Source organism: Polypterus senegalus, chromosome 6, assembly GCF_016835505.1.
Source record: "Polypterus senegalus isolate Bchr_013 chromosome 6, ASM1683550v1, whole genome shotgun sequence".
Classification (NCBI taxonomy): Eukaryota; Metazoa; Chordata; class Cladistia; order Polypteriformes; family Polypteridae; genus Polypterus; species Polypterus senegalus.
In genome coordinates, this window is record NC_053159.1 from 39,958,037 (window position 1) to 40,102,215 (window position 144,179).

At 37.4% G+C, this 144,179-nt stretch overlaps 1 protein-coding gene across 1 annotated transcript; it reads right to left on the reverse strand.

Annotated features, from left to right (window-relative positions):
* Positions 1-19,660: 19,660 nt before the first annotated feature.
* On the reverse strand, positions 19,661-101,517 carry cavin2a (caveolae associated protein 2a). The gene is made up of 2 exons (XM_039755898.1): positions 100,447-101,517; positions 19,661-26,218 (listed from the first exon to the last, which is right to left on the reverse strand). Exons 1-2 carry the CDS (start codon positions 100,939-100,941, stop codon positions 25,436-25,438), a joined length of 1,278 nt encoding a protein of 425 aa, XP_039611832.1. The 5' UTR covers positions 100,942-101,517; the 3' UTR covers positions 19,661-25,435.
* Between the last annotated feature and the right edge of the window lie 42,662 nt (positions 101,518-144,179).

The following is a 144,179-nucleotide window of genomic DNA, read 5'->3' on the forward strand; positions in this document are numbered from 1 at the left end:
GGTAAAAAAGTATGAAAAATAAGGTCATATTTGTTATAAGCAAACCTGAAATACCATAAAACGTCACTCCACATGACTCTCATTTTTTCGATGTTCTGTGAAAAGGTGCAACTTTGACTCCTCATATTCCATTACAGGGTGAACCCCAGGGGTTGGTTGATGTGGCATACACAAGTAGAAGGCCTTGATCATTTCTGCTAAAGACACCTACTGGTTTACTTTTTATCATAATGTTGTAACTTTTTCTACAAATCATAAAGTAAAAATGGCCTAAACGTGAGGGTTTTTCTAAAGGGACAAAAATAGGGGGAACCTTGAAAGCTTGATGTCATGCATTACTAGGCATCAAGACACATTGAAAGGTGTATCTTATGTGGGGATTTTTTTGTACCAGTCAGTCAGCAGGTGCTGGACAAAAAAAACTGAAGTGATTTCAAGGTGTTCATGAGTGATTCTTATGGATTCAATAAACTACTCCAAAAAGAACAGCTTCTTAAAGGAATGAAACTGGTAACTGTTAACGATCGGTAACAGAGATGTCACACTTCAGTAGTTACTGTAATTATCCAAAAAGATGTGCATTTTCAAATATCAGAACACTAGTTCCAGTTCAGCTGCTGTTGTGATGATAAGACTGTTGCGCTGTTGAGAAGCAGAATGTGTAGTCCTCACTTCATCTCAGGTCTACTATTGTTACAAGTCTTGTGGAGATGTCTGCCTCGTGTACAAATGCTGTAGAGGCACACAGAGTTCTAGACTTCTAGTTTCTGATTAATACAGCAGGAACCTGGATGTACTGAATACATGCAGCAGATAGCCATTAAGAAGAAGTCATTAGAAGTGAACTGTGACCCCAAAGGTAGGTTCTGAATCTAGTGGGCTACCATGTTCAGGACACACTAAAAATTTATATTTTTAAGTACTTCTGTTTCTAACGACCTCTTTGTTTTCATCCTATTTTATGTTTTTCTGTAATCTCTCTAAGTTTAATAATTACAAATATATTCCGTAATTCAAATCATATTTTATATATAGTGCACATAAACTATTGCATTTTTCATTCCCAATAGAAATTCTTTTGGAGTTATCGACATGTTTCTATTTTGTGATTACAGAATACTGTATTGAAAAATGGCACTTATCTAAAGCTAATAATAGGAAACACAAAACTACTTGTTGTTGCGTTGCTAAACCAAGTTCTAATCTGAATCATCCTGCACAATGTTCAGAGGCAGAGCGTACAAATGAACAGCAACAAAATATTCATCATCTCTGAGAGGCTGTGTTCGAGTGAAAAGGTCAAGGACAAAGATTGCTAATGGCAAATACAAAGTTAAACTAATGATAAAAATTTTCCATTTTTCTCATATGCTTATTTTGTTATGTACTATTTTGTCATGTTTGAAAGAATTTGATATGTCTCTGCTGTAAAATGTTTTTTTAAAGGGTAATGTTCTCTTAATTTGTTTTAATAAAGATTTAAACATACAGTATGTTTTGGTTTGGTTTACAATAAGATATTTTGGACAGAATTACCTTTATTCCAAGATTTATAACATAATTTCATATTAGCATTCTTGTACAATGTACTAATCCCTCCTAAATGTATTGAATTAAAAATTTTGGACACGTTTCATAGTCCAAACTTTAAAAAAACAGTAATGCAATACTGTGCCATCATTGTCTGTAGGTAATACACTAATTTTGTCAACATTATTAAGATCGAATGTGCTGCTTGTCAGTTATTCTAGACATGCATGAACATAAAATACACTGCCATATTTATTATGTAACATAGATTATTTTGAGACAGACTCCAGTTTATATCTTCAGCTTTTAAACAACTGAAGAACTAAGCATAGAAATAATGCATTTAGCATAAAGCTATGTTTATCTGCACAGCCATACTTTTGCACCTTGTCAGAACCATCTTGAGATATACACCATTTCTTTGTTGGTATGCTGGGCACACCTTAGTGTTAGTAAGAATACCGTATGTTAGGCGAAGGTGATTGATTGTGGGTTTGTGTAGTGCAGTTAATGATCTAAGGTCTGATCTGGGATTTCCAGTTCTGAAAGTCTATAGCAAAGCATAGGGTGTCTGTTAAAGAAGTGCAGACAAATATTTTTTTCCAGAAGATCATCAAATATTTTGGTGGTTTTGAAAACAAGAAACACAACTGTAATAATTATTATCAGTACATAAATAAATATTCCATGATAAAAACAGGTGCATCTACTTCTTCTTCTTCTTCTTTTGACTGCTTCCAATAGGGATTGCCACAGCGGATCATCTTTTTCCATATCTTCCTGTCTTCTGCATCTTGCTCTGCTTATTGGGAGTTAAGCTAAAATATAAATAATCCATAAGTAATCCAAAGGAAAGTTATAAGCCGGAGTAAGACCAGCAGAATAAAATCATCCACTTCTCTCATTGTTCTAAGCCTCTCTTAATATTTCTCACAAATCAGGTCTGCTCTTGGAGCTGAGACACCGGCAAGTGTGGTCAACACTTTAAACTGTTTTGCATCCCATATAACTCAGCTGGCCTTTACCGGGATGTCCAAGCCCATTGTCCATTGTTCCGTCATCTTCACACTGGTGTCCATAAGACGATCTCCTGAAGCCTCAACAAAACCACGACCCTGCGCCACGAGTAACATACCTCTCACTCATCAACTCTTCACTGTTAAGCGGGCACAGTGCTTGCCCGATTGATTCTTGTTTCTCTTTGCAATCAAAACTCTTATCTCTGATTTTTTTCCTTTCTTTCTTCTCTGATCATGTTTTCCTTTTTGATCCTTTCATCTCTCCATCTTTGTCTATTCTGCTTGGGCTCCTTTTGTACTCTCACAGGTTCAGGCACTCTGCCTAAGGATCCATGGAGCATCAATAAGGAAACTGACTGAACGGATCGTACATTCACATGCAAACGTGATTAGCCAGTTTCCTCACTAAACACCCTGGGGTTGCAAGGCTACACTATTGCACACAGCCACACCCACAATACCTGAGCCACCTGTAATTTAAAAAGAAAATCCTGCACTACCACAGACCTCCAATGTGCTTCACCACACTTCTGTCTCCACCGGAGAGTGATACACTACTACATTACTACAACACTATGAATTGTGTGCATTTTAGTGTGGCAATCAACGTAAATAAAAATCATAGGTAAATTACGTATTCTGCCTGAGGCAGATTTAAATAATAACAGACCAGAAAGTGGGACGTAGTCAAAATAAACGAGGATCAGAATTCAGGAACACTGAACTAGAGAGCACATTACTGTTATGAAATGATTATTCATTTTTGCAAGGCTTTTTTCATGTTTTTACATAGATTTTGAACTCATACAGGAATTATACTGTTTATAATTAACAAAAGTGCATTGGTGATATCATCAAAAAAGTTGATGTCATATATCGTATAGAGCTCTATGAATTTGAGAGCATTCAGTTTAGGATATGTTATATGTCAGCTACTTTTTATAATTTAACACGGACTCTTTTTGGACCCATTAAAAGGAATCATTTTTTATAAATGTAGATATAATAGTACATTCAGCACAGAATAAATGTAGACCAATTTTACCAGTCTGTCTGTCTGTCTATAATAGTACATTCAGCACAGAATAAATGTAGACCAATTTTACCAGTCTGTCTGTCTGTCTATCTATCTATCTATCTATCTATCTGTCTGTCTGTTAAAGAAGAAGTGGATAAAAGGCATTTTGGTGTTAACCATACAGATGGAAATAATACATCAAGCTATATTCTGAAGATTGCTGTGAGTGCCTATTGGTCCAGATACTAAAAATACTTTAAAATGCATCTATGGAATATAAAGAGGCAAAAAGGGGCTGGTCAAACCAATACCCATGGTGGTTCTCAATAAATCAAGTAAGCCTTTTCTAGATTCAGCAAGACCATTACTTAGAAAGATGTTTGGAAATATTGTTCACCAGTAAAGGTACTGTATGGTAGTTAAGTGATGCTTATACCCAACTTAGACTTTGCTGAGCCAAAGCATGTGGAGCCGGTCCATCCCACACCACCTGCATGACACATCCCAACATACTCATATTGGAAATTGAAACAAACTTTGGGATGAAGAATGCAACATCTCTGCCAGGAAAGGAACATCTGAGGTTATGGTTCTCTTACAGGAAATACCAGGTTGTTTGCTGAAGAAGCTGCTCTTAGAGAAATTCAGGTATCTCAGGATAAGGGGCTCAGCAATACAGGAATCATTACAGTTGAAATGTGGCCTCTCTAGACCTAATGTGGCTATCTGAGGTGATTTGGAAATGTGATGCAAATAGTACATGGGTGCTGTTATGTGATTTGTACCAGGTATGACTCTCCAGGATACAACACCAGTAGTATCTTGGGACATGCAAGTGGAATTATATATTTTGGTGTGCTTGCACCAAGCCAAATAGGTTTTGTTTTCGAAAGTTAAAAAACATATCAGCAAAGTCTCAAAGTATAATCAAAATGTCCCAAATGGGAGGAGCTTACTGTAAACCCCTAGCTTGAAAAGAGATGGCAATAAAGAATATTTATAAAAGGAGGATTTATTTAGAAACACAGAAAAATACAACAAAACACTCAAAAGAATGCAATCAGAAAACAAACAAGTCCCAATATAATATACTAAACCATAATCTTAGGACAGAAGCATGAGCAGAAAAAAAAACAAAAATAAAAACCAAAGACAATCAAATGAAAAAAACAATGGAAAAAAAAATCCTAACTCCACAAAAGAGCATTCAATGAACCACAAGGAAGTTCACTTCCCAAACTACCTTCTATGGGTGATCCCTAGAAGTGACGCATGGGGTGGTTCCGCCTCTTGGGATTACTACCCCAAGACCTTTAAAGAAATGGTATATACGTAAACAATACTAAATACAATAAAAACAGGTATGCATGATAATGACTAAATGGTAAATCAATAGAAGAACATTAATAACAATTATGAAAAATGAACTAAAAACCCTGGCTAAAAATAACAAAAGGGATTTACCTAAAGAGGCAATCCACAGCAAACAAGTCCTGATATATAATCCAACAACTAAAACCAAGAACAAAAGCAAATAATTCCAAGAAACCAGAAAATTCAAACATTTACAATGCACTCTATGAACTTCAACAAACCACTGAAGGATTTGATCCCCATCTTTAAAAATATATAGGCTAAGGGTGGTCCTTCAGCTGTGCCATGTGGGAAACGTAAGGGTTATCCTGTGTTGCCCACCCTGGACACCAATTAAATGTAGGTAATGGTGTATTGATTAGAGCAAAATATTTGATTTCTATTAATCAGTCAGTTAATTAATTATCCTCTTTGCCATTGGCAATGACAGTAACTAATTAAATAATTTAGTATGGTTCCCACTTTATTTTCCTTACCTTTCTCTGTAAGAGAGGTTTCTGGCCATTAGTCATATAACAAGGTAACTGAAGAACACTTGTTTTAAGAAACAGAATAATACAGTTAATTCATAAACACAAGGATTATAGAAATATGATAACTGAATATTTATGTATTAATATAGAAGACAGAAAGCAAAACAAACAAGACAGACAAGTGTATAACACAGAAAAGGCTGGCTGTTTACTTACTATTTAGAGTTCTAATTTATCTTGGCACAGATCAACAGTTTTCTGAAGAGGAGGACTCTTCTTGCTTTGGAGTGCACTATTTGTCATTGCTATGTGGTCCTTTGTACACAGTTTGGTGTGGATTCATTAAAGAATTTTAATTAAATATTTTTAATCAATTCATGATCATTTTTACAATTTAACACAAGCATATAGTTAAATGAAGCTTAACAATAGAATATTAAAAGCATAAGGAAAAGAACTGAAGGATTATTAAAGCATAAGGAAAGAGCGTGAAGGTAACTAAAGGGTTAACTAAACACTGGTTAAAGCTTTAGCATGTAAGGGTTGCCTCATCTTGAGAGGTAATTAATAAGGTTAAGATGAAGTTAATGAGTAATAAACACCCACTTAAAAAGCGAGAACACACTATTGAGAATGCCCAAACATCTCTATTATGAGGCGGTGACAAGATAAATAGAAAAACACATAGGTCACCCCTATTAATGAAGTAATGCTTAGAATAATGGAAGAATCAACATGTATACGAAGTTACTGGTGGCTGTAGTCAATTGGCTAAGATGATAGAGTTCTATATATTAAGAGTCAGATGACGTGATGTATTAGATAAGGAAATGGTAATAAAAAAATATAAAAGGGAATGAATTGGTTTACTGGTTGCTCACTCCATGGACTGAAACATTTGTGCATATAAATGTGCAAATAAAGAATTGCTCTGCATTTTCATCTGGTCTCCATGAATGACTTCTTTGAAAACAGGGGAAAGTTTTTTTCCATAACACCACCCCTTCCTCAGCCCACTGTTAGGATCCTTTCTGTGTTCCCTGCAACTTCATAGGGGAAAGCATTACTCTGTCAAGTATAAGAGCATAGGTGCTGACGTTCCCTTCTTGAAGAGACGCTGCTTCTCAGTCTTCTCAGACAGGGCTCAATCACTGGCACAGAGGTTGGCTTGACAGAGTGGATCTTTGATCTACTTCATAGCGTCCAACTCCAAGGCTCTATGGAGGGGAGCTCTTAGGCCAAATAAACTTTGTGAGATTTTTATTCAGGCAGTGAGTGGGTAGTTTCTCACTTCATCAGCTCATCACCTCCTAAGCTCAAACAGAAAACAGGAAGTTTGCTTTCATCTCTCCCAGAGTGAGTATCTCATCGATTTTCACATCTCCAAAGAAAGCAGATTGTTAGCGTTTAGTTTCCCAAAATGAAAGAAGAGATGGATGCAGCTATGTTTGAAGAAAGGTGTAATCTAAGGTAACTGGATTAATGTCTCTTTCGCAGTTACATATTCAGTGTCTGTTTGCTGCTGAGCTTTATTTTGTTCATCATATACAGGTAGGTCCAGTTCACAATCACAAGTCTAAAACGAATGTCCATTTGGGTGCCCTTTTGTCTGAAGGAGCCTCTGCAGATGTATCAGCTCAACTCTGATTTACACTTTTGTTATCAGTTGAATTACAGGGCTGACCAAAGTGTTGGTAACGAGTTGGAGTTCTGTCATTCACTGAATACAGGTGCGGGTACAGATCAATTTATTCATCCCAGTTAAATCTGCTGTCTGCTATGCCCTGGAGCTAAAGGGAGTTGTCTCTACTCAAGAGACCAAGCAGGTCCCTGACTTCTAATTACAAGTGTCATACTCTGCAATATCAGGCTCTCTCTTTCTCTCTCTTCTCAGCCTCTCCGCCCCTTGCTACAGTCAATCCTAGACAAGCAACCAAGTGTCATCAGTGAGAAATTGGCAGGGACCCTGCCCATATCCATTTTATGTTCCTAAATGGCAAGTCAGTTGGAGCGCTGCAGGTGCCAACCTAAATGGGACAAGAACTGATCCTAGGACTTGCTCATTCACTCTCCCTTCGTCTACATAGGTTTTCACTGGGTGCTCCAGTTTTCTCCCACGACCCAATCTGGTCACTCTAAATTGCCCCAGTGTGACTGAATGCACTCTTTGATAGAGGGGTATCCTGTACAAGACTGTTTACTGCCTTGACCTCACATGTGAAAATGGATGGATGATCTTACATTGAAATGGACGGATGGAGGATTGTTCTTATGCTCAACTTCTGAGAAAATTCTAGTGAATAAAAATATAGCTTAATAACTGAGAGATCAATGGTTATTCAGGCGTTCATTAGCTGATGAGAGAAGGGAAAAATAGTACCATTTATTAGGAGGAAAAAGAAGCCAATTGATATTGAGATCTCACTGGAGAACTGGCAATTTTGTAAATCATTTTATTGTTTATTTAGCATGATAAGAAAGCTGGTGTTGATTTTTCTGTGGTATTAATAATGTATTTGTTAGTGTCACAGAAGGACACACAGGCATGCAGATTCATTGTAAGTTTCAAGTACTAGGTAAAAGTGCATAGACTCCTTGGTTACCATGACAGCGATTTAAAGATTTCTCAACAAATGCTCATGCCAGATGTTATTTCTCCTACTTCTAGCATCTGGCATTACTGGCATTTGCAGTACAGTCAAAAGCAGGTCTAGAAAATTAATAGATTGTAAGATATAATATTAAGTATAAATAAAATAAATGAGAAGAGCGAGAGTGGCTACCTAAAATACCTTGTGTCTGGCTGGGTTTGGTACCAGGCTGCAGTTCTCCTATATGGATCACATTCAGCATTGTTTTCTCCCTGCTGCATTTACTCATTGATTGACTTCAGGGTGCAATCAGCAGGCTGCAATGTTCTCATCCTGTTTATCATCCTGGGTACAATGTTAAACTTCATCCAGCTCTGTAAGCAGTCCTCCAATTTGCAGGGCAAACTTTTGGGGTGCTGGCAAGATTGGAGCTCTAGCCACCATAAAAACTTCACTACTCTCAGCAGGAGTAGCTCTGCTACAACTGCCCACAGGAAGGCAGGCTGCTCACATTTTGAAGGATGGGAGAAAGCCCTCGGGAGCCTCATCCCCAGAAGAGTCAAAACCGATAGAAACCCAATGGGGTCAGGCCTGTTAGGGATCAGAACTATGGTACTGAGGCGTCGCCACTGCACAGAAGCACTTGGACTTGGTACTCCAATACTGGTGGTATGGAGATCGATCACATCTTTGTCGGCAGACTACATGGTCTACAGAAGTGCCCAGTTTGTGAATTCTGACCACAGGCTTGTTGATACTCTGAAAATCCAGCTTAGGTCCAGTAGGCTACCACCTACTAGAAGAATGAGGCTGGACCTGACCAAACTCCAAGATCAGGCTGTTTCGAACAAGTTTGCATGCAGTTTGCATGAAGAACTTGCATACTTGGGTGCGACTGCTGTTCCTAATGTGTTGAGGGAGACCTTCCATTACAAGACCCTGAATGCTGCTGAGGATTGTGTTGGTGTTGCTGGTGTTCCCAGAAGGAGATATTTCATCTCACAAGGTACCCTGGATATCATCAAGAGATGTTGCAGCACATGGCTTAATGGCAACTCTGGTCTGTACTGGGAACCAAGAATAATAGCTGCAAGGGCTCTGAGGGCAGATAAGGAGGCGTTTGTTAGAGGAACCTGTGAACAAGTGACACACCATCTATGGTCTAACAGAGGAATTAAAGCATTACGCACATCTGAATCTGTTCCTTGGAGGGTCGCAGTCAGGGTAGGTGGTGGAATGGTCCTTATGGATGACATTGCAGTTGTGAACCACTGGGCTGACTACTTTGAGCAGCTGTTTAAAGTTAATCCTCCAGCTAGAACACTGGACATCTCTGAGTCCACATTTCTTGAGGCTGATCCTCCAATTAGCTGTGAACCACCCATTTCATTCAGATTGCACAGGTGGTAAACCAGCTGAGGGTAAAGAAGACTGCAGGGATCAGTGTTGACTGAGGTGAACTTCTCCAGGCTGTCCTCCTGGCACTGCAAGCAATCCTTGCTTCCATTTGGGAGATGTGTGTAATCCCAAATTACTTGAAAATGGTACTTGTTGTCCCTACCTGGAAAGGGAAGGGTGATTGCCTGGATTGCAGCAACTACAAGGGGATAACACTGCTCTTGGGGCCTTGTAAGGTCCTTGCTAGGATTTCAGTAAGATCTGTGATCACCTGCTCACTTACCAGTAGCCAGTCTGGTTTTACACCTATGATATCTACCATCGAACGCATACTGGTACTGAGGATTTCTCATGGAGCGCAAACGTGAATATCAGCAGAGTTTCATGGCAGCCTTTGTCAATTTTTATAAAGCATTTGATTCCATTCATTAAGTTGCCCTGAGATTTCACAGAATCCCCCCGAAGTTGCTGAATGTCATGGCTGTCCCGTACACTTTTACTGTGAGTGTTGTGCAGAGTGGAGGCAGAACCTCTGCGTTTTTCCCAGTTGATTCCAGGGTTTGTCAGGGGTGTGTTCTTGCTCCTACTGTCTTCAATGCTTGCATGGACTGGGTGTTGGGCAGGGTCATGGGGTCCAGCGGCTGTTGAGCATCTGTTAGTGAAAAGAGATTCACTGATCTTGACTTTGCCAATGATGCTGTGATATTCATGGAGTCAATGGAGGCTCTGATCGGGGATCTTGAGAGGCTGAGCGAGGAATCTGATTGTCTAGGCTTGCAAGTGTCCTGGATAAAAAAGAAGATCCAGGCCTTTAATAACCTGTTGAGCACAGCCATCAGCAGTGTGTCTGTCTGCAGAGGGAATGTCAACCTCTTTGAGAGGTTCACCTACCTTGGCAGCGACATTCATGTCTATGGTGACTCTTTCTAGGAAGTCCGTAGACAGACTGGGAGAGCATGGGGGGTCATGAGGTCACTGAAAAGGGGTGTGTGGTGCTCCTGATATCTCTGTAAAAGGATGAAGGTCCAAGTCTGTAGAGTCCTGGTGCATCCTCTTTTGATATATGGTTGTGAGACATGGACTATCCAGTGACCTGAGATGAAGACTTGACTCCTTGGGTACTGTGTCTCTTTGGAGAATCACTTTGTGTTGAATGAGTGGTTGCTCACGGAGTCCCAAATGAGGCACACTACCTAAATTGTGAGGGAGCGTCAGTTACGGCACTGTGGTGCAATTCACTGAGAGTGATCCAGCCCGCAGGATCCTCAATGTTGTGGCCGCAAGCAGAGGGACCAGGCCAAGTGAACTCCCACTTAATACCTGGCTGTGCTAGATAGATTGTAATTTCCTTTGGGTGGACTCAATAAAGTGCATGTTCAAAGCATTTGCTTTTTCACTGTTTGTATATTCTAGCTCACCTTTACCATTCGTAATACTCTTCACCCCCTCCTTGACTGCTCCTTTACTTCAATAATATTAAAAGAATCTCTTGGGTCATATTTTGCCTTTTCTGCAATATTTCTCTCCAACTGTCTTTTATCCTTTCTAATATCCTTTTCTCATATGCCCTACAGTTTGTGCTGACATTACTAGTCTTAAATGCCTTACACAGCTGTTTTTTTATTCCTTTGTAACTTCCTTTTTAGCTTCATATCTATCCACCTTGGAGTTTTCTTTAATTTCTTACTGTTTGTAAAGTTTGGGATGAACTTGTTGTACGTTATGTGCAAAACACTTTTAAAACTGACCCACATCTCTATTGAATGTCTCCGCACTTAAAATGGAATATTCAGTCTGCCAAAACTCTGTGATATCTATCTAGTGGTCACTGATCCTAATGGATCAATCACCTTTACCCCTTTAATTCTATTGTGATTATTACAGAATAGTAAGTCTAGACAGACCTCCTCCCTTCTTGGTGCTTTAACATACTGTACTTAAAAAACAGTCACTGATTACATCTAAGAGCTCCCTATTATTAAAGACATGCAGATTTAAACTATTGTATGTATTAGGTGTCTTACCACAAATTCCAAATATGAGGCCTTGATCTCTGATGCAGCCTAATCGAATCCAAACTTTTGGTAATATTGACCATATCCATCCATCCATTATCCAACCCGCTATATCGTAACACAGGGTCACGGCTGGATAAACCTATAAAACATATCAACTAATATACAGTAACTTCAGGAAATAACTATGGATGAAATGCTACTTCATTGCAGAGCATATTCACACTTTTACCTACAGATTCAGAAATCAATATGACAGCTTGTCTTCAGAAGATGGACTGAACAACTTCAAATAGCTTGCACTAAAGCAGTGTCTCTCTGGGTGTCAGGTGAAATCTGAGCTAGGGTATATTTTACATAGAATGGTGGTTCCTTTGTTCATGTTACTTTCTGAAAGATTCACCTTTAATAACATTTGAAAGGGTTTGCAACATTTACTGAAGTAACATTTGAACATTTAGTAATATTTGAAAGCAATTTGCTCAAAACTTTGCCCTGATATTTTGGACATTGTGTTATGAGGCAATCAAGGCAGCTAATATGGTGCCAGAAGGGCTCAACTTTATGTGTTAATGTCCAAGTATGCACTGTTTGCCTCACAGGTCCAGGAGACTTATAGTGAATTTTGGCATGGTCAGTGACGTACTGGAAAATATTTTCTTTAATCACAGAAGAATTTTGGTTTTCTTCCAATATTTACCAAGATACATAGCCTAGGGCAAAAGGTACAATTAAGCCACACCTGAATGAATTATGAATTTACATGCGAGAGGACTGTGATGAACTAGTGCTCTGTCCACAGTTACTTTCTATCTAGTGCTCAATGATTCTGAAAAGATGTAATGGATGGACTGGGGGAGACTGCCTTCCAAAAAATAGTTCATCCCATTGTCCCGAGAGTGCACATTCATAGGTGTTCTATCTGGTCATTTTAGGATCACTCAGTTGGCTGTCAAATAACGCTATTTTCTGCACTTCTTGTGGAAAGTATTCGATTACCCACATAAGTGAAAAACCATGACACCGTGCCAGTCATTCTACAGAAAATGACAGAATCATCACAATCAAAGACCACTGAAAGGATTTTTTATTAATCTGGCCACACCGATCTGTGTGTTTGTATTTAAAGAGAAACCATGAGTATCAAGGAAAATTAACAGCATTAAGTACATTTAGCTTCAATTTTCATTGTGAAATTAACTTTCATCTATTGTTGTAATTGTTTCAAAAAAGGCTGATGGAATTCGTTGCAAATAGCTTTCACACTGATCGTGTGTCTTTTTCTCATCCTTTTTCCTGCAAAAGAAAATATCCTGTGGCGTATTAACTAAAAATATCTCGTACACATGGGGGCTGCATGTCGAAGAAATTTTACAGGTGCTGCTTTATTTAGGATTTATTTTTAGGCCTTGTGTGTTGTTATGACCTGATTATATTACACATGCAAAAATGTACTAATTGTTTGTAGGTAATACATATTCATGTCTTTGTCAATAGATTGGCTCTTTGATGCTGTTTTTTTCTTGATGCTAATTTCTTTTACTTTATTCAATGAAAGGTACGCTAAGCAGAATCTGGCACCGTTTTGACCTAATACCTCTAGTGGGGCAAGGAGGCAGCAAAGTTAGACTGAAAGGGATAAGCAAGTGTACAGTATATGAGGAGATATTTACAATCTTTTTCTAATGAAAACTAAGATTTTTTTTCTCATTGTGCTTTAGTGATCCTATGCTAATTGAAATCAAGGATATTCCAGAAGTGAGATGCACTTCTACACCTGTAGGAAACACTTTTGGGCTGCTACTGCTAGGCGCGTTTACTGTGATCCTTATGGTCTACTACCAATTTCTCATCTGGGTTTCCTAGACATTATTTCTTGTTAGAGCTTATGTGTGTGGCTGGTTTTTAAGAAAAAAGGACTTGATGCCATGTGGAAAGAGACCCTGTGCTCTCAACTGCAAGGAGGGCCGGCTCCCTGTGTATATTTGGAAGCTTTTGACTTGTCAAGGCTAACCGCACCTCATGAACAAACTGTTATGATATAAAGAACCTTTCTACAGAAAATAACACTATGGAAGGTTTTTATCGTAAAATGTTTTTTTTGGGGGCCCTATCCTAAAACATAGATTTGTTTATTCCACCTCTCAGATTCATGTGTCTGTCACCTCACTGCACTCACGTGTGTAGGAAGGAGACACAACCTGCAGCCGCAATGCACTTTAACTCGAGACTACAATCTGAATTCACCCAGGGCTGACTGCTACTGTGACTCTGTTTACTCATCTAACGGGTGAAAAACCCCAGGTTGCAAGATAGACCAACAAGGTAAGCATGGGGGCAGATTCAAACTTTATATATACTCATTACAGTTTTAATATTCATAAGTATGCCTGAAGCAGAAACAAAGCAAATAAGTATGACAATCACACCATACAACCTTTGTGGGTAGCACCTGTCATTGACAGAATTGGCTGACACACCCGATGTGTGACAATGTTCAGGAGGCTTTCAGTTCTTGCATTCCTGCTGTATTTGGTTCATGACATGCATCTTCTAGTCTTTGTTGTTCCCTCAACTTTCTTTCACCTGAATCTGCTGACTTTTTTAAGTTTGTTGGTGTCATGCTCAGGCTTTTGTTTTGATTTTTTTATATATGCTCTTTGATCTCAAAAAATGACTTAGACCTTTATTTTAAAGGTTTTAGAGGTCATAGAAACTTGTCGTCCCACCTGTTTTTGGGCTTGATATGTTTTTTTAATGGTGCTGATAATAAATAACTTTTTAACATGGTGCCATTTTTTTTTCTTATGGGCACTGCCATTTTGAGGGGTTTATGCTGACGACTGCTATGCTGATGCTACCAAAACTGTGAGGTACATATCATATCCAAGGCAAGTGCATAACTTGCACTTCCTAGTGGTCCTCAAATTTTGAGACTTTTATTCCATTGCTGTTCTGGTTCACATATTCGGACTCACATTTAATATTAGCATTTTTGCTCTGGTTACATATGGGTGTATTTATTTTGAAATTTTGCCATTTCTAGTTCACAACAATTTTTGTTACATGTAATAAATCTTGGTTGTTTGTTTTTGGACCTCCTGGTTTTAACTCTCAGCTCGTACTCATCTCCTGATTCCTCTTCTCATTAAATTCTGCTGCTGGCCTGTGCAGTCAGCATAGCTTGGGCACCCCTAACACTATAGTCTGTCAAATGTTATTCTGAGAGGGCATATCAACACATATAGCTGTGGCTTAGAAGAAAAGGTCAGCTTTTAAAATAAATAATCACCAGGGAATGTGGTAGTGTGGCTGGAGTGATTCTTGGACACAATGTGGTGTGGGTGTTTCTTCACTTAAGTGCACAGGTGGGGAATCATCCGTGTCGGATGCCGGGAGCTGCTAATCACTGCACCTGTGCCACGTCCCCATTATAAATAAGAGGAGCACGAGTGCGGAGGGGAGAAAAAAAGATCAGAAAAAAGAATGGAGGTTAGAGGAGGAAGAAGGGGAAGCTGGAAGCTGAGGAGCCGGTGCATGCATGCGCGCATGAGTGAGCGAGCGATAGAAGGCTCACTGTATTAACGACAGGCAGCTGGGAGAAGTAAGCCCTAGCGGAGTGTTTGGCTTTGCAAATGGATTGGGTCACTCCTGCTGAGCTTTGCAGAGGAGCAGGAGTGACCATGAACGAGGATGGCTTGCCATGGAACGCAGTGGGAGTCGGAGGCTTGGGAGGTGGAAGCCCCAGCTTGAGAACCCTGGTCAGAGGGTAACCCAAATCTGGAGGATAATTGTATCAGGGGTTTGGGGCCCTGATACAACCCCATACCTGTCATACTGTCTATTAATATTATTTATATTTCTACCTGCTGCACAGGTAGGTTTACATTTTCCTCACAATCACATTGTGAGGCACTAATTTAATTGGGTAGGATCCAGGGTTTTTATCCACTAACCTATGAGTTCTAAGAATGTGTGCAGCGGTAGTAAATAGAAAACCTCACGGCATCTTCATCCTCCATTTTATTTACTATCCATTCATGGTCGCTGTTTGTCCAATAAAAGGTTATGGTAAGCAAATGCAGACAGAATGCCAGTCCATCACAGTGCACACTCACTCACTAATATTCAGTTATACCAGGCAAAATGAGGTCTCCAATCCTCCTGATATGCATGTGTAGCAAGAAGGTTATTTGTGCCAAATGTAATTTGTGAAATTTATTTCACAAAGCCAATGTAATTCAGCTGAGAGAGAGAGACTGCCAGAGAGACTGACAAATGACAGCTGTAAGTTAGGTTAGGGGGATAGGCAGAAAACATGTGAAGGACACAGGAAGGTTGTTTTAAAAGATGCTGTTGTCTGCTTGACCTATATGGTTAAAAAACCCAAAATCTGTGAAGGTATTTAATAACCAGCCAGTTCTTTGGGTAGTTGCTCATATCTGACATGAATTCTATGAATATGTAATTATGTGAGTGTTTATAATAAGTAGGATTGACCACAACGTTAGAAGCATCTCACTATGTTACTGACATTCCTTGCTGCTGCATGGGGCATTTGTGTGTCAGCATTCTCCCACTTGGCTGTGATGTTCCTTTGCTTTTCTCCAGCCTGAATATGTATGTATACAGGATTATGCAAGGTAAATACATCTATCTCTTTTCGTACCATATTTCTCTCTTGTGATTATTTTCCATCATGGGTACAGAAGGGAGGGTATTGGTCCTAGTCAATTTTGCAGCAAGAAACACATCCTAGGGGAGAAAGAGCGCCGTCTACTGGATACAGCATGTAATTGGGAGCACCCGGCAGAAACACTGAAAACACACAAATATGTTGCTCTGTAATTCATTCTTCTCAATGAAAAACCCAATTTCTGCTAAAACCTGCTTAAATTGCCACTCATTCCACTCTAAGAACACCAGATCTTATAGAATGGCTGATATAACAGTTTTATAATTTAAAAGAAATGCATACTTTCTAATTTTGCATAATTCTACTTTGATAGCACAGAATTTTACTAAAACATACTGTTGGTGATTAGCTAATTTGGTAACATTTACATTAAGTGTCCATAATTACACTGTAACTACTATGTAATCACCTGTATGAGTACAGTGTAAGTACAAGTTATTACTCTGTACTTACTGTGTAATACAAAGTAACGCTATAGTTAATTACTCAGTTGTCATTGTTATTCCACAGTTTATATAATTATAATTATAATTTATCACTGATCCGAAAAAAAAGTGTACTTACATAGTTACATTGTATCTGTACTTTCAAAATGTAATAAAAACATCAGGGTATGTAACTACAACTATGTAACAGATGTTCCATGGTCTGGGCAATTATAATGGAGAATTGTAGTGATAACTGCATAGGTTTTTGATGATATTTCAAGATCTTTTTTAAATGGTGATAACACCTTTGCAAAATGGTTAATGAGCCATTCCAAGCATCACCGGGCACAAGGCAGGAAACAGCCCAGGATGGGGAGCCATCCCATTGCAAGGCCCACTGACAAACATACCAGCACTCACACTCTCACACATGTGGCCACGTAACCCAACCTGCATGTACCTGGGATGTGGCAGTAAAACCCATGAAGAAGACATAGGGAGACATAGGTAGAACATACAAATTTTACACACATATCTCCAGACAGAATTCCATCTCAGGATAATGGATCCGTGAGGCAAAAGTCTTAACCATTTAGCAAAGGTGTTTTCACCATTTAAAACAGATCTTGAAATATCATCGAAAACCTATCACTGCAATTCTCCATTACAATTCCCCAGACCATGGAACATCAGTTACATAGTTTTAGTTACATACCCTGATGTTTTTATTACATTTTGAAAGTACAGATACAATGTAACTATGTAAGTACACTTTTTTTTGGATCAGTGATAAATTGTTACATTGTAATTATATAAACTGTGGAATAACAATGACAACTGAGTAATTCACTATAGTGTTACTTTGTATTATGCAGTAAGTACGAAGTAATAACTTGTAGTTACACTGTACTTATATAGGTAATTACATAGTAGTTACAGTGTAATTATGGAAACTTAATGTAAAGTGTTACCGCTAATTCTTCCAAGACTGTGACAATTCAGTTCTCTGCGAGACTGACGACTGATGAAGTGATGTCTTTGCATGGCAGAAGTGGCTAATGTCTTTCTTTTTTTTCCTTTTTTGGCTTAATATTTTTCATATTCCACCATTAATTCTGCTTTTGGTTTTGTGTGGTATGCTTTTTGTTTATTTAATATGGTGTTTATGAATTATTTTTCAGTTTTTTATTATTTTAAGTGCCTGTGTCTTAGTGTTCTTTGTGGTCTGTCCTGCTTAATATATGCGGAGCCTAAAGAGGCGGAGCCACCTAATTAGGCAGCTGGAGTGCTGGCCACCTCATCAGAATTTAAGATGTAGCTGAAGAAGGTGAACAGCTTCAGCATTAGCTTTGTGAGTTTGCTTCCTGTTTGTGGTCTTTGCTCCTTTTTAATGTTGGATTTACAGGATTTGACTCCTGCTTTGAATGTAACACATTGCAAGTAAATTTGTTCATGGCTCTAAAGTAAAATTGTTTTTTTTTTAAATATCTTAATTAAATGCATCCTGTTGTTGAAGAAAATGTTAGTGACTGTTTCAAAACATGTCACACAAAGGACATGTATTAAATATGGATCAGTACAGCAGGGGACATTAGACAATACCTTTCCTACTGTATTTTTGTTAATGTCTTGGTATTTATATGCTTCTGTCACACATAATATTTTTTTGTTAAAAAAAATTCAGTGTTTTTGGATCGGTTTTCCACGGTAGACGTAACACTAAAGAGGATGTGTCTTCAATTGTCAGAGTTGTAAAGACACATCACAGAGTGAGACACCCTGCTTATACATCACTTCTGTCCAAATGTTGCAATGAGTAAAACGTTCAGAGCTGGTCGACTAATAAATTGGGCTACTTGCCTGTTCTCTTGGTAACTTCTTATGTTCTTAAATCATGTCTTCTGAGCTGAAAAGCAACACACATTGAAATTTAAGTTTTATTTTCATATGTTTTAGGCAAAAGTAAACTCTCTGTGTAAGCATTTGTCAATTTATTTATTTTTTTTATTTCAATTTCATTCTCCCATGTTTGTGTAATGGCTTATATTACAGTGGAACAATTCAAATGGACTGACTGAGCTAGACCTCATTTACATTACAACTCTAAGCACAACTGTAACAGGTTTGACTAAGGCCACCAGCAACACATCTGTGAGTGGCAAATGTCACCTCTGTGCTACATCTCAAGCAATGAGCTACTGGGCCAAATTCTTCCCATACATGTCCAGAGGATTCTGAAACCCAAAACTCAGAACTTCAGGTTTTCATTTTGCTCCTGGAACCCAACGAATGCTACTGCCTTTTATCTGCTTTGTGCTTTTAGTGACTAAAGGGTGTCAAAGAAACAAAATTAGTTGTACGCAATAAGGTGAGCAGGGGGGACATCATAGCAAAAAAAAAAAAAAATGTCTGAACAAATTGTGCAAAACAGTTTGACATTCTGTATGTTGGCTTGAGAAACTGGACACTCACTGAAAGGGGACATTGTCATTGTGTGTGACTGTCAACAGCCATTTGAGATCTCAAAGGTAAGAATGACAATCAGTTCAGCAGATCTCATGCATCATCCACCAATACGTTGTGCTCTTTGTTTTCTCCATTAACTATAGAGGTTGACAATGCAAAATTATTCAAAACAAAATTATAAGTGAATGAAAATAATGCAAAACAATTCAAACTATAATAGACAGATAAACTACAAAGAGTCATGCAGAGGGATGGTCTAAATTGGATTACACACTTTTGCTTGTTTATTTTTTTATTAATGTAGTGGAGTTGGATTTCTTCTCCATTCTTTTAAATTCTTGTTATTCTATGAATTTTACACTCCCTACATTAAAGTGCAATTCTATTTACTTTGTTTGAGTTACATTCCTGTGCCAGAATGAACAAATCAATAAGAGAATGTCTCTGTTGCTCACAGGACCTTTATATACCATTTATAAATGACATACTTCAAATGTTCTGCATTCTTTCAGATATGAGAAAAAAAAAGTTCAAAGCTGAGTTCATTTTTTTCTTGTTTCATATGTGGCCCATTAGTGAGACAGTAGGGAATGTGGGTATTGCGCTTTAATTTTTCCGAAGAGTTTGAAAAATACAGGACACCACAAGGGAATTGGTCAGTGTTACATGAAATTATTTATTTATAATGTTTCAACATTAAAATATGGATTTTAATAAGCAGGGTGAAGACTTTCATACATCTCTTATACAGTAAATGTGTGTTATAAACAAGAGCGACAAGTTGTTTGGAGACAGCAAAAGACATTCATTTCAAACACAGTAAAATAAAACAACGAGAAAGAGCAAAGAAAAACAAATCTTCAAAAATACATTTTTACGTCAATATTCCATTCTATTTTCTTGGAATATTCTCTTAGAAATTAAGCACACTGATTTGAGTATATCAAATTACAGTGTACAGTATGTCTGACTCATCTGCAATCCAGAAGGGTCTCCAGTGGAGTCTTAACTTACAAGATCTGCAGAGTTTATTTTCCTGGGGCAATTTGGGACTTATGGTAAATGGAATGTGTACATAAGCAAAACCTATGATTATTATTATCTTTTTTATTAAAGAACACATCACAGCAGAGATTCAGCCAAAAGAATGATCTAAGGACAGCTCCTTAAACAGCACCCCACCTTTATGATATTATCTACAGTGGTCAAATAGGCATGCTGGTCATTTTCGGCTCTATGACACTGCGTCATAGTTTTATCCACCTTGATAAAAGGACAAGTGTCTTTGTATCTGTATGTCTATCAGGTTGCTATGTCTTGGTTATATGCCAATTGTTATGAGATTTGTAAAAACAGTGTTAATGTTTGTGATGTGCCATCTGTTTGAATAAAAAATGCATTGCATGCATGTTATTACTACACACACTACAAAATACATTCCAACAGATGGTGCAATGCAAGCATTGACACAGAATTTGCAGAAGTCTACATTGATTATTTCGATTTGAACTTGTCTTAGACAGGTAGCCCAGCTAGTACTGTACCTAAACTGACAGGAACACACATTTTAAATAGTTCATACTGTCTTCATTCTCTTCTTCAAGTCAGATCTTCAGGACTGCTGATCAGCTCTGACTGGGAAAAACACAATTTTGCCTGTTGAACTAAAGGAAAACTAGTCATTGGTGGGGCAGCAGGTTGATATTTCAACTTTGTTAATATCTATACACAGTATCTATCTATCTCACAGTTTAAGAAATGCACTACATAATAAACAGAGACATAGGCAGACAATAATGATAAAATTGCTATCTATTTGAATGACAGACAGACAAATGGCACTATATAACAGAAAGATACTGTAGATGGCTATGGATGAGCGTCTAAAACACAAGTACAGAACAAGACAAAGGCACTATATAATGGATAGATAGATGAGAAAGGTTACGCATATGAAGTAGACACTCCTCGACAGAAAGATAAATGGACAAAGAAAGGAACAATGTACTAAATGGATAATATAGACAGGCATAAAGGAGTTACTAATTAATTGATAGAGAAAGCTACTATATAATAATAGGCACAGGCACTATATAATATATAAGAAGGAATTATTGATAGAAAGACAGCTAAAGAAAGGCACTATAACATAGATAAATATATAGATACTAGCATTTACGTACAGATAGATAAGAGAGATGGACAGGTGGATATGTAAACTTTAAATTACACATGAAGTGAATATTATATCTTTTTTTCTTGAATTCAGCTTTTATACTCCATTACATAAGTGAAATTTATTTGTTAAAACTTTGTTGTTACATTAAAATAACAAAAGTGTGACAGTAATATAATTAGATAATAATAATCAAAACAGTATTACTAAAATAATTATATTAAGGACAGACAGAATGTACTGTATATTACTTGAATAAACTTCATTTTTCTTGGTGCCCACAGCAATATTTATGTTTTTATGCCTTCAGAACTTTTACAGTGTATTTGAATTAACATTACACAGTGTTACTACATAGGAACATATAACAATTTTTGTTAGTTAAAAACACACACATACTTAGGAATCTGCTGCCTAACCCAGACCTACTTTGTGCCCATCCAGGTGTCTGGGCAGCTATCGGGCAACAGCAGGCTGGCCATCTGAGGAGTGAAGCTCCTCTCGTGTTCTCAGTTTGACAGCTCACTCAATTGTGTTAGTCATGCAAGTCAATGACAAGCGATTTGTAAAAACATACCCAGCACAGGCAGTGCAGAGGCTCTCAAATCTTTTTTTTTTCTATTTCAAAGGTGAAGGATTTTTATTTTGGCTCATTTCTTTCTTGATGTTTTGGATAATATCTGTTGTAGAATGGAATGTAAGTCCAATGCCTACAAAATTTGCTAGTGATAGATTTAGAGTGACAGAACAAAGGTGGTAAATGTGAGTAGTATGTACTGAGCAGAAGGAACTGTTTAGTTTAACTCAAAACTCTCCTTGGTACTTTTATCCATGCTAAAACAATATGATGGTGGTTTACTTAAACATCTGGCATGAAAATGTATATTTTTAATAATATTTAAAACACCCACTCATTCATATAATGGACATAACAATAGGAATTACTGCCGCAATTAATCTGTTAAGCTGAGAATGGATGATAACAATTATACATTGAACTGTTCATTTTATTGCTCTCCAGTGTCATGGAGATTCATAGCCTGTCTTGGCAGCACTGGGTGAAAGGGAATAATGCATCCCAGACTGGGTAGGATCAATGTTGGGGCACACTCTTACATTCACAATGTTCAATTCTGAGTCGCCAGCTACACTAACATACACTTCAAGGTGAGGAAGTTAGAGAAGCAGAGGAAAGCTCATTGGAACTTCAAGCAGACAGATGACCAGGAGCCAAATCTGGGCCTGTGAGCGGAGAGACAGCAGCCACAAACCTGTTGATTTTCACATTATTAGAATTTGACGGATACACAAAGTGTACTTTTAGGAATGTTACTCAGATATTAAAGCTAAAGCAGACAGTGTGCTTCCTAGAAGAACATTTTCTCACAGCTACCTCTCTTAAGGTGGCACAATGGGTTTAGCTGCTGCTGCCTGGCTTCAAATCGTGGGCCCGGTTACTGGGTATCTGGAATTTTTTGATTCTCCTGCTGTTTTTGTGGGATTCTCCAGGGTGCCTTTGTTTTCTGCTCACAGAGGCATGCATTAGGGTAACTTGTGATTGCAAACTGGTGCAGCGTGAATGTGTGTGCCCTGAGATGTACTAGCACCATGTGTGAGTCTGGGCCTAGCCTTGTGCCCCTTGTGGCTGGGTGATGCTCCATTTCACTATGACCCTAAAGTGGACTGTGTAGTTTTGGGAATGTTGTTTTAAGACCATAGGAAAATTAGTTTGTCTAATTACGTACAGAAATGTTGTATGGTATAGCATTTTGGACTTGTGGATTTGAATAGTCCCTCTGAACCTGTGATAATAACCACAATTCAAGAATGAAATTAATTAAATTAAATTACATTATGTTCTTTTTGTTGGTACCATTATGTGCACGGGATTCTACAACATTGTACACAATTGAACACTTTAAAGATGCACATCACAATTCTAAGTAAGCCACATGCTGTTTACCTTGCACCAGTGGCTCTATGCAGTGTTCTGCATCTCCACTTTTAGCTCCCTGTTTTAGCGTAGCTGATAACCTAATAAAGAGCAGATTTTTTAATGTAAAATGTGATTTAATGGCCTGCGTTGTGCATACGTGATACAATCCTGTTCTTATTTTCATAACAGGAGTGGTGAACATTGTAACCACTTCACATTTTACAACTTGGACTTTTGCTTTAATTATATTACTAGCACAGCGAAATGCCAGTTTAGTAAAATGGGCACAAAGGTGCAATGGTAAGTCTTTCTGTTTCAATCAGGTCTTGAATTTAGGAGCCTCTGTTGACCTGATATGCCAGTCCTTACACCTGTTTTTCTTGGAGTGGTTCTTGTCTTTGTTTATTGGACATTAAATTCCTCTTGTGGACACTGGGCGACATTATGCCCAGTCACGGATGGACACCAGATGTTTTCCATATATATATATAGCGATATTTAAGTGATCTTTTCAATTTATCTGAGGAAACAAGCCTCTAAATGTCCATGACTGTGTTAATTCCATTTTTTGGCCAGACACTACACTCATGTACATCATGTATAGAACAGCACATGAATCATTTATCCATCTTCTCACTTATCATGCATTTCCATTATGGGGTCACAAGATGCCTGAGCCTTTTACTATAGTATCAGGGATGATATGCCATTCCACCATTAAGGCCATCCAGCACATACCAACTCATACTAAGCCAATTTAACACCTGAATCAAGGTGAGCAAAACCACAGCATCTCAGCATTGCAGCAGAGTGGGTGTTACAAAAGCAGAAGCAGGGCATCCAATCTCTGGCAAATAAAATTAAATAAGTGGTTTTCTTTTTATCTTACTGATTAATTTATCTTTCTTTTGTTTGATTTGAAGCTGCAGAACATATAACTAACTGAATTTCTTATTTCTTCTTGGTCTAAACGTTAACAGTCATTTCAAGCCAATATCTTCAAAGATTTACATGTGAAATGGACAAAATGACCCGCATATTAGAAGCACAGCTAGTGTGAGGTGACAGTTCAACTTTTTACTGAATTTTAAAAAGGAAGAATACTAATTAAGTTAATGGATGTTTACATGATTGAGTTTCCCGAATTTGAACAACAGATAGCTGATCAAGGAAACCTTCTGGGACACTGTTGAACAAAAATTTAGCCAGGAAATGAAAGATAAGACAGGAACTCCAAATGTTTCCTTTTTAGTATAGTCAAAAAGGGATGATATCTTGAGAAAGTGGATCTCTTTTGGACTGGCATGCTGTCCATGGATGTTTCTTGCCTTGTGTTCAGCACTGCCAGGATACCCCTCAGAACCCTGAAGAGATTTTGGGAATATTACATTATGATACATGGCTGTAATCTGAAGCATACAACAGAAAGGGCTGATTTCTTCATGGCACAAATTAAATGTTTACTTGTACCAGTCTCCATCTATTAGTTTTAATTCAGTATTGGCAATGAAGGAGTGAATAGGATGAAAAAGCAGTAAATATTCTACTTTCGATCAGTAAACTTCTGGAGATTGCTTAGTGCGTGGTCAAATACTTTGTGCAACCATCCATTCCTTTTCTGAATGTGCATCTCACTTTCTTCAATTTAGGCTTTTGCATGTACCATCTAGAATCAAACACCTGGACAGGGCAACAGTACACCACAGTCCAAATTCATACAGATATAGTTACACTCACTCATACGAGATCAGTTTTAGATGTAGCAATTAAACTAAGACACACAACTTTGAATGTGGGAAGAAACCAGAAGAAACCATATGTGAGAAAAAAATAGCTGGAACTGAGTACAAATACAAAGTTAGTATGACACAATTTTTAGACTGAACTTAACATAAAATAATATTCTAAACCTGTGTAATCCAATACAGGGTTGGGGGAACCATAGCCTGCACCTGCAGCATTGGGCAAAAGGCAGGAAAACCGCACCCAGGAGAGCAGAGACCCACTCCAGGGCTAGATTATTTAAATAGGAAGAAAACTGAAATGTTTCTAATAATATTTTTCAGTAAAAATAAGTTGACACCTAAATTTGTGAATAGCCAGATACATGCTGTCTATTGGTGGAATGTAAAAAGAACAATTTACACTATTGGAACATTTGATAAGTACAGGCTATAATGGTAAAAACATGAGGTGGCTCATTAGAGAACAGGGTTTTGTAATAATTAAACGGAATATTGGCTTGATGATACTCATGGAAGTCATGAACCCTACAACAAATATTGTCCATGTGAAGATTACAATGCAGTGTGCCCTTAAGAATCATCCTGCACAGTAAGCTCAGTTAAGTGAGCTTGCTCAGTGGACTCTTCCGCCTCCAACTCTCCAATTCTAAGTGTAGATGATAGGGAGTACTTCACATCTTCATCATCATCCTCTCTAATGGCAAGCTCTGTCTCCAGATCAGCACCTTCCACACCATTTTCATCTGGCTGGATTTCCTTCTTAAGAGAATCACTCTCTGCCTTTACCTCTTGCATTGCAGCAGAGAGCTCGGCATGGACTTCTGTGAAGCTTGCATTCTCTCCAGGACTCCTAATAGGCTCCAGCTCAATGGAGGCTACAGCTGTAGGAGACTCCTTGCCAGTTGCAGGTGCCTCACCTTCTCTGACCTTCTTCACATTGAAAGTGAGAGGCGCCACCTTAAAGGAGGAACTCTTGGAACTGCTGGTCTTCTGGTGATTTGGGGTGAAACTCTTCTTTATCTTTTCTCTCTTTTCAGGAGACACAATCTTGGTGCTGATCTTGTTCATCTTCTTCTCAATGTTCTGCCGTGAGAACGCCTTCTTCAGGCTGTCTACTTTCTTCAGGCTAGATCTCTTGATTTTCTCTGCTCTAGATTTCTCAATCTTTTCAGCATGGATGTCTTCATCATCCTCGTCTGGAGCAATCTCTTCATCTGAAGACAGATTAATGGTCTGCATGGTTTCCTCCTGAGACTTATTCTGGTCCAGAGGCTGTTCCTCTTCTCCTTCTACGTCTCGAGGGTATGGGACTGGATCTTTAATGAAAGCACTGGGTGGGATTTCATTTTCATCCTAAAAGGATAAAGAAAAACATTAATTAAACATGAGGCATATGCATGTAATTCAAAATATTTGGGCAAATACATTAAAAATATGAATTTAATAACAAAATGAAAAGATTATTACTTTCTTCCAAAAAATGTATTTGGAACGAACAGAAGGTTTCTCCAGGGTGGGTACCTTTGACAATTTCAATTCAGCTAGTTCTGTGATTGATTTGGTTTCTCACTGTTACTTGATCTGTGAAGAACAGGTATACTTTACTTTCTCACAGCTCCTGAGACCGGGGTTCAAATCAATTTGTGGAATGTATACATGTCATTTCTATCCATGTGCCTTCTCCGTGTTTGACCAAAGATTCTTGAGCCTGATTATGGGAATAAGATGGCCAAGAACAATCAGTAACAAGGATCTGAAAGAAAAGGCTGGTCAAATGAAGCTGAGTGAAATAGGCATATCAAGAATGACAAGATGGGCAGAACATGTATTCCACAAGGACGACTCAACGAAAGCAAGTAGAGTGGAAAGATGGCTTCCAGTAGGAAGGAGAAGAGCAGGAAGGCCAAGAAAGAGAGTGAAAGATATAGTGATAGAGGAAGCAAGAGACAGAGGAACAAGAGGAAGAAACTTGGAAGAAGCGGCACATGATAGACATAAGTCTTGGAAACTTTATAACAGGTAGGAATTAAATGTTGAAGATGATGGAAGCATGACTCACTAACTTCTTCAGATATTCCAGTTTTTTATGTGTAAATGATAACTATAAATTGGCCCTGTTTGGACAAGTGCAAGTGTGTTACATGAGAAATTCAACTCTAAATTGGCTTGAATGAAATCTAAATTGGCACTATATGAGTGTGTCTGTGACTAACTGTACCCTAAAATTGACTGATGTCCTGCGGCTTCCTCCCTTATGCCCAATGTTGTCATGATACGCTTTTTCTACTTGCATTTCCATGATCGAAAAAGTGACATCAGATAATGGATGGATTTTACTTCCTTTTCACCAGCCTGAAGTCATACAAAACATTTGAACAAGAGTGATAAGATGAAAATCAATTTATCCATTTTTACAGTCACGGTAACTTAATGGTAAAATAAAGCTGGGACCTATTATGGCCATAATCAGAACAAGATGGAACTGTCACTCCATCACAAGGCAAAATGACTAACCTAAAACCAATCTCTGGAGAATTCTCATGTGAGCATTGGGAGAATATGAAAACCCACACAGCTTAAAATCAAACAAGGGTCCAAGCTGTGAGCTGGCACTAGTACCCATTATAGGACTTTTCCACATAGGAGCAATCTTGTGCCTCTTTATTGTATTAGGTCATCAACCAGAGGGTGTTATAACCTAAAGCCCCTGATGATGCAGATTTTAAAGAAACCTTAATTAGCTGATTCTTTGTCTTCTTTCAGTCTACAGCAAAAAAGATGATGTGGTTCAATGTCATTAAAATATTTGAAGGATGTGTTTCCTAAACAGTGCATTTTTGATTGCATCCTGAAAACACTCTTTTGTGCAGTGTTTCCTTTCTTGATTATACTGAAATAGTGGCATATCCGAATAGACAAGAAGACAAAGGTGCAAATGCCCCTGCATGCTAAATAGGAGCAGAGCATTCAGCGGCCTTCCCCAAATGTGTGTTTTATTAGCAGGCTACATTTTGAAACACTAAAGCAAATCAAACAAAATGAAGGGAAAAATCTTAACACACAGGATAAGAAAAATGTATCAACCTCATACACACACACTGAATAAATTCCAATAAAATGAGAGCAGACCATAAGTTAATGGCATCAAGACAGGAACTGGAAAGTAACAGCATGTCTATTTTTGCTGGGTGTCTGGTGGAAATAAAAACCAACAATCATAATGGACTTAGTCCAGAGTGAGATTGAAAACTCTGATTTATTCTTTGACATTGAGTGTCAGTAAGTACTCAGTAAGAAAAATAAACAAGATTGATTCTTACACTGAAATCCTCTGACTCAGTGTTTTATCAGTATCATTGAATGGATGGATAATAAAACTGTTAAGCTTAACAAAGAAAAAACAGAAATTTTAATTAATGGCAGCTAACAAAAAATTGAGGACTTTTGAAATAAACTTGGCCATCCGGTTTTACAAATAAGGCTTTAGAGTATTACAATGCACTTCTAACAAGTTCATCACAACAACCCCAAATCCGAAAAAAGTTGGGATGGTATGGAAAATGCAAAAAAAAAAAAAAAGTACAGTTTACTTTGACTTTTATTTCAATGCAGACGGAATGAACCCAATATATTTCATGTTTTGTCTGGTCAACTTCGCTTTATTTGTTAATATACATCTATTTTTGCATTTCAGGCCTGCATCACTAGCATCACTACACTGGCTGCTTGTGTCATTTAACATTGATATTAATCTCCTTTAAATTGTATACAAAGCTCTAAACAATCTAGCACCTTTCTATATTTTGGAGTACTTGTCCTCCTACATTCCTAATCATAATCTTAGATCTTCTAACACTGGCTTGCACAGTTGGGGATTAATAAAGTATATCACATAAAAATCAAAATACTCCAAAAGCGAGACATAAAACAACTGATGAGGCAGTTCTCTGTACCTCTGAATCCAAAATATGAAATGCTTTACCTGTTAGTGATACACCACATACATTCTAATTCAACACTTCAAAAAACTACTAAAAAGCCATTTCACTGATCCAGCTCAGCTTTGGCTTAGTCACTTAAGAAACTACTTACCTCAGCAGCATTTCGTCATACTGAGGGTAGAAGGAAGCTGAATCTTTTCTATAAACTACAGTTCTGTTTGCTGTTTTGCAAGCTGGTCACTAATCACTTTTTCTGGTGTTTGCTATCCACCACTATCCCCTGTGCTAAATAAGCTGCAGCTACCTGCAATGCTGGGAAGATGAAGGGAGCTCGACAAGAGTATCCTGTTAATAGTGGCACATTCATGGACTGTAGATCGCCTAGGTGTGGTTGGGCAGTCTTTTTGCCTTGGAACCCCAAAGGTCTATTTTCTTCAACATCCCACCAAATGGACCTTTTATTTTTCTGTACTCACTGGCCATCTGACCACAACTTTTGCTATTAGCAGGACATTATTTTATATTTACTATCATATTTTACTTTCATTTGCAACTCTGTTTAGCCATTAATATTGCACAGCATTTTGAGCTACTTTCATGTATGAAAATGTGCTATATAAATTAATGTAGCTGCTGACAAAGAAACCAACTTTTATTTGATACAGTGCCTTTAGTGCCACTAACTTAAGATACTTTAGAGACATCAAAATGAATTTCTTACATGTGTTTTTAACAAAAGGAGCTCAACACAAGGAATCAAAAGCAGAGACTAAACTGGCCACCTTTAAGTTTAAAGGTTTATTGCAATCACTCATCATATAGTGAACGTGATGGCATGCCTTGCAGTGTTGGGGAATGTTACTTTTAAAAGTAACTTAGTTACAATGTTTACTACTTATAAAAAAGAGTATTTACATATATTATTTTCTCATTTATTATAACATATAAGGCATTACAAAAAGTGCATTACTGTTGCGCTACTTGTTCTTTTTTTGTATGAAAAACTACACATTTTACTAGCCAGCATTTGTTATTAAACGCTAAGCCCATATATAAACCTTCACAAATCTGACCGGAACCATAAACAAACCTTCAAGTGCTGTGGACATCCATCCCCAAAGTTAGCTACCGAAGATTTGCAGTATGAATACTTTCCTCTACGCCAGAAGATCAGACTGTTTAAATGCACTGATAGCGAATAGCTGGATTAAAACTAAACTGAAACTTTATTAATAATATTTATTTTATCCCAAGCTCTTCCCATCCCTTACTAAAATCTAATTAATAAACAGCAAATTAAAACATGTTCAGAAGACAGTCCAACTCTACAGAATTTGATTACATCTAGCCTGAAGAAAGGGCCTGAGTTGCCTCGAAAGCGTGCATATTGTAATCTTTTTAGTTAGCTAATAAACAGTGTCATTTTGCTTGACTTCTCACTAAAGTTTACAGAAAAATGGAAAATGGGTCAGGAAAGCAGGTAGATAGTGTGAAATTGGTACTGTTTCTGACAAATAAAACTGCACGAAATTTACATCACTTCAGGTGTGTGTGATCCTATCTCTAGTTGCCCCAATACAATGGAGGACTCAGTTCAAAGTTCTCTATTTTCCCATCTGGTTCTTAAGCCCTTTAAAGGTCTTCAAGGACTTCTGAGAGTGCCAAAACCTGTGCCCATAACATCTTGTTAGCATTCATTGCAATGAAAATCTGCCCTGGAAGAATTAGGTGCAAAGCAAAAACTTAGCTCTTTCAACTTATTCATCAATTTCTATTTTGGTGGCTTCCCAAGAACAAGATCAGTCAAACAAATTCTGGCTTACACTGAAAGCTCCAAAGAGTATTTAACCTCTTCTGACAGTTCAGCCTCTCCCTCTGATAGGCTTGTGCTAATGACCACAACCGATCACATCACAATAAGCTACAGTACTGCCGTTCTACTGTGAGCAAGACTGTTGTTGAAATTCTGCACTAATGATGCTATTTGATTGCAGAAGAGCTCGCCCATGAGCAAGATAGCTAGCTCCAAGACATTCTTGTGAATTTACTATAGAAGTTGTGAGCTTTAAGACTTAGACAGAACAAACCTCAGCAAGAGACACACAGACAGATTTACTTGAAAATGTGAGATACAATAGATTGCAAATGTTTTTTGTAATATGAATCCTACTGTAATATCAATAAATATGTTTTTGAATTTGCATTAGAAATTTCTGGCAGTGTGAAAAAAGGGACAACATGTTTAGCAAGAGCAGTGCATTACAATTTATATTTTCGATGATCCCACCTGTTTGGGGGATTTATATGAAGTAAGCAGCACCAAAAGGTCATTTGAGTTTTGTAATTAATAGATTCTTTAATATAAAGAAGGTTAAGGAATCCAATCAGCTAATGAAAGCTAAAAGGATACATTCACAAAAATGACTGGTTGCAGTATAATGATAAAAAAGAGCGTGTACAGTATATGTAAATTAATCATCACTCACCAAGTGAAGATAAATAAGAAGTAGAACATTTAGAGATGTTAAAGTTTTTATATTTCTGTCTATGAAGATGAAACAAAAAGATGTCAGATTTGATAAGACTGATGGGCTTGGAGAGCATAAAGAAATCAGGAAATATTTAGTTGAAATCCTAAACATTAAAGCAATAGTCTGCCCAGCAGCCATATATATCTCTCTGAAAGAGTTACCCACAAGAAGGTGGAAAGAAAGACAGAGAAATCAGTTGGTTTTCAGTCAGAACAAACATGATGCACACATTTATCATTGACATGATGTCCAAGTAATATACAGAGACATTTTGTAAAAAGAAGGTGCTTGAAGAAATGGGAAACAAATAATGAAAACAGTAAAAAATGTAATTGCATAGAGGTAGGAACCAGGTCATTTACTGTGTGGAGCTCATCTATACTGCATCTATCCATAGGAGCTTTTCTCTAAGGTATGGATGACGAAGAAATGAAAAAAAAGACCAAAAAATATGATTGATGGACACGCCCGTGGAATATTCTAAGATGCAACTCCAGGAACTGAAATGATTACTTGACTAAATAGCAAATGCAAAGGAAGCCTGTTTGTTCTGGATGGGTCTGAATATCCACAGGTGTGCTCACATTAGATATCCAATAACATTTACTCATTCTGGTAAGTGTTGGGTGTCACAATACAGTTTGTAAAAGCTGAGTTCCCACTACTACTAAGTCATAAGAAAACACTATCCAGTTTCAAAAACAAACAGAACCAAGGATAATGGTCTTCATAAATAAATAAAGTTTGGAGTTCCAAACATTTAAAGTGAATAAAAGAGGATATTTTAGGATGTCTTTAACTTTCCTTATTCATTCTACAGAGTCTTTTACTTTTTGGGTAAATTGTGTACAAGAAAATACGGACCATATGAGATGAAGCCAAAAATTTTGCCTCATACTTTCCAGTGGTTGTTGGAGTCATTCCAGAGTTGAAATAACAGCTTGGAACTGCTCTGCAGCCTGGGCAAAGAGTTCAGCCTGGAATGTGAAATATGCACATCGGGATTAAAAGCGTAGTCATAAAGATTAGCAGCTTTCTAACAAGGGTGGGTTGCCTCTCCCATTGCTCAGATAACAGCCCTGGATAGTACAGCTATGTGGTGAATTCTGAAGGTGATCTGTCTTTTACAATCATACATTCTATCAAAGGTTGCCCTTGCAAGTCCTTACTGTTGATGTGGAGGAAATATTTAAAATGTGTGAATAACCCTAAGAAGAAAACAGCGGTAAAGAATATGTCCTGAACAGGGTCATTTTTGGCTGTCAGATATATGTTTCAAGAATTTTAACATATGATTAATGGACATTTTGTTTACTAGATAATAATCTTTACTCAATATTTAAATTCTGAATGAATGAATGTTTTATTCAGGATGAGTTAACAAAGGTCAGTTGTATAAATAAACTAGAATGACTTTTTTAAATGATCCACTGGAAAAAGTGAGATGCCTTGTTTGCTCAAGCCGATATTTTTTTTGACAAAGCTGCCTGAGCAAGAACAAAAGCAGGGAGCCGCCCAGTCTGAAACAATCGAACATTCAGCAGTGCTGTAGGTTAATGCAGCAGCTGAAGCAGCATAATAGTTTCCACTCTTTAATGAACCCATTCCTTATCTTCAACTAAAGGGATTTCCTTCAAATTCTCTTCTGCTTGAAACAAACATCTAGTGGAAATGAGAAAAATCAGTGGCATCCGTTTCGTGGAGCAGCAAAGAAGATCACGGGGAAAATTACAGCTGGATGACAAATATGCAAAATCTGTTCTAAAAACTAAGTATGGTCTGTTCTGTTCACAGACTCGTCTCTCATGCTGCATTTTGCCTATATGCGATTTGCATGTCTAGCAAGACTGCATAGCAGGTGGTGCATCTCATAATGTTGCAGTCCAGGTTCAGCACATTTCTAGCTATCTCACCAACACCTATTCTAGTTTGCATGCTCGTTTAGCGTTCGTCTGGATCACTAAAGCAAAATGTCTGCCCTTCTTCAAGGAAGACAGGATATTTAGATCAATTGGCTTGTGACTAACAACATTAAAGATTTATTTTAAAATATCTTTTATTTCTAAATGCGATGTTGTTGTTAGTTTTATGTACTTTATTTGACAGAGGTCATAGGTAAAAGTGCAAACTTTGAAATTAGAATTTTAAGAAGAACAAAGACTGATTGATTGGGCAAACTTTCTTATAGTGAGTAAAACCAGAAATTGTAATCAAGTAAACCAAGCATTAACACAAGAAGGCCTAACCTAGGTAATGCAATATTATCTTTTTGGTCAGTCTTTCCTTTATTAATTATTTAATATATATTAGTTTCTGCTATGCTTTGCTCTTAAGTAACTAAGTATTTAACATGTTAACAGATTATACATGCATAGTGACCACATTGCAATGGAAAATTGTTCAGAGAAACATAAAAGAATACAAAAACAAAAGTAAAATATAGACACAGAATATGTTTTAATGGAAATAAGCTGCAAAAAATTCCCAAAAAAAACATAAAGTACATTTACCCTAATACAATATATCTTTCCAGTTGAAGTAGGCACTTCAACTTCAACATAAATGAAGTCATACATTTCATGAGTTAGGCAGTAAGATGCCCTGGTGGGCTAATAGGACCACCAACTAGAGCTCCAGCATAGTTATTGTGCAGAGTTTAGTCCATTCGTCAGTGAAAAATAATACACTGGAAAACTTCAAGAAATCCTCATGGAGGCAGGCAGCGAAAAAAGGTCTGTAAAGTTATCATTTAACTTAAAAATATAAATAGTAGACAGGCAACCTGGGGCTGGCCAGTGCCTTTAAGAACATTAGAATATCAGAACATTAGAAAAATTGTAATGGGAAAAGGTAATTTAGCCCAATAAGCTTGTCCATTCTATTCACCTAGATTGTCCAAAATAACATCATGTGAAGACTTGAAGGTACTTAGACTGTCACTCTCCAAAACATTATTTGGGAATTTATTCCATGTGTCTATGGTTCTTTGCATAAAGCAAAACTTTGTAACATTTTTGTGAAATCTGCTCTTAACAAATTTCTAACCATGTCCCTGTGGTCTTGTTGCAGAATTCATTTTAAAGTAATAACTGGATTCTACTCAGCTAATTGCTTAAACTGCAAAGGTTCAGCTCTTCTCTAGTATTTCTCTAGCACTGCTACTGTATGTCACAGTACTCCAGGTGTGGTGTATAACTTAAGTAGGAGTGCTCGGAGCTGTTAAGTGGAGCTCTAGCCAGTTTGACTCAAGAATTCTTTGGGGCTCTTCTGACCTCAGAAGAGTTCCAGAAGCTTTTTTCCCATAAGGACTTTCATGAAAGGATCAAAAGGCTCTTCCAGACCCTAGCAAAGGCAGCTTGGAGTTAAGCAAATCAGTAGAGACAAAAGCTCTCATGGTGGGAGAAAGAGAGGCCAAGACCAAGAGTGTTTGGGAAAGAAGTGAGCATGAAAACAATAAAAGGTAGGAAAGTGGGCCAGCCACCCTACTAGGGAGATAAAAGGACTTACTGTTTTGTCAGGTCCATAGGCACAGATACAATATTTACTCTGCCCTTTTCTGTGTTTATTAGCCTGCTTCAGTTTGTCTTCTTTTTGTCTTTTCACTATTTTAAATCCTATTTCTGGTCACTTTTGCATATTTTGGTTTGGTGCCCCTTTCATCTGCTCTCTTTTACCAACAAAGTTAATGGCTGACAATGGGCTCATTCCCTGTACTTTGTACTGGAATGTTCAATTTTTCCTTGTGCCATGTTTAAGAGAGCACTCACGATATTAGACCTTATATAAATCATATAAATGCATTTCGGAAAACATGAAGGTTTTAATAAAATATACAGATTTTTCTTTAGGTTTATGATTTCTTACTTTAGGAAAAAGAAAAAAAAGGTCTGTCATGCTAATGAGGTTCATTATGAGCCTGTAATAAAGATACTATAGTACGTTACACTGCCTAAAGTCTTTTTTTGTGTTTGCTTAATACATTTACACAGCTGCATTTCAGTTTTACACTTTGCTGCATTATTTATCGTATTTAATGCCAGGTGAGTTAAAATACAGTCATATCATCAGCAAATAAAAATACTGCTTACAAAGTACAAATACTGAAAGTATTTACATTCCCTAAATTATTTAAACATTTTTTTAAATGCCTGGTGTATAGGTTTACACTTTCAGTGCTTTTTTGTTTAAATTTTGAATATATTTACATTTCAGGAATTTTTTTTAATTCATCAGCAAGAAATTCCCAAAATACAACCCAAGGCCAGTAACTGGGGATGTGTCAGCTGCAACTGCTTCACAGAATGGCAGAACAATGAGAGGTCATACTGCTTCTGCTGCTGCTCACTACAAACCTGTCCTTTCCACTTCGCTGCATGTTCTGCAAATGTCCACTTGTACAAGATAACTGCCCATCAAGAATCTTATATATATATATATATATATATATAGTGCATCTGGAAGGTATTCACAGTGCATCACTTTTTCCACATTTTGTTATGTTACAGCCTTATTCCAAAATGGATTAAATTAATTTTTTTCCTCAGAATTCTACACGCAGCACCCCATAATGACAATGTAAAAAAGTTTACTTGAGATTTTTGCTATTTTATTAAAAATAAAAAATTGAGAAATCAAATGTACATAAGTATTCACAGCCTTTGCCATGAAGCTCAAAATTGAGCTCAGGTGCATCCTGTTTCCCCTGATCATCCTTGAGATGTTTCTGCAGCTTAATTGTCCACCTGTGGTAAATTCAGCTGATTGGACATAATTTGGAAAGGCACACAACGGTCTATATAAGGTCCCATAGTTGACAGATCATGTCAGAGCACAAACCAAGCATGAAGTCAAAGGAATTGTCTGTAGACCTCCGAGACAGGATTGTCTCGAGGCACAAATCTGGGGAAGGTTGCAGAAAAATTTCTGCTGCATTGAAGGTCCCAATGAGCACAGTGGTCTCCATCATCCGTAAGTGGTAGAAGTTCAATACCACCAGGACTCTTCCTAGAGCTGGCTGGCCATCTAAACTGAGCAATCGGGGAAAAGGGCCTTAGTCAGGGAGGTGACCAAGAACCCGATGGTCACTCTGTCAGAGCTCCAGAGGTCCTCTATGGAGAGAGGAGAACCTTCCAGAAGGACAACCATCTCTGCAGCAATCCACCAATCAGGCCTGTATGGTAGAGTGGCCAGACGGAAGCCACTCCTTAGTAAAAGGCACATGGCAGCCCTCCTGGAGTTTGCCAAAAGGCACCTGAAGGACTCTCAGACCATGAGAAACAAAATTCTCTGGCCTGATGAGACAAAGATTGAACTCTTTGGTGTGAATGGCAGGCGTCACGTTTGGAGGAAACCAGGCACTGCTCATCACCAGGCCAATACCATCCCTACAGTGAAGCATGGTGGTGGCAGTATCATGCTGTGGGGATGTTTTTCAGCGGCAGGAACTGGGAGACTAGTTAGGATAAAGGGAAAGATGACTGCAGCAATGTACAGAGACATCCTGGATGAAAACCTGCTCCAGAGCGCTCTTGACCTCAGACTGGGCTGACGGTTCATCTTTCAGCAGAACAACAACCCTAAGCACACAGCCAAGATATCAAAGGAGTGGCTTCAGGACAACTCTGTGAATGTCCTTGACTGGCCCAGCCAGAGCCCAGACTTGAATCCGATTAAACATAAAGAGATCTTAAAATGGCTGTGCACCAACGCTTCCCATCCAACCTGATGGAGTTTGAGAGGTGCTGCAAAGAGGAATGGGCAAAACTGGCCAAGGATAGGTGTGACAAGCTTGTGGCATCATATTCAAAAAGACTTGCGGCTGTAATTGCTGCCAAAGGTGCATCGACAAAGTACTGAGCAAAGGTTGTGAATACTTATGTACATGTGCTTTCTCAGTTTTTTTATTTTTAATAAATTTGCAAAAACTTCAAGCATACTTTTTTTCACATTGTCATTATGGGGTGTTGTGTGTAGAAGTCTGAGGAAAAAATGAATTTAATCCATTTTGGAATAAGGCTGTAACATAACAAAATGTGGAAAAAGTGATGCGCTGTGAATATTTTCCGGATGCATTTTATCATTATCTTTACATCTAGTCTTATAAATGTATGACAAAACAAGTTAAATGATTTCACCTCATCTGATCAGTAATGATATGTCTCTTTCAAAGCATGCATGAATCTGTTTCTGAACTAACTCCGTAATGGGATAAAAATGGCATTAATGAGAGCCTGTGTGTGTGTGTGTGTGTGTGTTGCCTTTTTTTTAAATAACAACTACAATTTCTGCAATCACATGCCGAAAGACAGTTACATGCTGTTCTGTATCATCACCACTGTGAGCCATTTCCATATGAAGTTTTACTCACGATTTTCTCACAGAAGTCATGTCTTCTGAACTGATTCATCTCCTTGCAGTCATGTATGAGTATGGTACCCATGCTGCTACCAATACCATAAAAAAGCTAATACGGTAATATTATGTTTATGGAACTTAATTACCAAACTTTCAAACAATCAAATACACTATGATACAGTGTCTATATACATACAGCAGGTAAACATTATAATATGCATATTTCCAAAACCATACAGTCCAAAGGAAAAGTCCTGTAGCTTCATACTTCATATTTGATTATACTTCCATGGTGAGAGTTGTCATAGAATCCAGGCCAGGCCACCAACAACCATCCATAGCTCCTCATTCCAGATACTCCAAAGCCACCCAAAAGCTAAAATCCCTCTAATGTATCCTAGGTATGCTGGCTGGGTCTTCTCTCAAAAACCATTGCTGGTATACATCCTGCATGAGACATCCAGATGGTATCCAAACTGCATGTCCAGACTACATCAGTCGGGTGCTCTCAGTCTATGGAAGTAGTGGTTCTATTCCAAAGTCCCCAGGTATTGTCAAACATTATGAAGGTGACTGAGCCCATCAACTCCGCACAGGAAAGTAATTTCTGCCACTTCATTGTGTTATTCATTGTGTTATTCTTTTGGGCACTGCCTGGAGCTTGTGATCATTGGTGTGGATGAGATTGCAGACTAATATGAGCAGTAAATCAAAGCTTTTTTTAAACACCTTTCTTCTGCTTCTCCAATGCAGTCCTATGTAACATCCACAAACTTGTCCCTGCTGCATCAATTCATTGGTTAATTTGTTCATCAGCTTTAGCCTTACTCATGAATAATGATTACCAAAACTGTGAGTACTGTTTTGCATACAGTTTTGCAAAAGTGATGCTAAAATTTATTTCACAAGCAATTTCACAATTGCAAAACTCGCAAAAAGAATTTTTTAGGAAGAAAGCTCTTTAAGGCCTTGGTTGCAAAGCAAACCAGTAATATCTGTTATTGTATATTCTATAGCTCTCAATCACAATGCTGTGGAGAAGCACATCACATTTTTTAAACAGTGGCACAATGCACATTTTTGCAAAAAAATACACTAAAGTGTAACATTGTGTAATTTAATATGTTTTCTACAAAGAAAATGTACTACATGGGTATCCCATCCTTTTCTGTTTCTTGATCCCTCCAAGGGCAGTACAGGAAAGTACCAAGCATCATTTCTGTTTCTACCACTTGTTTAGGATTGTGATCGCTAAAATTATCATCATAATTGGCAATGTGGGTATTGTACTACCAGGACAACCACAATAAACATCTTATGTCACACGAAAATGTCTACACAAGTTTCTCAGATTAGTTTTTTTATTTAAACACTAAATAACAAGGAGATTCATTTGGAACTAGTGCATGAAAATGCTCCTAGACAAAAACTTAACAGCATTATTCCAGTGTCAATGATATGAATTTCACTGGTCAGTAAATACCACAGCCTTTTTGAGTTTTTTACAAAGCAAAACTCTACTTTTTAATACAAAGTCAATTTTGCAAACATCACTTGCTCATCACTACTCACAAACCTGAACCTTTCTGCTTTGGATGGTTGTCAACTCTGTGTTTGCTGGGAGTAAACCATGCTTTTTCAGAAAAATACCAAGACTTGGAAACTGTTAATACTTATCCAGCCATATAACACTCAACTGCAAACTGTGGATCATAATCTTTTGTTGCCAAGATGGCAATAGCATCTGCCCATAGTTTGAGAAGCAACCCTTATTCTCCCCAACTGGTTACTATCCAAGCCTCAGACATTACTTGATAGCATGTTGATGACAATTCGGAATAGGAGAGGAGACAAAATGCAGTCCTGGTGGGGACTCATGACACACTGAATGGAGTGAACACCATGTGAACTCTACTCTCTCAAAGACATGAAACTCTGGCCCGGATCCCAATACCTTAAGATGCTATGGGGTGTCTTTTTTCATTATCCATAACATGTAGATTGGACTGGTAAAGTTCTCTGTACAATGCCATGACTCATTCTGTAACACGTTTCCTAAATCCAAGACTAAACATTTGGCCATATTCACTGTTCCATTACTCTAAAATACTTACATGCAGAGGACTATTATCCCACAGACTATATTTGAATCGTTAAAAAAAAACAGTTGTGCTTCACCTATCAACGAGATGATATAATAAAATTAACAACCAAGTGGGTTAGACCCCAGATCCTTAGCGACTTTACCACAATATCTAACTTCAGCATTAGGGAGAATCCTGTAGGAATATTCACAGATGAGCACATAAAGATAATAAAATTCGAATCGTTTAAGGATCAAGGGTATAACTAGCAATTTCAGTCTCTTAAAATAGCTATTAATATTATAAGATAAATGTAACAGTGTTGAAAGCCTCAATAGTTTTCCTATGTGAATTATACGTCATCAGCTGTGGATATATACTGAACACATATACTGTATGCTTACATGTGCTTTGGGGCCCTTATGTGTGCAAGTGAAAAAAAAGCTACATTTTAATAGATATTAAATTAACTCAGACCTTAAAAGGGAATGAAAATGTCACTTGGAGGCAGAACAAGAGATGAGTTTTAACTGGAAATCCATACTCAGATCAATACTGAATTAAATTTTTTAGACCACTTAAGCATTCTGAATTGTTGCAACAACTGGTGACTGCAGGAAATAAAACGTCAGTGAGTTTGCCATTGAATCATTGAGCAAATTACATTATTACTCTTAAGTGCTATCCGGCTAAAGCATTTAAACAACGCTTTAGATAGAGTGCACAGTCTATGATTTATTGTTTAGAATTTTAAATAGCTAGAATTAAAGTACAGCACAGAGAGTTTCTATAACTAAGAGTGAAATTTGTTTTAAGTGTACATGGACCTTTGCCAAAGGTACATTATTTATCCTATACAGTACCATGATTTTCATGGACAGATACCATGGTGTAATCAAGGACTGAAAATTATCCTTTTTGAGCAACAGAGTGACATAATACTAATGTGTGTGGGTGATGCTCTGCGTTTTGCCATATCTGCTTGTGATTTCTGGTAATTACTGAACCCCACTCTCAACATATTTGATCCTTCTCAGCATAAGGAATTTGTCAGGGATCACAGCGAAGTGCAAGTCAGACGATAAGAATGCCTATATCTGAGGTCACGGTTCTCTCCCAGAAAAGGGAGGCTTGTTTTGTACAGGTGATGATGGAGTTGTTGAATTCAAGTACCTTGAGAACTTCTTCGAAGAGGATGGTAAGAGATGGTCAATAGTAGCAGCGGTACAGGTGTTCACTGTGACAGAGGCGATCTAGGAATTTGATTTACTGGTTTAGGCTCTCCTATTAAAGTTTTAGATGTGAATTTTATTCTTTTGGCCATACTTTATTTTAATATATTGTAAAATCAATAACACGATTCAGTTTCAAAAAGATCTTTGAAGTTTCACAGCCATTCTGTGTCTTTAAAATACTTCACATTCTCAGAGTAACTATTAAATGGCCAAAACTGTAGTTTAACAGAAGTTCAACTTTAAAGACCTCAATAGAAAGAAAAAAAAACCTTCTAGCGTTATACCATTGGTATGTGTTTACTGAAAAAAGACCTTTTTTTCACAATCTACTTTATCATAGTCATATATAATTTATGAACTGTTTCCAGAGAGGGAAATTCTTTTACTAATTAAAAACTCCAATAATTCCATGTTGTCACATAGCCCACATGTACCCTGTAGCACACCTGCAGCTCACAGTATCAAGTAAGTATTTTACACTTTCTTAATAACTCAGAGGTTATTTTAGCAATATATCATCAATCATGTTCATTTCTTTCAAAGCAAATAGCACCAGCAGATAAAAACACTTACTAGTATAAAACATTTGTTATTAGGTCAATTGTTGAGATTTTTTGGTCATAAGATATTTGAAATTTACAATAGCAGGAAGCAATAATGCTTTGACATTAGCAATCTATTCATATAATTTTTTCATCTATTTATCCTTTTCTTATTGCTCAAAATATTTAACTGCTTGAAGTTCTTGACAAATTGTCTCATACAAAGTGTTCCCTGCTATACAGTAGATTTCCTTGGGGATACCTTATCTCAAACCTATTACCACTGGGCCAGAATTTGTTTTATAAATTTATTTAATAATAAATGGATATTATTTATGGGGACTGATAAGACTGTGAAGGATATAGCAAATTTTTTGGGAGTAAATTAGAGTGTGACATTTTGACTCTCTGCTTTTTGTTTGCCTTAAACTGAAGACATACCTTTATTCTGATCTTCAGCTCCACTGTAAAATCCCCTACGCTTATTCTTCATTTTTCTCTTATATATCCACCCATACATCAATACATTTTCAGCATCTATTCTCCCTACACTGGGCCATTGTTAATTCGAACCTGTACATTAACAGTGCAGAAACAAAATCTGGACAAACTACCAGCACAATGCAACCCAGTTCATGCAGTTGGTTTTAAGGTTGCAACAACTAATAAATGTCATTGATAATATCTAATGAAAATGGATGTCAATGAAGTTTGTTATCAAGTAGCTCTCTTGTCATGTAATAAGTATTTCACTTCATTGCCCAAGAATAACATTACCATTTGTGATTTGGCGAAACCTGAAGATGTAAATGCAGTGAAAAGGTTATAAAGCAAAGAACTCAAAAGTCTGGGGCCCTTTCAATCATCTAGTAAGAATGCAGGACCTGTAAAAATGGGTTCACTCATAATGGGACATTAACAGTTATGTGGAGCACCTGAAAAAAAATCACATTGGTGTAATGGCGATCCCTCTCATTCACTCACACTAGTGGATAATCCAGCAGCACTCTCGGTGTATTATTCTCTTACTTTTAGCAGAGCAGAATCTCAGTTAGCAGCAATATGCAAAACGTCTTTTTATAGGTCTTTACTTAACTATAAAGAAAAAGGCTTCAAATACATGGCACTCAGTCCATCTTGCAGTCTTTGCTGCCATCAAGCTGACAAAATCATATAATACACTCCAGCAAACTTTTGTTGATGCTTATCAATAGTTTCAGCCTTGATAACAGCCTAGAAAGTGTTAACTAGACCTTAAAATTAGTATCAACACTTTGGCATATGTAATTTTAGAGCAAACCTGCACAACTGTTATGAAGGACAAGGAATAAAACTCTTCCATAACTCTTCCATATGATTGCACTTTTCCACAAATGTTGCATTTTTCATGTTGGAAAATAAAAATGATAATTGACCAAATAATTGATTATTAAAATAATTGATAGTTGCCCTAGATGGTTTGTTTCAATTCCATTAAACAGAAGTCACTGATTAATTGTTATTTAAAGAATGCATGGATGTAAAAGAATGTGACAAAAAAACCATAAAAAATAAAATGCACAGATATGATCTTCTCCATATAAATGGATCTCTTAAATATGCTGCACTTAGGCAAACAGTAAAGGTAAGGTCTAGGTTACAGTATGTCCGTAACTTAAATGTCTAAAAGAGAAAAAATTACGCTATTTTACCTGACACTTTTTTGAAATCAAACGAAACAAATTAACTTTATTTTACACAATGTCTTTCTTGATAGAACAAGTATTTATATTCATGTGCACAGAGAAGCTCAATTAAAACAGAGAGTAACAGCCGGAGGTTAAAGTGGCAATCTTGTGTGTCATAAAAGCCAAAACTAAACTGCCCACCAAATAAATCCCACAGAGTTCTGTTTTCACAGATTTACATGATTTTAAAAAACTGTGTCGTTTTCCTAAATGACGAAGATTAAGGTTAGTGCTGCTCCATTAAATTGTAATCCCCTTGGGATTAATAAAGTATCTATCTATCTATCTATCTATCTATCTATCTATCTATCTATCTATCTATCTATCTATCTATCTATCTATCTATCTGTTATATAGTGTCTTTCATATCTATCTATCTATCTATCTATCTATCTATCTATCTATCTATCTATCTATCTATCTATCTATCTATCTAATGTTTCATACCACAGTCACTCACTTGCTCTTACTTTGCATCAGCATTTTCCACACACAACTTGACCTCAAATGAGATGGCACCATGATGTTACATGAGGTCAACCTACGTTTTTTAAGGTTAAAAAAGGCAAAGCAATTAGAGGCAGAGTGGTGGCTCTGAGGCTAGGGATCTGCACTGGCAATTGGAAGGTTGCCGGTTCGAATCCTGTAAATGCCAAAGGGAACTGTGCTCTGTTGGGTCCTTGATCAAGGCCCTTAACCTGCAATTACTGAGTGCTTTGAGCAGTGAGAAAAGCGCTATATAAATGCAAACTATTATTATTAAGAACCTTTTGTTAAGCATTAAAGATGGAGTAAAAGTGTTGAATGTAAAAATAAGTAATGTTTCTTTTGTAATACCATTACTTTCTGATGGCAACATAAAACAACACAAAAAGTACAACATTATTAACTCAATAGGTAAACTCCCCCTTCTAGGTAGAAATACTACTGCTGTTACCATGTGGAATGCTTGACATCTCCCATCTGTATGTTGCACCAAAACCTCAAATTCTGCAACTGCATACTTCTATATCTTTGTTAAAAGGAAGCTGGAATGAGAAAACTTCAAACCTTCAGTACACACCCAAGGAACAACACAAAAGTGACATTCTAGAACAGATGCGTTAGTCTTTTTTTTTCATCCACTTTTAATGGCCAGCGTGTTGCAGTATTCAGAAATTATAACCACAAAAATGTATGACTTTTTGGGCCACTGCATAACTAATAGAGAAGCATTTCTTTAGGGTGTGGAAGTAAACTGGAATCCATGGAAGAAACCTATTGACCCTTAGTTAAATCAGTGGTGACCTATCCAGGTGCATTAGAGGATGTGTTCTACATTTTAGACAAAGGATAGATACATTGAGAGAAAAATGTACCAAAAGCAGACAAAAAAGTATTTATAAAACAAAGAGTCTTTTTGCAAAACGGAGCTAATTTCTAATTTATAAACATGCCACACTCCTTAAAATGGTTCCCAAGGAATAGTTTTTGAACTCAAATTAAAGGCTTTCAATTAAAACACAGTAACCTAACCTAACATTCTCAAACCTGCTTAACTGAAATCAGGATGACCGAGATTTGGAGGTGTGACAGCACCAAACGCAAAGCATGAATCAGTCCTGGAGTAGGTGTCAGTTCTTTACTGGGACAATTTTACTCTCATCACTCAGACACAGGAACAATTTAGAATCTCCTATCAACCTAAAATGTACAAGGAGAAACCCCAGGCAGACACAGGAAGAACAGACAAACTCCAAACAGAAAAAGTCAGACCATAGTTATTAAAACCCAGGATGCCAGAGGCAGAAGAACTTACCATTACTGTACTGTCCTGAAAAAGATTTGTGCTTAAAAATTACAAACACACATACAGCAACCCATTCCTCATTGACAGAATGATGTATCATATAGAACCAGTATTGTGAACAAAGGTGGGTTAATAATGTTTCTTTGCAGACATGCGAATGGTGTTTTTCACAACTTCTAAATGGACCAATGGTAAGATTCAACTGTAAATGTGTAACAATACAATTTTGTAATTGTTATTTCTTAATCAGGAGAGTGACACAAAGGTGCACAAAATAGTTCTGCAGGCAGGCCATGATCTAAAGAGAGTTAGCATACTCTTACGAAGTTCATGTCAGTTTTCTCTAGATATTCCAGTTTCCCTGCATATTCCAAAAAATTCAAGGTCAGTTTAACCGCCAACTTTAAATGAGCTACGTGTTACTGAATGTTCTGTGATGGGATTCTGTGTCATCTAGGGTTGGTTCCTGTAATGCTAATGGTTTCTTATTATTCAGAAAAGGGGACAGCGAAAAATGTAAAAAAAAAAAAAAATCTTAGGACTCGAATGTATCTTAAATAATCAACATGACTAAAAAGTCATGCAACTTAAAATAATATGCCATGACACACTTATTTAGGATATATGGGGCTTGAGATGTTCATTAAGCACTGGGTGCAAGGCAGTACTCAGTCCTGGGCAGGCACCAGTCCATTTCTGGACCCAGAACATTTACACTTACATGTACAACTTGCATATCCTTCAGGCTGTTGAAGGAAAACCGAAATCCCTAAAGAAAACCTGAGCAAACACAGGTTCAACACATACAATGACCAAGTACAAGATACTCACTTGAGCAGCTGAAATTTTAGGCAACAAGGCTAACCACTGCACCACCATTCCAACTCACTGGGGCATCTAGCCTAAAAGCCCTGCTTGACAGCAAACTAAAAACATCATTACTATGAGCTATTCCAGGAATTTCAGAGTATGCTGTCCTATAGTAGACAAGTGCTTAACTCAAGCTCAGAAAAATTGCTAAAGGTGCAGTAAATGGCAGCAGTAAGATTACATGTCAAAGCTGGAACAAAAAGAAGGTTCAAGTGTGTTACATAAAATAACATTCTCAAACCCATATAATATGTATAATTCAATACAGGGGAATAGGGAGCCAGAGCCAGTCCTAACAGCACTGGGTGCAAGGTAGGAACCAGCCCATTCACATTTACATTCACACAATTTGGAATTGGCAATTAACCAACAACGCATTTCCAAAAGTACCAGGAAGAAAACCCACACAGACATTGGAAGAATTTGACATGGACATTAACTGGGTATAGAATATGTAACCAGCACATTAGGTATGTCAGGCAACAGCATTGACTACTGTGCCACCCAATAAGAGTACTAATATAAAAATCATTTGAAACATGATTTAAGTTGATTAGTAAAATCACAAGGATTACTGAACTAAATAAATTGATTGGATTCATTTGACTTTCTTTTCATAATGTGCACTTCGCAATGACAGGCCTAGAGCTCTGCACACCACATTTATAACTAGGCGCTTTGCCCCTACTTGTTTCACTAGACAGCATTGTTGAGCTCATGAAATCTCCCACAGTTTTAGTCACTCTGACACACACACACACACACACACACAAACTTGGTATTTTCATGTGACATTGGTTTAAAACAGGCATTACAAGACAGAGTGCTATGTTGACATCCATAAACAAGATCATAAGAATAAGTACAAACACTGAATACAAAAACAAAAGTGATTCAAACGTTTTATGATGGCACTTTATTGAACTCATTTTTATTTCATTGACATTCTATCACTCGGCTCTGGGCAATTGACGAATTATTATAAATGGTTGTCAAAAATGTAGTCAGCCCACTAGAGTTATATTGAATAGTTTTGACAGAACTTGCCAGCAAAGTGAAGTGATGTTGTGAAGTAGACTCTCCATAGGGAGATAAACAAACTGAGTGGGGCCAGAGCATGTTGTGGGGATTATTTTTAACCAACATTTGTGGTTTCTATAAATTTTGGAGGTTTCTGAAAGTGTGTTAAAAAGAAAACCTAATTTTCACTGCTTGCCCCTTTCCAGGTCCTGGCAGCATGAGAATTCTGAAACAAGTTTTATTATGGAAACCAGCAGATTAGTTGCAATGTTAAGAACTAGAATAAGATTCTGAAACATTTTATTAATCCCGAGGGAAATTATTTATGTTACTGTATAAATAGTCAAAGGCACAAGTAACACTATGAGCAAGTATAAAAAAAATAAACATGTAAAATAAAAATAGAATATAAATATCAAAATAAAGGTACCATAAATCCTCAGCTCTACAAGTACATGGTGAATGAAATACAATAAATACTATGCATGTGAGTATCTTACAAAATCTCTGAGTACAAAACAGTAATAGTACACTAAGCTTGAAATATTTCACATAATAATATTGCACGTAAGTGAAATAGGCCACATTCTGAGAACAAAAACTCATTCACATGAGAAGAACAGACAAGTTATTGCACATCTAAGTTGAAGAAAATACTGTGGAGTACTGGGATATGCATTAAATCCATAAAGAAAAAGGGTATAGCCTATAGTGTGGATGATTGACTGGTAGAGGAGTTATAGAGTCTGATGGCTGTTGGGAGAAAGGATTTCCTGTGACTTTCCATGGAACACTTTATGTTAGTTATTATGCTACTGAAAATTTCCAACCACAACACTATGAATTGGGTGATTAGCATTTTTAATAATAGACTGAACTCTAGAAGCCTAGTAATTTTTTTTAACAGCCCCATCACCTACCTAACCTGCAAATGAAATGAGAGGATATCAAAAAGTCCACAGCCTCCCTGAAGGGTAAGGAGAAATACAGCCATTACTGAAGCCTGCAGAACACTCTAGGTCAAAATTCATCAGGCTTGTTTGGTTAGGTAATAAAATAACTAGCTTGCCCCAAAATAAATGCCATTTCTGTTTCAGTTACATGACTTTGTCATTTCAGATTACCTTTTGTAAGCAAAAAAATAAAACCAACCTCTCCCTCTCATTTATTGGTCAAAAGTCCTGTCTTCAGTTCAATGTGCTATCCTGTGTATTGGGACTTCCTGTTTGTGGAATACATTTCTTTTAATGAGTTATTTATTTAACAATATTGCAACAAAAATACACATGCATTTTGCATATTGTGATCATATAACAAGATAAATTAACATGTGGAATATGCAACACGAGCAACATGATATTTTTTCATGGATGTTTTAGATATTGTTTGCTGTTATCCAGTGTTGGTCACCTATCATAAAATTTCTTACGCCCATTATCAATGTAAACATGGAATTAAAATTTTTTCTCAGCCATCATTATAAACTTCATGAGGTAATTAACATATAAAATATATCATCTTCCCATCAGTTCACATCTTCATGATAAAATTTGTATCAGCAGTACTACTGGATACGGCTCCGGTCTTACAAGATACACTCATGTACATAACCACACTCACTTGCAAAGAGGCAATTTGAAGTTCCCAATTAAAAACCTGCATGTGTTTGGGATGTGGGAGAAAAACCATGAGTACTTAAAAGAAAATCCACAAAGGCACAAGGAACATGGCAACTGCACACAGACAGCAACTGGGCCTGGAGTCGTTAAGGTGTAAGCTAACATCTCTAACCCCTTTTCATTATGCTAAATGTGAAAGAGATGGGCAATCAGATTAATTATGAAAGCACACTGTGTAAAAGTTGCTCTAACAGATTTAGTTAAGGGTGTTCAGTGGGACTGAAAGGAGGTCAGAGGCCACAGATCACATTGTGTTGATCTGCCTATACAATATATTAAGACATTAGGTTGCTTGATTGTACAGTTTAGGGTGGGTTTACACCTAACAAGAGAATTGCATTGTCCCAGCTGATTAATTAATAATCAAGGGCCACAATACACAAGACAGCTATTTTTGTTGTGTAAAAACACTGGCATGGAAAGATGGTTAAACTTTTTGAAAAAGATGGTAGATGCCCATGTCTAATACTTTTGCCCTTCTTACATGCTGTGTGGAACATCCATCAGGAAACCTTGTCTTTGTTTTAGATATGCCACTGTATGGTGTTTGTCTATGGACTGAGAAATGAACAGCCTGCATAAAACTATTGCTTCTTGTTTATTGAGATTTACCATGAACACTAAAGATATCTACAAAGTCTCATTGCCTTGGATAGGATTGATGAGATATGGTCACATTCAATTGATTCCTTATACGGGCTTTATGTTGACTGGGACAAAATGATTATGAGATTTGGTATTTTGTTTTGATTGTATTTAATTTTATGATTCAGTTATATGTCTTTTTTATCACTAAAAATGGTAGAGTAGATTTCAGCGTGAGGTTGTAATGGCCCTGGGAAATAACAAGGATTTACATTCTCCAGAAGACTACTATGTTGACCTATTCTGAAAGAAACAGGACCGTTACAATAACAGAACCTACAAATTCATGGAAAGAGAATTGGGCCTGTGCATATGTTAAGGAAATAGCTTTAATAAATATGTAAACAAGGAGAAAAGGGCAAATGTCCTACTCTGGAGCCCCTGCTTATTGTTACTTTACTACTGATGATGAGTCCAGAAACTGTGTGCAGAAACCTCTTCTTAGTCACTTAAACTCACAACCTATATTCTTTTATTCAGTACCCAGAATTTGGGACCATAATCCAAATGTACTTGGACTAATCTGCTTGGAGCAGCTGACATCCCAACCTGCAAATAGGAAGCCTCACACCCCTCTGCGAATTGCCACAGCAAAGCCAGAGATTACAGACTAATGAAGCTAAGACAACCATCTTACTTAAAATGGTGGGGCCACACACACAAAGATCCGATGCGTGCCCCACTATCATTAACTAAAGGAAAGCAAACCTTTCTAGAACAGGAATACTGGAATCAACTGCTAAGGCCAATCCCTGGGTGGTGGTTGCACGTGAGCATCTGGTGACTGAGTGATCTATACAGACTGGCCAAGGTCATCATGAGGAAGCTAGGTGGAGCTGCCATGATAGCTAAAGCACTCACAAGGGGAATGGCGGGGGGGTGGTGATACCAGAATGGTGAGCATGAAAATCTTGAAATAATATCTGTTCTTCATTGTCAGTACAGAAATGACTGCAAGATTCACTTCAGCATAGTACTGGGAATATTTTAAAGAAAATGGCAAAACAAAGAGTCAATCCAAGGCAAAATATAATTTTTCCTTGACCCCAAAAAACTGAGGCTATCTTGAATTTTTAAATATTGTGGAATGTCAAGTTAGGAAAATTGTCCATCTGGAAGTTGAAATAAGCAAGAGCTGGCTATATCTCAAGTCCAGACAGGTGATAGCTGGCGGACTCTCTCTTGATGAAAAATTAACCTTGTTTCTCATGTATTTCACTCTTTATGGATGATAATAAAGCATGCCATGAATTACTCTGTTATTCAAGCATGCTGTGTGTAAAGTTCAAATATGTGGCTATCTCCTGGCAGATGTTTCATATCCAAATAATGTCTTATTAACACTTCTCTTTAGCGTAAGATTTTTGGTGCCTACTGGAGCATGGCATTTATTTTAGGAGAACACCAACAGCAATTAATTATTAGTAGATTTTTTACAAACTAACGTCACACTCTGCTTTTTATGTAGTGTGATGATTTACTCCAGAATTTCATTTTTCACCAGCCTCTTGCCTTTCTGTTGTTTATTACTTCGTAAGCACCTCTCCCTTGATTTCTTTGTTCTGACATGTTCCTGAAAAAAATGTGTCCTATTTTGCAGGAATTATTTCAGGAGTAACATGATCACAGCAGTGTTCACAAGACTATCAATTGTCTGAGATCAGCTGGGCTCCGCCATTCGATTTAACTGATATGTACTGAAAAAAATTAAGAGCTGCAGGGGCCTGGAAAGCCCTGCAGATGCAAACAGTTAGGCTTCATGTAACAACATTAACAACACACACACAAAGCATAAGCATGCATTTTGTTAATTAATAATCAATTGATCTACTTTTAGTTTTTCAAGCAATTACTACATGAACATAGATCTTCTCAGTGCTTACAATATCTATAATATTCTCTTGCTCTGTATTCCTTGGTATTAGCCATTGTATATATTTTGTATGCACTGCCTGTTTTTCCAGTGTTTCTTATAACACTGTAAATTCTATACTATGCTTTTTTTCTAATTGAAATAAAGAGCAAAATATGAATTCTATTGTAACTTTGATAAATGGAAAACAAGCTGAAGCTGAATTGGACTGAAAGCAGACAGTTAGTGCTTTGTACCTTTTGTTGTCTGGACTAAGCAATATAACTCAAAAATGGGAAAAAAGTGTTTTTTTAATAAGAAAGAAAAATACTGATGAGCAACACTAAGATTAATTATTAAAAACCACTATAAAACAAACAGAAATTTATCGATTCTGTGTGTACACACCTATCCCACTCATTTCAGGCAAGAGACACTTGAAGAAGGCACTCCATGCCTATGCACTCTACTAACAAACTGTTTGTCCCCACCATTCTACTAGCCATACTTTAGCATTTAATGCCATACCAGACTCATAAATGGTTTTTACCCTGAGTTTTTAAACTGCCATCTGCTTGATCTTTGACCAAGACTCTTTTATGCAAGCACCTGTATAACTAAGCACTATTGATTCAACAGTACTGTTAAGAAGTTGTTGCTTTTTATGGTACATGTTATATATATTTATGTGATAACTATATTTTTAATATGATACTGTTATATATCTACTTCTTATTGATATTGTTATTCTGTACTATATTGTTGTACTGTGTACTTTATTATGGCTACATTTTTGATGCTTCTGCTTCAGCTGGACTAATCATGAATACATTTCATTAGACTGCAAGATATAATGACAATAAACTGAATAGAATTGAAGAATGTGGTCATCATGTCCAGTTTTACTGCAATGAGGCACTACAATAGCTGAACTGTAAGTACAACGTATATGTAATAAGATACTTACTGTAAAATGTTTCAAAATTTTAGTTAATTTTCATAAAATATACAAGGGACAATATGGGTGGACAGTGGATAGATTTGCTGCTTTAAAGTGCTTGGCTCTTGGTTTTATCCTTGACTGAGTTGCCTTCTTTACTGGACTTCCATTTGTACATGTTGGTTTTCTTAATGGGTTTCAGTTTCCTTCCACCTCCCAAAAGACATGTGAACAGGTTAACAGACATCCCTGAATTGGCCCAGCTTTAGTTTGTTCATGGCTCTATATGTTATTCAGGAAATCCTAGACTGGCCTGGCTCCTGCCCTTTGCCTGTTGCCTCCAGGATAGACTCAGGTGCCTTGCACCATTGACCAAAAGAAAGGTGGTGTAAAAACTTAAAAGGGTGTGTGAAAACAATTCAAGAAGCACAATGTAATATACTGTAATGTAGTCATGAATGGGGTCAGCTTTTGATTTGGTTGCCCACTTGAAACTGGATCCTCTCCCTTTGGGACACACAAAAGAATTTCACCTGGTTGAGCTAAGGACTGTGTGTGATGTGAGTGGTTAGAATGGCTGTTATATATGGGATGGTGCCATTATTACTCAAAACACTGCTACAGTAGGGAATTATCACAAAATTAACTATCAAAACATTTTAATATTTTAACAATGCATGAACAAAAGAGAATAGGGCTGATTTTGGAGGAGTTTGTATACGAAAAACAATAAAAATGAAAGAAAAATGCAACAATGGTAAACAAATGCTTTTAGAATGAATAAGACAGATAAGTCTCAGACTAGCAGCAAATTAAGAAAACACAGACCTGTGTTTCTAAAGTTATTTAGAGGAAGTTAGCCCACCACGGTTATTACACTTTTCATGTCAATTTTAGAACCAAGACAATCAGCTATTGTAGTCAATCCAGCTGACATGTGCAATGAAGTATGGCTCTGGCATCAGTATTCTATTATTCAAGATGGAATGTAAATGGAGTTAAAATAATTCATGCCAGAGGTAACAAAGAGATGATTTCAACATCAGGAAAAAATAAGTAGCCCTGCTCCTGAGAAAACAGAAAGGAGTTTAGGGGTTATTTTAATTCTGCTATTTTAAAGTTTTCCAAAATTAGATAAAAGATGACAAATACATAATTATGTTGATTTTTAAAATTGTTTTATTTTCGGTCTTTTAGACTATAAAATAATGTGACAGCACAGTGGCTGGCACAGCTGCATCCCAGGTCTAGAGGCCCTAGTTCAAGTCCTAGGCCTGGGCACAGCCTTTGTGAATGAAGAGTGAGTATTCTTCACAAGTCTGCATGGCTTTTCCTCTCACATCACAAAGATGGAGAGATGGATCAACTTCTTTTCCAGTGTAGTGAAAGGCTCCAACTCCCCATGACAATGTACTGGATAATCAGCTTTGAGAATAGATAAATTCCAAAGTGTGGGTTAGTGTTCTTGGTTTTCATCTCTCAGTCCATCCATCTACCAAACCCTCTTATCCAGAGCAGAGCTGCGTGGAAACTAAAGAACATCTCAACAAGCATCAGGTATAAGACATGAATAATTTCAGGAGAGGCAGCTAGTCCATCGCAGGATTACCACCCACACAAACATTTTACTATTGTGAACAAACAGATTTCTATTACAATAAAAACTTTCCCATATTTTTTCTAAATATAACAACACTTCAAGTAGCTAAAGCAGCAATTAAAAGACAGCTGATCCATATGTCACTAACCAGCATTAGGTGGCAGATAAAAGGAGCAAATGCTTCTGAATGAAACTGACTTGCCTTAAGCGCACATCAAGTGTGAAATTAAATTGTAGAGGATTGTAATTAGTTGTTTTATCTGTTGCCATAAATAGTTAAATAGACCAGTAAAGCGAAATGTTATAGTGAATAAAACACAGTAGCTGTACAACATTCCCCTCAGATTACTATGGCACTAACCTATACATTTATTCTTTTCCATTTATATAACTTCTAAATATTTATCTATTGCTATTGTATGTAGTCTCCTGTACATGATGCTTGATTTGAAAAATGCTATTCAAATGTTATGTTATGTGTGATTGCTTAGATTAATGCCTACAAAAACATTTTGTTTTAAATCTAGTGAAGGTTTCATTAGGAACACCATAAATTAGCATGAAAAGAGCAGCAAAACTGTGTTGGTGAACACTGTTTTCATTTTGTTTCACAATGCATGCTAATCACATAGATACAATATTTGTCTAGAACAGAGTAGTAATACCAAAAGTGCAACACTTGATCACTGCTATTCATCTTCCTATTTAATTGTATAATACTGACAAAGTCAAATGTGACATCTGTGTTTGCTCTTACCTGCTATTGTCATTTAAGAACAATACTGATTTATAAAATGCCCAAATCATTCTGAAATGTTCAGACAAGTAAATAATAGCTAATACTTAGGACAGGTGATTTGGTCATTTTCTGGATTGTGTTTGTGAAAAACGCAATAAACAAGACAATCAAAGATTAGTAAGCTAATTGGAAAACAAAGAGGCTCAAATTGATGTGTAATAAAAATATAACCAAAGATTAAAATGGCGATGATCATAAACTGAATAAATTACAACAGAATGATTACTAACAAAAATCAATGCAGATGTCATAAACAATAGTACACTGGAATAACAAGGAAATTAAAGGAATTAGACTTTATAGGAATCAATTACTGAACCTTGAAGTAATGTCAGAAACTTATTTGTATACACAAGTAGGTGAAGAAAGCCTCACATAATTGGATGATATTTGCACTTACCTAGCATTTAAAAGTAGGAGCTGAGGCTGGCAAAAATAAATAGTATGTGAGAGATGTGGCCAAAGGCATAGTGTTGGGCAAATTGCAAGGCATTGAAATAAAGCACCTCACTAATAAGGATTTCAGTTGAGACTGAACTAGTAACAACTGTCACATTTTTTAATAAAAGGTTTGCTTAGTAAGCCTGACAATCTGGAGTCATAATAATTCCTAACTCTCTATTAATAAAATTTAGGGAAACACCAGGTAGGACATTACTCCTTAATAAAGAATCTATTTTGATAACGTACTGCATAATGTCCTGAGGGCATGCCATTTTATCTTGCTCAGGTGCAAGAATTCATATCTTTTTTACATAACACAATGGAAAATGGATACTCTATTTTACTAAAACTTGGAAAAAATCTCAATTTATTTTTTGAAGAACTAGCTGTATGTGGTCTTCAGGACCAAAAACAACCCGAAGAATCCCAAGCAGTTTTACTATATTGGTGAGTTTGCAGAGGTATCATCTAAGTGGGCCAGGGCAGGTTCTATCTTGTTCGAGATGGATGTGTAGTCGAGTGTAGCTGTGGCACAAATTGTGCGGGACAGGATGGAACCTGTCTCAGGCAAATGTACGGTAGCTCGTTGCATGAAAGTACCAGGTGCATGTGCCACTTAGCTGAGTTTGTCTGCTTGGGCTGAAGCCTGCAAGCACCAAAAAAATGTAAAAGTGCATGCATACACCATCTCACCAAGTGCAAGCCTCGCTTGTATAAGCTTCTACATCTTCTGTAGAATTCACACAAACTCCCGTGGCTGTGGTTGAGCCTGAGCAGAGCGGACTGCTCCATACACACACACACACACATGCGCGTGCACACACAGGTGATTCATTTATATATGTTTAATAGTTCAAATGTTCTATGGAGGTTTCTATTAATGGCCTTAGTTAATTAAGCATACTGAGCCCCTGCAAGCATTTTGGATCTCTCTTTCTGTTATTAGTTCATTTTAATTCTCCTTTTTTTGCTTTCTAGATGTGAAGAGGAAAGGTATTTGAATGGATTCGTGTAACATGTAGCATTAAATGTTTGTGTAACTTTCTCACTGTAATACAATATTTAAAATCAATAAAATGAAAACAAAAACACAAAGATACTTTTACTTTTGTATTTCCCGTCAATTCCTATTTTAAGGTAAACATGCTCATGTTAATACGATGCTTGTGTTCTTACCAATTTACCGTAACTGCAGAATGTGTTTTTATTTTAACTAAACAGGACTGTGCACCAATGCTTGCCATTGAAACTCTGATGGGATGAAGAGCCTTGTGTGGGTGTCAGTCTTAACCCAGTATCAGGTATGGTATCAGGCAAAAAAAAAACAAGAATCTCATTATGATTTTTAAAAAAAAAAAAATAAGTGGAAAAGGAATACTGGGATATACTTTTAAAGGAACGTCCAGAGATGAGATTTGCTGGTGAGTTCCTACTAGTTAGATTGTAATAGACCCCAGAAGTTCTAGGAGTGCTGAGGCTGCCATGTAAATGTAAAAGGCTCAGCTTATTCCAAAAGGGTGGCATACTGCAAATGTACTTCTCACCAACCACTCGTTCAAATAAATTGAATACTACAAAAGAAAAATGCTTAAATGCTTAAATATGAATTACACACTAACACAATATATTTACATTATTTAGAAGACCCCCCAAACAAAAAAGACAGAAACAATCAGGAACAACCTATTTACAGAATCTACAACAAGTTTACAATAGTAAAGGTGATAAACAGTCCAGATGCAAATGATGAATACTCGTGAATGATGGTGGTTAGCGTTCTCCTCCTAAAACTAATAAAAACAGTCCTATGCTGCAAATCCTAAAGTGTAGGCTTTAGAGATGTGCCTCCTCCAGAGGGTAAGGAATGTTGAACTGGTGAGATGATGAAATGCACCCCACTGTTCTCCACTGATGCTGTAGAAACAAATCTTTTAGCACTGAAGTACTACTTTTCGGCTGGGAATTCTTCCCTATCACTGATAAATGAATGAGCTGAAAGTTGAACAATGAAGGTGTCTCCAACAGCCCTCCCCAAGGATCTATACAGGATACATTAATAAACAAACAGGGTTGTGTACTCAGAGGTCATAACCTTCCAATAATGATGGAACAGGTTAAAAAGTCATCGTTCAAAATACTTCCTTGTCCTGAATTTGCAGAAAAAGAAACTCTTTTCCAAATGTATTTTTTTTCATTTTCAAAACTCTTTTTCTTTGGTACTTTCGCACTTAGTTTTTTTTTTTTTGACCATGGTTTTGTCTCTCATTTTGGCTTTGGTTATGATGTTGTTTGACCTTCTGGTTTAAACTTTTGCTTTGGCTTTTGACAATATCTTTTTTCCAAGTAACCATCATTTGTGAATTTCCCCTTGGGATTAATAAAGTATCTATCTATCTATCTATCTATCTATCTATCTATCTATCTATCTATCTATCTATCTATCTATCTATCTATCTATCTATCTATCTATCTATCTATCTATCTATCTATCTATCTATCTATCTATCTATTTATCTATCTACTCTTTGCTAATATGCCTAGCATAACAATAAATAAAAAACTGAATGATAATACTGTCTTGTTTTATAAGCCAAATCCACAACCATTTTATAAATAGGGGTCATAGACTACAGTGATATGGACCAAAAGAATACGTTTTAATTGAAAAAACAGTTAGTGAGTTCACTCATTTTGTGTTAATAGCAGCTACACAATTCAGAAGTTATCATTAATTGTAAGCAAATCATTAAACCTATTCAGTTCCATACAGTTAGGTCCATAAATATTTGGGCGGAGACAACTTTTTCTAATTTTGGTTCTGTACATTACCACAATGTATTTTAAATGAAACAACTCAGATGCAGTTGAAGTGCAGACTTTCAGCTTTAATTCAGTAGGTCGAACAAAAAGATTGCATAAAAATGTGAGGCAACTAAAACATTTTTTTAACACAATCCGTTCATTTCAGGGGCTCAAAAGTAATTAGACAATTGACTCAAAGGCTATTTCATGGGCAGCTGTGGGCAAGTCCGTCATTATGTCATATCAATTAAGCAGATAAAACGCCTGGAGTTGATTTGAGGTGTGGAGCTTGCATGTGGAAGATTTTGCACACAATATTACGAGTGGCAAAATCAACAGTTTGGTACATCCTGAGAAAGAAAGTAAGCACTGGTGAACTCAGCAACGCAAAAAGACCTGGACGTCCACAGAAGACAACAGTTGTGGATGATCGCAGAATCATTTCCATGGTGAAGAGAAACCCCTTCACAACAGCCAACCAAGTGAACAACACTCTCCAGGGGGTAGGCGTATCGATATCCAAGTCTACCATAAAGAGAAGACCGCATGAAAGTAAATACAGAGGGTGCACTGCAAGGTGCAAGCCACTCATAAGGCTCAAGAATAGAAAGGCTAGATTGGACTTTGCTAAAGAACATCTAAAAAAGCCAGCACAGTTCTGGAAAAACATTCTTTGGACAGATGAAACCAAGATCAACTTCTACCAGAATGATGGCAAGAAAAAAGTATGGAGATGGTGTGGAACAGCTCATTATCCAAAGCATACCACATCATCTATAAAACACAGTGGAGGTAGTGTGATGGCTTGGGCCTGCATGGCTGCCAGTTGCTAGTGGGACACTAGTGTTTATTGATGATGTGACACAGGACAGAAGCAGCCGAATGAATTCTGAGGTGTTCAGCTAAATGCAGTCAAATTGATTGGGCGGTGTTTCATGATACAGATGGACAATGACCCAAAACATACAGCCAAAGCAACCCAGGAGTCTATTAAAGCAAAGAAGTGGAAAATTATTGAATGGCCAAGTCAGTCACCTGATCTTAACCCAATTGAGCATGCATTTTATTTGTTGAAGACTAAACTTCGGACAGAAAGGCCCACAAACAAACAGCAACTGAAAGCCACTGCAGTAAAAGCCTAGCAGAGCATTAAAAAGGAGGAAACCCAACATCTGGTGATGTCCATGAGTTCAAGACTTCAGGCTGTCATTGCCAGCAAAGGGTTTTCAACCAAGAATTAGAAATGAACATTTTATTTCCAGTTATTTAATTTGACAATTACTTTTGAGCATCTGAAATAAAGGGATTGTGTTAAAAAAAATACTTTAGTTCCCTCACATTTTTATGCAATCTTTTTGTTCAACCCACTGAATTAAAGCTGAAAGTCTGCACTTCAACTGCATCTGAGTTGTTTCATTTAAAATTTATTGTGGTAACGTACAGAACCAAAATTAGAAAAAAGTTGTCTATGTCCAAATATTTATGAACCTAACTGTATGAGTTGTCATTGGTGGATGATGGTTTTACAATGCATGTAGTAATTGTTCTTAGTTTCTGATGATTTTGTAAATGTTGCTATGTAGTGATTTAGAATGTGATTGATTTCATTGGTACTTGTTTTGAAACATAATTACATATATGACGGAAATAAAATTCCATATAGTACCAGATTATTAAATGTGAACTCCTGCAATTTTTAAATACATATGACATAACAGTGTTGAATAATCAACATCCTTAAGTCAAACACTGTATTTCTCTAAAACAAACACTGAGGTGACCCAGCCCTTCAAAGATCTAACCTACCATATTATTATTGTGTACTTACTGATTTCTTTGCCTAAACCAAATAACAAGACTAGTAAATATTATCATTTTTTTACAGTTGAAGAACACCAAGTCACTGTTTCAGGGACTGAATTGGCCATCTTGAGGCTTAGAAGCCTCCAGTAGTCTATTTACTGTATTACGCTGTGTACCTAATCAAGTCTAATGTCTAAGCCACTATGCCACACCTCAAAATAACAATGAATTCAGCATACAACAAAGTCTTCATTAGACTATTTCAGCTACTGGAGTAAATCTGGAAATAGTCCTTACACACCTGCAAGGAGAAAAGTTAACTACATGAAAATTATATACACTTGGTGATATTGATGCCTCTACAAGTCAGCATGTTTGTACTTTTGTTACAGCTTAAGCCAGGTTCAACAAACACTTAACAATAATTTGACCGGATTGCCTTTCAACCATCCCATTCATTAATGGAGCTTCTGGGGAGTGTTTCTTTAAGTCTTTCTCTGCTCTTACTCTTTCACTGATACTTGTTCAGACTTGTTACCTATCTTTAAATGCACTCATTAGTTGACAATGTGATTAAAAAAATATAATTTATTCACAATGAATTAACTTCTTAGCATAAAAAAAAGGTTTCAAATCTGACACCATTTCAGTTTTCAGTTTGACCAAACCTGTTTTTATGAAATTAACAATCATACTACTTTTGACATTCTTTTTATATTAATGGAGAAATCTGTAATATTTATATCTGTGAAAATGTAGCACGTTCACTTAACAAAATTTATTTGTACCCATAGTATTTGTAAACACTAAAATCTATTCACGTTAATGACAGATAACTTTGGTTTTACTTAAAATTTTTAAGTTAACTGAGTTTAAAAATCATATCATATTAAAAAGAAATGTCATGAATTAGGAATAGATTCTTTTTTAATCTTTTCATTTTCAGCTGAAAAATGCTAAGATTGTAGCTTGTCTGCAAATGTTTCTTCTCCAAATATTTGGTAAAGTCTGTGATGGCTCTACACATTTATGAAACCTTTAATGTGTTTTAAAGTAATGGTAAATACAATTTTTAGTATAATTTTCATTAATTTTAAAACTATCCATTCATCCATTATCCAACCCGCTATATCCTAACTACAGGGTCACGGGGGTCTGCTGGAGCCAATCCCAGTCAACACAGGGTGCAAGGCAGGAAACAAACTAGGGACAATTTAGAATCGCCAATGCACCTAACCTGCATGTCTTTGGACTGTGGGAGGAAATTGGAGTACTTGGAGGGAATCCACGCAGACACAGGGAGAACATGCAAATTCCATGCAGGGAGGACCTGGGAAGTGAACCTGGGTTTCCTAACTACGAGGCAGCAGCGCTACCCACTGCACCACCGAGCCTCCCAGTTTCAAACTAATATTATTTCAATTACATGTACCATTTTTATGTAAAAAATGTACATATCAAGATAATTAAGGAGTGGTGCAGTGACTGAAGATCTAGTGTCCTGAGTTGGAATCTCACACTGTTAAAACTAATGATTATTTAATGGGTTGTGTGGTTCTCATAGAACCATTGCTTGACAAAGTATCAATTCATTCTGGGAAGTATTCTCTGCATACAAAGTTCTCTCTTTGTGCTTTGAAAAAATCCCAAAATGTAGAAAAAAACAAAACCTTTATTGTATGGTAGGCTGCAGAACACTAACAGATTAGGAATATCTGGATTTAGCCTATGTTACTGGACATATGCAGCAAGAGTCCTTTTCAAATTTTGACCCATTGATATTTCACAAAGCTGTTACAATATATTCATGCTTATTTACTGTAGAAGCCTGTTATGGATCTAAATGAATAAAGGTTATTTCTGGAACCTTCATGTGGGTGGGTCTTTTGGAAACCAAAATTGGTTCCATTATGGCATCGCTCTGAGGAGCCACTCTGTCACCTTTACTTTTAAGAGTGTCCTTCCAATTGCTGTCTGTTTATTGTTTGTGTATGTGGGCTTTGGCCAGGAGATTCTGGATGACTTGTAGTTCTTAACTAGCCCAATTTATGTGTGCATAAGTGGACGTTGTGATAGACTAGCTTTTTGTCCACAATTATATCTCTGCCTTATGCCCAGTTCTGTCTGGATAAGCTCTGAAGTCCACAGCCTGGGAATGGATTAATGATCTTTGAAAATGAATGTGTATATGTATATAACTTAATTATTGGGCTGAACATTAATTCATTCTTTCTTTAATTCCAAGCAGCTGTTCAAATTTTCTTTTAAAGTTCTACTTTATTTGTTAAATATGTTAAATGAGATGCATCTAAAATCTTGTCTGCTCACCTGATCTTTTCTTTTGTTAGATACTTACATATGTTTTACAGCTCACAGAAGTGACAGCTAGAATTTCCAAGACTCAGCTAATTTTCCATAAGTTTTGAAAGTGACCTTTTACTCCACAAATTTAGAGGGGATAAAATGCCCATACCCATGTTTTCAAATGAAGTTAAATCCAGTTAATAATGAGGCCAATCACACCTGGTGGAGCAGGAGGGACACCAGCACACAGTAGTGAATTGTAGCACATTTTGTCTGATCAAGGGGAACTGATGAGAGCTGCTGCAGGGCTTTCATGAAAAAGGGATGATTGATTTCCATTCTTTTGTAGTTGTACTGTATGGTAATTCATTTCATGGGGTTAGGTGCAGTGATAACCGTGCCTCATCTATCTCTTAAAAATCATATATACATCATCTTCAGAAGTGAATGATATGTAAGAGAGAATATTGCTTATCGGGCTTAATATGGTACATGAACAGAATTTTGTTTATAAACTTCTTTCTTTCAGAGTGTAATTAACTTTTACCTGTTTTATTCCTTAAATATAAAATAGTTTATTCACATAAAATAAGACAATTGCATGAGAATTAAAAATTGTAAATACTATAATATCAAATGCTTGACTAATATTTACAATACAAAACAGGCTTGACTTACTCATTTGCAAATTTATAATGTTCCTTTGGGCTGTTTTCAGTTTTTATTGCACTATGTCATGCAAATATTTATCTTTACATTTTTGCTTATAGCTTGTACAAGGTTGATATCAGCTTTACATAACTTCTTCGGCGGCTCACTGGTGAGCAAAATTTCCTCTAATTCATGTCTCAGCTTCCGCTCATCCATTGTTTTAACCTGGTTGTTCCATTACACAGTGATGGAAGCCTAGGTAGGAATCTAACCATTTCATTGTAAGGCACAAGCACGCACACATACACAATTCTAAAATTTAATGACTAATGATTACAGGCTCAAATATGATATTAAAAAAATCTGATTAACTGAGGTATGCTTATGCAAAGCTACACTGCCAACATTGATATGAAATAAATATGCCAGCAAAAATTTCACCGTACTCCATACACTTGACAAAAAACACAAACTTCTGAAATTCCACATTTTACTAATTCAACAAAATACCACAGAAATTATAAACTCTTCTTACACTTTAGTCAGCAAACGAAGAAAGTGAATCCTAAAATAAAGATATCCACAGCTACTGAACACACCAAGGTGTTTAAAGAAATGTCACGAAACATAATCTTTAAGTTTTAAAATCAGATTTTTCATATGATTCACCAGATAGACCACACCATCCATAAAATCCATTTATCATGAAACCTTTTTAATTTTGTTCATTATGGCTACAGGTGCAAGGCATGAATCAACCTTGTACTGGCCACAATAACAGTGTTACTCATACTTTTTTGAACAAAGATAAAGAGTGCAAGAGTTTTGTTCTGCCAGAGAATTTTGTCAGCATAGATATCAGCAGGGTGGATAATGGCTGACAATAGAAAGGGGCTGATCTGAAATTTCAGTGCGTATTTGTATATAGTGCTTTGGGCAAAAAGGAAAGGCAAGGCCTGAATGAATGCACCACACTGCTACAGTATATGCAGTATTCAAAGCTGATCTGCAATTCCATTTGTTGTTTTTTGCTCCTAAGCAGTCTGCTTTCTGCTTATAAAATACTCAGTTAAGTGACTAGTACTTCCTCACTTCATCTCAAGGAATATACTTCTCTCTTCATGAACAAAAGTGCTTTTACTCTTTTCAGTATTGTTTTATTACATTAATGCTTAATGTTAGTGTTTCTTGCAACAGAAATAAAAGAATAAGCATGACAGATCCTGCCAGGAGGGCCTGCATCACATTGAATGGCAAACAATTGTATTTAATAGTTTCGAAAGAGGATGGATGAATACTTATGGATAAGGTTCTAAGTATGCTCTGACTTGACTCCACTCACAAAACAGCATTAGTAACAACAGTCACATTATCAGTATTTTTAAAGACCAGGGAATCATTGGATTTGGATTGATGCCATACAGCTAATCCATGCCAATCTATGACACAAAATATATCAAAAGGAGAAATTAAAGTAGGTAAGGTAAGGCCTTCAATGGATAGTGCACTCAGCAGAAGAGATCATTGGGACCTCAGTGCCCTCCATTAAAGACATCTTTATAAAGCATTGCATTCACAAAGCCTGTAGCATTGTGAACAACCGTTCTTTGTTCCACTTCCATCTGGCAGAATGTATTCTAACATTTGAATCAGTTCTGACAGGTTCTGCAACAGCTTCTACCCCTTAGCTGTCCAGGCACTGAACTCTGTGCTGCCCCTCTGGCCTCAGACCTGCTCCTAGTAGTTTATTTATGAGCAGTATATTTTTTTACACTTGTTACTATTGATTTTTTTATTATTATTTGGTGTTATTATTTATTTATGTATTACTATTTTATATTATTATTATCTGTTCACTTACCTTTTATTTATTTAATAGTATAGTATAGTTCTTTACCTGTCTTGCACTTGTTCTATGGTTATATATATGTTGTACTGCAGTTTATTTCATGCCAAAATGCTGCAGTACTGTATGCATGGTATGACAATAAGGTCACTTGACTTGACCACACAATATCAAGGAGCATTAAATTTTACTTATGCAAAGATGTACCTGTATTCATGTACTGGTAACCTTCAATGTACCTGCTAGGGCTGCATGGTACATTGGATATCTTATAAGTATTACCCAAAAATGTAAAAAAAAAAAAAAAAAACTGTTGGTACTGTCTGTGGCATCAAGTCAATTTCAAATATGCTAGACTGATATGATGCCTCATTATCTACAAGGCATAGAAAGAAGACAGAACACTGTACCCTGTGCAGTTTACTAGGTTTAATGTCACCTGCTATGGTTGGTCAGCATTGAGGAACAACAAAATAGATGTATGGAACACTTTGCATGGCAGAAGTAAGATAAAATATTATAAACCAACTAATTCATTATATGAAAAAAACCACTTTAAGTAGGCTGCCTATTTCAAAGACAAAGGGGAAAATCCGTGCACTGTTGCTACTTTGTTAGTTGAACTAGTATTGAAATAGTTAAGACAATCTACTACTCTGATGCTTATGGCTGTAGTGCACTGTGGTTTCATTTAAAACAAATAATAAATAATATAAAGAGAAAGGGCATATTGTTTTATCTGATTTGCTACTGAAACTAAGCTAATTGATAAAAATAAAACAAATGTAACCCTTGAAACATTTTCTGCTATTTTGATTTAAATTGCTATAACCTCATCATCCTTCATTCAATATTTATGTTCTACCCTTCAAAATAAAGGTCAGATGTTTCTTTTTTTAAGCTGGAGAATTATTTATGTTGTATGCATGTGGTACAGAAGAATAGCTTGCAAAATTCAGTAATGTTCTTACCAAAAATACACTTCAAATGTTATTCTTATTTCTATAGGTGTTGGAATAAGCTTCCAAACACTATAAAAGGGTCATGTGTCAGGAACACCCAGAAAAAAAACCTTTATGAAGTATCTACAAGTAATGTATCTAGTGTTACTGTTATAAAGCAGCACAAAAAAGGGTTCTCTTTCTCAGATTGTAATATTTTTAAATAAGGAAGATCTTATGCTGTCAGAGTATATGTAGTTTCTAAAGAAATTATACTTTCCATCCAATTACAACACAGTCGGAAGATTCTTTACAAAAAAAAAATCTAAATACATATAGTGGAGTGGTTGAAAAGCTGAAACACCCCTCTCATTTAGCAGATAACACTTTGTTCGTCCAACTGTACACAACTGAATCAGGATGTTCAATAAAGTGGGGGAGGTGGGAAGCAAAAACTTTGCAACGTAGCATCAGGGTATACAATACTGCATTTTAATGGAAAAACACTGTACTTTAACTATACCATTGACTAAATGAATGATTTTAATCTGTTCTTTTAAATTTTGGATTATTGTTTAATCCTATTGGTGGGTCCAAAACAATGGAGGTTAAGAAATATGTGTTTACCTCATCTAATAATATAAATGCATTTAAGTCACTTTATTCAGAATACATTTGCTGTAGTTGAAATTTGAGTATAAACACAATGAAGAATAGGAAATATTACTGTAAATACCGATGTAGATGTTGGCAGATCAATTATCAGTGTCAACATGAAATCTGCCTCCCAGTGAATAAAATAATTGACTACACTCAAATGTTTGGTGAGTAAGCAACAGAAAACAAGACCTGGCATCTCAGTTGTCTTTCCAAAGATATTGAGGCACAAATCACTATGAGGCTGCTTTCCAAAGTTTTTTTACTTGTTTGTCGTGTTTTGGAATAAATCATCTTGCGTAATGTTGACAACCATCCTAAAAGCATGAATACACAGGTAAGAAACAGCAATTCTTCAGAAGAACTGCCAACTGTATTTTTCTTATTCTTTCTTTGAAGCTACTGTGATGAAAAAGTAACAAGTATAGACGTGAGGTTTTATAGTGTTTTTCTATATTTAGGACAATTAATGTATTCTAAAGGGGAATGCATTTAGACAAAATTGTACTAAAAAAGTACCAAATAATATAGAATGAAATGATTTACATGTATGTATTTAGAAATTCAATTCTACAAAATCTTCCACTATTTTGTAGCCATCTCATAAACACTTTGATATGTATCTCCCCACATTTCTATGTTTAGAGATAAAATACTTGCTTGCAAATGTTTTCATTTGGTTTATGTCATTATATTGACTAATACCATAAATGAAAATAAAAAAGATTACAAGGTAGATCACTGTGGTGGGCTGGCGCCCTGCCCGTGGTTTGTTTCCTGCCTTGCGCCCTGTGTTGGCTGGGATTGGCTCTAACAGACCCCCGTGACCCTGTAGTTAGGATATAGTGGGTTGGATAATGGATGGATGGACAAGGTAGATCAAGAAACATCAATGGAATATAATCAAAGACCTCACTCACCCAGGCCCCTGTCCCTTTTTGATATGACACTACATGGCACTCAAAACAAGGTCCCCTCGTAATTTCAATTGTTTACTGCCTAAATTCCATGGTCAGTCTAAAGTTTGATATGTCCCTGCTTCTCTCCATAATCCCTTCTGCCTACTTCAACATCCACTTAATGGACTAATGAATCACCTGAAATGTGACAGTAATAATGTATTAGGTATTTATTATGTTTCATGACTATCTCCTGGCAAAACTCAATCATTTTCCAACCTGCTATATCCTAACACAAGGGTCTGCTGGAGCCAATCCCAGGGAGCAAGGCAGGAACAAACACCGGGCAGGGCGCCAGCCCACCACAGGACACACACACTCACAAACCAAGGACAATTTAGGATCGCCAATGCATCTAGCCTGCATGTCTTTGGACTGTGGGAGGAAACCGGAGGACCAGAGGAAACCCATGCAGACTTGGGGAGAACATGCAAACTCCACGTGGGAGGACCTGGGAAACGAACCCAGGTTTCCTTACTGCGAGGCAGTAGTGCTACCACTGCACCACTGTGCCGCCCTCTGGCATTGTCCTTGTATGTTTTTCTTGTGCTCCTGTGGATTTACTCTGTTTTCCTACCTCATTGCAAAAAAAATGCAGGTTAGATTGACCAGTTAATAAAATGAACCTACTGTATGTGTGTGTGCCTTGTGATGGGCTGGTGCTTGTCAAAAAGTGGTTACTGCTTTGCACCCTATGCTGTTAGGATACAGTCAACCCTCGACAATCCTGAATTTTATTAAACAGTATAGAAAATGAATTGGTAAATAATTATATTTAATACAATAGGGCAGCTCTAAATTTAAAATTACAGTAGTAATCTTTTGTGGTGATCCGTGTGAAGTATGAAGTCAATGCAGTTGTAAGAAGATACGGTATTCTTCGTACTCGGAGAAGAATAAACCCGGTATCCTCTATTTATCTTTTCTAGTTGCTACAAATGAGTGAGGATCATTGTTATTTATGTCCTTGGCATAAAACAAAGCATAACTGGATTCCCATCCAGGGAAAGTTTCTGTGTTGTGCACTTTGCTCCTGGGCTAGGCTGTCATTTCCTGCTTCTTTGAATTTGATTGAACAGGTTATGACAATGTGCGGGAAAAACTAAGCTTGTCAGCCTTTTTTCCATGTTACAAAAGAAAGACAGATTTGTGAAATTCTCTCTACATCTTACTCCAAATTGCCTTTTTTTTCAAAACTTCCTTTTCACTTTCACAGCTATAAAGCTGTAGCCTTCCAGAATACTTCTCACAGCATCTAAACCTGCCAGACGCCCGAGATCCTGTGAGCATCTACAGTACTGTGAAAGAGCAGTCACTTAACTCGGTTGACTCTTTTGATTACAACTTTGACATGCTGCTGTAAAACTAACTTTTTTCTCTTGCATTTTCTGAGCATTTCTTTCTTTCACATTTTTCTTTTATCCTATCATTCAGGAATTCTGCTGCATTGTCCATTTCTGTCCTCTTTTGATTTTTTTCATTGTTTTCAATGTTTCATGTCCTGTCATGTTAAAATATTTATGGGGACTTTTTATTGCCTCAATAATCCTCCATGTTTTATAGTGTGTTTGAATTCATTCTAATCAGGCTACTATACTGTTTTACATTATATTTTGCTTTGTTTGCTAAGTAAGCCTCTTGGATACTGTGTTCATTATAAGAGATTCCATTTAAAACCAAAATGTGTTGATTGAAGACTCATATTGATAACACATGTCTATGACAAATATGTTTCAGTAAAGGACACCAGCCAGGTTTCCATCCAAGGAGTTTTTGCGAAAAAATATTTAGCGCTTCAAATTTTAGCTGATGGAAATGCTAATTATCGATAAAATGTTGTACATGTCGACATAATATTTTTCCGTTTAACTTTAGCGCATAAATTCCATATCGATACTTCAGATGTCGCAAAAACTACATTGGAAACATTTTTGTCGGAAAAAAGGGCTTTAACGCAAATAAATGTGTCACATGATACATTTTCATCACGTGCAATCAAAACGAGAATAGCGGAGCGGTTCGCATGGTCTGACGAAGAGCCTCGTTATTTCTCGTGATGAGCCAGTGCAGTAGCGGATAGGCTGAGTCTCATGCTACTAAAAGGGGTACCTGAACTCCCTCCACATCAACTGTAGCCTGGGGGTGTCTCTCAGGATGTCTAAATAATACAAAAACCGCAAAGGTAGTTTACTGTGCCAGTCAAAATATTTAATAAACCGTGTGTTTCATTATCTAAACATTTTTTTTCTTATTATTAAATGGCAGATGTTTGAGCATATATGAGAAATTCTCTCATTAATATTAACTTTATTTTTTTTTTATTAAACGTCGTTATTTTGTATTAATTCAAATTTCAGTTTTAATTAAAAACCTTAAGGGAAGCAGGTTACAGTACTAATTCAGTTGTTATCGCTCAGAGAAGGGATGTTGAAAGATAGGCTCACCTGTACAGATCTGCAAACACAGATGCATCATGGGCACTTCCAAGAGTGCCAACGCAAATGTCTCGTATCATGCACCTGTCATCAACAAGGGCCTGGAGAACAATAGATGGCCACCCTTTGCGATTAATGTAATCGCGGTAGCCTTCCGTCGGGGGAAGAATAGGCACATGCGTGCCATCCAGCGACCGTAAATCTGTGGCACAAGATGCACCAAGGAATTGCGGTATGCAATTTCATTGGCCTCCGCTACAGTCGGAAGTCTGATATAACGCCGCATTAATTTTTCTTTAATTGCGGTGCACACAGCATATACACATCGATGGACGGTAGTTTTACCAACCCCGAAAGTTTCTCCAACTACTCTATACTCGGCGCAGGTTGCCAGTTTGTAAAGGGCGATGGCAATCCGCTTTTGGGTTGGAACCGGTGGTCGATGGCAACCTGTGATTGGCGCAACATCAGGACTGATGAATCCACACAACATCTCAAACGTTGGCCGTGTCATTCTAAAATGTTGCAGCCAGAGATTTTCTGTAAAGTGTCTCTCCACCACCTCCTCCCAGAAGGTCTTATTCCGTCGTCTCTCCCATACCTGTGGGTTTCGTCGCACTGGGGTACTTTCTTCGAGCTCTAAGGCTATTGGACAAGCAACTGCTTCATTCTGCTGTCGTCTTCGGATATTATGTACAATTCCAATTATTTGTGAAACTGAAATAACAGTAAGCTGGCAAATTTCAAAAAACTGTCTAAATAATCTCTCCATTTTTTTGTTTCTTTGTTTAGTGGAGGGGGTGTAACGTGGAAAACAAAAGGTAGATAATTTGCGACATACACAAAATTATGTATGGAAACGGCTCACGGGCAGATTTTTTTTCGCGATACAACAAAACTTATGCGACAGTTCGTTTTGGGGGGGATGACGTCATCACGCACACCATTTTATCGATAAAAAGCCAGTTGGATGGAAACAGGCTGGAGACAGCAAATTTTGCACATTTTTTTTACGTATATTCTGTTTGTCGATAACAAAACGTCGCAAAAAACTGGATGGAAACTTGGCAGAATGGCACATGATTTTCTGTCTTCAAGAAAATTGGTTATTACAGTATATGCAATAACTGCATGAAAGACATCTTACTACTAAGACTAAGGAGTAAACTGGTTTTCGACAATTTAGGTTTTACTTAATCATCAGGATACTGACTTAAGTTTCTGAAATTGTAAGACGTTACAGCAAATGAAGCATGTAGCACTACTGCAGGAACTGGCAATTAGTTTACTAGCAATCATGTCAGCTTATTACTGTATAGTCATAAGCTTCAGTAAAGGGAACGAATACATTGTGCTCTCTAGCTCTAAGATGTAACAATAAGCTGATGGACTATGAAGCTCTGCAGCATGAAAGAGTATTGGATCAAAATTATAAATTACATTTTAATCTGAAAGATTCCTAGCACTGCTGAGTAAATTTAAATCTATTAGCAGTTTGCACTTCCTTTTATACAGGGGATAGAAACCAGAAGCAGAATACCTTTTCCTAGCAACTTGAGTAACAGGGATGCAGGAGTATAACAGATAATAAATATGTGAAATCCACATATCTAAAACATGAACACAATAAAAACAGTGTGATTTATATATTCTATGAGATTTAAACATTTATTGTTTCAGGAATCAGTTTTGGCATTAACTACTTTCCTAAACTTTTTTTGTTAACCAAGACACCTGCTGACTTAATTTTTAGATACGTTTAGTGGTAAACATTCTTGGAAGCTAAGTGTCTAAACAGCTGTTCAGGAAGCCTGTCACAAATATCTAATTTATTTAATGGTGGAACCTGAGGATGTCTGTTGAATTGTTGCACACAGTTAAAGGTGGGATTCAGGAAAACTATGCAAGCGGAAAATAAGAGAATTTGCTGAAAGAGATTTAATGGTTCTGCCCTTTATTCAGACTTCCTCTTAAATAATGAATGTACTGCATATCTTCTTATATAATACGCTACTGTGGCTGTCCGTTTGTCTGTCTGGAATTTTAAATCAGCTATAGCTCGCAAACCATTTGACCTATTGACCTGAACTTTGGTACACATATACTACGTGATGTCTACTATCTGCTTGCGGGGTGATGATTGACCTCCAAGGTTATTCCTCTTTTTATTTTTATTTTATTTTATTGTAGATTCAACTCTTGGCAGTGGTCAGCAGAGTGGCTGTGTGGCGCACGTGTACTGGCGCCGTTCTCATCCCCACCACCTTCACCGTCACTTCCCCTACCCCTTCATATCTTAAATTATTCTTGAGGCAGATTGAAGACTTAAGTGCCAGCTTAAGTGAAAAATGAAGGAAAATGTACTAAGTAATTGCAACACAAACACTGACTTAATCAGTTTTAATGCGAAAGAAAAGAAACGGGCCGCTAGGGTGGAGAAAAGAATAGCTGCTCAGGAAGTAGCAAGCACATCAACCTCTGAGCAAACGAATGCTCAACGTACAGAGAAAGAGTCTGAAAACTATGAATGCTCAAGTCAAGTGTATTCACTGCACGTAACAAGTAACAATATCCATCCATTCATTATCCAACCCGCTATACCCTAACTACAGGGTCACAGGAGTCTGCTGGAGCCAATCCCAGCCAACACAGGGTGCAAGGCAGGAAACAAACCCCAGGCAGGGCGCCAGCCCACCACAGGGCACACACACCCACTCTAGGAACAATTTAGGATCGCCAATACACCTAACCTGCATGTCTTTGGACTGTGGGAGGAAACCCAAGCAGACACGGGGAGAACATGCAAACTCCACACAGCGAGGACCCGGGAAGTGAACCCATGTCTCCTAACTGTGAAGCAGCAGCACTACCCACTGTGCCACCAGTAACAATACAATTATTAATTTTCTTTTATTGTATGAGATACACTAAATGCACATTCAAGATTATTTCTGGAGTCAATGTTCTACCTCTGCTGATTATAGTAAAATGATGTTTGCACACATGACAATAAACTGGAACTGTGTCTCTTTAAATTGTATTTTGTTGTTCACAGCCTGTTATAGACCATTCAGTGCCTTGTATACTGATTCATTTGACAAGTAATAAAAATGACCTAGTACTTTTTATTCTAGCAAGTGGCATATGTTGTGTTTTCCTTTTTAATGTGCTTTATTTTTAACAGTCCTATATTAAATCTCTTACATTTGACAATTAACCTATCCTTGTGTCTATATCATTATTTTTAAAAGCTTTGAAAAGACTGAAAATGAATGACAGTCATTATTTAATGGATCCCTAATTTTGACAAACAGAGAAAGTGATCTTGTATTTTATTTTACTATAATTACTATTTTAAGTACTTGTTCTATAATTGGAGGTAACTGTATGTGGATTTGTTTTGTGAAGCCCTTTATTATATAGAGGACCTTGTTATGCTGGCATTGCTATAAGTAACATTGACTGATTGATCTGTTCTTTTTCTTAATTGCAATCTGGTTTCATGTATCACATGTTTTCATCTTCCACTGCGAATGAAATATATGAACATTAAACATCTAAAAAAGTCACCAAATTTAAAGGGAATTGTTTTTCCCAACTGTAGTATACTAATGAAAATTTGATTCTGTAACCCAACAAATGATTTAAGGTCCTTCATCCTTCACCTTATCTCATTTATTCCACAAAAACCTGTTAAATACAAAAAATACCTACTAAAGTAACTGGCAACCAGTTGATTTCTTACTGTTGTGTCAGGATGTGAACAAGAGATGCTTTTATGTTTTGAACTTCATTGTATTTCACACTGCTATTATCCCACAGTTAAAAATGCAGATATACTGTAATACTAAAAATTATATTAAATTTTCATAGTTGGATAGGGCCAGTACAAATAAGATATTTGTTTTTTCAAAACAGTATTACCCATAATAAAACACTTGTGTCAAAGGAGTCAATCCCACACATCAGTCAACCAATGAAGATGGTCGGAAGAAGGAAACTGGGCAACTTATTCATGTTCAAAATGCACATAAGGATAGCAGGGGCTTCAGCGGTGGATAGAAAGCAGGGGCCATGAGGCTCCCTCATTCACTCGAAGTCATCTTACATTTGACAATCACCTTATCACACCAGGCTTTTGGATGTGAATTGAAATAAAAATACATTGAATAAACTTTCACAGATGGTAGGAGAGCATGCAAACTTTACACTAATAATACCCCAGCGAGGATTTGAAACCTAGGGTGTAGAGCACTGATGACAACAGTGCTAACAAGCCACTTTGCAGTCTTAAAGTTATGACACATCATTTCATCTTAACACACTTTGATGAAGGGTCTGTGATATAATGGGGTCTCACCCAGACCCTGACCCGGAACATAACTTCAGCTTAATGATCAATAACGTCTCTATTAAAAAGATAATTTTCAACAAAAGACCTTTGTTCACACAACACCTTGAGATCTTACCACCCTTATCCTCTCAACTCTGAACTCTCGGGGTCGAGTCACAGAGGTGTCTTTTAGTACCCAACCTGGGAGTACTTCCAGGAATGTGGGCCTGGAATCATTTCTGGGTTGAACAAAGTTTGATTGACGATGAGCCTGCTTCCAAGAAGGTTACCTAGAGCAGCCTAGGAGGTCCCCAACAGGACTGAGCACCTAAACTACAACTCCCAAGCCAACTTGTAACAATCCAAACTGGAGGTAGCACTGGATGAAGTTCGATTTTACTGCCGTTGCAAAGCATGCTTTTGCATATTAGACCACTTTAAAATTCATGGTTGACTTATACGGTGATATGTACTGTAAGTATGGTAAGTGATTCATAATTCCTAAGCTGAATGGTTACTCTTGATACCTTCTTGCAACTTTCTAGTGTCTATTAAATTACAATATTCTGCTTTTAATTTGTAACTCTTCTTTTATGGTTCTCTTGAATTTTCTTTTTGAACATAGTTTACAAGCTTGATGTCTCCCACAGCCAGTAGTGCTGAGGCGTCGTCTAGAGGACTTGTATAGGACTTTAGCTTGCACAGGGTCATCTTGATGGTACTCTTACCCCAATTACCACTAGCCACCTCTTTACAACAGAAATTCCAATAATAAAAAATTCTAGCTATTACTATGTACAGTACCTCCAAACCCCCCACTCTCTAGGCATTCCACTTTCTTTTATTTATCATGGTCATTAGTTTAGTAAGTAAAAATGTTTAAATGTAAAACAAGATTGTTGATAAAAATGAGAACACAAGAGTAAAGCAATATTATATATTTAACAAATTAAATTACCTTACAAGCCATTTCACTCTGTATGTATACAAGTTAAAATTTAAATTGCCAATTATTTATTCCTGACCCCTCTTTCACATCTGTTATAATATTTAAAATCTCCCTGGTTACTCAGCTCACTTCATAACAATTGCTGACACATTTATAGAATTTTATAAACAGTCTGATGAGTCACAGAACATTCAATTGAAGTCAAATTCCTCAGCTTGAACATGCACATCAAGACATGAAAAATATGCATTTCAGGTAGCCATGTTTGATGTCTTCAAACCGTTACTTACTTTATGTATGGTGCTGTATAGTGGGTAAGATGTAATACTCGAAGAGTAAAACCTCAGACTTTAAAAATAGTACGCAAGACAAATGAACGAGTGAGGGGCCACAGCATCTGAATCTGCCTTTTTATTTCATTATTGGAAATTTAAAATAATCATAACTCTACTTTCCTTGTTTCTTTTTATCTGTCCCTATTCATCTGCTTCCTGTTTTTCATTTCCTTGTGTTCCAATTTCTTAAAACCTTGCTTTTTACCATTTTTCTTTGTTTCATAGTTTGTAATCAAATCCAATTTATTAAATCAGTTTGCTCAGCTTAAGAAAACAAACATGTTATACCCCACAACTAAAAGGTCTTGGTATTTTGCTAAAAATTAATATAAACCTGATATTCACTATGTGTGTCATGGGGGTCCATTGGTAAGTAAGTGTTGCTATCCTTGTTCACTTGGTGTGTATGTCCCTGCGGCTTCACCAGGTAGTAATGTTTCCTACCTCTGGTAACAGTCAAATTACCCAGAAAAGAGTGAGTGTTGGCTGTGATAAAATGGCATCCCATTCAGGATTGGTTCCTCCTTTGTGCCCAATGATGCCAGAACATATTCTGGATCCCTATTACCCTGCAATGAACTAAGCAGGCTTGTAATGAGGATATATATGTGTCTTTTTAATATATTATTATCATTATCTAAATCTTATGTATCAATGTATATGTATGTCTACTTAAGGTTTTTGTATTTACTGTATACATTATATATATAGGTAATGGTTAGATTAGATGGGTTTTAATAAATTTTTTTTTTACTTTTAAGTTACTGTGTATGTTTATTTTATTTATGATTTTTTTTCTTCTTCTTATGATACAGTTTAAGGGGAGTATTTTGCTTGTATCCCATTTTATCTTAACTGAAACACATATTTTAAGGTAACGTAATCTTTGTAAAGCACTTTGAACTGCATCAGTGTGAGAAGTGTGTTATATAATTCATTATTACGGTATAGATTTATTGGCAGCACTTCATCCCACAAAAGAATTATGTTCTAAAACATTTTCAGATGGGTCCCCACCATCAAAAAACAGTCAAATAATAAATATGCCAAAAATTATTGTATAAAAACACAAATACGAAAAATAAAATCAAACAAGTACACAGGTATTATAACGTAACCTAATATAACATGCTCAAACTCATTTGATCCAATTCATCACTTACTCTTTTTTCTATACAGTCTGTCTTTTGTGCATTGTGACTTCACTCAGGAAAATGACAGGGGCACGAAAAAGAACCAAAGTTAAAGAAAGGCATCGTGTACTACAAGGTAAGAGTGGAGGAAGAGCTTTTCAAAAGAAACAGCACAGAAGACCTGCCAAACCACATTTTTTTCTAAACACAGCAGTTATGGCCCAAGGTTACAAGGCACTCCCTCCAAATGCTGCAATATCTGTTTCAAAGATCCTTTGGCGATTCGCCCTGTAAGACAAATTTACAGGTTATTGATTTATTTTCTAATGAGGAGCAAAATTTCCAGTTCCCTTGAGAAGGAAAATGAAGTAACTCCAAACAGTGCAAAACATTTCTTTTTCACACTATACAGCATTTGGTAATTCTGTCCATGCATCCTTTGACTTGAAGCTACTTTATCCAGTACAAGGTCAAGAGGAGCCAATGGCTGAATCAAACCTGGGTGGTTGTAATTGACACAAAATTACTAAAGAACAAATTTTGAAAACATTTTATTGTGATCTTAAAATTCACATAAGTTAATTTACTACCTTTATGTAAAACTATTTGTTCACTCTTTACACAAAGTGCATTTCAACATTTCCCTGATCATTACTCATATTATGGATCTTGAGGGCAATATAGTTAGCAGAATTTGTGAAATTTTGACAGTAATAAAAAGTGAACTTCCGACGCAATTTATTATATATATATATATATATATATATATATATATATATATATATATATATATATATATATATATATATATATATACAGTGGTGTGAAAAACTATTTGCCCCTTTCCTGATTTCTTATTCTTTTGCATGTTTGTCACACAAAATGTTTCTGATCATCAAACACATTTAACCATTTGTCAAATAGAACACAAGTAAACACAAAATGCAGTTTTTAAATGGTGGTTTTTATTATTTAAGGAGAAAAAATCCAAACCTACATGGCCCTGTGTGAAAAGTAATTGCCCCTTGTTAAAAAATAACCTAACTGTGGTGTATCACACCTGAGTTCAATTTCTGTAGCCGCCCCAGGCCTGATTACTGCCACACCTGTTTCAATCAAGAAATCACTTAAATAGGAGCTGCCTGACACAGAGAAGTAGACCAAAAGCACCTCAAAAGCTAGACATCATGCCAAGATCCAAAGAAATTCAGGAACAAATGAGAACAGAAGTAATTGAGATCTATCAGTCTGGTAAAGGTTATAAAGCCATTTCTAAAGCTTTGGAACTCCAGCGAACCACAGTGAGACCCATTATCCACAAATGGCAAAAACATGGAACAATGGTGAACCTTCCCAGGAGTGGCGGCCGACCAAAATTACCCCAAGAGCGCAGAGCGACTCATCCGAGAGGTCACAAAGACCCCAGGACAACGTCTAAAGAACTGCAGGCCTCACTTGCCTCAATTAAGGTCAGTGTTCACGACTCCACCATAAGAAAGAGAATGGACAAAAACGGCCTGCATGGCAGATTTCCAAGACGCAAAACCACTGTTAAGCAAAAAGAACATTAGGGCTTGTCTCAATTTTGCTAAGAAACATCTCAATTATTGCCAAGACTTTTGGGAAAATATCTTGTGGACTGATGAGACAAAAGTTGAACTTTTTGGAAGGCAAGTGTCCCGTTACATCTGGCGTAAAAGGAACACAGCATTTCAGAAAAGAACATCATACCAACAGTAAAATATGGTGGTGGTAGTGTGATGGTCTGGGGTTGTTTTGCTGCTTCAGGACCTGGAAGGCTTGCTGGGATAGATGGAACCATGAATTCTACTGTCTACCAAAAAATCCTGAAGGAGAATGTCCGGCCAATTGTTCGTCAACTCAAGCTGAAGCGATCTTGGTTGCTGCAACAGGACAATGACCCAAAACACACCAGCAAATCCACCTCTGAATGGCTGAAGAAAAACAAAATGAAGACTCTGGAGTGGCCTAGTCAAAGTCCTGACCTGAATCCAACTGAGATGCTATGGCATGACCTTAAAAAGGCGGTTCATGCTACAAAACCCTCAAATAAAGCTGAATTACAACAATTCTGCAAAGATGAGTGGGCCAAAATTCCTCCAGAGCGCTGTAAAAGACTCATTGCAAGTTATCGTAAACGCTTAAATGCAGTTATTGCTGCTAAGGGTGGCCCATCCAGTTATTAGGTTCAGGGGGCAATTACTTTTTCACACAGGGCCATGTAGGTTTAGATTTTTTTTTCTCCCTAAATAATAACCATCATTTTAAAAACTGCATTTTGTGTTTACTTGTGTTATATTTGACTAATGGTTAAATGTGTTTGATGATCAGAAACATTTTGTGTGACAAACATGCAAAAGAATAAGAAATCAGGAAGAGGGCAAATAGTTTTCCACACCACTGTATATATATATATATATATATATATATATATATATATATATATATATATTTGCTTTGCAGGCATTTGCTGTTTGCAAGCACAACCCTTACAAAAGGTGAAAAGAAAAAATATATATATACTAAAGTACACTCTTACAGGGAATGGAGACAAAGATTCTTTCAATGTTTGGAGGACAAAGAGAGGCAAAAGGAGTAATGTTCAAAAGGAAACTACAAACATTTTTGCAATAAAAAGTAAATGGTGTTTTAATACAGACAAAAACTGCCTGCCAAACAGAAATGCAGTCACTTTTATGACACCACTGGCCAGTTACAGCCTTTGCCAAAACTATCTGATTTTGGCTTCAACACCACTGGTAATTTCACATGCAAGTTTAATCACCATTCTGTCCATGATGGTTATTGACTCTGTACTACATGTAAAGTGACAGCTCATAATTCAGTTAAGCTAAAATGAAAAGCATTTGCAGGCAATATGCATTTAGGCTCTACAAAAATTCCGCATTCACTGAATTGCCAACTGGGACTTCGGTGCAAAATTCAATTCCTTTTACTGTCAAAAATGTTTTGCACAGAATAGTGAGATTTCATGCAAATACTGAGGCCCTGCCAATGCAAAATGTTCCCTGCATATAAATCCCACTACAGAAGGTTACACTACTTACACATGGTCAACAAAGGGTGCAACATGCTAAATCTGCTAATTTAAAAAAGCCAGACACTTCTAGAATTAAAGCAGCATTTATATCTTGGCTGTCATAAGAAGATGCAATGTTACTTTCATTTTATCTGAACTGGAAAGATCTTCTGGTAATAATATAAAAAATGGAACCACCAAGTTAAGTGCTATAATCTATACATGGAAAACACAAAAAATGTTTTTTTTTCTCTGTATTTTAGTAGAAATCAATGGCACAGACAATATTTGTCCAGGCATCTAGCAGGCTAACTTTTACAAAATGAAGATTGGGATGTGGTGCAGGAGTCCTGAATCTAATACTGATGCATTTATTAATGTGAAACACATGAAAAAATACCAGACATGAACTGTCTACAGGAGGAAAACAGTGGCAGCTTTGACAATCATCACAACATATATGATCGACAGGAAATGGGAGAGTAGCAGAGCATCACTTTGATGTCGTTCACACCACAAATGGGGCTCCCATTGAGACCTATTAAGGTACAGAAACATTTTCATTTTCCCTGTTCTTCATTTTCAGACAAACTTATGGCATTTCATATACAATATACTGGGTTATATGTTTCAAAATAATCCTATTCTTCTATGGAAGACCAGTATTAATAGATATCTTCACAAATCCCACCGAACAAAGGAAATATTGCATTGGTTCATGACAAGCAGAACATAAATGCTGCTTTAAAGCAACACAAATCTAGAAGTTCCAGATTAGCAGTGTGTACATACCACCATGTTTTCTAATGGGAGTTTGATGGATGTGACATTTGTCAGTGGCCAGCCATTACCATTTGCACAAAACCTCTGCTTCTATTTAAAATGTTTTTGATATCTTTTATAGATGCATTTTATTAATTTGTCTCTGCCATCACTGTAACTTTACAAAGTGCATAATTATTATCCATTTCACTAGTATTTTGGTTGATGTTCAGAATTTTGAGTTGTCCCTTCAGCCATTTTCCTACAATAACAGGAAATGACATGTTCTGTGAGAACATTAAAGTTCTACTCCATTCCTACTTTATTTCCAGGATTCTGTGCTTTACATACAGCTCATCATAATCTGGCCTTTCAGATACTACAGATAATAGACCACATCCTCAAAGAAACAACAGTAATTTATGTCTCCTGTGCAGATGTTTCATCAGTCCATTCTCTGAACACACTTTTCCATTACAGGGTTGTGGGTCACTGGAGCTTATGCTGGGAGGAGCATTTGGCACAAGACAGGAATGAATCCTGGGCAGGATGCCAGCCTATCCTAGGACATACCAACACACACTTACTCAGGAATAAATTCAAGTTGCCAGTTAACTTAAAAAAATATATTTTTAGGATGTGAGAGAAAACTTACTACACAAGGAAGACAAGGACTAGGAAAAATATACAGACTATACTCAGATAATGATTGGATGGGATGAAGACTATTAGTTTAATCTAGGATGTCCTGAGTGGAGCTGATTAGTTGTTCATAATGCAGCAGTGTTTGTTTAGTAATTTCCACTAAAATACAAACATAACGATCATGGTGAACTGTTATTGACTTTCCTCGGTTCTGTTTCTCTTCTCTATATCCTGCTGTGGCACTTACTACTACTGCTGTATTCTAAACAAGTACTCCTATTAAAGGGAGTCACACATGAGATATCAGGATCCTTGGAATCCAAGCATGAAATGATTTAATCCTTTGTTTAGAGTGTTCACCACCTACTATTGTACAATGGCCTGGAAGCAATGGGCAGCCAGTTTGGCTAGGTTGCAAGCACTTGGTCCAACACTGACTGAGACTGCGTCTGTTAAAAACAAATATATAACATTGAAGATTTGTAGAAACGGCACTACAAAAAAGGGTTTGGTAGCGGCAACTTGCATAAGGAAAAAACATTTTTGGATGAACTTTTATTCCGTTGCATCATTACTCGAAAGTCACAACCTCTGAGGACTTTCCCAGCAACATGTGAAGCATTCCTGAAGATGAGAACAAAACATAGTAATATAATATGCAAAAAAAGAATAATCTGAAACACAAAATGGCGGATGAAACAGTCTCAAAAAAAGACATCCACGACTGGCAAGAAAAAAACTTTTGTGAGGATCTACCATTAGCGATCGACTTAGATGACGTCAGTCCAAAGGGTCTTTCACTGAATCATCTGTAAAAATCCCCATAGATCTGCTTCCTTCATTTTGAAACTAGTGGTAGAAAGTGACAAAAAACCTCAAACATGAAGCATGTTAAAGAACAGACATACTGTAGATGAAGAGAAGGAAACAAAATATACTGTATATCAAACAATATTTATGTAACCATCACCACAATTAACATGTTATTTATGTTAGTTGAAAGTACCGTTTTTCTGTGTGTTCAACCTAATTTGTGTGTTCATGGATAGATGGATAGACAAACAGATGGACTGACAGAAAGATAGATAGCACTTTATTTGTCCAAGAGAGGAAATTTTGTTTTTTTACAGAAGCTCAATCTATCTATAGGGTGGTCCAGATCTAATTATGCAATTTTCATTACACTATAACTTATTAAGTTTATTACAAAGAAAATCACCCGAAAAATCCCGGACCATCAAGAAGTGTGCAAACTGACTACATGAAAAATCGTCTTTGCGCCGAACTGGAATCGTCCCCGCATAAATCAAAGTCATCCAGACGATCTGGATCTGCATAATTAGATCTGAACCACTCTGTACTATATAATAAAATGCTTCTGTTTGTGTGTGCGTGTGGGTCTGATCCCTCAGAGTAATCTGATTGGTCAGTTTGGCTTTGGTCTGATTGCTCACATTGTTTACTCAATCAAATGAGTTCAAGCCAGAAAGTGTTGAGCAAGATGGATTGATACAAACGAGGATACTGAGGAACTATGTGAGCTGCCTTCAAACAGGGAAGTGTTCTAAAGAATATAAATTATGTTTTAGCAGTGGGTAAAGGGAACCAGTCTATCATTATTGTTAATCAAAAAGCAGACAGTAGGTGAGGAACGCGCCTTGACATGACACATTCTGAGAAGTAGGCTTTATGTGAATGCGGTCGCAAGAGGAAGCACTGGCCAAGACAATTCTGAGACACACAAGGATACTGAAGAAAGGTGATGGACGAATGCATATGATACATGTTAATATAAAATATTTTTAAAATGATTCTATTACCTGTCTTTGTTTTGCTTTCATTTTCTCCTTCATGTCTGCCTGCAGCAGGTTGAGAGTATGTCCCATAACTGTGTCTGCCTTCTTAATCAGCTTGTTGATTCAGTGGGCCTCTCTTAGATTGATGCTACTAAGTGTTACAGATGTAAGGATAAATCCATTTCTACGATTTCTAGTAGGCAACTACTAGTGACAAGACAGAAGCTAGATCAATCTAATCCTAAAATTAATTACACCTAGTACCTAGTAAAATAAGTTCAAAAACACATAAGACAGAGAAAACAGAAAGGTTCTGTAAAGGTAGGAAGCACCTTCAAAGCAGATAAAAGGTTCCACTTTTGGAAAAGAGGGGTGCTGTAGCAAATCATTTTCTCTTTTTGCTTGCAGCTCTAAAAGAAAAAAACCCTGACAACTCCTGATGGCCCACCACTTCCAGGCAGGCCAGTAACAGTTCGGCTCCAAAGCTGAATAAGTTGTTCATGCCAACAGACCCATTGATGGAAGGATTGAGACTGAATATAGAAAATAATAGAAGGAGAGAATGATGGAGACAATTGTAGCCTGTTTTCGGTTTGTTGTTAGACTTTTGGTTGACTATTAGAGGGGTATCTTAACATCCTCTGTCTCATTGGTCAGTTTAGATTCACCAATCAGTATACATCCTCCAGCACATTTTACAGTTTGCATGAACACCAAAAACTTAACAAATGAAATGTCACAGTGGTTGCACTACTGCCTGGCTGTAAGAAGACCAGTGTTTGGATCCTGGGTCCTCCATTTTTGGAGTTTGCATGTTCTCCCAGTATATGTGTGGGCTTCCACAGGATGCTCTGGTTTCCTCCAACTGTCCAAAGACATGCAGGTTAGGTGAATTGGCGACACATATTTGGCCCTGGTGTGTGATGTGGGTGTGTAAGTGTATTCGCACTGCAATTGACTGGCATTCTGTTCAGGGTCTGTTGCTGCCTTGCACCCTCTGCTACCTGGCATAGGCTCCAGTAATAAAATGTAACACTAGTCTGGAAAAAGCTGGTTAAAAAATTACATGATATGACCTGAAATGAAGAATAAAATAAAGTGGAAAAAAATCATGCAGGAAAAAGGAAAGAAGGGTCAGAAATCTGTCATCTCCAAGGTAAGCAAATGTTATTAGTTTTAAATCATTCATATCAGCTTTCCCACTGATCAATTTAACTTTTCAAGCTCTATATCACAAATATTCTCCCTATTTATTACATTTTAGTGATTCTTGGGTACTCAAAAGAGCACTTTTCTCTGCTGATGGCCATAACTCTCCTGTTCACCCACACAAATACACAAATATGGGATGTGCATTTTTAACTAAACTTTAGAACTCCCTTACACTCGCAGTTCAGCTGTGATTCTTAAAACAGTGACTTATTTAAATCAAGTCTAAATGTCTATTTATTTTATGAAGCTTTATTTTTTTAATATTGTTTGTCACTTTTTAGTTTTGTATATTTTATTTGATTTGAAAATCAAATCTCCACTGTTTTTATTGTTTTGAACTATGACTTCATGTTCTATGTTCTTGCTGCAACAACTGTTTTTTCTATCTATCTATCTATCTATCTATCTATCTATCTATCTATCTATCTATCTATCTATCTATCTATCTATCTATCTATCTATCTATCTATCTATCTATCTATCTATCTATCTATCGTCTGCTGTATAATTAGATTGATGTTGGAACACAGCAAGATCCCTAAAGAAGATGGCTTTTGCAGTGTTGCTGACAGTATTACTATCTACAGTATCTTCAACATCATAATGCCTGCAATGGTGCTCAGCTGGACAGTATAAGATCCCCTACATATCTGAATTTTAGCCAAAAAGTCCAAATACTGTATTGGTTCTTGTTAGAAAAAGGGAACTTTATTATTTTATAATTATTGAGTTTCTTTGTTTACTTTGTCCCATCTCTGGTGATTTCAGATAATTTCTCATTTAATACTGTAATAAATAAATTACTTCTAAATTTTAAAAACTCTGGTATCTATACACATTGCAGTCCTTAAGAGATATGGTGTGGATTCATGTTGTTTTAGAATCAAATGTGCCATGCAATCTGAAAAGTTAACTTGCGAAGCAGAAGATAATGTGTTTTGAAGCCCAAATGAAGTACATCATTGTATGTCTTTTTTAATTATGTAAAACAGGGCTTGTATGTGGCTAGTAAGTACACTGCATGAAATCAAACAAAACAATGAGAAGAAAGTGGTTTTGTCCTAAACTTGCATGAACAGGGTCCACTATTTCAAATATTTTTAAAGATTAATGTAAAACAGACAAGGAATCGCTGCAGCTATGGTGGTCATGGCTCTTTCTGTAAAAGATATGAGTCAATAAGGCAGAAGCACTGTATGCCAGATGAATTATCCAAATAGCTGGGAGCAGCGCCAAAAAGCTTTGCACTTGTTAAGAAAATAAATTCCAATATTCTAAAAAATTTAGCTTTAGTCCTAATCCAGACAGTCTTGGCTGTAATATATTTCAAGTTTAATGGGAAAGTAACATACCATAATATTCTGAAACCCACATAATCTATTTTAGAATCTTGGACTTTGAAATAAAATTCCATTTTTCTTTAATGGATTGAATAGAGATCAAGCAGAAATAAGGCAGTAAACCTCAGGCTGAAATTGACCTTCAAGATTATGAAAAGGAAAAAAATTGGTACTTATTAGAAACTGTAAATTGATATAAGTTGGGCACCAGTAGATTCAATTTGAAGAATCACCTGACATTTTAAGAAGGCATGTGAGTAGTTAAAATATGACCTGCATTGTAGAGCTGGATAATGTGATGTTAAAAATGTTATGTCATGTTACATGAAAAACATGGGAAACTGTTTCATTATGTTAGTTCAATATTTAAATCAGGTACTAGCCCATTGTTGAAACTCAACTTGGTTCAGGAAATTTAACAATGTAGGAAAGAGTGGATGGACTTCAATAGTTTAATAATCAGGGGAAAATGGTGTGATCTTTGGCAGAGGTTGATATTTTATCTGCAGGTTAATTGTAATGACTCTGTCCAGGGTTCCGAGAGCTGCTATTGGACAGATGGCACTAAAAGACAAATTGCACATACACAAGGAAACAGTTATTCTGACTTTAAATAGCCAAGTGACTTTCCAATGAAGCATATGTATGTGTGTCTTCATCCTGTGGTGGACTGGCACCATGTCTAGACCTTTTCTCCTACCTTGCATACATGGCTTACTGAGGTAGGAATTAGTTTCCTCAAGACCCTGTTCTGTATAAGGGGGTTAAGTATGAATGGAAAGTCCAGCTGAACAGGTTTTCCCATCAGATTCTCAATAAATCCAAATTGTTACATGTGTAGTAGTATTAAATGTTTGAACAAAGGTGTGACAGTTCAGGGCAAGGTCAGCTACAAACTCTCTCAGTATTCCTTTGCTATATGGCACTTGCAGAAATGGTTTGGAGAAGGGAAATCAAGACAAATTAGTCAACAGCTGTAGAGTGCCACTGGCAGTCCAGAAACACCTTAAATTGTTCAAGTGTGTCTGTGCCTGACCTGACAGCTGGCAAATGAGATTTAACATAAATAAATGTAAGGTAATGCACGCAGGGCACAATAAATTAGGATTTTACCCTAAATAAATGGGTAGATCTGACAGCACTACTTTTCGAAAAAGATCTTGACTTCATTGTTGATCAAATGAACTAAATGAAAAAATAACAGTGACAGAATTTGAAAGGGTATATATTCCGACTTTGAAATAAATTTTTATGGCTTATTTTTCAGTTACATGAGGTGAAGGTGTGGCTGTCTAGAATACTCTCTGAAAGCACTATTTAAAGAACAGACATAATAAAGTTCTAAAGTTCAAAATGCAAAGAAAAGTTTAGAATTTAAGTGTTTAACAAAGAAATGTACTATAGTGACACAACTGCTTAGTTTGAATTAAAGAATATTGATAGTAGATGGAGAAATGGTTTGTGTATTCAAGGGAGGTGGGTTTTGAAAAGTTAAGTTATTCAGATGTTTCAGATTCACACTTGGCATTCACAATAGAAAGAACCAAGTGAAGCTGTAGAGGTGTTTGTTAAACTACAGGAATATTCCTCTCTCTCGGAATGAACTAAGAGTCCAACCCGACTTGAATATTTTTCTAAACCTGATTACTATAAACATCTTCTTTATTCCCAGTCTACCAGAAGGTTTGTCGTATAGTCTTTTGTTCTTTCTATCTGAGTATATAATTTTCTAAATCTCTACAAAATATGTTGGAGTTCCTGTTACCTTGTTACAGAAGAATTTAAGTGGTAGCTTAATAAAATTATTGTTTTTGTCCTTCTTGTGTATCATTAAGAACCCAGGAAAAAGAAGGAATTCAAAGGATTCAAAACAGTTATTACTCTAAATGAAGCAATTGACCATGTGTGGTCAAGGATTTATTACGACTAGGAAGGAACTGTAATAAGAATATTAAGTATCAGTTAAAATGTTCACAGTGGGCATTACAAGCTGTCATGTGTTGTGGCATGGAATTAAGGGCTGGATGGTATCCAAGTACCCGGAAAAACACAGTGCAAGTAATTGCTCTGTGATGGAGACAATCAGCCATCGAGACCAGGAAGAGGGCAGAGGATCTCATATCTGAATGTCCCACATAGGCTTTGCCAAATACAAGTGCTGAGATACAGAAGGCCAGGGAAGAGTTCTTATATCAAGTAGGCATTCTTTGGACATGGCAGCATTACCCTGTTGGACAACATCACAAGGGTTTAAAAAATGTTATTCTCCTTAATAATAATCGGGGTCAAACAAAGTTTGTTTCTACTATCAAAAGACAGGTATTTGTCTGCATGATGGTCATTAAAGGGCATGTTGTTACTCCCTGTCATTACAGAAGTTATGTCACCCTATACTGAAAAACATGTGAGGGCAGAATATACAGTAGAATAACAAAGTCAATAATGTGAATGTATAATCAAAATATTCATAAATAGACCTTATTTGGCACGTACAGTATGTGTCAGGAATGCTTCAGTTCATCCTGTATTTTGTATATCAGACCAGGAAGCGGCTGAGGTGCTTTCCTAGTCCATCTCTTTGGTTACCTTTTTCCTTTAGCTCCTCTTCTCAGCAGTCACATAATTAAGTGCATGGGTAAATAAACTGAGGGGTTCAGAGGAGATTCCACTGCCTACAGATGAGCTTGCAAGAATTTGCTTCACCTAGCAAGTCTGTGGTTGGTGGAAATATTCAAATGTCTTTGGCTACTGTGACTAAAAGAAAATTACAATACCGTGATGGACAGATAAACCCTAAAATGACAGCTCAAGCCACAATTGTAAACAAAACCAATGGTCTCCTATAGATTTGCAAAAAAACTAAATGTTTTTTCCACAATTGCAGAAATCTTCACAGCTTAGTTTGTGACAAATGCTACCTGTTACCAAACACATTGGCACCTGTTAGCTCCAGGCGCAGTAATGAGTGACATGGAAACAGTTCCAGCTGCAAAGCCTGTTTAGTCAGGCTCAGGAAGACAACAGATTTGAATATATTTCTCCTGTTAAGATTTTCTGTGCATCCTGTTCTGTTTTTATTTACTCTATTAAATATACTGTACTATCTTGTACCTTAGCTTCCTTGCTGTTATTTCTGGTATTAGACAGTTGTCACATAAGTCATTACAAATTTATAATATGTTAAAATATTATATATGTGACACACCTATTGACTCACAGATTGCCGCTGCAATAGCTTCCCACCTAAAGAATGTCAGCTACTAAAGATCATCTACCAAACTTTTCCTAACAAGCAGTAGAGATGATGGCATCTCAACTCACTATTCTGAAGGGATGAAATTGAAGAATGTTATCAGATTTGTCCACATTATTCATTATTTCGATATACAAATGCAAAGGTCATTAAACTCAAGGGATTTCAGTCATTCCTCAAGACACATAGAAGCTTCATCTAATCTCTCCCATCATTTAACATTACAGCATAATTTGGAGTTTAAAGCAGGTGCAGTCAAACTCTCCTCGACAATATCAGCAGCAAACCGTGAAACAGATCAAAAATCAAGGAAAGTATCTACAGTAAACTTATAAAGTTGAGGGGTTCACTGATAACAACTGACCTTTCCAATATACCGTAGTATAAAATTGCTAGCGTCTGAGTAGGATATTGATTTTAATCATAAAGGACAAAATTGTTTGTTTCAATTGTATGTCCAATTCTATTAGGCTCTTTAATTTCTAGTAACTGAAACTCAACTTTAAACTCCATCCTTCACCTGATGGTGTTTTGACTTTTCAAAAAAAATATGAGCACTGATGGCCGGGGTTTGTCAGATGTGAAAAGTCATGTAAGTTAATTCTGCACGTTGATTTCCTTTGACCAATCAGGAACTGATTCCACGTTTATGCTCTTGCAAGAAAAGTTACTAAATATTTGTAGATATATGAGGAGGAGAACAAATTGATCAAGTTGTAGCGAACGAACCATCCATGGTGTGGTATTTCTACTGAGAAATATCATGATCAAGGTTCAGAGTTATAGTACTTGTGTAAGTGAAATAATGCTTGAAAAGTGTGTACACAGCTTTCCACATAAACATTGGGATTCAGGAAAGAAAACTTGATGGGAGATATGGCAACTGTGACCTATTTGTAGGTAACATTTTTAGAAAAACTAGGAAATGACGACACCCTTGATCAAGCAGTGAAATGCAGCAAAACCAGCTAAATGTTTAATAATTCATATCACTCTGCTGTTATAAGAATGTGTGTTGATGTGACAAACATTTTAAACCACAAAAAGGACGATTATGATGTGTAGATTGTATTTTAGTTCACTTTTAAGACAGTTAATGCTGCATATTTGCATTGAAGAACTTTTCTGGTTTTTCATTAGTTTATTTTAGCCACCTGTTGTCTCTTTTCAGGCAACTAACCAATAAGTCAGGAATATCTCAGCCAAGCTTCACTTCATGATGCCTGCTGTGCTTGAAGCCATTAACAGGCTGGCAAGAGGTTACATAATGTTTATATACGGTGTGGGTGAACATACATAAAAAATAACATGTTTTTGTCACCATAAAACTGCAATTGGAAGCAGTGACCGGTACTCCTAATGTAATCAGAGCACTTTACTGCACTCATATTGCAATAACGACATCTAGTAAGAATAAAGCTGCTTCTGTGAACTGTAAGCAGTTAAATTGCATTAATGCGCAAGCCATCTGTGATGCCAAGATGAGACTGACAAACGTCATGGCTCGGTTGCTTGAATCAACCCGTGATTCATTTATTTTGAGGCAAAGTAGCTTTGACAGACATAATGGCACTATACTTGGTTGCAAGGTTGCTGGCAAGGCCCTTAGTTTTTCATTTACCAATCACTGTATGGCTACTGGCGACACAGTGGCGCAGTGGGAGTGCCCTGTGTGGAGTTTGCACGCTCTCCCCATGTCTGTGTGGGTGCATTGGCGACCCTAAATTGTCCCTAGTATGTGCTTGGTGTCTGTGTGTGTGTGCACCCTGCCCGGGGTTTGTTTCCTGCCTTGTGCCCTGTGTTGGCTGGGACTGGCTCCAGCAGACCCCCGTGACCCTGTAGTTAGGATATAACGGATTGGATAATGGATGGATGTATGGCTACTCTCTCAGACACTAGCGCCTAACACTTTTTTCCAACCCCAGAATGCAGAGGAGAGATGCTAGAATGCCTCGTATGATCTTATGATCTGATGTCTCAATTTATCAGGAGGAAGGCTGCTCTGCCAGCCAACTGCATATACAGTATATGAGGTTGATTATCATAGCTCAACAACCAGGAGGAGTTCAAGGGGTGTTCATGTGCACACATTTACAAGATGATTGTAATTCATAAAAGTAAATGGTGTGAAAATGTGTGTACATCAGGTTTTACAAATCAGATTTTTTTGGTATTTGCATATTTCACATTAGAATCGATGCAAATGTTTTTTAAACAAAACCCCAAGTCTTCAGAGGATTAATAGTGAGGTACATCTTCCAGCAGCTAAAAATTCACAATAACATTGCATATTTGTATTTTTTTTTACAGTTTAGAATAAATTATATAGTCTGCTAGTCATAAGATATATGTTGACCAGCGACTGGGAATCGGGCTACAAATTCTATATTTGTGAAATCCATGCTTTCTCTGCAAAGAATTATTTGTTTTTTTTAAGTACTTGAAATGATTTTGTTATCGTGGCACTGATTTGTGCTTAAAATAGACCTTCCTGTTTAAAAGGGGCTACGAGACATGAACTCAGCTCTTCGCCACACCTCATTTGAATTTTTTGTATTTTACGACTCTAATCAGAGTCGGAGTAATAATTATGTTGGCGTGGTCATTTTAGATCTGAGATCGGCTAAAATTTAAACAATGACCGTTGTTAATACCCAGCCGTGACCCGTCATTACTCAGTTTGCCAATAGATGTCAGAAGGACGGATGCCAAAACCAAACTGCCCAAAGATAGATTTCGACATACCAAGCAAATGGCGATACATTCTAAATTACTTACGGTTCTGGAGCTGTTGAAGGGTTTAAGTCATTCAGTGATGTTAGTCCTGGAAAGTATGCCCCACCAAACCAATGTTCCAAAAACCAACTGAACTGACTGTTATCTCCTCGAACCAACACAGGCTTACTATACTTGGCCATCCAGCAGCGTCACTGAAGCGTTCAAACATTCTTTGCTCAAACCAACACTGACTTACTATACTCGGCTGTCCAGTGGCATCACTGAAGCGTTCAAAAATTCTTAGCCAATCATGCAATACTGCGTCCGCATTTGCCACATTATGTTCTAATTATAGAGGCAGAGTCCCATTGCATGGTTCTAACTTGTATTGAGTCGAGGTATTGACGCGAACACCATACATACGGGGTATTGACGTGAACACCATACATACGGATAGTATCAAATTATATATAAGGATAATGAGCTCCATATATTCTGAAAAACAGAGATACAGAGAAATAACTTTGCATATTTGTATTTTTTACAGTTTATCATAAGTTGCATAGTCTGCTAGTCAAATATAGCTGATAATGACTTTAATTTAATCTGCTGGGAAACAGAGATACAGCAAAATATCGGACCATACTTCAAAGTGTCAAACTGTGTGGGTACTGTGCATTTTGTTCAATGGTCTTGCCAATAGTCTTGAGTGAGACTGTTCAAAAGCCCTTTCTCCATTTGTGAAGCCATAAATCACATGCCAGTGATCAGCTATCAGCATGAATAAATTGTTAAAGGTGGGATAGCACTTGAACTCAGACAACATAAAATGTGAGAAAAGTGTATATTGTCCACCTGCACTAAAAATACACTGAAGGCCAGCAAGTGCTAAACATTAATAGAAACTATCAATCCAAAAAAAAAAAAACATATGCGGCTGAATAAAAAGAAATTCTGGAAAAATGTAAATACCAGTGGGCCAAACGTTTTTTTTATAAGGAAATTTTTTAACAAGCATTAGACAAATGATTCCTAATACTTCTTTGGACAATTTAACAATACACAGACAAAAGTGTCACAGTGAGATGCTGCTTACAATGATCTTATTTGGCCTGATTGTCAATTAGGGTCAATTACGCTCAGGCAACAGAAGCATATGAATATCCATCAACATCAGTGAAAGGTTTTTTTGTCATGTAAATGTGCTACCTTCCATGATGGATAGAATGAGAGATGTATTTGTCCTCCCTACTATACAAAGAAAATAAAACAACTGAAAAAGCAGGAATCTCACACATGGTGCATACATTAAAATCAAGCTACAATCAACACTTATAATTTTGAGTGGCAGAGTACAAGTATCACAAAGAAGACAGAAAGTTATACCCCCAATAAAATGACTGATGGTTAACAAGCTATTTTTTGACATATTATTTCAATGACTTAACCCAGTTAAAAGCATATTCACTAACTAATAAAGGAAAAAAATGGACAGTAAGGTGACCAGAATTTGTGTCCCGGATCTTTCCTATTTCAAGTTTGCATGTTCTTCACTTGTCTGAGTGGGTCTCCTCCGGGTGTTCCAATTTTCTCCAACAGTTTAATGACATGTGGATTAGGTGGATTGGCAATACTGAATTGGCCCTAATGTGTGATAGAGGTGTGCAATTTTGGGTTAGCCCTACAATGGACTGGCACCCTGTCCATGGTTTGTTCCTGCCTTGCATCCTTTGCCTGCTGGGATAAGCTCCAGCACCCCCTGCGACCGTATTCAGGACTAAGCGGTTTAGAAAATGACTGACTGAAGAAGTGAATGTTAATAAAGGCAAAGGAAGGATCCTCTAGTCAAGGCAGGGGGCCAAAACCAAACTCCTTAGTAGACGTAGGTAATGATGCTTGTATTTTTAAAAATAAGAACATAAGAAATTTGAGAATCGAGAGGAGAACATTCAGTCCATCAAGTTTGTTTGTTAAAGTCAAACCTATTTAATAAAAATGTCATAATTTTGACTTGCACTTTTTGCTTCATGTTCTTTCAGCTGACATTTAGGTCAAAACTGTAAGCCTATCATGGTAGACACTTTTTGTTATAATTATAAATACCACTTCATTTAATGAGGGAACAAATGACTTGACTGTTAGAAAATACCAAGCATTTCAAAAATACTGAAGTTATTCTTAAAGTCCTAAACAACTTCTGTAGATGTTGGATACTCCAGGTAAGAGTTAAGTGTCATGGTATTACGACCTACAGCTTGTCAGAAAATCAATATGATGTTTCTGGATTTACCTTTGAGCTATTCAGCTTCTAATACTGCAGACATCTTCACATTATTAGGAGACTGTTAGTTTCACACGAAGGTAACTTGGCTTGCATTGCATCACCAAAAAAGGAAGAATCAGAAAAGGAAAACATTCCGCCTGAGCAGCCTTTTCTTCCAGTGAACAGAATTACTGCAAGTGCTCTCATGATCAGCACACTGCAATCAAAAGTTGTGAAAAAGACAGTAAAGAGCCACAACAAGATCACATTTCACAAATGGAACATTTAAAAAAATAATGTAATGTTTCAAAATTCAAAAGAAAACATGACCAGTTCATGAAAAGAACATGTAAAGAATTATTCTAGACAAGTAAATGAGCAAAATAAACAAAACAATCCCAAAGTAACAGTCTCAAATCAACTTGAGCTCAGGGTCACGGAAGCCATAGCGTTGCCCAGTAACAGGCCTTGGACTGGGTTTCACATTATTTCAGGGCTACCTCTTGCCCAGATTCACACCCACTGGCTACAACCAGTTGTCCTAAATTGAACTTCTTCAGAGACGTGGGAGGAAAACCAGAGCACCATGAGAAAACCCATGTGGATAGAATGTGCAGACGACACATGGACAGTGGTCGGGTATAGTTTTCAAACCCAGGAAGCTGGGTCAATGAGGCAACAGTGCCAACCACTGTGCCATCACACCACTTTGTTATACATATAATGTTACATGAATAAATTTATAACAGCAAACTGGGACCATTCTAATGGATCTTTTCACCTGAAAAAATGACAATGTGGATAAAAGTATAATATAAGGTGCATTTATTGAAAATAAAGCACAGAATGGAAGGAAACTAAAGGAGAACAAAAAGTACAGCAATAAAAGGAGACAACAAAAAAGTATTGCTGCCCATGTGGAAATGCATGAAACCTTATCCACTTGCCCACCTCTCCACTGTTAACAAAGCACGCTGTCTGCTCTCTTCTCATCTACTTATCTCTCATGACCCTTCCCGCTCCCTCCTGCTACTAAGCATCCATTCCAAACACATCACTTTACAACATAATCAGTGAACCCCAACTTTATAACCCCTACCAAGGTCTTATCATTTGTAGGGTCAGACAGCCATTATTTTGCTAAAGACACACCAGGCATGACATCTCCCTAGGTGCTCCTGTTGCCCAGGCTCCTCTGTGACTCACTCAGCCTTTAAAGGGGATATCTGTGATGAAAGGGCTGTCAGGGATTAAGTTCTGCTACTTTACTGGTTAAAGATAAATAACAATGCTCCTGCCAGTCCTCACATGCCTCACCCTATAATCAACAACACCATCATAATTCTCCCAACTTGGGACCACATGCTACGCCTTCCTAGTCAGCAGGGATGCACAGTGGCCTCTTGGCCTTTCCCTTTTTTGTGCCTGCATTAAAATGACTTCCTGGACGCCCACAATAATTACAGTGCAAATGACCCTGTGATGATGCCCTTCTTCACCCAAAGCCAGTGACACCTTTGTATAATTTTGGCTACCTCCTCCCAGGTTGCACTTTGCTCGCTATCACTCTCTTCCTTTCTTAAGACCTATCTGTCCTGTGCCACACTTGTTCTACTTTTGAGTCTGGTAAACAACTCTCTCAAAATTTGATTCTGATACATCTTACAAACATTCACAGTGAAGATAATGTTCTTGTTTGTCATCAATGAATTAACTTTCACCTAATGTGCCTCTGGATATAACTCCACCCTGCCTGAATGCATGTGGCTCCTTCAAGACATATGTACTGGGTGTGTTTGTCCCATTTGTGAAATTTCTTGAGTTACAAAAGGTGAATAGACAAAATCTGGCTTTAGGGTTACTTTTGAATCTTGGGTGTTTATAATTCTACTTTATACTAATTGTTACTGCAAAGCAAACAACTGCAGTTATTTTGTTATTTCTATTTTTTACTGAACATATAGTCAGTGTAAATTGTACATACTTACATACAGTCTCAAAACCACTTAATTCATTCAGGGTCATGGGAGGCTGGAGTACACAGACACACATCAGTGCAAGGGAGGAACACTGGAGTACCGAGAGGACACGATGACACAAGGAGAACAATCAAAGTCCACACAGATAATAACCAGAAACAGAAAAAAACCTAAAACACTCAGATTCCTCAGATGGTAGCACTAACAACTGCTTCACTGTACCAGCAGGTGCAAATTATAACTCTTTTTACTTTTTACAGCACAATGAAGAGTGACAAATAATGAAATATATTTACAGCAAAGATGTACTGTACAAATGTGTAAATGATATATATCAGTAGGTTGATTTATATAGCATCATTCATATCAAGCACTATCAAATTCCAGTTTCAAAAGCAAAAAACATAGATGAGTGTAAATTATATGTATCTTAATTTTGTTAGATCCCCCAAGTATTTAAGCTTGCTATTATTTACATATACAATACACATTAGCACAGTGAAATGCCAGTTTGTTGAACTGGGCTTAACAGTACAATATTAAGTCCAGCTGTTTTGATCACGTTTTGCATTTACAGACCTTTATTCACTACATATATCTTACATCCCTCTTTCTTTTCGCACCTTGCTGCTTTTTTTCCATCAGACATCCAGCCCTTACATCCCTTCTTTTTTGCTTTTTGTTGCCTTTTTTCATTGGACATTCCAAGTCTGTTGTGGACGTTGGACAATGCCCAGACAGACGCCACACGGCTTACTATCTTATACTGGCTACTTACCATGGTCCATTGGATATTACTGCCCATTTGTGGATGGATGGATAAAATCACGCCAAGGCACAGACACTAGACATTTTATCGCTTTATATTTCTAGAGATAATGCAAAGCTGATTGACTGACTGACTGACTCACTCTCTCATTTATCAAGAAATACACTATTTCCCATTTAGTTAAAAAGCTAAAACTTGACAGGATGGTACATCTAGGACAGTAAATATCCGCTACGAAAGGACATTTCAATACATGAATATTTATGGGTAAAAAATTAAACACTCCAAAATCTCAAAAATGCTTTGATTGATTTGACAGAAATTTGATGATGTTATAGAAAAAAGAAAATTATCCATTGATAATCTGTTTGTTAATATTCATTAATAATATGCTGCAGTGTGCTTAGAGGAGGTTTTATGCAAAAAGGACATGGCAGAAGTAATTGACAGGCACACAAACAGCGACTCTAGCCAACAGGGTGGACAGATGACTGAAGAAGAGGCAGTGCCCTGGAAAAGGAAATGGAGACACAATCACCTTGGTGTCTACAGTCAAATAAGAAATGGAAGTAAACATTTCGGCGAAGTGCAAGGAAGATGCAGAGCTCAATGGTTAGCAAATGCTATGAAGCTCCAATGAGGATGCAGAGTGCTATGGCTGTGAACGGTGGTTCTGATTTGCTAGAAGCAAAAAGGGAGAGTGAAGTAGAGGTGGAAATGGTGTCCTTTGATCCAACACTAGCCTGGACAAACAGCATAAGTTTAAACTTAACCAGTCCCACATGAGCTACTCCATTGATACAGTGTATATATTTGCATCTATGGACTTAGAAAGGGGACTCCCACCGTGCTCTCCAAAATTCTTTACATATAAATTTGCATCTGTGGACTTTAAAGGGGGACCCTGATCATTTAAGGATGCTCAAAACATAAAACATTAAATTCATTGCTTGGACTGCCTAAATGTGTGCTATTGTCTTGCACCCCAAAACATGAGGCTGAGTCTTAGTACTGTAGCAAAACCAGCTTTATTCTTATTAAGATAGGAACAGCACAGTCATTTATTGCAGCGGGATCTACCACTCTCTCAAACACAGACACAGCAAACATGCAAGGTTTGAGCCAGGTCAGTAGCCAAGTCATACCGTTCCCTGTATTTATAATGTTCCTTGCATCACCCATCAGTGACAGGAGCTTATAGTGACTGTGATCAACTCATATTTGTTTCTGCGGTTCTATGCTGCTGAGCTGCGAACCTGCAGTTGCAACAGACAAGCAGCCCTCCATAGATGCGGCAGTCGACCTTTTGTGTGTCGTCCTGTTGGGGAGTTCCCAAAAGAGTTCAGAAACCCCACAATATATATAAGCTTGAACATACATCTGACAAAAAAATGAAAACAAATACTGGAATAAACAATGTAAACAAGTGAAAATCATAAACATCTAATACTGATGATAATATACACACAAATTTTACACTATTCCCACTGATTACACATTTCAGTTCAAATCAAAACATCTACAAAAGCCAAATCACTAGGTTAAGCAGAAATTGATCGAATGCAGGAATGTTTTACTCATGCGCACTTGTATATAGCATGTTCAAGAATAAACAGATCCAGTGATCTCATATTATTATTTTTCATCTGTCTGACACCTTTGTTCAAGGTGACTTACAACATTTGGTTACATTTCTTTTGTTTTTGCAAATGGAGCACAGGCAGGTGATGTGACTTGCCCATGGTCACACAGTGAAAGCACCAAGATTTGAACCCACAACCTTATGGTTTGAAGTCCTAGGTCCTAGGGTAAGCCTTAAATATTATGTCAATTTACCTGCCAATAATATTAGCCCTTGGTTTAAAAAAAAAAAAAAGCTGCAAATATTGTTTACAGAAAAGTACTCGATTACATAGTACTACTGATAAACCCCATAAACAAGTGGCAGTATAACTGAGGCCCAGTGTCTTATGAAATTTCCCAGGCAAACCCAGGTAACACAGCTATCATCGCAAATATGAGCTGAAAGTACTTATGTGACCTAGTATGCTTAGACTGGACAGGATCAAGATGATCATCCAAAGTTGGTTCCTGCTTTGCACCCCATTTTGATGAAACAGGCTCCAGCCTCTTATAACCCTGAAATGTTTTGATTTTTATAGTGCCTTTTATAATAAGCACTCTGAAAAGGCAAATAAATACAAACATCTGTGCAACCATTATTAATGCACGGTATCTTTCCACCCATCTATATTTTGAACCCACTCCTTTCTTAGAAACTCACGTTACTACAGTATTAGACAAAGGGCTAAGGCCAGCTCTGGATGAGGATACAGTTCATCCCAGGCACAATATTGCAAATCAGACCAATATTGTATACTTGAAGCTTTTAATTTGAAAACCAGAACACTTGGTGAAAACATTCATACCCCACATTGAAAGTGACTAAAATGAGAATTGAATCTACTGTATATCCTTGAATTGGTGAAAAAGCAGTGCTGTCCGAGTTTATAAGGCAAATCAGTATAATTTATCAGTAGAAAAATAATATCCTCTTTGATAATATCATTATTTCCATATTGAGAACTTTTATAAAGTAATTAGGTAGTAGTACATAATATATGGGTTGCATCAGGGGAGAACCCTATCGGCATCATTTGGGCTCCACCCTGAACAGACCTCACACTCACAAACATTGTCATGTACTCATACGCGGCCAATTTAGAGTTGCCATTCGATCTAACAAAATATCAAAGAAAGCAAATTAAAGCAATAGATATCCCAATGGATACATCAATTTAAATAATACTGTCTAAACCAGGAGCCTATTTATATTGAACATTTCATGGTGAGCACTGTTCCAAATTTTATAAAGTCTTTACCATCCAAATTCAAATTATATTTAACTTTATTTTAGTAGTTCCTTTCACAATAAGCATTTTCTCAAAGTAATTTGCTAAACAAATTACAAAAAGAAATATATCATGCTTCATTTTTGTAGTGCCTTTAATAGTAAGCAGTCTTACAAAGTAAACAAGAAGTAGTACATCAGTGTTTTATATAGTACCTTTCACTCTAAGCACTAAAATATATTTACTAAAAACTGTTTAATTTTAGGGTTATATCTATAGTGCCTTTTATAGGAAGAAACCTTAATAAGTAAATGTGAAGCTGCATATGGGATATGTACTGGTAGGATGTTTGAACATCGAGCGCTACTAAGTGTTACTAAGAAAGTACAATACAACAATGAAGCTGCATTCACTTCTCCATTTTTGAACTCACTTTTTCCAGTTGAGGTGCCAGAGCCTGTTTTTGCTGCACCGGACACATGGCGGGAACAAACCCAAAATGGGGCGCCACCCTGTCACTGACACGCTCACATACAATGTGTCTATGCGAAGTCACCAGTTAAATCTGCATATCTTTTAGGTGTGGAAGAAAAAAAAAGATATCTGGAGAGAAAAAAATCACCAACACAGGCAGAACAAACACACCCCGTTACAGAAAATGACTTGTTCAGGATTCAAATGCAGTGTCCTGAAATGGTGAGGCAGGATTAATTATCTCTGTACCTCCATTCCTTCTATGAAAATTACATTCAGATTTATTTTTGTTTTGCCATTTTTTACAGCAATCACTTAAAAAATGACAAGTAGTGAATTAGTTTAAGTGGTATCTGTCTGTAGTTTACTTTATATAGCATCTCTCATACCAAGCACTATTCCAAATGCATGATGATGATAACAAGTCAGGGTATATTATACTTTGATTCACTCGTATAGTGCCTTCCACACTGTAAAGGGGTCTGCACATGAGTCCATGCATTCACTTTGTTTTTTGTAGTTAAGACAGCAGTGGTGACAGAGAAATTACATGTATGGACAGGCTAAGCTCTCTGTGTGGTGACCTCTGTGTGTTCACCCAAAGAATGAAACCGCAAGCACAAGAGGTTAATATGAGGTACACGTGCATAGTTACTAGACTAGACACTCTGTGTGAGGGCGTCAGAAGCTTGGAAATCTCCGAGAATTGTGTAAAGGTGGCAGCTCTTCCAGACTAACAGCATGGGGATAAAAAAAGCCTGGGCATCTTTATAGATTTCTACATTTAAACTGTACTGGCAGGATCTTTAGAAAGAAGACCCAGAGCTGCACCAAACAATTGCTAGATGAATTACACCCCCGATAACTGTGAATGTCCCAAAATGTGATGTAGACTGTGGCTAGATAGAAGTAAGTTCTTGTCTGCTTTGCTTGGTGACCCCCAACCATACAGAGACGAGGATGGAAACTGAATGAGTCATTTTAAGAAGCTAAATGAGAAACAGCACATCTATGTGAATTGCTTCTGCTAACTCTGTACTGTAGATTTACACCCTTCAGAGATGGCTGGGTTATTACTTTAGCTGACAATCCAAACACACTGCAATATATTCTAAAATTAGCCTCTGCTGAAAGAAGGTTACCGCAAGAACAAGTTCTACTGTATATGCCAAGGTAAAAGGTAAAGATGACACCTTTAGCTGAGCAAACTCTGCTCGGAAGACAGCCTGGGTGTGAAGCTCTTAGTTGTTCACCCACCTGGAAGATGAGCACCTTGAAGTTGTTTCTCTTGAGAAGATAGGCGTGGTTGGCTTCCAGCTTCTTGACCTGGACGGCCTGCTTATCCATCTTGTCTTTCACCTCCTTCATGTGCACGCTGACCTTGCGAGATTTCTCCAGCAGCTTGCTGACAGTGTTGGATGTTGACGTGTGGCTCTTGGAGAGCTTGGTCATGTCATTCTGGATGCAGCGGACAGCACCGTCCATCTCCGCCTGCCTCTGCTCCATCTTCTGCTGGTTTTCTTGCACTGTGTCCAGCATGTTCACCAGCTTGTCCAGCAGGGTCAGGACGGTAATGGCATTGACCTGGTTGCTGTCCTTCAGAGGCTCCAACGTGCCAGTGCCTGTCGTTAACGGGTTCAGGCTGTGACTCGGAGAGGAGTGAACGGGGCTCGGACTGGGCACCACTAACTCCTGAGTTTCGTGGGAATTCATCCCACTGCTCTTTTCGGCTTGAACTCCATCTTCACCCATTTTTTTTCTTCTTCTCACGGATGCCCAAGTTCCAGATGAGCTTTTTCACTCTTGCTTTTCTTCCTCCTTTTTAGTTCTTAACTCGCAGGCTGCTCCTCCCTGGCGCTTTTACCCTGCGCGCTCTTGTCAGATTTCTAACTCTCGTCTTTCTCCAGCGCGCGCGAAACTGCGCAGTTAGCTCAAAGTTTCCACAAACTTTCGGAAAACGTCCGTCTTTCCTTCGGCCTGGCGTCCCCTCCCACTTTCCACTGATGTGTTTCGTGTGTTCCTTTTGGATCGGGCGGCTGCGTGCAGGCACAACTGCATTCCAGCCAGTCCCAGTCTAAAAAGGCTCCGTCTCCACCCAGTGGGAGGCGATCTCGCCGAGTTATTTTCGTAGGTGGTAGTTAGGATTGCTTTTGGGGGTGGGTGGGCACGCGGGGTTAACCGATCCCGAGACCACCGGGCTGTGAAAAATTCCACCGTGTTATCCTTCAGAATGCCCCACCCCACTTCTTTTTAGGAATGACTTCATGTTAACTCCTAATTTGGCCCCAAGCCACACTGATCAGGATGTGGCAGGCAGTTGTACAAAAATGTTTTCGCTCTTTCAGTCCTTTTTCTTCTTGGACTGTTTGGGTTTCGGGTTGTCCAAAATTGTTTGATGTCACTTCGTAGAGTGCCAGTCTAGCAATTCGCTTATGGTGACAGGGCTCCGCTTTTTATCCTGACCACAACCTGTGTTTTACTGAAGGCAACAACATCTCACTCAGCTGACCCAAGTGAACTTTTTTTATTTGCCGAATGTAAAAAAATGGAAATAAGGAGAGGAGTCAGACATTTGATTAGCAAAACGTGGCGAAATATGCCCTTTGTGCACCTTTACTTAACACTACGCGCCTAGCCTACTTGATGCTATTACACATCATATATAAAATAAATATATTAATATTGTCAGAGTACTAGTTAAAAGCTCTTTTAAGTTTTTATTTATTTATATATTGTAATAAAAATGCTTAGGAACATAACCACTTGTTATTAATTAAAAACAATATCACGCTAAGTGTTGTTATATCTTGGCGGCCGACAATTTCCAGGATTCAACGACACTAAATCTGACATCCCATAACCGGCCGTTTATTTGCACACCGTGTCTAATCTAGTGGTCCTCATTGTTAGGACTTTCACTTTACCCTTCAAGGTTAACTCCGCGTCTGAGTCGCTGTCACCCTTATTGAGTCATTTCAATTGAAAAATACGTTTAAGCAAATGCACTGCAGCTCTGTCCTAGTCTGAAAGTGCCATTTGCTATTCAAAGGTGTTAAATACACTAAAAGAAGAGCCACCGCACATTACTTAGATTCTGTGAGTTAATAAAAATGAGTGCTGCAAATGAAGGCCCCTTTTAAGATTTTATATATTTAAAGTGTGTGAAGTGCACCCTCTGGTGGAAAAATAAATATTACAATGGAAGAACCTAGGTAGTGGTATTGTGTTGGAATAAAAGAACAGAATGTCGTGTCACTTTATAGTTCATACCAATTAAAGTCTACAATATCTTTACTTAGCCACCAAAGTAGTTTAAAATGCCAAATATAGCTTGATTTCTCATTGAAACATCGATTAATCAATTAAGCATCTAAAAATATCCTCAAATGATTAGAAACATTTCATGACAAAAAAAAAATCTCAAATCACCAACCTCACAGCATGGAAAATTGGTAGGCTGATTTTGTTAAGAGTCACAGAAGCAGACTTTGAACCTTCATTCTTGTGTTTTCTGTCCAGCTGATTAACAATAAGGTCCCACTGACTATAAATTACATAATACCTACTCTTTATTGAACTATTTTTCCTCACAGAAGGAAATGGTGCTTCTGAAGATGTCAGGTGCACATCATACTAATCAGGGTAGAGAATACAAACTATATTGCTTTAAAAAGTACACAGAAACTGTCTGGGAAAGCTGTTATTCACAAAAGGTCATGTATAGTGATAAATAGATAATGTCCATATTCAAACATAAACTAAATATGTAGAGATCCTCCTACACTCGGGTTAACTGGTTGAAGTGGCCAGGATCGGTGCGTGTGGTTATGACAGCAGTGTGTCCGCATCTCATTCAGAGCTGCCTTTTTGTTTGTGCTCAGTGATATCAGGATAGGCTCTTATTCGTGGCCACCCTTAATTTATTGGAAGATAGAAGGATTCATGAACTATTTAGAGTTAAAAAAAAAAAAAAAAAACTTAAGCAGCTCTTCAGGGTAAGACCGATAGCTCAGGTAAGACTGATAGCTCAGTCTTAGCTAAGTCATGCTGAGGAAGGATACCACAGAGCAGGACTTTCTGGTTATACAGTATGATTTCATTCTCCCTGTCACGTTGTGTTCACGTTTTCCATGACTGCCCTCCTAAATCAGGAGTTTTGAAACTTTTTTGATGAAAGAGATGGCAAACTGACCTTGTATTTTCCCAGACTTAAACAGGTTGCAAGTGCAAGACAGTAGTCCAGTTATGGAAACACTACCTTCTTTGTTTACAAGTTGCCTTCCTATCATAAGTGTGGCCTGTTGGTTAGATAGATAGATGATAGATAGATAGATAGATAGATAGATAGATAGATAGATAGATAGATAGATAGATAGATACTTTATTAATCCCACGGGGAAATTCACATACTCCAGCAGCAGCATACTGATGATAAAAAAAACAATATTAAATTAAAGAGTGATAAAAATGCAGGTACAACAGACAATAACTTTGTATAATGTTAACGTTTACCCCAGGATGGAATTGAAGAGTCACATAGTGTGGGGGAGGAACGATCATTCTGTCAGTGGAGCAGGATAGTGACAGCAGTCTGTCGCTGAAGCTGCTCCCCATCTCTTTAGATGATTCTGTTCAGTGGATGCAGTGGATTCTCCATGACTGAAAGGAACCTGCTCAGCCCCCGTCACTCTGCCACAAATGTCAAACTGTCCAGCTCCATGCCTACAATAGAGCCTGCCTTCCTCACCAGTTTGTCCAGGCGTGAGGCATCCCTCTTCTTTATGCTGCCTCCTCAGCACACCACCGCATAGAAAAGGGTGCTCGCCACAAACGTCTGATAGTACATCTGCAGCATCTTATTGCAGATGTCGAAGGACGCCAGCCTTCTAAGGAAGTATAGTCGACTCTGTCCTCTCTTGCACCGAACATCAGTGTTGGCTTAGTGTTTTGACCTGGATAATAAATGGTAGCCTGCTTAGTCCGCCACTGGCTCACGGTGTGCCCTTAACTTGTCAAGTCTACCAAGTGTAGACACTGTACAGTATACAACAACAACAACAACAACAACATTTATTTATATAGCACATTTTCATACAAACAGTAGCTCAAAGGGCTTTACATATTAAAGAATAGAAAAATGAAAGACATAATTATAAAAAATAAATCAACATTAACATCGAAAAAGAGTAAGGTTCAATGGCCAGGGGGGACAGAAAAAACAAAAAAACTCCAGGCGGCTGGAGAAAAAATAAAATCTGTAGGGATTCCAGACCATGATACCGCCCAGTCCCCTCTGGGCATTCTACCTAACATAAATGAAACAGTCCTCTTTGGATTTAGGGTTCTCACGGAAGGGCTTGATGATGATGATGGTCACGTAGACTTCTTCCTTTTAATCCGTCCATCATTGTTGGAGCATCATGAAGCTTTGAGTAGGTGGAGGTGGCGCAGGCCACCACCACAAAGAAACCGGAAAAAGAAACAGAAAAGAGAGTAGGGGTCAGTACCGATTTTAGAGCCACCATGAATAGTTGTTATGATGAATTGAACATACAGAGTATCAGGATTAAGTTAAATTACGATTAAAATGAAGTTATAAAAAGGCCATGTTAAAGTAATGTGTTTTCAGCAGTGTTTTAAAGTGCTCTACTGTATCAGCCTGGCGAATTCCTATTGGCAGGCTATTCCAGATTTTAGGTGCATAACAGCAGAAGGCCGCCTCACCACTTCTTTTAAGTTTTGTTCTTGGAATTCTAAGGAGACACTCATTTGAGGATCTGAGGTTACGATTTGGAATATAAGGTGTCAGACATTCCGATATATAAGATGGGGCGAGATTATTTAAGGCTTTATAAACCATAAGCAGAATTTTAAAGTCAATTCTGAATGACACAGGTAACCAGTGTAGTGACATCAAACTGGTGTGATGTGTTCTGATTTTCTTTTCCTAGTTAGGATTCTAGCAGCTGCATTCTGCACTAGTTGCAAACGATTTATATCTTTTTGGGTAGTCCTGAGAGGAGTGCGTTACAGTAATCTAGTCGACTGAAAACAAACGCGTGAACTAATTTCTCAGCATCTTTCAGTGATATAAGAGGTCTAACTTTACTTATGTTTCTTAAGTGAAAAAATGCTGTCCTAATGATCTGATTAATATGTGATTTAAAATTCAGATTACAGTCAACAATCACCCCTAAGCTTTTTACCTCCGTCTTGACTTTTAATCCTAATGTATCCAGTTTATTTCTAATAGCCTCATTGTATCCATTATTGCTGATCACTAAAATTTCAGTTTTCTCTTTATTTAACTTGAGAAAATTACTATTCATCCATTCTGAGATACTAGTCAGACATTGTGTTAGTGAATCAATAGAATCGGGTCATCAGGTGCTATTGATAAGTACAGCTGTGTGTCATCAGCATAGCTGTGGTAGCTCACGTTGTGCCCTGAGATAATCTGACCTAACGGAAGCATGTAGATTGAGAATAACAGCGGACCCAGGATAGAGCCTTGTGGAACACCATATTGGATATCATGTGTCTTGAGTTGTAATTCCCACAACTAACAAAATATTTTCTCCCTGTCAGGTAGGATTCAAACCAATTTAAGACACTGCCAGAGAGGCCCACCCATTGACTAAGGCGATTTCTAAGAATGTTGTGATCAATGGTGTCAAATGCAGCACTCAGATCTAAGAGGATGAGAACAGATAAATGGCCTCTGTCTGCATTTACCCAAGTCATTTACTACTTTAACGAGTGCAGTTTCTGTGCTGTGATTTGTTCTAAAACCTGACTGAAATTTATCAAGAATAGCATGTTTATTTAGGTGGTCATTTAACTGCATAATGACTGCCTTCTCCAGAACTTTACTTAAGAAGGCAGGTTAGAGATGGGTCTAAAATTTTCAAGAGCTGAGGGTCAAGATTATGTTTCTTAAGTAGGGGTTTAACTACAGCAGTCTTAAGACAGTCTGGGAAGACCCCAGTATCTAGTGACGAATTTACTATGTCAAGAACATTATCAATTAGCACGCCTGATACTTCTTTGAAAAACCTTGTTGGTATCGGGTCAAGGGCGAGGTGGAGGGTTTTAATTGAGATATTATTTTTTGTAAATCAGGTAAATCTATCCTAGTGAAAGAGTTTAATTTGTTTATAACAGGATGTTGGGGTTTAGGGGATCCTTAGTGTTGGGGAGATATATTATGTTATTTCTAATATCATTAATTTTTGATTGAAAATACAGCGACAGCCTCACAGGTTTCACTGGAAGCACTTAGGAGGCATTCCTTTGAGCTACCTGGGTTTAGTAGGCGATCAATTGTTGAAAATAAGACTCTAGGATTACTAGCATTGTTATTTATAATCTTGGAGAAATAGCAGCGTCTCTCAAGACGGACAGTGTGATTGTATTCTGTTATTTTGACTTTTAATATTTCGTGGTGGATAGTAAGTTTAGTCTTCCTCCATTGACGCTCAGCTCTACGGCATGTTCTCTTTAAATCAGACACTCTTTGGGTCTTCCATGGTATACCAATGCTAGAAGATTTTTTCACTGTCTTTTCAGGTGCAACTATGTCAACAGCAGCTCTCACTTTAGAATTAAATCTTTCCACCTTACTATTTACATTGTCCTCGCTATTATAGCTGGCACTATAAACGGACTGATTGCTTAAAATGTTTGTAAGTTTTAAAGCTGCTGCCGAATCAAAGAAGCGTTTTTTAACAATATGCTTCTCATGAGTGTTTTATCATTATTTCTATATTAAAAAGTAGAAGAAAATGGTCTGATAGACCAATATCAATGATCTGTTTTATATCAACTTTCAGTCCTTTAGTAATCACTAAGTCTAATGTATGACCTGCTTTATGTGTAGGCTGTATATACAGTATATAAGCAGTTGTATTACATTGGACATATAAAGAGCCTTCATATGGGGTTCACAATATATAGTGTGGAGATATGGGGTGCTCATGAGTGCTCAATGAGCCCAGAATAAATACCAAGGAGGCCAAGAGTATAAAGGTAAGTGTTTTATTAACAAAAATAAGAGCACCTGTACAAATGAATCAGTTTGAAAGAGGGATAGATTCATTATTTATGTATACATTTTAAAAGAGATAGCTCAGGAGATCATTTCAGCTACTTGTAAAAACATTATTAACTCTTTTTATTGATATCCAAACTTTATGACTGTAGGTGAGACAGGCCTGGTGAAGCGAGCTTTGATATGGACTTAGTTTCTATTTCTCTACCCCATCTGGTAGATCTTCATCAACACTGCTAATACTGTACTAATCATTTCATCCTGCCATTGCCTTGGCTCTTCATCTTATCTGAGGGAGTTTAAATGTATTTTCATAATGTTTTTAGCAATTGTTTTTGTTCACTTTGGGCTCTCTGACCTGTTTTTATGTGAAATTATAAAGGAAAAAGCAAAGCCAAATTGTTTTTTTTATGGGGGTGCCTAAAGGGTGAACCAATAAGCCCCAATTAGCTGGAAGATTATTTAACAATGGAAAGTCACAAACTGGCCTTCAGTTAATTTAAATCCAAGATGTATGCAGCAATAGGCTTTGTCCAAGTCCATGAGCACATGCAAGCAGGCCTGGATAACTCCCACACCATTGCCATCATAATTAGCTGGGTCACTGATGTACAGCATTGATGGATTCTACATTTTTCTCACTAGATCTGGGGTTCAGCTCTCTCTTTCAACACTCATGCATAGGCTTTCATACAGAATCTGATAAGTTGCTATCCTTGGTGTTAACCCCGAGCATCTCTGTCTTAGAATTCTATGTAAAAATAGATAAACCTGAATGGCTCTCGGGTTAAGCTGTTATGATCCAATGTAAAGTGTTAGGCCCATATAACGATCAGGACAGTATTCTGCTGCCATCTAGTGGATAAAATAACATCTTGTTGCAAAAAGTCACAAACATTTCTATGCATTTTTTCCACTCTTTGATAAACACATTAATATTTATGAGTGGGGCGGTGCCTTAAACACAACGGCATGTAAACAGGAAGCTGATAACTATGTTTTAGAGCAAACTGAAATGGAGCCTTTAGCTGAAACAAGCGATAGTGATAACAATATGATTTAGACGTCAAGCGTTAACAGGGATAGTGAAACTGATGCATGCGGCACTGCACTGCCAGATTGCCATGATATGCCCAGTGAATCCAGTCACTTGACAATCCACCAAGGTGCAAGCAGGTGCATGGCAAAAAGGCTAAATGATTGCAATCAAGTGGAAAGACAAAAAAGACATTAGCCTCCTAAGCACTGTTCACAATGAAACAACTCTCAATATTCATGTCAGGAAAAATGTAGAAGTCACTAAGGCTTGCACTGTGGTAGCCTACAATTACATAATGGGTATGTCCATTGTGAGGATCAGGAAATTCACATTCTACTCTCTCATGCACAAGCAACAGAAAGAAATAAGAAAAGTAACATACACCACTGCTGGGGGCTTGTTTTGTTTTGGACATGCTCTGTCTCTAGGTATGTCAGAGGACTGGGACTTTGTGAAGTGGGGTTCATCCTCACAAGGGGAGGCAAAGTGTGGGGGAGGGTGGGGTTTGGACTAGGGAGGGGGAGAAAGAGAGCAAGAGCAAGCTATCTCTAATCTATCCTTTTAATCCTTATAATTATAATTACCAACGTAACAACAGACTGCATGGCAATAACCCCTGGGAAAATTAGAAATTAAGGTCAAAGCTGTCTCACTTTTGGTTAAGACAACAAAATGACATCAAAAACTCAGAATCAATGTCTCCATGATGGGACATTTAACTTTGTGAGCTGGAATGTTAAATGCATGAATCACAAATTAAAAAGAAAGAAAGTATTCTCTCACCTAACAAGCCTAAACATTAAAACAGTATTTTTACAGGAGACCCACTTATTAAGCAAGGATCAGTTCCGGCTGCAAAAAGACTGGAGTGGCCAAATGTTTCATTCCAGCTTTTCAAAAAAAAAACTAGAGGTGTGAAATTCTTATACATATAACAGTCTCATTTGTAGTATCAGATGTTGTATCTGATCCTCAAGGGAGATACATGATTATTATGGGTAATATATTTAATTGTAAAGGGATTTTGATAAATGTTTATCAACCCAATGTGGATGATAGGGAATTCATCCAAAATGTATTTACATCCATTCCCAATGTGAACACTCATAAAATGATAATGGCTGGGGATTTTAATTGCGTTTTTAAATCCAGACCTAGATAGGTCTCCTGTCACAGGAGCGATGACATCTAACACCGCAAAGACAATTACACAATTTGTAACTGACCACAACTTATCAGACCCCTGGAGATTTCTAAACCCAAATTCAAGAACATATTCCTTCTATTCATCAGTGCATCATTGCTACTCAAGAATTGATTATTTTTTTGTAGATAACCATTTCTTGCCTATGATTAAATCCTGCAAGTATGACTCTATTGTTATTTCAAATCATGCCCCTCTGATCTTGGAGATAAAATCATTATACCCACACATACTCATCTCACAGATCGTGTCTTAACCCATTTTTATTAGCAGATGAGAACTTTACAGAATTTATATCAAAACAAATCAGTTTTTTTCTAGAGACAAATATATCCTGAGGGGTCTCTGCAGGAATACTCTATGAATCCCTAAAGGCCTTCTTAAGAGGACAGATTATCTCATATTTTTCCCACAGAAATAATTTGGAAACCAAGCAGGTATCAAAATGAAATTACTAGAATAGATCAAGAACATGCCAGGTGTCCAAGTGAGGCTTTTCATAGGAAAAGGCAGGCTCTGCATTCAGAACTCAACCTCTTGACAACTAAAGAAACGGAACAACTCATTTTTAAATCAAGACATCATTACTTTGAACATAGAGAGAAAGCTAATAAGCTTTTAGCTCAACAAATCCACAAGCAAGAAGTTCGCAATGCAATCCCAGCAATTACCAACACAAATGGAGACATAATCATTGACCATAAAAATATAATGCACACATTTAGAGACTATAAATCCATATGTTCTACTGAGTTTAAAGAAGAAAAGACACAATCTAATGCATTTCTGGATGCATTAGAGATACCTCAAATAGATACTCTTAGTGGAGAGGAATTGGATAAACCGTTGGCACTATCAGAATTATTAGATGCTACAAAGTCACTTCAGAGTAGGAATGCAGCAGGCCCCGATGGCTACCCTGTTGAATTTTATAAGAAGTTATCCATTCAGCTAGTTCCCCTCCTATTAACAACATTCAGAGAAGCTAGAGACAATAAAATTCTACCTCAAACTTTTCGTCAAGCATTAATCATCGTCTTTCCTAAACAAAATAAGGACGTATTACAATGTGCATCATACAGACCAATTTCACTTCTGAAGAATGATGTTAAGATACTCTCCAAAGTCCTAGCTAGAAGGATGGAGAAAGTGCTGCCTTCAGTAATATCACAAGATCAAACTGGATTTATTAAAGGCAGACATTTAGCGTCTAATTTTTGATGCCTGTTTAATGTAATATACTCACCCGCAAAGTCAAACATTCCAGAGATTTTATTATCCTTGGATGCAGAAAAAGCATTTGATATGAATGAATGGAACTACCTTTTCACTACATTTGGGAAATTTGAGTTTGGCCCGAACATTTGTGCATGGATTAAACTACTGTATACCAATCCAGAAGCTTCAGTTTGTATTAACAACATTAATTCAGACTACTTCAAACTAGAGCATGGTACTATATACAAGGATGCCCCTTGTCACCACTACTTTTTGCAATCGCGATTGAGCCACAGGCAGTTCACTGTCGAAATGCTTATGAGATAAAGGGGACAATCAGAGAAGGACTTGAACAGAAAAATTCTCTATATGCAGATGATATGGTACTGTATATATCAAACCCACAAAATACTGTGCCTGCAGTCCTAACAGCACTAACAGAATTTCAAAAGATCTCTGGTGTAAGAATTAATTTGACTAAAAGTGTGCTCTTTCCAGTGAATTCTCAAGCACACAATGTTAGATTGGGCATCTTCCCTTTTATCATTGCTGATCAGTTTAAATATCTGGGGGTAAACATCACAAGTAAACATAAAGCTCTTTATCAACAAAATTTTCCTGTCTGTATGGAAAAAATCAAGCAAGACTTACATACAGTAACCCTTCAACCCTTCATCTCACTTCATCTGGAAGAATTAACATTGTTAAGATGAATATCCACCCTAAGTTTCTCTTTTTATTTCAAAATATTCCAATATACATCAATAAGTCATTCTTTAAGAAATTAGATTGAACCATAACCATGTTTATTTGGAATTCAAAACATTCACGTATCAAAAGAGCGACCCTACAAAGGCCAAAGACAGAAGGTGGCATGGTTCTACCTAGCTTTCAATTTTACTACTGTACAGCAAACATACAACATATAAAAACCTGGACATAGACACAAATAGATTAACATATACAGGCTTGGTCTGCAATAGAAATAAAATCTTGCAGTTCCTCTTTATATTCCTTGCTTTGCGCCCCAATAAATGCAAATAATCGACAATATACTAATAACCCAATAGTGCTTCACTCACTCAGAATATGAAACCAATGTAGGAAGCATTTTAAGATAGAGAATCTTTTATCGGTGGCACCTCTGCACGAAAACCACCTTTTTCAACCCTCGCAAACATATGCAGTTTTTAACGTCTGGAAAACATTTGGGATTAAATCACTTAGAGATCTGTACATAGACAATGTCTTTGCATCCTACAAACAATTACATTCTAAATGTAACTTTCCAGCAACACATTTCTTTCACTATCTTCAAATTAGAAACTTTGTCAAACAGAATCTGCCCAATTTTCCTCACCTCCCACCTCCCTCTATGCTGGAAGATATATTGATCAGTTTCAAGGACTTAGAGAGCATCTCTGCAATTTATAAAACCATTTTACAATCCCTCCCTTTCAAAGATCCAAGAGGACAATGGGAAAAGGATCTCTCACTCAACATCTCAGAAATGAGTGGAAGGTAGCAATGCAGAGAATTCATTCTAGCTTCATATGTGCAAAGAATACAATTATTCAATTCAAAATTATATATCGAGCATATCTGTCTCGCTTAAAATTGTCCAAAATGTTTCCAGGGCAAAATCCAACCTGCGAACTCTGCAATCAAGTTCCAGCCTCAATGGGTCACATGTTTTGGGCCTGCACCAAATTAACATCATTCTGGAGAAACATTTTTAAATGCCTTTCAGACAGCCTTGGTGTCACAATCCCTCCTAACTTATTAACAGCTGGGTTTGGTGTACTCCCAGATAGGCTTAATGTGGAGAAGGACAAACAAACTGTAATTGCCTTTACTACACTACTGGCACGTAGACTTATCTTGGTCAACTGGAAGAATCCTAACTCTCCCCTTTTAAGTCAGTATGTAACTAATGTTATATACTATTTGAAATTGGAAAAAATCAAATTCTCACTTAGAGTATCTGTGCAGAAATTTTTCAGAACCTGGCAGGATCTAATCAATAACATTTTAGAATAAGCTTTTAAAGCACTGAGGAAGTAGATTCTCTCCCTGTTCTTTCTTTTTCTTCTCCATTCATCTACTGTATATTCACTTATTAATTTATCTATTTACTTATTTTTACTAGGTTTAAGTTTTATTCTGCTTCCCTTGCTCTCTTTCTCAGGGGTGGGGGTTGATTTGTTTTTAAAAAAAATGATCTATTTGTATGGAATGTTGTGTGATTTCAATAAAATCAATACAATTAAAAAAAAAGAAATAAAAGAAGTGTGCAATGAAACACACATCGGGCTGTGCTTTGGTGATAGTTTCAAAAGATATCACATAAGGGACATGTGCTAAAATTGCATCAATACAGCCGTGGGCACTAGACATTCCTTTCTTACTGTATTTATGTTGCTGTTTTGGAATTTAGATGTTTCTGTTTCATGTTTCATATTTTTTCTAATTACATTTTTGGCTCGTATTTCCAGGGGGTAAACATAACACTAAGGTTGTTAATTATAATGCACCTTCTTAAGCTCCTTTGAAACATTCTGACCACCACCTCTGTCTACAAATGTGCAAGTGCTGTCCTCACCTACGCTACAAAACTGAAGATGCACATAAACCAACCAGGGGATCTACTACATCATACAGTGATTCTAACATTTCAGCATTTTCACAGAAATTGACTCAAATTTCACCAGATGTTTTTGTCCTTGCTGCTGCTTCCAAAAGTTCCATTAATCACAGAACTTACCTTTCTTTGGTATTGCGGCTCAAGAGCAATACGTCCATACTCTTGATAAGAATTGCCTGGTTGATATGCCAAATATGAAAACTTCTCAGTCAGATACAGGCACCCATGTGTTAAAATGACATGGAAGGTCTCATTCTTTAAGTTGAAAGTTTCACTGACCCCAATATTCATTAAAAAGTTCTTAGGGTGACACTGTGACAAGAATTAGCACATTTTCAGCCACATATCCTTCCAGCTATCTCCACTACAATCATCCCAAACAAGACTCCACCACACATTAAAGAAGCTCTTCCTATATTTTCCAAGATATGTGAGTTACTAAGATCGTTCCAGTAGTAATTAGTCATGCACTTCTGTTTACGAATGTGTCCATAGTCTATAGCTTCAAGTCATATGACACAATAAAGCACTCTGATAACCATGTGTTCATACTGTATGTGATAAGGTATTTGTTATGTATGGCTCAGGATTCAGTGAAAAATTCATAGGCCAGGTTCAGATCAGGAAGAGTGTTCCTTCGTACACTCATCTCCAGCCATCTTGGCCTTTTTTTATTAAAACTACAGAATCAGGCAACACACTTTTGAGCTCTAAACCTTGTATTTCTAAGATGTCAAAAGTCCTAAATAACTGTATAAGACAACACAAACAATTAAGCATCCTCTATACAGTATATATAGTATATGGGTGGAGTGGTTGCTCTGAGGCTAGGGATCAATCGGAATGTTGCTAGTTCAAATCCCATAAATGCCAGAAGTGACTCTACTCTGTTGGGACCCTGAGCAAGGCTGTTAATCTGCAATTGCTCTGTCCTGGGTATGACGTTTCTGCAGCCAGCCCTGCAAGCAGGTCCTCCAACTTGCAGGGAAAACTCAGGGTTTGGTGACAGGATTGGCACTCCAGCCACCATAAAAAAACCTCACACTGTTCAGTGTGGTGCTGAGGTGATGTTCCACGGCTGCACTCTCAATATGGGTGGTTTGTCGTGTGCTGTATGCAGCAATGTACCGTAATCAGTGCATGCTCCTAATCTCTCTCTATACAGTATACAGTATTATAGTATACAGCATACCATAAAAAATATGCAGTATATATTGAACCTAGTGTGTCTAACAAGGCAAATATTGTGCATAGTTGTATAATACAATGATGCATGTACAATATAGAATAGTAAAAAATACATACTGTACATATACTGTAAAGTATTGGGTTAATGTTAGTCGACTCTCACACTCTGCCTACACAAGGCTGCACAACCTGCCATACTAGCACCTACAATTCAATAAAACCAACTGTCATGCGAAAGTAAAATCATCTATAAAAGCTCAAAGCTCTCAGCTATACTGTTTTGATGTGCAGAAACAGTTTTGGCTTCTCAGTAAATCTGCATGAACTTTCAGAACAACTATGGAAGTGCCAGATATTTCTCTGCCCCAACTGATGTTGAGTATTTGTATACATTTGTTAACAGGATGGGTGGCTATTAAATCCTGTACTGTACAGATGAGGGTTACTATGCTAATGTCAGTCAGTCAGTCAGTCATCATCCAATCTGCTATATCCTAACATAGGGTCACAGGGGTCTGCTGGAGCCAATCCCGGCCAGTGCAGGGCGCAAGGCAGGAACAAATCCCAGGCAGGGCGCCACCCCACCACAGGGCACACACACACGCACACGCACACACCAAGCACAGACTAGAGACAATTTAGGATCTCCAATGCACCTAACCTTTGGACTGTGGGAGAAAACCGGAGCACCCGGAGGAAACCCATGCAGACACGGGGAGAACATGCAAACTCCACGCAGGGAGGACCCGGGAAGCAAACCCATGGCTCCGTACTGCGAGGCAGCAGTGCTACCACTGTGCTGCCCATATAAATATGTGTCTTTGTTAAATTGGTTCCTGCATTGTGGCCTGAAGAGGGTAAAAAAGAATATGAAGGGTAAAGTTCATAAGGGGTCTTTTGCTGAAAAATAAACAGTGAACTTAGCAATAAAGCAGCTGAGACAGTTGATGAGAAGGGGTCTGTTTTCACACTTACATGATAATGTAGAGGTTGATACAGTAAGGATTGCAAGAGAGAGAATTCCCATAATGGTGGCCACTCTTTTATTTTGTTAACAGGCCCCTAGAAATTCAAGCTTGTGGTTGTAGAATGTGAGTAAGGTCATGACTTTTGATTATCAAATTCATGGTAGTTACATTTCTTAAACTGCAACATTGGTGGCAAGAAGCACTGTGCTGTTAAGATTCACAGCTAGTTTTTATTAAAAAGAACCATGCTGGATAAAAACGAAAAAAAAAGTTAGAAAATGTGATTATTTCCACAAGCTGGTACTTTCATTATGGCTGGTCTAAATCTCTGTCAGTGGTTTTGTGCTGCCTGTTGCCTATTGTCCTCTATTCATAATGCTATATGAGTCTGTTCCCAGTCTTCCTGTTGAAATTACGTCTTAAGAAATGCTTAAATGACCTGCATTGTAACTCAGATCGCCTGCCACCCATATACAGTCAGTTACTTCTGCTGATGAGGCAAACTTATTTTAAAATGGGCTTTGTCATATGACTGAGGAGGCAATCATTGCAGATATCCAATAACTATTGAATTGGTGTGGCTGAAATAGCAAAGTAAGTAATAAGCCTTTCAAATCAAAATGGATTTAGGAATGCATTACTTCCCGAAAATGTAAAAAAATAGTCAGCTTAGGAGTTTAAGGCCAAAGGCTACATTTTTCAGCAGTTTCCTTTCACAGCAAACTAGCAAAAAAAGTCTTTTTATTATAAAAGATAATTAGGTAGCCCTTGTGTATTGAAAATTATTGTGCAGCAGAAATGTTTTGCTGTATTAATGCCTGGTACTGGCAATCTAATCTGAAGCCTAGTCATTGTATGCATGCAGAGACATCCCATAGTAAATGACAATGTGTCAAGACTTGGCTTCACTTTCTCGTATTTAGCATTTGATATTTTGCACATCAAATCCTGCATATTAAAAAACTGTTCCCACTTGTATTGAGGTGCCCTTTCATACAGAAATGATGTGGATTTGGATGTCGTCATGGCAATATGTCTAATGACAGGCATGATATGAGTTGTTTGGAGGTAATGGTGTCACCTCTGTATGATTTCAATTCTGGCCTTCAGCTTGTTACTTTTAGAATGACTTGTAAAATTAGGAAGGACTGTCTTAGGCTCATTCAGACTCACTTTTCAGTCTTAGTTTCATGCCTGGCATGTTTAGACCACAGCAAAAGCTGACGGAAGAATACCTGCTATGTCTCCTGCTGGTATAATCTGTGCTTTCAAGCTTTTTTAAATTCACTGCGCTTTTACCTAAAAATGTTATTGAAATAGGCCTGTTTTTAAGCTGTCCTGCGTCAAGAGTATGCAAATGCCATTAGTACAATATGCTATAATGTTTAAAATAACTCTAATTAGTCTGTTAGTCTCCATATGGAAAAAGAAAATCAGAAAAACAGTAACAAATGGGGAAAATGCAGCTGTAGGCAGCCTACTGGCTGTCAGGGCTCGGGTAAAGGTGCCCCTGAGGCAATGTTAACTTGAGGGGCAAAAGGGTTACTAGTGAAGGTGCCAGGACAGAAAGATTTCCTATTAAATGTAAATGTACAGAACAGAAATTGCCCAAAGCACATACACAACATTAAAGGAGTGCCTTCTGGGTGGTCATGCCAACCTTGAATTTAACTGTCAAAGAGCTCCAGAGGTATAACAATGAGACAGGATTGATTAATCAGCATTAGAAGAAGAATGAACAAAGGGAAAAAGACAAGTCACGAAAGTAACCAGTAAACAAACCAATAGAGCTCCAGTATGACTATCTATCAAGTGCTAAGCCCCTTTCTGACACCTGGGTTGTATCTTTTTCTTTCCACCATCAAAACAACTCCATTCTTTATCATTCATTCTTTCTTTCTTTTTTCTCTCTCAGTTACTATTGTCTCCCTTTTCATCACTACAACTTTGTCTTTTTGAAAAGGAGCACCTGATTTTAGACTCCGCCACAAAAGGTTCTGTCAGCAACAACTAAGTATTACTACTCAAATCAGACTTGCAACCACCAGGCTACAGTGCCCTCTGGCAATCCTTGATAACCTCTAAATCTCTGAGCCCTGAACTGCTCGTAAAGTAGCAAGTGCCTGGTTTCTAATGAACCAGAATGAAGCCACCATACGTGTGGGAGACTTCAGTTCAAGACTTACCTGTCATCCCAATCAGTAAACATCCATTTACGATTTTTACAAGTTTGGATAGTATACAAAATCAAGGACAAGCCTAACTAAGACACCACAACTTCTTCCAGACCTCCTACTCATACAAAAAAGAATGCAAACATGAAAGTAATAATGAGAAGCATGCAAAAAATATTTTACAAAGATGATAAATAAATATTTAAAAGTAACATAATTACTATGCAAAACAATTCATGCACATAAGTATATAATACATGATTAAACAAATTTTAAACAGAACCACATTACTTATAGTGAAATCCCACTTGCCCAGGTGGTTCTTTACTATAACTCAGTGAAACATATTTATTGTGAATATCAATAGGGAAAATGGCAGCTGTTTACAGGTGTGGAATGGAGGCAAGTATTAGATGTATCATAAACTAAAAGAGCATTTTAATCCCAGCAGCTGTTGTAACGTTGATTAGTCAAGCTAGGCAGCATTTTCTTTTTGTTCCTCTACTTCAATAAGGAACTCACACTTTTCTCTGCAGCATTGCAAACTTCTTATTTTTAACACCACATGAACTTTCTTCTTTTGATAAAGATGTTCTCAAAAGACTTCTTCATGCTCTTCTCATATTTACTGGTTGTCATAACACCTTAATTTCATTTTCTTTCTTTCTTTTCTCCCTTTGATCTTTCTGTGGTACAATTTTTGAATGGGGTGTTTTCAGAGTCATGACCTCTCACTGTGAATATCGTTAATTACGAAGCAATAAAATAAAACCATTGCCAAAAAACAGTTGAAAACATATTTGCATACAGTTGAGTTTAAAACTGGCTTAACAAAGTCTTACAAAGAAAAGTTTACAACCAAGATTTTTATGTGACACAGAGTGAGTGATCATTCCCAGTTCTGTCACACTGATGTGTAAAGGAGATCTTTTCTGAGTATGTGCAAGGCCATTCCATTATTTAGTGCCAACCAAGTGACATCAATAAGCATTCTGTGCATAACAAGGAGAAAATAACAGAAGCATTGACTTACTAAATTAGCTTTTAATGTATCTCACCTTTACTTACAGCCTCATGATAATCTTAAGCTCTCAGAATGATCTTCTAGCGCAATGGTGACAAACTCAATTCCTATGGTCCAGGTAAACTGTGGAATGGTCTGCCTGCTGCTATAAGAGATGCCCCTTCGGTATCAGCTTTTAAATCCTGGCTGAAGACTCACTACTTCAGTTTAGCATATCCTGACTAGAGCTGCTGATTAACTGTACAGACTGCATCTCTGTTGTTAGTCATTAGCACTAAAACATAAGTAACATGATAGTTATAATTGGATACTAACCCACACCTATTCTGTTTCTCTTCTCGGTACTCAAATGTGGCACTTGGTGCCATGGCCCACCTGCCAAATTGTTTTGCCTGCCTAAGGTAAAGTCATCCCTGTTGGAGGATTGCAGGAATCGTGGGAAAGAGGGGTCCTTTCATCGGATTAGAGCTATTTCAGCTGTGGAATGGCCAAATGGGGTAGGCAGCTTAATGAATGAGCTCTCCAGGACTCTAAACAAATCCAAATAATATTATGTGATATCATCTACTGTTAAATTCTACTCTGTACTTATAAAATTTTTATTTTTATACTGTACTGAGGATTTGTTCTGTTCTGTGTATTGTACTGTATTGTATTGACCCCCTACTTTTTGACATCCACTGGATGGCCAACCTACCTGAAAAGGGGTCTCTCTTTGAACTGCCTTTCCTAAGGTTTCTTCCATTTTTTCGCTACAAGGGTTTTTTTTTGGGAGTTTTTCCTTATCTTCTTAGAGAGTCAAGGCTTGGGGGCTGTCAAGAAGCAGGGCCTGTTAAAGCCCATTGAGGCACTCCTTGTGTGATTTTGGGCTATACAAAAATACATTGTATTGTATTGTAATTGTATAGTTCACTGGCTACTTTTTATGACCCAATTCACCATCAAAAAAATCAATATGCCACACAGTAAGAAGATCATGGGTTTGCATCCAGGATCCTACCTGTGTTGAGAACGCTTTGAGCAGTGAGAAAAGCGCTATATAAATGTAAGAATTCTAATCATTATTAATATTAAGCAGACAATCCACTCACCCAGACGCATACCTAACCGCATGTTCTAAAAAATTTGCCATACCATTTAGAAGTACAGTTCTAAGTATTTATAAAAGACAAACTTATGTAACGATTTCCCTTTTAAATATCTCAACATATATATTAAAATTCTAATGGAAAAATACATATACAGTATTTTTTGGCAATTCTTTTCTAACACATTCTTATGTACAGAACAGCTTTTTAAACTGTAGCTGTAGTATCATCTTTAATTTGGAATAATGAAAACCATTTCTTAAAAATGCTTGTGGTGTTTCAGCATTGTAAAATGTTGTTTTTTTACCAGCACAGGGATTTTTAAATTTGTGAAATAAAATCCCCCTCAATCCTTGCAACATGGATTATCATGGAAAACAGTTCAAGTGTCCCAACATATCTTTATTCTTTTCTGTCTGCAGACTTCTGTAATTATAGTAGAAATCTGGTAATTCAGTGTTCATCGAGAAATACTGTACTTCAAAGACCATTTTATAAATTGTGCATGTAGCTTTATATTGTGTGTTTTCTCTTTCTTAACATACACACTATTATTCATGAATGGCTTCGTCAATCTGTAAATCTCAACCAATCAGTATTCTATGTAAAAAGGGTTTAACAGCATGTATAACCACAAAACACTTCAGTGAAAAATACAATTGCAATATTGAGTCAAATTAAAAAAATATTGAGTACAAAAAAAAGCTAAATTCTAGTATGAGCTAAAACAACATCATAGTATTAACCAGTGCAAGCAATTCATTGGAAGGTAACTGTGGTGAAGTGTGTCTTGGGTCTGTGGTGGTTCATGATTTTTAAAAACAGTGGTGCTCAGACTTTGTGGGTGTAGGTGTGTGCGGGCAGAAAGCCATATAGCCACAGAACATTCAATGGGGAATTAGCTGAATACTCATTTGTGAGGTAGTGCAGCTGGAACAGACATCCCTCATTGATGCTCCGTGGGTCATTAGTGCAAGTACCTGTACCCACAAAGGTAAAAGGGGTCACAGTTGGACAGAAAGGAAAATGGGAAAAAGAAAAAAGAGAAAGAAATATAGGAGGGAGGATCAGTGGCAAGATAGAATTGAGTTGAAGCCAGTGGTAATATAAGGTGGGGAAGCAGCTGGGAAGCCCTGTGGAGAAGCATAGTCAGAGGTGTTCCAGGGGAAGACCAGTTTGCTCCTGATGAACAGCTGAGAGACTCCAAGGGTCCTGCAGGTGCAGACAGAGCAGAAAGGCAAGGGAGTGTGGCTCAGTGCGTCCCGGGGAACATAGATGAAAAATCACCAGGATGGGAGTTGTTCGTGGACCGCCAGTGTCTCAGCCCTGCTGAGTATACCTGAGTGATTGGTGAGCAGATAGAGACAAGAGAGAGAGAGAGCAGCACTGGGAACAAGCTGAAAGGTGATTCTGACTCTGATTAAATCCTTGATTTGAATGGATTATTTATTGTCATTATTGGATTTTCACTTCCGCACTGATTCCACTCTGTTGGACCCTTGAGCAAGGCCCTTAACCTGCAATTGCTCCATGATATTAACCTGCATCCAGCTGTGCAAGCAGGTCCTGCAGGGAAATTTTGGGGGTTGGAGGCAGGATTGGCACTCCAGTCACTTTAAAAAACCTCACATTTCTCCATTCAAACTAATGTGGTGATAAGTTGTCACTTGTTGCACGGATGCGCTTGGGTCCTGATCGTTCGTTGTGTGGTGTGTGTGGCAACATACTGTATCAGTGTATGCTTCCAACTATAACTGAACACTGTTTTTTTATTTATTTATTGAAGGCTTTGAACTGTACTGCACTTTGTTTTGGACGTTGTCATTGATTTCAATAAACACACAATGCACTTTACACCAGTAACTTGTTTTTTGTGTCCTAATTGTCCTAGTCCATCTCTGTTATTACTGTCTATGTCCCAAAATACAGAAGATGTAAAGGCTACATGTACCAGGGGCATTACAGAAACCTGATATAAAAAAGACAGAAAACTGCACTATAGAAATAGAGGAATAAGATTAAAACAAAGGACAGTCCATTATCATATGTGTTGGCTTGTCACAGCCTTACAGGGGCCAATTTAGAGGAGACGCTGGGGAAAGGATATTGAGATTGCACCACATATTGATTATTTCTTCTTTTACAGCCTCATGTATTTCTACCTGAGAGAATTCCTCTAAGATTGCCTGTGACCTGCCATTAACTCCACTCCTTCTGGTCTCCAGAGTTTTTTCCCGTAAAAATCAAGAAGAAGGAATCAGTTAAGACCAGCAAGTGACAGAGGCACACTGATATACCCTAAGTACAAGCCTTTATTTCATTGCCTTATTTTTCCAAAAGCCAATAAATGGAAATCTGAATTGGATCCACTGTAATTTTCATGCATTTTTTGTTTTTTCTTTGCTTCATTTTATATAGTGGTAAAATGAAAAACTTAAGAGGTGGGTCTTTTGGTTGGATATGATACTTTCATTTGATTGAATAGGTGGAGTGTTAGGGAGTTTGTAGAGTCATAAAACTAAAAAACAAGTTTACTATCAGAAGATCTACTGTAAGTTATTTCACAGAATGATGCAGTATAAGAACGTCAGACTAGTTTTGGCATTGACAACTTTATAAGCTAACATAGTTTTATATCTAATTTTGCATCTGACAAAATTGCAGTGTAGGTGAACCAAGTATATCAACATTTTATCTATGCCGCATCACTAGCAGCTGCATTTTAATCTTGTAGTATAATGATACTTTGTGAACAGAAAACCTTGCAGAGAAAATTTCAGAGTTCAGATGAGAGGTGAAAAATGCATGAAAAAAATCAACATTTGACAAGGAGAGGTAAGAATTGACTCTGGAAGGTTTATGCAAAGTGGAATTATTGTCAGAAAAAGAGAAACAGAAGTTAAACAACTAAGTAAAAAAGCAAAAAGATGTAAATTTAGGTTTTCTTTCCTATATATCCTAAATATCAGGGCATAGTAGGGTGCCAGTTGATGGCTGTACTATTCCTGTTTATCTGTCAGTTGTCTGTCTAATTTGTAGCAACTATTATTAACACAGCCTTCTGGCTGGTTTAGAGGCGACTTTCATTTTCTTATTTCTATTTCCCTGCTGTTCCTTGTAGTTGACAGTCACTGTGTGTGTAGGCAGATTGAATTCTGGTTTTGATCCTTACATTCAGAGTGTCTATTCTTCTTGTTAAGAGACCCTGATCTGTCATATAAATTCTTGATTTTTTCCTGTAATTTTCCTGACCGAGATTTCTGGTAGTCCAATAATAAATGATATGGAAGGCTTATATGGTGAGTATTGTCAGATGCACAGAGTATGATTAGTGAGTATAACAACCTTACCTCAAATCTCCTGTCTTCCTATTGCTCACTCACTACAGACCAGTAAACCTAACTTTTGTGTCTTTGGAATGTAAGTATGTGTTTTGAACTTTCTGGTAAAAAACAAAAACGCTTTTGTTTTCTCATGTAGATTCTGTTTACATACTTTGCTTATTTCAGAACTCTGATGGGCTTAAAAGATGAAATTATTTCTTTGTTCCTTGTTAAAAACTCAGCTGGATCTTTATTTGACTATTACTTTACAATTTGTAAATACCAAATAAACACATGTTTAGATGTTCTGAATTTGCCCACAAATTAATGCTAAATGGAGAAGGAAATCATCAAGAAAAAGTCTGCTCATTGTAAGGTGCAGGTGAAGAGGAATTGGGAGTCCTAAAATAGTTGGGGTGCCAACCGGGCAAATTCCATTTAATAAAAAAAACTAATCAATAAATAAATAAATTTAACAGGTGTATGATGGCACTAAATGGGCAGCACGGTGGCGCAGTGGTAGCACTGCTGCCTCGCAGTTAGGAGGCCCGGGTTCGCTTCCCGCGTCCTCCCTGCATTGAGTTTGCATGTTCTCCCCGTGGGTTTCCTCTGGGTGCTCCAGTCTCCTCCCACAGTCCAAAGACATGCCAGTTAGGTGGATTGGTGATTCTAAATTGGCCGTAGTGTTTACTTGGTGTGTGTTTGTGTGTGTCCTGCGGTGGGTTGGCACCCTGCCCAGGATTGTTTCCTGCCTTGTGTCCTGTGTTGGCTGGGATTGGCTCCAGCAGACCACTGTGACCCTGTGTTCGGATTCAGCGGGTTGGAAGATGGATGGATGGATGGATGATGGGACTAACACAACAATGTGGGCAATCACTCTTTATTGCTCTCTAGTGGGGCTCTCTGTTATTTTCAGTTCTGGAGTGTTCTGTGAGAGTCGGACTCTCAGGTCCACCTTCCAGGGATATCTCCCATTTTTATCGACTGGACTGGAAGGGGTGAGGTTTCTCCAGCTCCATTGCCCTCAAGGCATGGTTTCTTGGTGCTTTGAGGGAAAAAAGGAGACAAGACTGTTACTGACAGCACCCACTCTCATCTTGGATGATACCACATACCTTAGGTAACCCTCCGATGTGCACACGTGACACCATATAGCAACATTTAATTTTAATTAAAGAAAAGCATTAAACAATAAAGAATTTCCAAATGACTACTTAAAAAGAAACAAAAGATAAGAATAAAAAAATGTAAAATTCATAAACAAAAAATAGCAAGATTCTAGAGAACAATTACAGAAAAAGAAAGAACTAAAGACAGGACCATTCTTGTGGAAAGGTCTCAGAAAGTTGCTGGTGGTAACTCAAGATTTCCTTAGTAGGGAGATTGTATGTATGTCCAAAGTCATCAATGCAGATTGTGTTGTGGAAAAAAACTTTCCTTTATCTTCAAAGAAGGCAGTCACAAAGCCCAGATGAGAATGCAGAGCATTTCTTTATTTACAAAGTGTCCCAGTTCATGGAGTGAGCAATTAATTAAACAATACATCCTCATTTATATTTTTCTTTTATTATTACCTCACCTAATTCATCACGTCATCCGACTCTAAATATGCAGTACTTTATCACTTTTATCCAGTCAAATAAAGCAACAAGTAATTTGTGACTCCTATCATTCCTCACATTAACCTCAATGATGCCTCGTTGGTAGGGGTGTTCTGCCGATTATCCTGTTTATCTTAGCACCTCTTCCTAGGAGGGGTGTTTGGGCTTTCCCATTAGTTTATACTCGCTTTCTAGAGGGGTGTTTGTTACTCATTTACCTCATTCTAACCTTGAAAAATTAAGTTGGTAGTTTCTCTAAGATGAGACAGACCACACGTGCCTATGCTTTCAGCTACATTTAGTTAAACCTTTAGTTATCTTCAGTCCTTTTTCTTATGTTTAATAACTCATTCTGTTATGGCTTCATAGAAGTATATACTTGTAATAATTTGTAACAGATTATATATATAATATATATATTAACTAAACTTACATAATTGCTGATAATTATAATGCAGACAGAATAATGTTTTAAAAAGTACATTATAAATACTTTGTATTACAAATGATTGAAATTGTACCCATCTACTTTAATTACCAAGCAGATTGAAAAAGACTTAATTTCTCAATGTGATGTTGCAATGGAAGAAGTCCACATGGATTGCAGCAAAATTCAGTTAATAAGTCATAGTACGGCTTGTGTTGGCATTAATTGCAAAGGAGGTACAGAGAAGAATCAGACTGAATCACATATGCTAAGTTTATTCGTTGTGGATGTTGTGGGGAAAGACATTCCTAAACAAGTTATAATGAAGTAATAATGAAAAACCTCCATAAACTATGATGATTAGTTTAATCTTTCTCTCCTCTCAATGCTTTGCAATGTGTGAGCATATCCTATACCCACTGTGATTTTTATAGTGCTTACGTTATACATTAGTCATTATCAAAGTTCTAATACAAAATGGCATAGACACTTTCAGGAATTTTATTGGGATTGAGTATTTATTTTATATGCTAACCATTCTGGAGTTTTCCTAGGATTTTTTCTTCTAGGTTTCGGGTAATGTAAGCATAAACAAATGAGTAAGGAGTACATTAGGTAAGCTGATTTGCATTCTCTGTTAAATAAAATTATGTATTTTAATATACTGCATTCATGTTCATGATGGTGCCAGAGAATGACGACATCTGAATTTTGGTAGGACACACAATGAAAAATGTTATTGTACTCTGTTAATGTGACAATAGTTCTACAATAGTACACAACTACTTTGTGCTCAAAGCTTTTAATGCATTTATTTTGCTTTGGTGGCCTAGGCTAAATTTTCTTTTTTGGTTCTTGAGCAAAAGTTTAATACTGCTGATATTATATGTCTATTAGAACATAGTTCACAGAGACACTGACCTCTTATTACAAACCATTTCTTGTTGATTACTAGTGATGGGTGATTTGTTCCTTTTGAATGACTACTTTCAGCGAATTATATCGAATGATTCGTCAGCATGAACAAATCGATTAAGTGGAGTTCAACAGGAGTGCTAAAGTGCATGCATGTCCTTTGTGCTGTTTTCTTCATCTTTTGCTTTTCTTCTGCTGGTAGATGTTTAAAGCATGTGTGCAAGAGCTGAAAGAGCCACCCAACTCTTGAGTTTTGACTCATTTGACTAATGAATGAGTCGCTACCCAATGAATGAGTCTAATAACGCTTGTTGGTCTGATTCACAAGCTAATCACTACACAAGAATTAGTCTAACAAATCATTATGAGTTGTACAATTCTCATTCAAATGTGATTCCATAACAAAGTGTCTTATTTTAATTATCTTATAATTATTTTAATTATGTTTTAATTTATTATCATGCATTGTGTACTGAATCAAAAACCTGCAGAATTAACCTGTTAAATATATAATGAATTATATAGAAAATCTATCTATATATATATGTGTGTATGTGTTTATAATTAATGATATATTTATAGATAATGAAATAAATATAAACTAACAAGCAATAATATTATTTATATATTTATATACACACACATATGATCAGACAGACCATCCCCATCCTCCCAGATACTAAAGGAATCAAATTAATTAAAAGAATTGATTCACTAAAGTGGGTAGTTTGAAAGAATCAAATCAGTAAAGTGAATCAAAATGCCAATCACTAATAACTACTGTGTCAGCATCACAGCTGCTCATTTAATTTAAATTCTTGTAACATCAATGCTTTATTAAATAGTTTTTGGAACCAAAGCCAGTATTCATACTGACTAGTGTCTGTTCACAGAAAGGCAAATGCCCAACCACTTGAAATTTGGCTTGGGCAATAGGGCCGACTAACAAAGGGTCTAGAGATAAATGTAAAATCAAAAATTGAAAAATCTAAATTGTTATTACAAAGGATGTCCAAAATACAAAGGGCAAAAGCCGCAAAGGCAGACAGTATCTGTCCTAGCCTAGCAGAAGTAAGCTCATGGCAGAAACCCACTCTAAAGAGCATTACAATCTACACTACCCGAGTCCCCCAAAAAGATAACAAAATGGCAAAAAAAAAAAATTCAGAAAGATGTATCATTTCTTGTTATATTCTGTGTAGCAAAAAGGCAATAAAATTGGTTGTAGTTTTCCTATTAACATACCATAGAGGAATACACAACTCCTGCCCTATTGGGTCATTATTCTTAAGAATATCAAAAGCTATTACAAAATGCGAAACCTTCTAGTAGTATCAAACCATCAGATTTTCAAAGATTTTTTAAATGTGTAAATTTCTGTAACGGCCTTATCTTCTGTTACTTCTACAGCCAACAATGACCCCATCCTGAACTCCATCCTGGCCTCTCCTTTAAGTGGTGTTTACCTGTGACTTAGCCCTTCTAATTTAATTATTTGGTAGCAGCAATCATGCATCAGTCATGTAATGGAAGGCAAAAAGATATATTACCCTTCAAGGATAGCTCTAACATTATGACCCATTAATTTGGTCACTGCCAGTGGCAGAGTCAACTAGGTGGTAGGAGTGGGGATCTGCTCACCATGAGTCCCACCCAAATGAGACCCCCTTTTCCCCCTTTGGCCCACTTACAGGCTTGGTCCACTCCATTCAAAACACTTTCTCTGCTACTGCTTGCTGCATAGTTTCAAATTTTTTTCCCCTTGGTTTTTAGGATCATTATTGATTTGGGGTTTAACCTTTTTTGTTTTTATGACAATTTAAACTTTCTGGATTTAAAGAGTTTACCACCTCCATTTTGTAATTTAGGTTTTGAATTATGGATGTTAGAAAGAGCAAGAGCAAATGAGATAAGTGGGATTAAAAGTCTGAATTAGTGTAAGCCTCCCTAATTCAGGGTGTTCAGAAGAAATATAATAATATACTTCATGAGGTAACAGTACATAATAAACAAGAATTGTTGCATCGAGTATTTTAAATATAAAAATGTGTGCTTCAACTTAAGTGTTTAAAGTCAAATATTCTCACTTATAGTAGAAATTTGTTATTTTTCACCCTCTGATAAAGGTCCATAGAAGACTAGTAAAAGATTAAAAAAAAAAAATAAAATAACATCATATTCTTAATCACTTACCTTGAAACAGTCCAAAATGATAGAAATTTGCCATTTTTAACTTTCTGGCTTTCATAGGGCTAGGACCACCAGTAAAGAATCAAAAATCCAAAAATATTTGTGATCAGCAATCTCAAAATAGCATAAAATGTCACTGTTACACATGTGTGCTTAGGAGGTAGCCAACAAGCCCTAAGGTGAATGAACGATAATGAGACAGAGGGGTAATATGGGGGGTATGAACACCTTTCTGCTACTTCTACCAGAATTGCAAAAGAAAAACCATAAATTAACTCACTCACTATTGATAATCCTGGATTCCCAAAATGGCTCATGTTCCATTCTATCACTTCCGCCTCACTTCCAGTCACCCTCTGATGACATCACTTCTGACACTACGTGAAAAGTGACACTACCTCTGGTCAGCCTTTAATGACATCACTTCCGGTCACCTCATCATGATGTAATTTCCAGCATTACTTCCTTCCGGTCATCATTTCCTATACATACTCACCTTCAAGTACTATGTACCATCAAATGTTATGTTTTGATCACTTTTTGCAATCATTTTTCAGCAAGATTGACAGACATTATAAGGGGACAATTTATCAACTCTTTTTTGTATCTCTTGAGAGCTTAATTCCCTACAGACACTTTACATGCCATTATTACCTATCCCCATTTTTTCTGAACCTTCGTGAAAATGAGTAATTTTGGTGCCTCATATCCTATTAGAGGGGGAACCCCAGAGGTTAGTTGATGTGGCATGCGCAACTTCAAGTTCTGTTGATCATTTTTGTTGAATTCACCTATTGGTTTACTCTTTATCATAAGGATGTAATTTCCTTAACAAAATATGGTCCAAAAATGCTGCAAAAAGTAGGGTTTTTCATATCTAGAAGGCAAAAATGTTTGATAACTTACATAACTATACATCAAGATGAATCAAATGGTGAGTCAGGAAGTGCCAGACAATAAAACCTGAAGTGATTTCATAGTGTTCATAACACTTATGACAAAATAGAAAGATTTTTTTTACCTGGTGATATGAGGTCTAATAGATTGGTACTGCTGGGAAGAATAGTCCTATAAGCTATTTATCTGTTGCACAGAGCAGACTGGCCTTTTATCAGTGAATCAGGGCACAGGACTACTGGAATCCCTCAGTTTACCAGGTTCCAGGCATAGCTCTGAGAATAAAGTCATTGTATTTACATAAAGCAGTCCTGATTTATTCTTGACTCCTAATCCCAGAGCTAGCTCATGGAGTGTACAATTTGGGGGTGAGTTCAGAGAAGCACTCATCTGGAAGGCAGAAGCCAGTGTGGAGAAGAATATTAACCAGGACATGTAGAAGGAAGTATCACATGTGATACATTTAGTAGGACAAGCCTTCCCACCAGGAACAAAGGGGAAACGAACCCATTTGAGGTGGTGAAAAGACATTTCCTAAGGTTACCTTCTCCAATTTCTTTATCCCTTTCCTGTATTTATTTATAACTAGCAAAATACTCACGCTTCGCAGCAGCGAAGTACTGCCTTAAAATTTTTATTAAGAAGAAAATGAAACCTTTTTAAACTGAGGGAAAATATACCAATAATTATTTGTTAAGGATCTCTTTGTATACCACATTGTTAGTTCGGCCCTCCGGTTGTAATATGACCAAGCTGTGTGCTGAGCTTACTCTTGAGCATGCAACATACAGTTGGCCAAGTGAAAAGTAATCTTGTTTCAAATCTCACAGCTTGGATTGCTGCTGTCATAATCGGTTTGAGTTTCATGGTTTGTTTCAATTACGACAGTATTTGCAGGACTTATGTTGAAGTGACATTCGGCATCTGTCAAGCGTTGTAAGCATACAACCGGTTTCATCGATAACTTCACATCCAGCTTTTGAGAGTTTAAACATTCATAAACATCAAAGCGTCTACTACTGAAATTGTCACCTGTGAATCTAAGATGTTTAAGAGGCATTGGCGGTTGTCAAAAGGTGTAAAATATTTGGCCATTTCGGTACACTTGAAAGCGACAACCGAACAATTCAGCGGCAGCCATCAACTCACATGCAGAATCATAGGTGAAGGGCTTAAGCATTTCACTCTTCTAGTGCTCCTGTGTAGTATAATTATCTCCTGTACCGTCATCAGTCTACACCTTGAACCTGTCCCAGTCATTCAATACATAAGACACAATGTTCCTCTGGATATCAAGAGTGAGCCTGATATGGCCGTGCAATATGTAACAAAGAGAATGGAAAAGGCAGGTGCCATCTCCAGGCATGGAAACCACTCGGTAAGTGACAGTTCTTTGATCGATGGTGATCACCTCGATAGACATGTTAATGGGGGTATGGTTGGAATGATAAAGGAAATGTGTACCTGAACAATGTAAAGTAAGTCTAAAATACCTACACAATAACTATAATCATAATAAACAAACAATAAAACAGCAGAGAAGCCGTGGATTAAATAAAAAGGCTGTAGTTATCAGGGAGATGTGAATCCCGTGGCGAAGCAAGGAAGGGAATGTAGAGACCAGAGCAACGGACGGCCTTATATAGGCAGGCAGCCAACAACGTGGGAGGCGTTGGGATGGGGGACTCAACGCCGCCTCACACGGTGACTGAGCTGCAGGCTATGGACGTATATATATGTATGTAAGTAGGATTCAGTTAGCGTTGGTAACTCGCATACCAAATTTCTTGAAGTTGGGCCCATAAGTAACAAAGACCACTGAAAAGTTCAATATGGCGGCCGACAGTGGCATCTTACCACCGAAACAAGTAAGTACATTGGTTTCGGTTAGCGCAGGGAAGCTGCCTACCAAATTTCGTGAAGATGGGGCCATAAACAAGAAAGTTCAACATGGCGGACGTTGTCGACTGTTATGACCGTTACGCGTAGAATTTCGAAATGAAACCTGCTTAACTTTTGTAAGTAAGCTGTAAGGAATGAGCCTGCCAAATTTCAGCCTTCTATCAACATGGGAATTTGCAGAATTAGTGACGTTAGAAAGTTCAATATGGCGGCCGACAGTGGCATCATACCACTGAAATAAGTACGTACATTGGTTTTGGTTAGCACAGGGAAGCCGCCTACCAAATTTCGTGAAGATGGGGACATAAATTAGAAAGTTCAACATGGTGGACGTTGTCGACCGTTATGACCGTTACGTGTTGAATTTAGAAATGAAACCTGCTTAACTGTTGTAAGTAAGCTGTAAGGAATGAGCCTGCCAAATTTCACCCTTCTACCCACACGGGAAGTTGGAGAATTAGTGACGTTGGAAAGTTCAATATGGTGGCCAACAGTGGCATCATACCACTGAAATAAGTATGTACATCGGTTTCGGTTAGCGCAGGGAAGCCGCCTACCAAATTTCATGAAGATAGGGCCATAAATAAGAAAGTTCAACATGGTGGACGTTGTCGACTGTTATGACTGTTATGTGTAGAATTTTGAAATGAAACCAGCTTAACTTTTGTAAGTAAGCTATAAGGAATAAGCCTGCCAAATTTCAGCCTACACGGGAAGTTGGAGAATTAGTGATGAGTGAGTCAGTGAGTGAGTGAGTGAGTGAGTGAGTGAGTGAGTGAGTCAGTCAGTGAGGGCTTTGCCTTTTATTGGTATAGATAAACTTCTCTATTTTTCGCATTGTGATGGACTGCTGGGACTCTTATCCAGCCAGGACATCTTCTTAAGGGAAGGACCGGGGAAGGAGCTTGCATAGGGCAATACCTCCACTGAGACAACTGTTAGGGTATGTGGTCACTGCCAGGGGTCGCAACTGGATCAGCTGAGCCCTCCTTAGCAGGAGTGCCGCCACACCTGGAAGTACTGCCAGAAGAAGATCACTGCACACCTGGAACACTGGTGCTCTATGAAAGGAACCAGCTACCACTACTCCAGGAGCCAGAGTCGGGTGGAAGAGGATGAAACTTGCCGGAGGAGGAGTGGAGGTGAAAGAGAGAGAGAAAATGAAGAAGAAAGAAAAGAAAAGAAAGTGATGTGTGCTGTAAACTGGTGCTTTGTACTGTTTTGCTGTGGGTAGCGAGGGAGAAGCGCTTCCCAACATATAATAAAACGTGTGTGTTTCTGAACTTGCGTTCTGCTGTCTGTTGTCTTGGGTGTTTGGGGAGCCCCTGGTGACCACAGCATATACATTTTTCTCACATAGCATTTGATAAACATTAACTTTTGCACCTTGAAGGCAAAGTTAATGCTGCTTCAATCCTACAATGGATTGGTGCCCCCTTCAGATTGGTTTCTGCCTTGTGTCCAGTGTTGCTAGGGCATATGCTGGCTACATGTAACATAAAAACAGGGATACTGTATATTAACAGTATGTAAACAATCTGCTGACAATCAGCAATAATTATTTTAAGCATTATTTATCATTCTCATAATAAGAAAAGTGGCACTAATTGTTGACGGACATGTTTCTTCAGTTTTTAACACATGCCCTGCTTTGCTGCTGTTGTAATCAGGTGGTAGAATAACAGGGTCGCTCCTCTTACTCTCTTAATAGCAGTTTTAAAACTGCAACAGGCTTGCTTTACAGCCATGCTTAAGATCAGGTTGGGAAGGCAGTGTTGCTTTTTCTGTCTTTATACTGGTAGCAGGCATTATACTGTAATGAAGGGTGCAGTTTCACAGTCACATAAAAGTGCACCAGTATGCACATCTAAAGAGGTTTTATTCTTATGTCAATGTTTTTAAGAGGAAAAACATATGTTTTGAACTATAAGAATAATTCCAACACTTTTTCTTTGATGACACTTTGGTCAAAAAATACAGTATCACTTTTGTATTTGAAGCACTCTATAGGTTAAACATAAGTATGAATTTAGAAGGGCAGCGTTGAGACTCATCATTAAACAATGCTGCCTCACGGCTCCACCATCCTTAAATCCCGACCCAGGCATCATCTGTGTGAATCTTAATCGACTGAGAATGAACGGATTTGTGTGTGTCTGTTTCTGTATGTGTGTGACTTGTGATGGACTAGCATATCATCCAGAGTTGGTCCCTGTCTTGCTCCCAGTTTTATCATGATATAGTCTAGCCCCCTGTGATCTTGTATTTGAATAAACAAATTAGAAAGTGCATGCAACGAACAAATAAAACAACAAATTGCAATATTGTTTTGCTTTGTTGTTTTTGGAATTAAGGTTATTTATTATGTAGTTGGGGCGCAGTGGTAGCGCTGCTACCTTGCAGTTAGGAGGCCCGGGTTCGCTTCCCGGGTCCTCCCTACGTGGAGTTTGCATGTTCTCCCTGTGTCTGTGTGGGTTTCTTCCCACAGTCCAAAGACATGCAGGTTAGGTGCATTGGCGATTCTAAATTGTCCCTAGTGTGTGCTTGGTGTGTGTGTGTCCTGCTGTGGGCTGGCGCCCTGCCTGGGGATTGTTTCCTGCCTTGCGCCCTATGTTGGCTGGGATTGGCTCCAGCAGACCCCCTTGCCCTGTAGTTAGGATATAGCGGGTTGAATAATGGATAGATGGATGGATATTAGGTAGCCAAGGCATATACAAATTGCATATTTCATGTTAAAGTAATGTCCAAAAGTCCAGTGATCAGAGGTTGCTTCCAATTAAATAATTTTCAAGCAGCTCTAATGTATGATAAACATTTAATATTTTGTAATAGATAAAAATAGATAAAATAATCTCATTTCCTTTTGTACTCCACTTTAAATAATATAATATTGACTCTTTTCATTTTTATATTTAATTATTTTTTAATAGCAGAATACATTCTCCTTTGAATTAGCACATAGCTGGCATGCTATTAATGAAACTGAAAGAAACTTTGCCAAGTGAATGAAAATTTTCAAGATAAGATAAACAGTTGTCAGGTTCAAGTGTCTGACACTTGGCAAGAGCCAAGTTTACTAGCCTGTGAGATGTCAAGTCCTTAGTCTAAACACTGTTTAAAATGATGATTAGCTTTTCGGTGTGTGTTCTTTCCATAATTACTGTGTAATTTGTTTTAAATATTTACACCCTTTCCTTGATGGTTAGTTTTCAGCTCATTTTCACTTCCTTGCTTCCACTGCAATCCTGTTTTGTTATAATATGCTTAAAGAAGTGGTACTGTGTGAGAGAGATAACACAAATTGATTTCACAACAAAAAATTTACAAAGGTTAGAGAAAAGAATAAGATGGTGATAATGCTGTACAACTATAGGAAACTTTTATCTATTTAATTAAATCTGCAAGATTCTTGTTAGCTAGAGTACCTCATACCTTGGAAGAGACCCTCTACTCTTAATAATTTTTTGCCTATTATGTTTTATGGGTAAAGCGTGTTTAGCAATGGGTAGAAAGCAAAGTTTAAATTATATTATTGTGTGCCATCAAATGAAGTAGGGCCATTGACCAAGGAGATTAAACAAAAGTAGCATTTTCTATACACTGTGAATAACATTCATATTTGGTGTGTTGTTCCACCATCAAATTCATCAATGCGGTTTTGATTGAAGGCTGCAGCTCATGCGATAACTGGAGAGTGGTGGTGAATTGCAAAACCCTTTGTGAAAGTTTGGTTCAGTTCAAGTTATTATGAATTACTAAAAATACTGTAGATTAGTTATTATTCCATAGGTCTTCTTTCTGTGGATGTTTGATAGAGGCTAGCAATGCCTTGTATAGTTGCTAATATTAATTGTTCAACATCATTATGTTTATTTTAATAACTGTATGCTTTATGAAAATGTATTCACTGTTAATAAATTTCCTATCCCACAGGTGCACAATTTCTAAATCAAGTGAACTAGGAGGACGAGCCGATCCCAGCTGTAGGCAGTAGGCAGGAACTGAATCTGCATAACGGTTAGTTCATCACCAGCCCCAGTCACGCATACACCAAAATGGAGCAATTTACTTTCGTGAACAAATTTAAACCAGTTTTAAACACCAGTCCCCTGAACTTTACAGTGATTCAAAGAAGAAGTGACATAGTTATTATAACAAGGAAAGTTATGAAAACAGGTTGTTAAAAGTGAAATAAAGGATTCACAAATAGAAACAGAACTCACCATAAAACCATGGTTTCAAAAGAATTTGGAATTAAGTTTTCACTCCAGTACATTTGTATTCTATTTGAAATGCTCTGTTTCTATCGTATCTACCCAAATGGAAAAATTATATTCTATAATTATGATAACTGACAATTTAAAAGTTATAGTGACCATTTCAAACAAGACATTGGAGCACCAGCATGCATCAGATCTCATGACTTTTAAAATGTAAGATGCAGTTAATTATACACTACAATACAATTTATTTTTGTATAGCCCAAAATCATACAAGAAGTGCCGCAACGGGCTTTAACAGGCCCTGCATCTTGACAGCCCCCCAGCCTCTAAAAAGACAAGGAAAAACTCAGAAAAAAAAAAAACCCTTGTAGGGTAAAAATGGAAGAAACTTTGGGAAAGGCAATTCAAGAAGAGACCCCTTTCCAGGTAGGTTGGACATGCAAGTGGGTGTCAAAAAGAAGCAGGGCAATACAATACAATACACAGAACAGGACACAAGTAATCCTCAATACAATATAAAAATAAAAATATTACAAGAGCAGAAATTAACAGTAGATGATATCACATAATATGATTTTAAGTTGTAAAGGTCATAAATTAAGTATGAGGCAAAAGATGAGTTATGAAAGGATTGTTAGATTTATCAAATAAAACAAATAATATTTAGTTTGTTGTTGTGTTGTATTTTCAACACTGTAGATATGCCTCTTGTATATAAGACTTGTTATAGAAAAATTCTTAAAACCATGCATGCTCACAAAAAAAGGATCTGAATAGGTTCTACTAATAGTTACTCTACTTTGGTGTTGATTTTTCACCTAAACAAAAATAAGGCTACTTTAAAATGAAATAAAATTGTAAACATTCACAAATTTGTTTCAATGACTTTACAATTTAACCTTTGGAAACATGTGCATTAAAGCAGCAGGCCAAGTTTTCCTCTCAGTTTCCTTGACACAACTCTGGAAAATAAGGGACAAACTCTAAATCTGCACCTTATGAAGCGTACTGGCGATGGACCACATCTTTAAATTTTTATGGTTACAGAGGAGAATGGGTCCTGCGTTTCAATCTCAAGGAACACATTATAAGCATGGTGAATTGGAGATTCTTAAAGTTTACATTGTATGACTGAAAGTTAATACGTGACCAGACAAAGAAAATGCTTCTAAGAATGACTCACTTCACCTGTCATTTAATAATCTGTTAAGCAATATTACAAACTAATTTAAAAAGAGAGAGTGTTATGTTATTTTCTTAACAATAAATTTAAAAAATTCTATTAGTGTTTGTTACTTGTTCTTTTTACAATTGGATTGCGTGATTCACATTGACTAGAAACAACTTGGGGTTAACTGTCTATTTTAATTTCATGTTATTTTGATCATTGAATACCTCCAACTGTTCATTGTGTTTAGTTTAAAATATTTTGCCAGGTTCATTATACCTACATACAACAAACAATGAAATATACTCTTATGGAGCTGTAAACGAGTTAGACTTTATGATATATTCAGAACCCCATGAGGATTGGAACATTTTGTATGTACAATTGTAAAAAGATGTGATACATGATATGTGTCTTCATTTCATAGAAAAGTCAGCTTTCAAAGACAGAGAAAAAGAAATGTGCAGTATATACAGCATATATATAATATAGTATATATAGCATGTACTACACCTACAAACTCAGAATTCAGGTTTATCAATAAAGCAGCTACTGCCTTATGTAAGAAGCAATTAAAACAGTGCCCCTATATTGAAAATGTGTCTTTATACCCAGGCAAGATGTCTACTCCCCGATGAATAACAAACAAAACAGGCTGTAATCCCCAGCTTCTGTGACAACAGCCCTGTGAAAATATCTGAAATGAAGGAAGTGCCCATGAAAGAATGTAAAGGACTGCCTATGCTATATTTTGATACATTTTGCTCAGTTTTAATCACAAATCTTTAACTAGGTGTCAAGAAACTTATTATTGTTACTTTATTTTTATTTTCTGAGAGTATAGCAATTTAATTAATTTTTGTGGTAAACTGGGTGAACATATAACTGAATGGTTTCTACAGGATTTCCATTTTTTTAATCTCCTCTTATGAAGTTCACTGTTGGCTTTAGAAGAAAGAAAATCCAATCAAGATGAAAATAAGGCATGATACACCTGTACACCAAGAGTACAGACTTAATGGTGGTGCTATCATGAAAGATTTAGTTAATATAGTAACGTGTGAGTCCCTGTCTTACACCAAAAAACACAAGGCTGAGTCTCAGTACTTTAGCAAAACCAGCTTTATTTAGCTTGAAACAGGAACAGCACGGTTATTTATTGTAGCGGAATCTGCCACTCTTCTATACACAGACACAGCAATAAGGCAGGGTCATGGGCAGGTTAGTGGCCAAGTAATACTGTTGCCTGCATTTATAATGTTCCTTGCATCACCCATAGACAAATATCGCCTATAGCGTGACTGCAGTCGGCTCAGATTTGCTTTTTCAGTGAGCCGCTGCAGTGCTGGGAGCCTGCAATTGCCCTGGCAAAGGATAAGCTGTCTTCCACAGACTTGGCAATCGTGCTTCGGGACACTCTTCGGCGTGTCGTTCTATTGAAAAAGTCCCAAAAGAGTTTAGAAACCTTACAATATATATAATATTTTACAAATTATTACAATTATATACTTTTATGAAGCCATAACAGAATGAATTATTAAACATAAAGAAAAAGACTAAAGATAACTAAATAGTTAACTAAATGTAACTTAAAGCTTAGGCATGTGAGGTCTGTCTCATCTTAGAGAAACCACCAGCTTGATTTTCCAAGGTTAGAATGAAGTAATTGAGTAACAGACACCCCTCTAGAAAATGAGGATAAACTAATGGAAAAGTCCAAACACCCCTCATATGAAGCAGTGCTAAAATAAATAGTACAATCCACAAAACATCCTTATTTACAAAGTGACTTTCAGATTAATGGGAGACTCAACAGGAGTCTTGTGGCACTAGATGATTGGATGGAATAATAAAGTTTTGCATATTCAGAGTCAGATGACAAGATGTATTAGATGAGGTAATGGTAATAGAAAATTATAAAAGTAGATGAATTGATTAATTGAGGTCTCATTCCATGGACTAAGACATTGTGCATAGTCTGTGCAAATAACAAAATGTTCTACTTTCTCATCTGGGCTCCATAACTACCTTCTTTGAAGTTAGAGGAAAGTTTTTTCCACAACACTACATAGGAGTAAAAAGTAGAGCAGGCGACATTGTATTGGTGAAGAACATGTGGCAAATAAAAATGAGAAACTACAGAGTTTCCAACAACATGTGTTTAGAATGGTCCTGTTCTAGTCTGATCACAAGTGTATTTACTCCTTGCTTTTAATGCAGTCAAGTGCTATTTAATTAGATAGATAGATAGATAGATAGATAGATAGATAGATAGATAGATAGATAGATAGATAGATAGATAGATAGATAGATAGATAGATACTTTATTAATCCCAAGGGGAAATTCTGTGACAGTTCACTGAAAATACTTGTTAAAGCTTAGATGTAAATGGAGCGGCACCCTGCCCGGGGTTTGTTTCCTGCCTGGCGCCCTGTGATGGCTGGGATTGGCTCCAGCAGACCCCCGTGACCCTGTAGTTATGATATAGCGGGATGTAAATATAGATGTAAATGGAGCCTGAAGTTGGCTGGACTGAAGAGAGAATGTTAATTTGTGGAGGTGTCTAGAGAGGGAGGAAAGGCTAAACAACTCAATATATCGCTTATGTTTACTATTGTTTAGTGCATATTTGATTACTCTCTTATTAATAAAAAGCAATTTTTTAATTAAAGAAATATCCACAGAAGAGTGGCACAGTTGTAGCACTGCTGTTTCACAGTAAGGAGACCAGGGTCTGCATCCCGGGTTCTCCCTGCTTGGAGTCTGCAGTTCTATCCTGTGTCCTTGTGAGTTTCTACTGAGTGCTTCAACAGTGACAAGTGTGGAAATACCACTGTGTAAGGATAAAGTGTACATTTTGCATGGCTATATCTATTACACTATAAGAAAGCTGGGAGAACTGAACAAATTAAGAAGAAAACATCTAATCTGTTTTGGAGATAAAGTGCAGAAAAGAAAAAAGAATCAGTTTTATTAGACAGTTAAGGCAACATTTTCTTTGATTCTGCTGAGACAAAGAGTTCAATATACTGCCTTTAGGTATATTGGATAGAAAACTTAAAAGGAATCATGTTAGTAATGTGAATGAAATAGTACAGAAAGATAGCAGTAGGGGTTCTGAAAGGGAGTCTGTAAGGGAAATACCTTTTGATATTTCTGAACTTATCTCATTTCTATATTATATGGAATTAGGCACAACTTGGGGGGACATTACATTTTAAGGGCCAAGGTAGAGACAGCCTGCTTTCTTTCGTTTTTGTTCCTTTAAAAACCCAACCATTTATTTTTGAGCAGAGGTTACCTGGATCTCAGAGAAGAAATGTCATACTATGGTTTATCAGTTTGGCAAAGTCCTTTGAGATTCAGCTTTTCTTTCCCATAGGTATTGATCTAACTTATATGACTTTTTAGGATTTCCCTTACCTGCCATTTTTCAAGTTCTTAAAGGACATGCTCAATATTTTTAAGTGAAATTTCTTTTTTCACAATCATTGTATATATTAATTTCCATCCGTCCATTATCCGACCTGCTATATCCTAACTACATGGTCATGGGGGTCTGCTGGAGCCAATCCCAACCAACACAGGCTGCGAGACAGGAAACAAACTCTGATCAGGGCACCAGCCCACAGCAGGGCACACACACACACACTAGGGACAATTTAGAATCAATGCACCTAACCTGCATGTCTTTGGTCTGTGGGAGGAAACCGGAGCACCCAGAGGAAACCCATGCAGACACGGGGAGAACATGCAAACTCCACGCAGGGAAGACCCAGGAAGCAAACCCGGGTCTCCTAACTACAAGGTAGCAGTGCTACCACTGCACCACCGTGCCACCCTTCTTTTATAAATAAATTTTAAAAATACCTTGTTTCTTGTTGCAGCTTACAATAGGGGCGAAGGGTAACTGGATCCAAAGGTAAATGGAAAAGCCTTAAAACTTATCGGCAAAGCTTTTGAATTAAGGAAACCTGGCTTCTGTGTTTATGAAGAATCCTTATGAAAATGAATAGAAATAGTTACTTTATTACCAATTCTTGGAACTATTTTTTTGAGGTAAGAATACATTTCCTTATCACTTGTCTGCTTACAGCCACCATCATGAGTTATGACAGCCCCAACAAGCCCCTGACGCCAAGCTATTTTCTGTTTATTATCCTATTTTGCTTTTGCAATTCTGTTTCTTCAGTGGGTATCTTCTGCCATGGCTATTAATAACAGACAGATGTGCACTCAAATAACATGAATATTTTTTCCCAATTGCTGCTGACTTCATTACATTATCTGTTGTTATTTTACACAGCCTAAAGAGAGAGAATCATGCTGAGTGGCAGCACATAACAGTTTCTTTGTACTTTATACAAACAATAATAAATCTGAAATGAACGGATTAAACAGCATTTTATTTTTAATAAAAGCCCAATTTTTTCAAAGAGCCAAGTCACCTGCATGTCACAATTTCTGTGGTGTATTCTGCACATGCACAATAAAATAAATCTCAGAAAATGAAAAAGGCAGTGTATGACAGAGCAAACCAATTATTAACTTTTGTAATGAACAATGAGTTCCCTTTGCTGAGGATATTGTAATAAAAGAACGTAGGACAAGGTCTTTGAGAAAGTAAAGACTCTGACTCATAGAGAGAACATGTAAAACTCATGCAGACCCTGGCACTGTCAGGCAGGAATAACAGCTCTGTGCTACCTGGAGGTGCTGGCATAAAAGAAGCTCCACGAGCAATGATGGCAGGGGGGATATGGGATGCAGACACAACACTTCTAGAGCACTTCAGATGTATCTGCTGGCTGTTGGTGTAGCTGTGCTGATGTGTAGCTGTTGGTGAGTCTTGGATGTGAACCTTGGCCTTGAGTTAGCTCATGGAGCTGGGGCAAAGAGCGGCATACAAGTTTCCTCTGACTCTCATGTGAGCAAAGTGAGGTGGAGCTGGGCGGCATGCATGAACAGGAAAAAAGGACAAAGCAGCTGTGTGTTGCGAAGGAACAACTGGATGTGACAGTGTGGGTCTGCTCCTTGCTCCATCTTCATTTTTGGGAGGATCTTGAACCTGACACCATCACAAATGGTGGCAGCGGTGAGATGAGCAGGCGATGGGGACCAAATAAAATTGATACAGAGCTGCAACTGGCATGAGTGCCAGACATTTTAAAGTCTGAACTTTTCATTGGAAATTTACTGAATCATTGTTTATTTTTTAAAGTTCTTGTTTCTTTTAATTTCCTAGTTTTATGAAGGGAGCTTAGGTTTATAATTTAATAGGAATGGCTTTAGTGCTTTTATTATTTATTGTTTGGTTTTTACTGCATTGACAGGGCCAAGTCGTGGACCTGGGCTATATTTTGCACTAGGTTGCTAGAGGCATGGAGCCTTCCCGCACAACTGGCAGCTTAAGGGGGGAGGAAAGTGGTAGAGTGGGTCTGCAGCTCAAAAAAGTGTCTGTTTTAATAAAATAATACATTGGCTGGCTTGTTCTCCATGGGCACACTCACACAGTTGTGGCAGTTGGTGAAGTAATGGGGCGAGATGCACCTGCATGTGAAGGTGTGGTCTTTCTCAATTGCTTCATAGGCTTCCTGCAGTGTGTAATTGAGACGTTGTGTCAATTGAGCCTTAATAACGAGCCAGCACAAGAGAAAGGGACAAGAGAAGAGAAGAGAAACAAAATAAAACAAAACGAATGAGGAACAGAGGTTAGCGAGACAGAGAGAAAAGCAGGAGCGGGAGTGAACTGGTCCTTAAAGACACAAGCAGGCCAATAGGAATGGTGCTCCAGGAAGTAGCGTGTGGCCAGCACTCAGGAGGGGGCATGAGGATCACTCCTGTTGAGCAGCCAGGCAGCAGGAGTGATCGCTAAGCTTAGGAGTGTCTTCTTGCTGCAAGGAACTTGCGATTGGCAGCAGTGGAAGGATGGCGAGCTTTCGCCAGGTGGAGCCTAGAAAAGCAGCAGTGGATGTGGGAGCAGAGTCCGGTGGCTCCCAGTGGAATGCCGTGGATCAGGAGGCAGAGACATGGGCCAGGTTTGAAGGATGTCTGCACCTGTTGGTGGATGTCTACCCATGCTGCGAGGTCCAAGAAGGATAAGCTAGAGAGTTATCGGTTTTTAAAGGGAAGCACCAGGGATTGGGAATTTTAAAGAAGACTACTGCCTGAATTTTAACCTTGTTTTTATGGATTTATTTATTTGATCAACTTAACCTCCCCTAACACTGGGATTTCTTTATGCATTATTTATTTATTAACTTTTGAGCCCTGCACTTTTTGAATACTGTACTTGTTTTGTTGAGTTTTTAACATAAGCACTTTCACCATCCCCTTGCTTTGTGTGTTTTGATCTGCCACACTCATCTAGGTTATGGTACTGACAGTGTCAGGTTCAAGAGGCTCCCATTATAGAAGAGGGAGCAAGGAGCCGACCCACACCATCACACTGGATGGCTTGGCAGAAGCAACCAAAAAGTCCCTTTCAGGGCCACCTCCTCAACAGTTGGCATAAAGTGGCTAATTCCATTCCTCCACCAGTTGCACCTTCTTGGGCTGTTACAATATTCTCTCTCAATGAAGTACACGTGTGCTTTATCAGTCCAGTGGCAGCAGGTAATATCTTTGTGAAATAATGTAGTAAGCTTCCAAATAGTGAAAGAATATAAGTGGTTTAAAATGTGACTTTTTTGGCTATTACTTTATAATTGTTTACAGAACACGACAGCAATTCATATCTGGACATCATCACTCAATAATGTCAATAATGTCATTAATGGCGCATAGCAATGACTTTCCATGGAGCTGAAAGGTCACCTCAGAGGAAGATGATCAGCAGAGTAAAGTGCTTGGTGTGGTTCCTTTGAAAAAGGCTGAATGTCACAACAATACTGCCATGGATGCACTGTTTTGTAATATACTGTATATGTAATCTCAAAATACAGACCAATACTCGATAACATTTTTGGCTTGAAAAATTGACATATTTGATTTGTTTTAAGGCGTTAGTAAATAATGGGATTCCAGTACCCTACACCTCTTTTATAAAAGGCAAGAGCAGCCCAGTTATTTTTTTTTCAATTTATAACATTTGTTTCACTTTAAAATGGAATTTCATGAGGCAAATTAATATATACCATGATTGTGAAAACATTAACCTACTTGAAAACTGGACGGCACGGTGGCCCAGTGGCAGCGCTATTGCCTCGCAGTAAGAAGACCTGGGTTTGCTTCCCGGGTCCTCCCTGCGTGGAGTTTGCATGTTCTCCCCGTGTCTGCGTGGGTTTCCTCCCAAAGACATGCAGGTTAGGTGCATTGGTGATCCTAAATTGTCCCTAGCGTGTGCTTGGTGTGTGGGTGTGTGTATGCCCTGTGTTGGGCTGGCACTCTGCCCAGGGTTTGTTTCCTGCCTTGTGTCCTGTGTTGGCTGGGATTGGCTCCAGCAGACCCTGTAGTTAGGATATAGCGGATTGGATAATGGATGGATGGATGGACTTGAAAACTACCAAACTTATCCTTTAAAGTGATTCTGTTGAACTTACTGACTAACTCTAATTGATATTAAATGCTTTTAAGAGATCTACCAAACTTACATTAAAGTATAAGGAGTTACTTATGGGCCTCCTTTAAGATGGGTTCTGTGAACAATTTATTTATTTGCTTCCTATTTTGAGAATATTAGCTAGTCACTTTGTATACAGAAGGCTAAAAATACTTCAATTTTTTGATGGAGTGTAGTATACAATA

Coding starts and splice junctions, on each gene's coding strand:
- cavin2a (XM_039755898.1), bottom strand. CDS start 100,941: ATGGGTGAAGATGGAGTTCAAGCCGAAAAGAGCAGTGGGATGAATTCC. Junction 26,219..100,446: donor TCAAGGTGCTCATCTTCCAG/GTGGGTGAACAA, acceptor TTATCCTTTTAG/GATGAAAATGAAATCCCACC.